The sequence below is a fragment of the Solanum dulcamara genome, chromosome 12 (assembly GCF_947179165.1).
Source record: "Solanum dulcamara chromosome 12, daSolDulc1.2, whole genome shotgun sequence".
NCBI classification, from domain to species: domain Eukaryota; kingdom Viridiplantae; phylum Streptophyta; class Magnoliopsida; order Solanales; family Solanaceae; genus Solanum; species Solanum dulcamara.
This window is the reverse complement of record NC_077248.1, coordinates 10,872,001-11,016,179: the sequence shown is the minus strand read 5'-3', so window position 1 is coordinate 11,016,179 and position 144,179 is coordinate 10,872,001. Positions and strand designations below refer to the sequence as shown.

The window sequence follows — 144,179 nt, the reverse complement described above, 5'->3', positions numbered from 1 at the left end:
TCTGGCATCCTCGGACCAAACAGAACAACATTTCATCTCAAATTCAAGTGTTGATATAAAAATATCTTCCTCATTCTCCAATGTTGTAAAGTATATCATGATTTTGCATTCCGATTACATCCTGATCAAATTGATTTTGAAGATTTACCCCAATATCATTTTGAGTTAAATCTCCAGTATCTTCACCGGATTCACTTTCAATGCTTTTACTCTCTCCATCATCTTCTGAATGTTCACCTTCCTCCGAATTTTCATCGCTTCTTTGAGCATATACATCATTATACAAATCAAAGATAGCTTCATCTTCTCTGTATAAAAAAATAAATTAATTTCATGAAAGGCATAAAATGAAAATAATTAAGTATTCAAGCTACTAAAAAGACTTAAGTTTTTTATATATATAAAAAGATTACTCTACCTGATTTCATATTGGTTGTAGCTACTTTCAATATGTCTTTTATCACGACTCGATCTAGGGCCTAGTCGTAATACGGTGATTGGGATGCGAGGGACCCCAACCATAAGCCATCTTAGCATACATCGCATACGGAAGGTAAAGAACAATATAAAGGTGAGCGGAAGTAATCCACAAGTGGGGTGTGGGACTGAGGGAAGTCAAATCCATAGATGTCCAAACCAAATACACCAATGAAGATTGTCTAGCATGCATCTAGTTTAATCTTTGACGGGGGCTTAGGACAAGCTCCTAGCTCACCCTAACAATAAAAGAAATGACTCAACAATAGTAACATGAATAAAAGTCTTGTCCTCGATAGAATGAGAACTCGCCAACTCCTTGGAAATCTAAAGAAAACTCTATCCACGACTGGGGCAGTCATGAATGTCGCCCGTCCCTACATTATGAGACAATGTAGGCAAAATATGTGTTAGTACATTTGAATGTACTAAGTATGTGAGGTATGCATTAACAAGTAAAAGAACGTATCAATATGCTATAAGATGCATGACCAATCATAGTGAATATGAGTATAACTTAAAAGCAATTTAAAACATAAGAAACTCTTGGTCAATGCATATCATAAAACTTCAACTTTAAACTCATAACTTGACACCTCATAGCTTAACTTGAACTTGAACTTGTGTGGGATAAGACCGTTAACCGACAACTAAGACCATGCGAGCTACTACATGGAATCCAATGACTCAAACATTGAAACATGCCGATGACTCTTGCATCGAAACAGGGGAGGCTACCTTGCCAGGGCATACTCCAAGATAACTCAACTCAACTGGGCTATATGGATCCACTAGCTAGGTCATGAAGGCAACCTACGTGGGAAACGTAGTTTGAGACTTTAGATTGGTACTAGAATTCCCTTGGATAACCAACTGTGTTATCCGACCGAATTCCACCTAGAAGTCCTCTCGGTGCTTAGTCAGTATCCCAACGAAAACTCATAAAATATAATCATAACATAGTAGGGAAAGATAGTAACTGCCTATCAATCCATCTTTAAAACATTTAGGAATAGCTCATCTAACTTGGTGATTCATAAGAATCTAGAAGTTCGGTGAGAATTGTCCTTATCACCATCTTAAAACAGCTAATGATCTTAACTATGATCATCATCTCAATCTTTAACTTTAAAATTATAATCTCAGTCGTAACTCATTGAAAACTATCTTTATAAATCATTTAACTCATGATTAACTCATAAAATCTTCTTTACTTCATAATCATAGCTTAAAAATATAGCTTTATGCATGGGCATCTATAATTCAACTTGAAATCATGCAATTCATATAAGAACATGCATATAAAGATCACTGATAACATTTAAAAATGAAATCAAATAAGCCCAATGCAATTCATCAAAACTAGGGTTCATAATCAATTGTAAATTGAATGAAAACTTGAGAAAACATTGGAACTTCATGGGTGAAAAGGGCCTATGAATCAATCCCCACATACATTGCTTGAATTTACTAAGAATTGAAGAATAACCTTAAGGAAATCTGGAAACCCTAGCTTGAATTTGGAGAGAAACCTTGAGAGACCTTATGAGTTCTTGCCTTGGAAATTTTGAGAGAATGTGTAACACCCCCTAAATATTATTGATTCATGAATCCTTTCTTTCATGAAGTCCAAATAAATTATCAAAGTTTTCTATTTAATTCAAGCATGAAACTTTATGGATTTTTCATATCATGATTCCAAATGCATAGATTATTAAATATATAAAATTTAATTACCTATCTTATATTGGCTTTTAAATGCATTAAATTGTTGATTTATCAAAAGTCCTTATATGAAGGCATGAAAAGATTTTGATCATGTTCTAAAGTATTTTGATCATGTTCTAAAAGTATTTTGATCATGTTCTCTCATGTCTAAAAATTTTGATCATGTTCTAAAGTATTTTGATCATGTTCTAAAGAATTTTGATCATGTTCTAAAGTATTTTGATCATGTTCTAAAAGTATTTTGATTATGTTCTCTCATGCCTAAAGTAATTTGGGCATAACTTTTCATAGGATAGTCCAAATTAGGTGATTCAAATTTTTAAATAACCAAAACATCATTACCTACAACTTTCATGAAGAACATATCTTAAGATTTGGATTTTAAGTAGATCAAATAAATTGATCTTTGCAAGACATAATGCTGTGACGGAATGGAGTGTTTGTAGAATAAAATTCATATCTCGATGTAGAATGCTCCAAATTGGATGATTCTTGAACTAACTGAAACTAGACTTCTATATCTACAATTCTTATGAAGACACCAAATCCTAATAAGGAATTTATCTTATTCAAACGTAGCTTTGAAAATAGATATTCCGTTAAAAAAGATTTCATCTCACCTACCATAGAAAGATCTAGAACCATTTGACATCATCCATGACATCAAAATTCTCCATTAAATTTTCAAGATCATCATTTATGATTATGTTTATTTATTGTTAGGTCCCTCCTCCACACCTATAAATACCCACCTTATTTCCTCATTTTATTCACCAAGCTTTCTTAAGCAACTCTTCTCTTTATATACTTCTTTACTCTTTCTCAAATATAATTTTAGTTTTAGTAGTATAAAAATACTACTCTAGTGATTCTTATACTCCGGGTAGTACACAAAATAAACCGGCGAGAAGAAAAGGCTAGGGATCCAAGAGTATTCCAATTCGGAGTAAACCTTCGGATTTAAGGTATGTAAGGCTTTCATAGCATCGGATTGAGTTCGTCCATGCGCCCAATATTTAAATTCATTATAATTGAGTTATAGTTGAGTTTTATCCAAATCTTGAATTCTAAATGAATTAATTCTTCTTCTATTGAGTTAGATATATTTATGCATTAATATTATTATTATTGTTATCTCTCATATTATTGGAATTATTGTTCATGGCTACTTTCTCATGAATCCTAATTGATTTGATGTTCATGAATATTTTTACACATGTTTTGAGTAAAGATGTTGGCTTTTTATTATTTTTATTGATAAAAAGAGAGTTATATGAATTAATACTATATATGTATTTTATTGAGTTTTGAAAGAGCAAAAGAGTTGAATTTGAATGAATTTGAGAAAATGATATTTTGAGCAAGATGTTTTGATGAGATGAAAATGATGTTTTTGGAAGTATAATGATTGATGAACATGAAATGAGATGAGTTTGATGATTTAAATTAAAGTCCAATGAGACTAGATGATGAGTTTAATATGAGCACATATTTTGGAAATAGTATTGAGCACCGAGTTGGGTAAGAGTTTAATTTACTCAAACCCCAGAACTACGTAGCCAGCGTAGGATGGAGGCTATGCCTCTTAAGTCCCAAAAAGAGGACTTTGATGAGTGGATCCAAGATGGTGATGTCCTTTACCCTGGCAAGGTATTGGATGGATGTGGCAACGACATCGCTTCGTTGTATCATCGCTAGCTCATAAGTGATGGTTGTCGGTTAGAGAAACTCCCAATTGAGTAAGCATTGCTTGTTACTATTATTTTTATTATTATATTTTAAACTTGCATTACATATTGATGTTGAGATGATGTTGAGTTCTGAGCTGAGTTTTCTTGAGAGAAGTTTCTTGATATTTGTTCTTATCTTCTTGCCATTTTACATACTCGTACATTCCACGTACTGACGTCTTTTGACCTGCATCATTTTATGATGCAGATACAAGTGTTAGAGATCCTCAACAAGCGCTTCGTTAAAGATCATTATTTTTCAGCTATTTGGTGAGTCCTTCTTATATTCAGAGGAACTCTTTATCCTTTAAGTATTGTTGAGTATTATGTTTCTTTTAAGGTAGCCATGGATATGTCATTGGCACCATCTAAGAGTATTAGAGGCTTCATAGACAGAGTTTAATGATGTAATTGGAGTAGTCCTTCTTTGAAACTACTTCTTCTAAAAAAATTTCTTCTTTCATTAGATGTTGTTAATGGAGAGCCCATATAAGTATTCTTATTAAGTCTTCCGCTGATGAATGAATAAGTAATGAGACCAAGTGGTTCTCTCAGAAGCCAGAGATGGTTTCTGAGTGCCGGCCACGCCTAGGGTACCCTCTCGGGGCATGACAGAATGAATTGAATAGGAGGGGATTTTGAAGAATAGAGTATTTATAGACTTTGAACTTGGCCATAAAAGTGTATGGGTTCATTGAACCAATCTTGGGAAAAGACATAATTGCCCTTCATTAAAATCTGAAAGTTGACCCTACAGACCGCTTTATACGGGTCATCTTTGAGATGACGAGTCGTCTAAACGACTCATCCTGCAAGTATGAGAAAAGGACCTGAAAATTGAGTCTCTAAAGTTTAGAAACGGACAAGGTTTACCATCCGTCGTCACTGAAATAACCCGTCTTTTGGGCTCGTATTGTAGGTATGAAAAACCTGCAGAACACAATTTCCAAAATTCGAAAGCGGTAAATGCGCAATATGTGACTCACCTGACGATCAAGTCTCTAAAGTTTTGTGAAGGGTGGTCTTTACGATCCGTCCTTGTTTCTACGATCCGTCCTGTAAGTTCGTAGACTTGGACTTGAGGAATCCTTGAAACTTGATCTCTGAACTTGAATTACGAGGGTTTTCTACGATCCGTCATATTGAGGACGACTCATCCTGATAAGCCGTAGAACCTCTCTTGAGGGCAACTTCAAATTTGATCGAAAGGTCACTCTACGACTCAACTCTACGAGCTGTAGAGGGACTCATTCACCTGGATAGGTTCAAAATTTTGAGACTTTTCTCCTTGATTCCATCTTTTTGAATTACGAGGTCTTACATCTTTCACTACTTGAGCATTCATCAAATGACCGATACCCATGCTCGTTAGGGCTTGCATCAAATGATTGATTGATACCATGTGTTGCACTGTATACAAAATGAGGCTGATTGATTGTGGCAAATTCATAAATTTGAGCCAATAAATTCATATGATAACCATGCTGTCCACTTATTTGAAATAGATTATCTTGATTTATTGATCTAGTCTTTACATACATCTTCAGAAAATTTATGTAAATCCTATTCAAAATTTTATGAGGAATGGCAATTTTTTTTAGCAAAGACTGATCATTCTCAATTTTGAACTCAATGAACCTTGTAATGCTACCTTGAAATGAGCATGGATATTTTCCAGAAATATCCATTTGAATATTTTCATCATCAGTCCCCATTTTCTCAAGCAACAATCCAATTAATTCAAATTAGTTGGTCGAAATAGACATGTTAACAATCAATCTGGCACATTCGCTATATCTGAATCCGTTCATTTCAGTGATTATTTCACCACCCCAATACAGAGCAACCATCACGTTATCTTCAAAATTAGCCATCAAAAATCCTACACACAAAAATAAGATATGAATTGTAAATATTAAAAATATATTTTTAAAATACATTACAACATATTCACAAGCCATACCTATTAAAACTTTGTGAATTTTATCTCAACAATGTGGCACATATGTAGAAGCTTTGTAGAAAATTATTGAAATGTGCTAAACATTCTACACAAACCATTTTTTATAATAATCTGTGGTCAATTGTAGAGGGAACACTTTAGCAGTTTGTTGTTATTATCAGTCACGTTTTAAAGTTAAAATGTAACTTTAGTAACGGTTTATTGGTAGACCCACGACATAATTCGATAGAATCTCTACTCATAGGTTAGTTTTAGTCTTAAAACATGACACATAATAACGACTTTAATGTCATATTTCGTACAATGATTCTTAGGGGGACAGACTTGTGATTCGATTCGACAGAATTGTTAATTAGAGTAATGTTTTACCTTTAAAACGTGCTTCACAATAAAAATATATGTAACAAAGATTCTGAGGTGGCAGAGTTGCAAAAACTCGTTACTGATAATAATGATCTAAGCCTAAAACGTTACTATCAATAATATATTTCCTTTAACGCCATCTCTCCAATATATTTTGGTCCGTTGATTTGTTAAAATGAAATATAACATAATATGTTACTATCAACAACGTTTATGCTAATTTTGTAAAATTTCAAAGTTCCATACTATTTTGGTGAATTGATTCAAGTAATTAATAGATTATTTTGGTCAAGAGACATCAAAGTTGAACACAATAAACGAGATAGAGTTGAAATTGAAGGATTAGCAAGTTAATAAAGAAATTAGATTGGGGAGAACAAAAAAGAAAAAGAAAGGGGTCAGTCCAACAATTAAAAAACATTTAACTAGATTAAACCTTGAGAGGAGAGAATGAACTCATACAATAATGGAATTTTTCCAAGAATCTAAGAACGGTTCATGCTAAAATAAAAGGGAATTAGTAATCCTAAGATCACTAGGAGTAAACTCAATATCCAAAAACTAACTAATGAAATAAACCCTAGTTTTTACTATTTATAATCGTAGATCAAAACTAACCTAATCTAGTTATGACAATACTCTTGAACCAAACATAAGGAAAGAAAACAAGGAAACTGTTTTGTCTTGTCAATTAGCTATTTAAAAATGTAGTCATCTCTTGCTTAAGTTTTTTACTTTACTAGTCGTAGACCTCTAATGAAGGAGATAAGTACATTAAAAAATCTCAAAAAATACTATTTATTTTAATAACTCTATATGAAGGAGATAGTACATTATAAAGATCTCAATAATTACTATTTATATTTTAATAAAACTCAAGATGGAGATAGTACATTATAAAAATCTCAATATGAGCTTCAAATATGAGATACCCTCAAATGTTATTTTCCTCGAGTATACTTATATGGATGTCAATTATATCCACATGTAACATGTAAAACATATAACAACATCATATACATCAACATGGGCATGCATGATCATTATTTCACTTGATTGGGAGGATCAAAATAAAATTAATTAGTTTAAAAAGGAGGAAAGACGACAGATATGCTCATTCTCAAAGAATGCTAGATCCGCATTAATAGGCACACATATTTGTTTTGTTAAAATAAAAAAATAGAAAAACATATCCCTATGGTGAACTTATTATATAGTAATAATAATAATAATTTGGTTTTATTACAGAGTCTAAATAGAAGAGAACAAAACTTGTGTCGGAGTTGACTTCTTCGAATCTTTTCAGACCATGTGTTTGTCGGAGGATTTTTTTTTTTTAATATTTGGTTGGGGAGTGAAAAATAATTTATTAAATATTAATAGTAATTGTAATTAAATAGGATGATATATATTCTGACAAAAAAAATTAAGTATTAAAGATTTATAATATTATCATGAAAAGTTAGCAGTTGAAAATAATTCGAAGAAAAATGAGTTCTTCCTAAAGTTGGACGTATTTCTCTCTAGACAAACCTTAAAAACATTAATTGTTATTTGAATAAATAAGCATTTTTTCTTAATCTGAATGAAGATGATTTTGTTTTTCCATTTTCCATATTCATGAAGTTTTTGAAAAATCTTGACATCTTAGAGAAAGATAGATGCATGTTGACTATAATGCATTATGAATGTGTCAAATATGTAAATGAGATGAGCGGTTATTAGATGTAGGGACGGATTTGACGGTTTGGATTGGAAGGAATATATATAATCACCATTCGATTTAATTTTTTTAATATGACGAATGACGTACTATTGAACTCTTCTAATTTTGACAAGTTCTAATGGACTAATTACTTCTAATTCTACTTTTATATATCCTTTTAGCATACTCAATTTATATAAACTTACCCTAATGCATCAATGATTAGTTAGGTCAACCGAACTCATGCATACAGGGGCGGATTTAGGTGCATCGGAGGGGGTTTCATGTCATTTTCTGCTCTCGATTGAAAATCTATATATACATATATATTTGTATATATATTTATAAGGAAAGCATAAATATTAAACATGACACCCATAGAAATAATGAGTTTTGTGGTGCCAGTGGTTAAAACTTTAGTTTATCATTGTGGGGATGCAAGTTCGAGTCATGTCGTGGGTTGTATTTTGTTAAAACTTATTTTATCATGCAAGACATTAGTAGCAAATTTATTGTAAAAAGAATTGTGAATAAGTAGATTAGAACCCTATACCTTTTGTAAGTAAAATCTTAACTAAACTAACAAAACAATTGTAAAAAGAATTGTGAATAAGTAGATTAGAACCCTAGATCTTTTGTAAGTAAATCTTAACTAAATCAACAAAATAAGTCTAAATTTTGTATGCATGTTTTCTAATTAATATTAAGTATTATCTTGCTCTACGTTGAAGTTTTTTTTCATAGGTTACTGTTCAAAATAGCGTGACACCCAGAGATTCAATATTCTAGATCCGCCTCTGCATACATATAATACCTTATTCAAACCATATATTATACGAGTTAGACTTTGATTTTGTTCATTTATTAGGGAAAATTTTGTTCATATATAAATTAGTATACCACTTAATCTCAAATACTTAGACTATATACTCCCTTCGTTCATTTTTACTTGCCATATTTTGCTTTTCAAAAGTTAAACTACATGAGATGTACTGTATTATTTTATTATATTAATATGAGAAAAATTACAACTTATTTTATATAGTTTTTAAATATTATACTAATCTAATTTAATTTAATTTAAAATATTAATCAAATTGACTCTTATAAAACAAACCTAACAACTAAAAACGAACTGATAAAGTATATGTTTTCAAGAGAACTTAACGATTTAATGATGGATTTACCTGCTGCTGCTGATAGTGTAAATAATATCTACATTATCATACAGGATTAATTTAACATGTTAATAGAATGTTATTTGTCTTATTCTTGAGTCTAATTAGAATATTAAATGTCAGTTACTTGGAGAGGTGGTAAAATTTGGGCCGATTCTTGATTCACTCATCGTTTAGATCAGCTCATTTTAATCCATAAAAGTTACATTGATATGTACCTCAAATTTATTCATGGGAAATTCAGTCAAACGTATTTTGAAAAGATAATAGCTTTTTAATGTGTTATATATTCTATCATTAAAAAAAAAGTAAATTTTATTTAAATTTTATCACGATTTTTTCCTATTATATTTTATTCCTATTCTTTTAAAAATTATCCGAAATTTCTTTTTTTTGGTCACTTTTAGATATATCACGTATGTCCTGATACATCACGTAAAGTGATGTATTTAACCTAAAGTGATGTATCCAACTTTCCAATACATCACGTAAATTGATATATTCGATCGATACATCACATACAGTGATGTATCAGAAAACAGGAAAGAATAGGAATTTTTATAATTTTTTCAAATGGTAAATTTTTTTAGAAAATATGATAAAATAAGTTGTGTATTTAAGTAATTTTTCCTTAAAACAAATTATTATGAACTAAAAAGTTAAACACATTGGGTTGTTACCCATATTTTAGCTCATTTCAAGACAAATCATTTTAATCCAAATAACTTTTAAATAAGTGAATAAATCGTCCATTTATTAACTCCGTCAATTTTGACTCATCTTATTTTAACCATATCCATCTCTTAAATCACTGATATGGACTCTTCACACTCTAATCATAGCTATATTATGTGTATTGGAAGCAGCTAAGCAAAGGTAGGTTAGGAACACAGCCCGTGATTCCCGTCGCAATGCAAGCTGCAAACAACAAATTAAATTATTTTCCTTTCTTTATACATTTATTGTCAGATACACCAAGGCATCATATAGAAAAATGGATAAGAATAAAAGAAAAATAATACACAAATTCTTACTAACACTATATCCTGATAAGTCGCCGTCTTAAAAAGCCATTTCGGTGCGATAGAAATACATCGCTCCCCTTAGTTATGGTCATTTCAAACGCGTGCATTCATGGCTATAAATTTAAAAATTACACAAAATAATTGTCCAGAAAGTGTATTTTCATTGACAGAAATGTTGAGAAGTTGTTTTTTGCTTATATAAGTCAAAATCTAAAGGGGTCTAAGCAAGAGGACTCAATAAGCCTATTAACCTAGTCATTAAATCATATTTGAATTAGATCTGATGTCTATCTCTCATGTAGAGCTGGATAAATTGACCTGTTTTGCATTGCTAACTCATTTTTCGTGTGCACGAGATCACTCTCTATTACTAATTCTTTACCTATCTAATAAAGCACAATTAACAATATAAGAAAAAAAAGTTCTCATAATCTATATAGATTTTTTGTCTTTTATGCAAAATAAAAGAAGTGAGATAGGAAAAGGATCCACAAAAATTTATTCATTCTTTAAATTGCACTACAAAAGAAAGGTTGACTGCCAACAATTACATCATAAATAATCTGATTGGGTACATATTGTCTAGGCTTTCAATACATAGAAATTAAACTTTTTACTTGCTCCTGCCTGCCTAATAAAAAAGAAAGAAAGTTAAAAAAAAAAGAAGAAGAGTTACACTATATTTCCATTTAGAAAATTTGTCTTTCAAAGTGTAGAAACAAAATTATTGATTTAGGGATTACGTCTTATTAATGTCTCAATTATTCGACTTTTTCTCATGCTAGCGTTTGACAAATTAAATATTTGAAACTTTTTTTAGAAAGTATTATATTTCTCGTCATTACAGAAAAAATATATATAGTTGACTCCCCATGCTAACTTATCTGTTATTTTTTTCTCCCCGTTTTACACTGAAAATGGAGACTTGACTTCACCTGTTTGAACTATTAACCTTTTCTAACAAATATATAACCTGCTTCAAATTCCGCAGAACTTCGAATTACTCAACCACTACAAATCACATTTGAGTTTTTTAAAAAGAAGAAGAGCAGAAAACTTAGATAAATTCTAGTTTAATAATGAGAGAAAACCTCTAGCCAATAAAGGGTAGTATGGACAAGTGTTTATTGTGTCTTATCAAAAAAATTGCAACTCTTCAAAAAAATCACAATCCTTTGAAAAATTACAACTCATCGAAAAAGTCACAGTGTCAATGTGAAAAGGTATCTGTTTTTAATATAATATAAATATAAAATATAAAAAATATATTAAATTGGTGTTACAGAATTCATGCTTTTAAGGTAATATAGATAGATTTGATATATATATATGAGAATATCTTACACCATGTAACAAATACGACCCTCAATAAATCTTATTTGAATGGAAAGTGCATAATAAAAATACTTGATCATGTGTTTAAATGTTCAATAAAATAAACCATAATTTTAATATCTAAATAAATATTTTAATAACTTTAAAGAGTTATCAATGTATTCCGCCCCCTTTCAATATATATTTATCATGCTATGTTAGATGAAGGCTGGACTATACCGTTCCCCACGCAGGAGTTACTTTACCATATTTCAAATTCCATCTTTATAAATCCCCTATCGCAGTTAGTCTTGGACCAGATGTAAAACTACCTAGCACAAGGACATAAATTGCTCATGAATTAAAATTAAATTGGATGGGACCGGCTGGTTAATTACACGAGAAAATTTCCTACCTAACAATGTGAAAGGGGGGATTATTTTGGGGAAGAAAGAATGATTTGTTTTTTTTTTAGTTAACAAAAAAGAAAGAAATATAAGTTGCAATGTTTATGTTGGAATCTTTTGAGAATGATGTGATATAAAAATTGAAAAAATTCAATCTTCATCAGAGTGGTCCCATGACTTGATTTTATTTTATATCTATAGTGATTTACTTTGAAATTAATTGGACTCGATCAATAAATAATAGTACTCATTTGAAGTTTAATTACTTGGCCTTTGCATGCACTGTTTCTCTCAAATTGGTGAAAACTTATGTTTTCAACGATGTTGAAACAGTCCATTATATATTTAATTAAACTGCCTAAGTTTACTTGTGTTCAGTATTTATGTAATGTCAGAATATATTTTATAAAAGGGGTTATATTTAAAGTGTTATGGAATGATATCAAAAAATATTTTGAACATGTATTTTACAAAAAATATTTTGAACATGTATTTTATAAAAAATATTTTTTAAACCCTTTTCAGAGTTTTCTGATTTACTAAGTTATTTATACTCCTTTTTTTTATTTGTTCATTCTTCACTTGACACTTCTCTTAAGGAAATTATTTATTGCGAGTTTGTTTTACTAAATTATCTAAAATTTGTCGCTAAATTTTCTTGACTAATAATTTTCATTTGATAATTTGTTACTAAATAGAATTAGTATTATGGTTGTTAAACATTTATAATAATATTTTGCATGTCGATTTAAGAAGTATTGTGTAGGAAGAGTCAAACAGTCATAAAAAGAAATAGACTTATTCACGCAAATTAAAATATTCATTTGATGAAAATCTTTCAATAATTTAAAGCAACTACACAATAAAAAATTGATTTAATGAAGACATTTTAGACCATATCAAACAAACCCCCCAGTATGATTTTCCACGGAAGTACAAAGAAGAGCTGGTCTCACATGAGTTTAATATACTCTCCCATCCCAATTTATGTAATAATTTTTTTTAATCAGTCTAAAACAAAATGATAGCTTTTTATATGTATTAATAATTAACTTTAAATATCTTAATTTAACCATAATAGAATAACTTATAATTATACACATATCTATAACTTATTCTAGATAAATACAAGTTTCAAAATTAAGTTTTTTTTTGGTTATTCTTAAAATCTATATCCAGTCAAATACAACTTTTACATAAATTAAAACGGAGAAAATATATTTTTCCTCGATATTTTTCATTTTGTGTCAAGATTTGTGGTGCCCTTATTACATCATCCATGAAAGCATGCATAAATGGTTGCATTTACTATATTCTCACACACACACATATATATGCATGAAAAGTTAGATAAATAATTGGAGAGAGAGAAGAGTCTTCCATCTTCTAGGTAAAGTCTATAGGGTTGATTTTTCCATTTGTTCTACTTAGAATATTTCTCTTGTATAGTATAGTTCTCCTCAAATAGAAAGATGAATAAGTAGAAGTATGCTCAAAAGTGTATTTCTTTCTTTCTTATTAGGACAAGCTAATAAGAGAAGCTAGAGCTATTACCAAATATGATGGAGGATAGTGGTGGCACTGAATTTTCAAAGACAAGCCCTAATTCAGACAAAAATGAGGATGAAGACGAGAACACTTCGATCAAATTACATAAGGATGGAGGAAGCTCAAGCAACAGTACTATTGAAGAGGGTGTAAAGAAGTTCTCCGTGAGGCCTTATGTTCGATCTAAGATGGTTAGACTCCGATGGACACCTGATCTCCATCGTCGTTTTGCTCATGCTGTAGAAAGACTTGGTGGACATGATCGTAAGTTTCTACAATTTTCTTGATAGCTTTTTTGCTTTGGCTATTAAGTATCAGAAATTCACTAATCCAACTAATCTTGATTCGAGTGAAAGAGACCTATACTAAGAGGACAAAAAGATTGCTTTTAATTTGGAGTTTGTAATTTATCTAAATCTCATAATTAGGGTAATTCATCGATCTTTGTTAATTAAATATTTATGTTTCTTCTTCTCTTTTTTTTTTTTGGTGCAGGAGCAACACCCAAATTAGTTCTTCAATTGATGAACATAAAAGGACTCAACATTGCTCATGTCAAGAGTCATTTGCAGGTAATTAATTTAAGTGCCTACCTAGCTATAGAAGAAATTAAAAATCAAGTATCTAAAAGATTTCTTGATTAATCATGAAATAAATATAACCTTTAATTAATTCAATATAATTGGCTTCATATAAACTACTATACCTTTTTTCTGATTACTTCTTGTTTTGTTTTCTAATTTGTCTGTTTACATAGATGTATAGAAGCAAGAAGATTGATGATCCAGCTCAAGGTATATATGCTGTTATCTTTTTAATTTACATGTTTAGGGTTTTAATATATATAGTAAATCTAACTAATTTCAAGTCCTTTTTACCTCACAGGGATTACAAATCATCGCAAGCTTTTTATGGAAGGTGGAGATCCATACATCTACAACTTGAGCCAACTCCCTATGCTATCAAGCTTCAATCAAAGGTTCAACAGCACTTCTAGGTATACCAATTTATTATATTCAAATATATCCATAACAATTACGTCGTCAAACCTCTCTATAACAACATTGTTTTTCTCGATATTTTTTGGTTGCTATAGAAAGATTCTATTATATATAAAGAACATATACTATAACATAACATTAAAGATCGATTCCACAAAAACCATGATTCTTATAGTGAAATGTTGTTACAGAACATGACTATTTTAGATAGATTTGACTATATAAGCAAGTTGGAATAACTGGTTATATATATGAAGCTTTATAGTTCATGTCGCTCTATTTAAACCAGTCTCAAAGAGAGATCTTTAATTTATTTACTCTTTTCCCCAGATATGGAGATGTTTCTTCTAGGAATTGTCAAGATAATAACTTGATGCATAGCTCCATAATGGGACAAAGCACAATTGACAAGGCCAGAACAGGATTTTACACTACACTCAATGAGAGGATCTTTGACAGCAACCATATTGATAAGCTCACTCCATTATTCCAAATTGCTGAAAAATCTCAAGCAAGAGTACTATTGAGTCCTTTGAAAAGGAAGGCTATGCATTGTGACCTAATTGACTTGAATTTATCCTTAGGAGTAAAGAAAAAAAACAACAGCCACGAAGACGATGACGATGACGATGATGATGGGAGTACTTTAACATTGTCACTGTCCTCACAAAAATCTCCTTCAAGATTGAAAGAAGATGCTAATTATGCTACAATTGAAAATGCACGAAGAGGGGCAAGTACTCTGGATCTGACTCTATGAATGTGACATGATAATTCTAAGTGAGATCTTGAGGTACTTGTCTCTGAGATTAATGCATTTTGTTGAGAATCTCTATGTACTATTTAAAAAGTTAATATTACTACTCTAGTATTTAATTTTATGCATCTTAATTTGACTGTGCTTAGAATATAAGAAAAGTGTGCTACCACGTACTAAATTAAAGATGCACGTAATGTATCAAAATGGTTTTTAAATTTTATGGTTTTAAATGTGCCACGTAAAATGTTGGAGTTAAGGAGTTACTCCGTATAGAAAGTGACATTCTTTTTAAATAGACTAAGAAAGAAAGTAAGATACATATTTTTCCGATGTTTCATCTATTTTAGATTCTATTAATTTGTATAAGAATTATCTTCAACATATGTGGACTTACAATGACTATGCATACATCACCTATATTTGTGTGGTCCGTTCTAGTGACAACATCCCCACTTTTATTATCACTGACATTGTTAGAAAAAATTACCATGTTATTAACCGATTGAAACTTTAATACAATCTTTTCTAATTTCGCTGGAGGGAAGACCCCATATTATACTAGCATTTCTTTTGATTCTTTCGGTCATCTAGAAGTGCATATTCTCATTCTTTCCTAATTTGATATCATAAGTCATATAGTTTTTACTTTTTCGTGAAAATACGTTTTCAAGTATCTAGGCATGATTTATGCCACGATCAATATAGATGTTTTTCAATCTCTTATTTGGTTTTGTCGATCATATGTTTACTATGGGCTTAGAGATATAGGCAATAAGACTTTAAGTGCACCTTTGCCATATAGAATACTGGGAGAAATTCGGGGAAAGGGAGGGTGTTCTTGCAAGATAGTCAAATACTACAAAATGCGTTTTGAACGCGTAATCAAAAAGGGAACAAAATGCGTTTTGAACGCGTAATCAAAAAGGGAACAAACCGAGTTTTGAACGCGTGTCAAAAAGGGAATAAAACGCATTTTGAACGCGTAGTCAAAAAGAGAGGAGCAATACGCGGATTTTACGCGTTTCTAGTTTCCTATAAATAGAGACCCTCTTTCCCTCATTTAGATTATCCCACAAAATACAATCCAAAAAGAGTAAGAACACAAAGAGAGTTATACACCAAGATAAATATTATAGCCATGAGTGTCCTCTTTAGTGAGTTGTTCCTTTTATAAGAGAGAAGTGTTAATTGTTGTTTTCTCCTTGTATTTGAGAGCAATGTACTCTCATATAATCATAGTAAGATCCTTCTACCCGTGGTTTTTCCCCTCTATCTGTTTGAGGGGTTTCCACGTAAAATTCTCGTATCCAATTTATTTTCATTATTTATTATCATATCAAACTTTAGCTCTAGTGCTTCCTCCCCAAACAGTTCTATATATGGAGCAAGTCTCTCATTGTTTTCGTAAATCAATGGAGACAATCATCTCTGCCCTCCCTCCCCCCCAAACCAAAAAAAAAGAAATTATATATGCAACAATCATTATTTAAAATATGAATAGCTAAAAAATTTTGTATTTAATTTTTATGAATATGATGCATACAAGTTTTTCTATTCGTCGAAAGGCTTATACATAATACATAATCAAACGATCTTTTTACGATAAAAAGTAATAAAATTTTCCTTGTGTTCAACTATAAATTGAGACAGAGGATGTATATAATATTATTCGTCTTAGTGTAATTCTGTTATTATAATATTTGTCAGCAGACACCTCTGAGAAAATTTAGCACCAACTTTACCAAATTGGTGTGGAGTTTTGAGAAAAGATATAAAAGTGGATGTTCATATTTTAGTGTGCTTCTCAAAATTACAAAGATTATCTTTACAAAGAAAGTGACAAAATGAATAAGGGATCATGAGGATGACTAGATGTATAGTTTTTTTTTTTCTTTTTTTTTTTTTTTTTGTGGGAACAGACCCTACACGAGGCTCCCACCTCTCGTGCACAGTCAGGGGTTGAGCAGCACCCCCAAGCCTTAACATAAATAATCAAAATAAAATACAAGGAGGGGGACATAAACCTTACCTCCAATCCTATGGTGGTTCATAAGTCGGCTAACCTATTAAGGTCGGCTAACTCATCCCCGATACAAAAAGAGACTAACTATAACTAGAAAGCATTAAACCTGTGAGAGGACTCCTCTCGGTACAAATCAACTAAGAAAGCATAAATGAGGGAGACTCTCCCCTTCCATGAGAATACAAGAAAGTAGCCTACACTAGTCCTATTCAAGAACAAGTATACGAACCTTCTATCTCGCATGGGTTGGGGAAATTCTTTTCATCTTTGCTCTTTTTAGACATGTCGTACCAAGTAGGTCCAAGGAAAGTTGCAGCAACACCAATCGTAGCCAAGTTGGGAAAATTAGAGATAAACATGTTCAAGAAGGTTGTTTTATCCTTTTTAATCTTCTTCTCCAGAAGCTTGCCATTCCTATCTTGTCTAGCTTTATGTAGCCCTTGGTTTCTTGTGGAAGTTGTTGAAGGTTGTAGAAGTGTTGTGTATTATCAAGTGTATGGCTGTACTTAGATAATGTATCAGCTGGAAAATTTGCTTCCCGAAAAACATGTTTGCATTGGAAGTATTCTAGCAGTTGGACCAGTTGTTGGAGTTCATTAACGTAGTTTTGAATGTTCCAGGGTGGTTTGATGTCCAGATTCAGCCACTTGATCACAAGTTCCGAATCTACTTCCAATATTACTCTATTATAACCATGTTGAATGCACCAATTAATGCCAACACTGGTTGCCTGCACTTCCGCTTGATTATTTGTTCCAACTCCCAAAGGAGAGGCAAAAGCATATATCAAATTACCCTTATGATCCCTTACTATGCCTCCTGCTCCTATCTTTCCTGGGTTGCCTATGGCACTCCCATCAGTGTTAAGTTTAACTATGTTAGGGGGGGTTTGAGCCATTTAACCTGGGTTACTTTTATGTCATGCTTACAGTTTTCTATCCAAATAATTAGATCTTTCCAAGCTGGTGGCCATTGGATATATGGAAAAACTGTGGTAATAAGCATGTATATTTCTTTGGTTATATTGAACTTCACCCTAGTAGTACTAGATTTCTTTCCTCCATATTTACTTGCACACCTGTTCTTCCAGACATTCCAGCAAATAAATATAGGGAGGGCTTGCAACATGAGTTTATGTACAGCATTGTTTGGTTTGTAGGTCCACCATCTCATCAAGATGTCTCTAATGAAGTTGTGGTCCTGCCTGATTCCCCCCCAGTTGGAGAAATATGTCCAGATGTGTTTAGCAAAGCTTCCAGAGACAAATATGTGATCTATGTTGTCCAAACCAGGCCTGTAGCAGCATGAGCACTCTGCAGTTTCTCTCCCAAAAGAAATCAGTTTATCATTGGTTGGCAGTTTGTGTCTCAATGCTCTCCAAAGCAAGAATGAAGCCTTGAAAGGGATGTTAGTATGCCATGTCATCCTATCTATCAATGTCTTGTTTTTTTTCTTTCTCACATTTTCCCAAGCTGATTTACAAGTGAAATTTCCATGTGATTGCAGCTTTCATTGAGCTTGATCTAATGTGTTTTGTTGGTACATGATTTTAGTATTGAGAATTGTGTGTATCATGTGTTGAGGGGCCTGTTGCCTGATTTTCTCTTCATTCCATTTTTCATTTGTCAAGAACATGGAGACAGTGGAGTTGTTGAATCTTGGAATATGTTCATAGTGATTGGCTAGAGGGCCAATACCCAGCCAATCATCCCACCAGAAACTGCAGTTCCCTGAACATAAGGTCCACTTAATGTGAGGTTCTATGTCACCTTTGTTCTTCATCATGTTCTTCCACATGAGAGATTGACCTGTGTGCCACTTTTTTGTGACAGGGTGAGCTCTTTGGCAGTATTTAGCTCTCAAGAAATCCCCCCATAAAGATCTCTTAGTTCTGAACAACCACCAATGTTTGTATTGCATTGCCAGACATATATCTTCCAAGTTTTTTACACCAATACCTCCCTCCTCATATGGTAAGCTAAGAGTTTCCCAAGAGGCCCAATGGTACTTCCTTTTCTCCTTATCCCAACCCCAGAAGAAGTCAGCAATAAGGCATTTTATTTGTTTCAAAGTGGTTCTGGTAGGGGTTATGGCAGATAACAGATGTATAGGAAGTGATTGAAGCACTGATTTGATCAAAGTGGCTCTCCCCCCATAGCTTAGCATCTTTGTCTGCCACCCTTGAATTTTAGCAATCACTTTTGAAACTATACCAGTGAAATATATGACCCTTTGTCTTCCTATATACAATGGACATCCCAAGTATATCATAGGCCCATGAGTGCATTTATAACCAGTGATGGTCACTACTCTATCCATTATATCATCAGGGGTATTGGTAGGGATTAAGATTTGGCTTTTGTCCTTATTAATAAGCTGCCCAGAAATGCCTTCATACATCTGAAGAGTCTTCATGATGAGTTGAAGGGAATACTTGGAAGTTGAGGTAAAGATAATAATGTCATCTGCAAAACTCAAGTGGTTAATTTGAGGACCCCTTTTCTCCATTTGAAAACCAGTTTATAGATAGTGCTGATGAAGGTTGTTTAACATTCTGGTCAGTACTTCTACACCAAGAACAAAGAGAGCAGGAGAGAGTGGGTCTCCCTGTTTGAGACCTCTTGTTGAGTGGAAAAAACCATGCCTGCTGCCATTTATGATGACAGAGTACCAATTGTTAGACATTATTCTCCATACCATGTCTATGAAGGTTTCCCCAAATCCCATCTTTCTCATGACAAGACAGATAAAGGACCATGAGACTCTATCATAAGCCTTGGCCATGTCAAGTTTAATAACCACATTATCTCCAATTTTGGGTTTGTTTATGTTATGCATAATTTCTTGAGCCAGCATAATGTTCTCAGATATGCTCCTTCCTTGGACAAATCCAGACTGATTATCAGAAATAAAATGTGGAAGGATGGGAGCCAGTCTGCTACTAAGGAGTTTGGAGATTATTTTGCTACTAAAATTGCTGAGAGATATAGGTCTGAATTCAGATAGTCTATTAGGATGTTCAACTTTTGGGAGTAGAACCAGACATGCATGGGAGACGTATTTTGGGATGTCATGGCCATTAAAGAAAAACAGAATCAGCTCCAAAAGGTCCTCACTGATAATGTCCAAGCATACCTGGAAAAACTTGCCACTCATCCCATCAGGACCTGCAGCAGAAGTACCATTCATAGAGAAAATCACTTTCTGTAACTCCTCTTTAGTAGGTACCCTTTGCAACATGTGGTTTTGATTGTCACTGACCTTTCTAGGTATGTACTTAAGGAAATCTTCATTGATTTTCTTGTTGTCTGTAGTAAATATCTTTTCAAAGTAATGACATGCAGCCTTGGCAATTTCCTCATTTCCCTGAATACTATTACCCTGATCATCCTCAATTTTGTGAATATACAGTCTTCTCCTTCTCCCTCTAATGATAGCATGGAAGTAATTGGAGTTGGCATCCCCTTCCTTAAACCATTGGAGTTGAGTTTTTTGTTTGAGGATGGATTGCTCTATCTTTAGATACCTGATGTATTTGGCATTGATCAAGTTCAACTTGGTTCTATTATCTTCGGAGTTATCACTGATTATTGCATCCTCAGCCTCTCTAACTTTTGTCTCAAAATCAGTGATGGAAGAGAAAATATCACCATATTCTTGTCTTGACCACTTACTCATAGTGCTTCGCACTCTTTTCATTTTTTCCTGAAATCTTCTCATAGGATTTCCTGCGGCAGGTTTTCCCCAGCACGTTTTCACTACATCGAGGAAGCTATCATTATCAACCCAGCAGTGTAGAAACTTAAAATACTTAGGGGCATTGTTCTGTCTCTCTGCACACTCCATGAATAAAGGGCAATGGTCTGATCCAGTGGAAGCTAAATGAGTAATAGTAGTCATGGGCATCATGTCTAACCACTTATCATTTACCATAGCTCTATATAGTCTCTTCCAAATCCTGGCATCATTATCTCTGTTGTTACACCATGTATACTTTGCACCATGAAAACCCAAGTCTATGAGTCCACAAGCTTCAATAGTACTTATGAATTCAAAACTTTTGTTCATGTTGTAGGGTATGCCCCCCAGCTTCTCTTCAATGCCAGTGATTACATTAAAATCCCCTATTGTACACCATGGCTTGCCTACATTGGAATATAGCAGTAGTTTATCCCAAAGATCTCTTCTCAAATGATCTTTACATTTAGCATAAACAAAGGTTGTAAGATAGGTAATATGCCATGTAACATGTTTGATCTCACAGGTAATCTGTTGCTCATCCTGATCTATAATGGAGCATGCTACATCTTTATTCCAGAAGAGCCAAATTTTGTTGTTGGAATTATGAATAGCACTGTCCATATTAAGCTGAATTTTATGTGAATTGAGGTGTGATTGGTTTGAGAATGGTTCAAGAATTGCCATCATAGATATTTTGTGATAGTCTTTGAGTTTTTGAAGTCTATCTAGTGAACCCTGAGTATCAATACTCCTTGCATTCCAACATAGGGTATTAATCATTGAGACTTATTTGATTTGGACCTTGTTTTGATGCCACTTTTGCAAATAGCATTATCAGAACTTGTTGTGTTATCTTGTTGCTTCTTTTTCCTATTTTCTTGCTGACCCCTGGTAGAAAGAGCCCTCCTTTCCTCCTCTTCTTTTTGAACCTCATCATATTGGTCAGGATCTTCCTCATCCTCAGAATGTATGACTCTGTATTCATCTGTTAGTTCTTGTGGAGTAATTTCCTTGTTAAGGGCACATTTTCCAGTATTCGGTTTCTGAATTTGCAAAGCTGTCACATGGATGCCTGCATGTTCCACCACCAGTACATCATGTAAGCTCTGTTGTCCTGATTGCATTTCTTTAATAATTTTCTTCTTCAACGCATCCCTTTTCTTCTTACTAAGTGCTAATGTAGACTTGTTGTTAAACGCCTGAGGACTCTCATTTTGCCTTTTCGGATCCGGAGGTTCCTTATCCATTGTGTAGCAGTCCTCTTCTTGTTGTGAGTATTCATTGTACCTCTCCTTTCTGGTTACAGTTGTAGTAGTTACCTCTGTGGTAGCAGGAGCTCTAATGTCTTTCCTATGGTCAACCAAAGTACTTTCCCTCCCTCTGGTAACCCCTTCCTGCAAGTTAGTGGGTTCCTCCTGTATTCCCCCATCCTCACCTCCATAAACTACAACAGCTACATCATTCACAACAATAAAATTATTGGGGGAGCCATGAGGCTGTGGGAGAGATAAGTCAATACCTGGCTCCTTCATTTTTGTAATATTGCAGTCATCCTCAAGTGTATCATTTGTGTCTGCATTTAAACCAATAATCGGGACTTGGGGGTGTGGGAGAGATAAGTCAATACCTGAATCCTTCCTTTTTGTCGTATTGCAGTCATCATCCAGTGTGTCATTTGTGTTAGCATCTAAATCATTAATGGGGACTTGGGGGTGTGGGAGAGATAAGTCAATACCTGAATCCTTCCTTTTTTTTTTTGTTGCAGTCGTCATCCATTGTGTCATTTGCATCAGCATCTAAGCCATTAATAGGGACTTGGGGGGATGGGAGAGATAAGTCAATACATGTTTGCTTTGCTAGATTCTGCTTTGATTGAACATTCTTTTGTTGTTCCTTCTGTCTTGGTTTTTTCTGAATTTGCCATTCTTGTTGTTCCTCCTTGTTTTTGTTCCTATTTTGGTGTTGTCTCTGTCTCCCAGCTTGATTTTCTTTTGTACCTGCATTAGTTAAAGATATATTATTCTCAGGCATTTGTACAGTGGTTAAGGGACATACCTGGTTGTCATCTTCTTTCCTGGTTTTATTATTCCTTGCTTCTTCAGCTTCTTTCCTTTCTTCATCTCTCTTCTTGACATTACATCTTGTCATAGTATGTCCTTGATGCTTACAGTAAGAACAGTATTCAGGTAAACCTTCATATTGTATAGCTTGCCATCTGCCTTTATTGTGATCCTCTTCATCAATTCCTAACCATACATGTTGAGGTCTTTCCTTGATGATATCCATTTGTATCCTTACTTTTGCAACACTGCCTCTAGTTTTTTTAAGAGATGCTGCATCCAGGTACAGGGTTTTACCAATTGGGTCTAAAAGGGTGGTTATAAACTCTTTATTGTAACAATGCCACGGTAGTTCTGGTAGTATGACCCAAACTGGTACGATAGGAGTTTCCTCCTCTGGCCTGAAGGTTGGAGTCCACAATTGTAGTCGCATAAGTTGCCCATCAATATACATTTTCTGTTTATTCCAGACTAAAATATGATCTTCCTCATTATCAAGATCAATGTAAATGTGTCTTGCATTGAAATGAGCAATTTTGACACCTCCGGTGAGTTGAGTCTGCTGAATAAAGCTTCTTCTGATAAGCTCTATCTTGGGCATTGTATTGGTGAATTTTCCTATTAAAGTATACTTACATCTAGACGCAAGTTTCACAAAAAAGTCTTTCTTTTTATAGATTATAGCTGGTAGGCCCTGTCTTGTGGTGTACACAAGAGGTGAAATATTAATAGGCGCTTCAGTTCTATTTTGGTTAACTCTTAGTCTAGTCGCATAAGTTTGTATAACTGTAAATGGACTTGGTTCTGGGACAGAATCTATTTTGGAGCTCTGCAACTGAGGTAGCTGTTTTGGTTTTGTGGGAGGTTTGTCATTTGAATTCTGGATATTTGGTTTATACTGAGGGTTGTGTTTAACAAAGTTGGATGTTAGCTTGGTAAGATCATGAGGGAGTTGAGTCTTGTTAGATGCTGAATTGTTATGATTAATCTTGGTACTGTTATTACATGCATCATTTTTTCCTATGTTGTCCTGAGTATCAGTTTCTATAGCGATAGGATTCAACTCATTTTCACCCTTATTTTCCTTATTTACCTCTTTCGACTTATGTTCAATCGGAATAGATACACTCTTACCTGGATTGATTTGGATATTGCTCCTTGTCGTTTCTTCACTCTCGATATTCGACTGTTTCGAGATCCTTTCCTGTGAGGCATTTCCAGCACCAGTTGATACGCTCGCCGAGTCCTCCACATTTTGTGTACCTGTGTCGAATCTCTTCAAATTCAAGAAGTTCTCATCTGAGTTAGAGAACTCTTTATCAGAGGAACCACTCTCAGTATCCGAGTCACCTTGGGTATCCCCAGATTTTCCGATTGGGAGTGTGAAATCGTTTGAGATTTGTTGTGAATCAGACTTCGCGTCTTTACCCTGAGTTTCACCATTGCTTCTATTTTGTGACCAGGAGATGATTTTTTGTGCCCAAGCTAGCTGTTCCTTCGAAATCTCTACAGGGGTCGCAGTGTTGTATCCGAAGCTAGGTGTTGATTCCAGTTGGGTCTTGTTCCTAGGTGAGAGACGCTCCTCTTGGACTGATTCCGGTGGTCTGCGGAGGGCCATTCCGGCAGCTCTATATGCTGTCGCCGTTTGAGTATTGAGCGAAGGAAGAGTATTGTACAGAGATAGAGTGCTAACCTCGTTGAAGCTCTTCTTTTGGCGTTGAAATCCGGATTCTTGTAAAGAAATGCATTTTTGTGCACAGTTCAAATCTTCTTTCGAAATTGCTATATCGTTCTCTTCCTGCAGATTCAAAGAAATATGATTTGAATTAGGGGATAATACTTGATGGGTTTGGATCAATTGAGGATTATGCAACTTTTGGGACTGATCCGGTGGTTTGAAGAGTTCCACCGGCGTTGACGACGACATTCCGGTAGGGCTACAGTGTAGCGGCTACAGAGGAAAGAAGAGAGAAGGAAGAGCGATGTTTTTAGAGAGAGAAACTTAGAAGCAAAATGGATGAAAGAGTGGTAGTATGACTAGATGTATAGTTGTATGAACCATAGTGCCATAAGATGTGTGTAAAGTTAACATGAAACTTCTCTTCTATTGATCATTATTGTAAATATATACTAAGCTACAAAATTCATATTTCGAAGCTGATCAAAAGCTACTTCAAGAATGACACAATTATTTAAAAAACACATTTTTGTTGCTCGAACTTTGAATATTGGAATTATTAAAAGAATTTCTTGGTTCAGAAGAGGATGTTTTTTGTACTGTATAGAAAAGGACAAAATGTAGTTGTAATTCCAAGATAACAAGTATTGTCAGTGGGAATCTTTCTTTTATATATACACACACACATTTGGTCCCAAATTTTTAAATAAGCTAACGTTTGGTCTCAAATTTTTAAATATTTTTAATAAATTATTTTTGGATCAATTTTTATCACGCGTTTGATCATAAATTTTTTTAAGAATATTTAATCATTTTAATATTATATTATTTTATATCCAAAAATTTTAAAAATAATTTAAAATACCATAAGTTTGTATTATCAATGATAATGAACATGTTCCCCTTAAAAAAAAAATCTTATAACATAATTGATAACAACCAACAATAACAAAATAACAATATGGACAAAAGTAATACATTAATTGCATTAAAATAAATTGTAGAAAGGAATAGTTTGGTTATTTATTAATAGATAGAGACGTTATTTAATGATGTTGGTTCACCGCGTTAATAGAGTAAGTTGTTAGATAAATATTAGTTGAATTTAATAAATGATGGGTATTTTATAAAATATAAAAATTTGGGGTAATTTTTAAATTTTTAAAACTTTTCAAGTTCTAGTTTTTTCTAGAACTTGGGATATTTGCCAAATATATTTATCAAGTAATGACAAATTATATGGCCAAAAACTAGTTCCCAATTTTTTTTCAAACTTTTTCCAAAAACTATTTGGAGTCAAACGGCACCTAAGTGTTACGTTAATGAAAAATGTTTGTCCCAAAGTAAGTATCAGTGAAACAATTCAAGATAAAAATTAATATGTTCTTAAATTGTATTTAATTTTCTTAATAATGTTTAATTTTTAAGAGATACTTATTACTTTCTACGTTCATTTTTACTTGTCACTTTTGATATATCAAAAAAAGATAACTTTTTTTTTCATATTTTATCTGTAGCATTAAATACTTATTCTTCAAATTATTTTTAAAAAATCTAATACTAAACATCAATTAATAAAAATAGTATAATAAAATACCTATATTAATAATTATTTCTTTAATAAGTGGATCAAGTCAAACGATGATGAGTAAATAAATAGAGAAAGTAAATAAGAATAATTTAATAAACACGCCATTGAATTTAGATAAATAAATAGAGAAAGTAAATAAGAATAATTTAATAAACACGCCATTGAATTTAGATAGTCTCTGGTATTAAATAAAAATATATATTTTTCTATCAAACGAAAACCAAAAAAGGAAAGTCATAAATTGAAATGTCAGGACTATCTAGTACCCCCATATTCCATAAGTGAATTTTAAATATTCTTTTTATTGTTCAAAATAATTAAATTGTTCAAAGTTTAAAATAAATGTTTGAATTTTTTTTTTATATTTGTCCGTTCCTTTAATAATGAAATTTTATATTTTTTAGGAGATAAATTGCACTTCTTGAAAAATAAAGAAAATGACAATAGTGAAAAATACGATTTAAATTATGTCCTTAAATATTTTTCTTAATAAATGTGCATTTCCTCGTATTGGATGTTCCATCTAGATTAGGGGTGGGCATGGTATGGTATATGCCGAATTATCATACCATATCGAAATTTTTGATACCATGATTTTGGTATTATGGTATTTAGTATGGTATATGATATACTTTTTAATTTTTTTTATATTCGATACGGTATTTGGTATTTATAATTAATATATCGAAATACCGAATACCATACCAAAGTATATAGTTATATAAATAACACACACACACACACACTCACACACACACACACACACACACACACACATATATATATATATATATATATTATTAAAATACTAACAAATTTGCAACCTCATATTAGTATAAACTATATGTTTAAAAGTTGAAACTTTGACAACTCTATTTTGTTGAAATGTATATTAAATGTAATTGATTAAGAAAAAAAGTTGTTTGTACTTGTTACGCTCCGAAAGGGTACCCTAGACATGACCGACACTCGGAGACCATCGCTGGCCCCAAGCGAACCACTTGGTCTGATCTCTCATTCAGTGGAAGACTCGACTCAATAGATAATTAACTCAAGTGGGCATTTAGAAATATCATCCTTAATAAATAAATAATAGATTAAAAATACTCAAAGTATAATGTAACTCAACATCATAAACTCAATAATAAAATCATGGTTTATAAACATACTCTAAAAGAATTCTTCTACCCAACTCTACTCTGTCTATGAAGCCTTTAATTGACTCATAAGAAGGTGCCGAGACAAGTCCACGGCTACCTCAAAGAACTACTAAATAATAAAGGAATGACTGAAAAGAAAGGAACTCCTCCGAATGTAAAGAGATCTCACCAAAACTAAAGAAGTAGATCCTCAATGATATGCCTGTTGATGATCTCTAATACTTGTGTCTATATCATAAAACGATGCATGCCAAATGACGTCAGTACATGAAATGTACGAGTATGTAAAATAGCTGAAAAGGAACAAAATCAACAATACTCAACCCCATGCAACTCCACTCAAGGGACTCACACTGAAATGACTTTGCTCAATAAAGCATGAAGTAAAGTAGTACAATGATTTAAATGATATGCATTAAGAGATGCAACTCAATAAATAAAAGTATAATATTTTTCTCTTGGGAGTTTCTCTAATCGACAATGATTACTTATGAGCTAGTGATGATACAACGCTTAAGAACTGTCGTTGCCGCAGCCGTCCAATACCTTGCCAGGGTAAAGAATTCTCAAACTCATTAAATCCAAAATTTCTCATAGTCCATCGTTTTGGGAGTCGTCCGAATTAACAGTCACAATCCTATCCTACTCTAGCTACGTAGTATATGGGCTCACCCTATATCGGTGCTCAATACTACTCTCAAAATATTGTATATGATCATATACGTCAAGTGAGAACAAACTCAAAATACATCATTTAGTCTCTCTTGGACTTCGCTCAAAACTCAATTCATCTCAACTCATCTCTTCTCTTTAAAATAGGTATAATTTCAACTCCGTGAATGCATTTAAAATAAAAATATAATTTAACTTCTCAACTCAATCTCAAAATATATATTTTAATGTAATAATGCTCAACTCATTTATTGTAACACCGCAAAAATTTCTACGTTAAGTCCCGAACTATTCTCCATATGTGTATAGCCTTGAAATTGATGAATTCTAATTATATTTATGAATTAGGATCAATTCCTAAGTATTTAAAGTATATTTGATGTGGTTTAGGGTCATAAGGGATCTCCAACACCAAGCCAAGTCCAAGAAATTTCTATCGGCTAAGTTTTTGGATAAGTTCGTATAAGCGTCAACTTCTAATATTATTATATCCTAAAATATACTGAATTAGATGGCCCATAAAATATCAAATTAAAGGCCTTTGAGTTCTCTTTCTAACTCTGCCAAGTTTGCCTCATTTGGAGTTCAGAATAAAAAGTTATGGTCATTTTACTGAAGCATGTCCAAATAGGACAATTCAGCGAGCTCACTAGCCAATTTGGCGACTCGCCGAATAGTTCGGCGAAACCTGACTCAGCTCGTCGAATGGACTCGAAATCCTTCATAAACTGTTATTTTAGGCGAGATAAAGCACCCTTTCAGTGACTCATCGAATAGTTCGGCGAGAGACCCCCAGCTCGCCAAAATTACTGACGGAACTCACTAGAATGTCATTTTTTCCAATCTTTTAATCTAACAACATTCTTATACTCTCAAAATATCTAATTCTCTATCACGATCTAAGCCTAGGGCCTAGACGTGACATGGAGAATGAGGAACCTAAAGGTATCTAACCAAAGCCTCTTAGCATTCATTTCGTCTTTCATTGGTAATGATAATCAATGATAAGCGGTAGAAAAAAAGGGAAAGCGGGACTAAGGAAGAACATCATAGAATAAGAGTCATCATCAATCTTAGATCATCATAGATTTATGTCCAAACATACCTCTACTAATAGACTTGGTAAGGACTAAGACATGTCCTTAGCTCACCCTCAAAATAAGTATAAAGAAGAGACATAATAGAAGTCTTAATGGTTTCCATAACATAATCTAGAATAAAAAGGGAGATTGTTCCCGAAGCATGGGAACTCACCACAAGTAACCTTCAAGCTAATTCGATCTAGCCACGTGGGGGAGAACAAGGATAACATAATCAAGCATTGTTGATTATATTCCCTTTCAGTTATTTTACATACTCATATGTTTCATGTAATGACACCTTTTGGCCAACATCATTTTATGATGCAGATACAGATACTAGAGATCATCAACAGATGCTCCATTGAAGATTCATTTCCTTCATGATAGTTGTGAGACCTACTTGCTTGCAGAGGAATCATATTTATTTCAGTCATCGCTTTGAGTAATACTTTTTTAAGTAGTCGTGGGTTTGTCTCGGCACCTTCTTGATAGTTGATAGAGGCTTCATAGACATAGATTGAGTAGATTGGAGCTGAGGTCCCTTTTGAGTCTTTTTTGCGAAAATTATAACTTATGAGATTGAGTTGGCTTTTAATATTGTTTATTTGAAATTATTCTTTCACTGAGTATTGATTGGTTATCCCACTTAAAATTTTCTTTGTTATCGAATTGAGTCTTCCACTAAATGATTAAATGAGTAATCAGACCAAGTAGTTCTCTTGGGGCCAACAATGGCTTTTGAGTGCCGATTACATCTAGGGTACCCTCTCGGGGTGTGAAAAACTTGGTATTAGAGCACGAAGTTCAAGAGTAATTCTAGTAGAGTCTTTCTTATGGGTGTGTTATTCACCACACTTATAATCAGGAGGCTATAGGATATTAGAAATTGTTTCGCTTCTTTCATATTCTTAGTTCGTGTGATAGAGTTTAACTCTATAAAAGTTTCCTTCTAATTCGTTCGACTACCCCTCATACTCAAGGTGGTTGGAACATTAAAGCTCAGAATCTTATTGATGAGTTACTTTTAGATAAAGTATTTAGAGAGTAAAAAGACTGCACAAGGCTTGTGAGGAGCCGATTAGTGTTATTAAGTCTATTGATTCGAAGGAATGCACTCTTATTCATATGAATCATGCGTTAATCTAGAGCATGTGATCTTGAACACATTTATGTGCCCAATAGCAACTAAAACCCATAAATTATTTGTCACGACCCAAGCCTAGGGCCTAGACGTGACATGGCGAATGAGGTACCCGAAAGTACCTCAATCAAGCCTCTTAGCAATCTTTTAGCCTTTCATAGGTAATGATGATAAATAAACAAGCGAAAATCATAATAGTAAATCTTCAATTTACATATGTCCAACAATACCTCTAACTATTAGATTTAACGGGGCTAAGACAAGTCCCTAGCTCACTCTCAATCATAATAAAAGAAATTTCATAGTAAAACGTCTTAACATATCATAAGTTAGAAATATAAAAGAGTATTGTTCCCGGAACATGGGAACTCACCAAAAGTAGTCTTCAAACGAAGTCTCAACTAGCCACGTGGAGGAGAACGAGGAGGAGCACTGATCCCTACATGGTGATATCATGTAGGCAAAAGAGTATGCGTTAGTACTTTGAATGTACTAAGTCTGTAAGGATGCATGAACATTAAGGAAACATTAAAACATTTATGTAATATGGAACATAATTTAATGTATGCATAATAAATCATATATATATCCTTTAAAACATTCATTTTGTGGGAAATTAACCATAACCGACATTTAAGACCATGCGAGCTATTACATGGAATCCAACGTAACCCCCTACGTTGGCCGGGGAGACTACTTGCCAGGTAGAACTCCGTCAACTTCATTCATTTCTTTAACTTTAACTTTAAGGGCTTTCATGGATCCATTAGCCTAAGCCTACAAGGGCTCCTATGTTGGCACATAGTTAATGAGACAAGGGGTTGCTACTAGGATTTCCTTACCGAATCCCACCTCAATGCCTCATTCGGTGCTAAGTCAATCCCACGAAATAGTTTAATACTTCAAAATATTCATAGCATATAACTTGAGAATTCAAACATCATATTCGGTAGAATAGCTCATTAAAATATTTGATAATTCAAATATGCAAGAATTGTCCTTATTGCATAAAGAATCCATCATTCATATCATTTTATCATTCTTTCATTTCATAAGACTCCCTTTTTGATCATAGATATTGCTTTTATAAATATTTATTTGGAGTCAAAGCTTTCAAGTCAAACTTTATTAAAAACATAGTAAAACTAGGTGGATTCAAATCACTTCAACTTGCAAATATGTATGTAAATAAATATACATAAATACTTTGAAATCCATTAATTAAAAATCATGCTTTAAACAACCCACCATGAATTTCAAGAACCTTTAAATAGATAAATAAAAGAATTACTTGTAAACCATCAATTCATACATATGAAATTATGTTGCATCAAAATAGAGCAATAATCATTAGTTTAACCATGATTCATACTATTAAGTAATATTAAGAATTAACATAAGAAAATATTACTTGAAATTAAGATATTTAATTGAAAGAGTTTTTGGACTACATGGGTGGAAGAACCCATGGATAAACACCACATAACTTAGAGTAAAGCTTAAAGAAAATAAATATAATTTATCATATAATCAAAATAATTTAGACATGAGAGTGGAAGGAATATTCTCATTGAAATCTTACATACCTGGAAACCGAAGCTTTAGTTGGTACCGAAAGACTTAATGAACACTCTTGAGTCCTAGCTTCTCTCCTCGCCGGAACGTTTTGTGTACTACCCGGAGTATATGAATCACCGGAATAGTATTTCTTCACTACTAAGAACTAAAACTATATTTGAAAATGTGTAAAGAAGTGTATAGAGAGAAGATTTGCTTGAGAAGGCTTGATGAATAAAATGAGGAAATAAGGTGGGTATTTATAGGTGGGAAAAAGGGACCTAACAATAAATAAAATAATTATAAATAAAAATCTGAAAATTTAGTGGAATATATTGATGTCATGAATGATGTTAAATAGAGGACAATTTATGTCATGAGTGATGTCAAATGTATCTAGATCTTTCTATGGTAGGTGAAATGAGTTATATTTGACAGAATACTCTTTTTGGGAGCTACGTTTGAATAAGATAAATTCCTTATTAGGATTTGGTGTCTTCATAAGAATTGTAGATATGGAAGTCTAGTTTCATATCATTCAAGAATCAACCAATTTGGATAAATCTACAGTGAGATATGAATTTTCTTATATAAATACTTATTTCCATCACAGCATCCTACCTTACAAAAATTAATTTATTTGACCTACTTAAACTCCAAATATTAAATATTGTCTTCATAAAATTTGTAGGTAATGATCTTGTGGTTACTCAGAAATTTGAATCACTCAATTTGGATATTCCTATGAAAAGTTATACCCAAAATACAGAGGCTGTATCATGTTTAGGCTAAAATTGAAACATCGTATACAACATTTTTAGGGAATGTTACATTATTGCTAGATTCGAAAACAAAATTTCTAATGTTGAGTTCATATTGTGCATATTTCATATTCTTGTAACTAAATAGCATGTTTAGAAACTTTCAGGTCTAAGTGAGTACAAATGGACATTAGAAACATGATTTGATGAAAATTGGAACTCAAGAGAAATAAATCATAAGACGACTAAAATACACTACAACAAAGAAAATCGACATCACGGAGTAAGGACCTACACTTTTTATTCCAAAATATGGAATGTATTTGCCAAAACAGTGTAGTCTGCGCCAGGTCCGCATCGCGTACCTGGCCACGAAGAATCAAGAAATGATGAAATAAAATTATTTCATGAGGCAGTGTGGTCTGCGACAAGTTCGCGTCACGTACCTTGGACATATGTTGATCAAAATCAAAGTGTGAAATTATTTGGAAAAACAATATGGTTCGCGACAAGTCCACGTCGCGAACCTTGGAAATATGTTGATTAGAAATCGAAACATGAAATTATGTGGCAAAGCAGTGTGGTCCGCGATAAGCCCACGTAGCGGAGCTTGGACATGTGAAAGCTGAATTTGTTTCAAAAGTGGGAAAATAAAATATTATATTGGAACAAGACAAGTCCACATCGCGAACTTCAGTGCGATCGCTTTAACAACGCATTTTCTAATATTATAAAGAGCACTTTTACATTTTTTTATGAGAGCACTTGTTCTTATCGGAGGGAGGCTGAAGGAAGACGAGAGAAGACCTAGTTTGGTGATATTTTCTTCTTTCTTTCCACTTTAGATTCAAGTTTATGTTACAAATATTTCATGTAATTGTCTCATAAACTATGAGAGGTTAAATTCCCTTGTTCTTGGGTTTTAGCCATAAGATGAAAGTTTAATTTTTTTTCTTTAGTTGAAAATGAGTTTCATATGAAGTTACTCTTATATTCTTGTTTTAATTATTTTAGTGCTTGATCACCATTGAAACATATTTGTTGTCTATCCTTAACTCGGAAGATAAAAAGAAGATAGAACACTAGAATATAAGGAGCATGTTTGTTTTAGATTTGTCTAGAATAATTAGTATATAGAATGATTGTGACACATATCTATACACTATGTTTGGTTGCTAAACAGGATGACAAGATTAATGCATTTTTGTTGGTTCATGCTTATCCCCGCTCAACGATGTAGTTAAGATGTCAACAAGAATAGACAATTAGAGATTGAAAAATCATAATTGTAAAATCAACCCTGTAAATCAGTATTGAGAACCCCTTGGATACCAAGTTAAAGGAAGTTAAACCGAAAATCTTAAATCGCTACAACCCAAGGACTCTTCTTTAAATTGATAACTCTATTCGATATCTTTTAAGTAGTTTTCACCTAATTTTGATATTATCATTCGTAGATATAAACATACTCAACTCTTTGACACACACACTAATAATTTAATTCATTTCAAAGTTAGCTAAGCCTAGTTGCATACTCCCTGTGGGTTTGATATTTGGCTCTTAAAAAAAGCCACTATATTACTTTTGAGACCACATATACTTGCATATGCATTTGGAGAGCAACAAGGTTTTGGCGCCGTTGTCGTGGAATTATATTTAATTTGGCAATAGCTATCTTTGCAAAGTTTCTTTATTATTTGTGCTAGTGTTAACAACTTGGTCTTAGCTGAGACATACACTAGACAGAGACAATGAGCTTTTAGATTCATTATCCGAACCTGAACGATTCTTTCAGCGAATAAGGCGAACAACAGCTTCAAATAACTTAATACATAAACTCAATCTGGCGGATAATCACGATTTAAAATGAGAGGTCTTGCCAGAAGAAATCCCTGTGGAGATGGAAGTCAGGAAAATGCGTAATGTGACAGTCTCACTCAGAGAAAATGTCACCTCTAGCATCCAAAAACCTCCAGCTGGAGGAAGATTTGAACTAAAATAGAATATGGTGCAATTGTTGCACTCTAATGAGCAGTTTACTGGGTTGCCTCATGAAGATCCTCAAGTTCACATTCAAAATCATTTGGATATTAGTGACACTTATACACCTAATGGGGTATATCCTGACTATGTGAGGTTAACATTGTTCTCTTTTTCTTGTTGGGGGAAGCTAAGAGGTGGTTGAAGTCATAACCACCAAATTCAATCACTTTATGGAATGATTTGGCTCGCAAATTTCTTATTAGGTTCTTTTCTTCAGACAAGACGACTAAGTTGAGGGCTGAAATTTTGATCTTTAAGTAAAAATTTGGAGAACATTTGCACTAATCTTGGGACAGATTTAAATCATTACTCATTAGTTTCCCTCACTATTATCAAGCTAATGAGGTGTTGGTCTATACCTTTATAAAAGGGTTGGAATCTAATACCAAAATTCTTCTTGATTCTGCTGCAGGTGGACAAGCCTTGGAGAAAACATATGATGAGCTATATGCATTGCTTAATCGAATATCTCAAGAAAATCCAAAGTGGAACGGAGGAAATATTAGACCTGTTGTTCAAAAGCAAGCAGGCATGCTAGAAGTTGATACGGTAACTGCATTGACAACAAAAATTACAGCAATGTAAAATATAATAACGCATTTCAACACTTTAACAAAAGGACAGCAGCAAGCTTCAGTGAGCATAGTTCAACAACAACACATGTGGTGTGAGGTATGTGGAAGTAGTGAACATGTGGCTGAATATTGTGGAGCAAATCCAGAGTTGGTAAATTTTATGGATAATGCACCTAGGAGTGGTGGAAACCATAACTATGGAAACACTTACAACTCAAATTGGAGAAACTACCCTAGCTTTTCATGGGGTGGTAATCAGCAAAACCAACAGCAAGGGTAGACTTAATACAGACCACAAGGAAGTGGACAACAGTACAACAATCATGCTCAAGGGTACAATAATCAAAGCCAAGAAAATCAAAGATTAGGAAAATCAGGAAGCATGAGTGTAGAGGACATGTTGAAATAGATCATGACAGACCAAGCTAAGTTGGCTGCAGCTATTAGACAGAATCAGTTAGCTACCCAAAATTTAGAAAAACAACTTGGGCAATTGGCAAGTGCAAAACGTTTTCGCCAACAAGGGAGTTTACTAGGTAACACTGACCCAATTACCAAACAAGTGAATGCCTTGAGTACTCGCAATGGTCTCCCCCTCACTGAATTGACTCCCAAAGCTAAATTGGCAGAGGTAAAAGGAAAAGAGATTATTGGGGAAGAAGGTGAACCCAGCGGATCAAAAGCAGTGGAGGAACCAAAGATAAAACCTGTTCGTTCTTTCCCACAAAAATTTAAAAAGAAGAAAGAAGAGGAGTGTTTTGCAAAGTTCATAGATTTATTGAAACAAGTACAAATTAACATACCTTTGATCGATGTTTTGTAGGAAATCTAAAAATACGCTAAATTTGTCAAAGATATTGTGACCAATAAAAGCAAGTTAGCTGAATTTGAAATAGTGGCACTCACTGTAGAGTATAGTTCAAGAATCTTGAACAAATGTAAGCTTTCAGCTAAATAAAAATATTCAGGTAGTTTCACAGTACAAGTAACTATTGTAAGTATAGTAATGCAAGAGTTCTTTATGATCTGGGTGCTAGTATTAACTTGATGCCTAGATCTATGCTTAAGAAATTAGGCCTGGGAGAACTTAAAGCAACAACTATTTTGCTACAGTTAGCTAATTGTTCAGAGCTGACGGTATCATTGAAGATGTGTTGGTACAAGTAGGATCCCTCATTTTTTTCGTTGATTTTGTTGTTTTAGATTTTGAGCCTGGCCCCGATGTTCCTTTTATCTTGGGATGCCCGTTCTTAGCAACAAGTGGAGCGCTTATTGATGTGTTTGTAGGTAGGTTAACCATGACAATATATGACAAAGTGGAAGTATTCGATGTATATCATGCACTGAAATTCTCTACAGTCTATGAAAAACTATCTGATGTAACCATCATCGATGAAGAAGTCTCAGCTCAATGCATTGTAGCAAATGATCCATTGGCGAAAGTCGTGATGGCTCAAGATATTGAAGAGGACATGAAAGCTGAAGAGTTGCCAAATATTAGCATGTGGAAAAAGAATGTGGAACCCTTAAACAGAGAATTGGGCCCTTCACCCAAGCCTTCTCTAGAAGAAGCTCCTAAATTAGAGTTGAAATAATTGCCAATACATCTCAGGTATGTTTGTAACACCCCCTAAAAATTTTCCCTAAGATTCGGACCTTTCTTGTATACGTGTAGAGTCAAACTCATTTATTGTGAAGTATATACTTGAGTTAAGATGAGTCTTTGAGTAATTGAAGAGTGTTGGATGTGATGTGGGGTCACAAAGGACCCCTAGGACCAAGGTAAGTCCAAAAGGTTCGTCGTGGCTAAGTTTTAGGGTGAGTTCGTATAAGGGGTCAACTTCTAACGACCCTACCTTTTGAAAGACGACAATCTGGGTGTCCCATGACCTATTAAATTAAAGGTCGTCGAGTCTTCTTTCCAACGCTACCAAGAATATTAGGCCTGGGTTGCAACTGCTGGGAATCTGGGCTTGGCGCCGCAGTGGCGCGATGCATCACTATCGCGCCAGGAACATGCCTCAGTAGTTTGGTCCCTGGCGCAGCACGCCACTACGAGGTGTGTAGGGTTTTCAAGCTTATTTTCCCAAAACCCAAAAAATATGGCCTTGGCGCTGTAAAGGCGTTACACGCCACTATCGCGCCAGGAATATGCCTCAGTAGTTTGGTCCTTGGCGTGGCACGCCACTAAAAGATGTGCAGGTTTTAGGCCAAATCGACCTGGCGCTGCAATGGCGCGATGCGCCACTATCGCGCCAAGGGCGTTTTAGCCTATTTTTCAGAATTTTGGAGAAAGGGCAATTTGGGAATTTGTCCCAAATTATATATGTATTATCCTTGAACATTTTGGGAATATATTTTCAGCCTCTCTCTCTCTCTCTAGAAAAGCCCTAGAAAATTTTCCTCTCTCATCTTCTTCTCCAAATCCTCCTTCAACAAGATTTGCCTCCACGAGCTTCAAGATTCGAGTTCTCCATTGAAGATCCAACATCAAGGTTTTCTTCAAGTCTTCACTAAGGTATGTAAGGCTACTCAAAGAATAGGTTGAGTCCACCCATGTGCCCTACTCTTTCTTTGAGGTCAAATGTCCATAGGAATGGAGTTTCTTGATAGGCCTATGTCTCAATGAGTCTTGTCATCCATTAATGTGATTCTTGTTTTGATAATGTTGTTGAGACAAGGAATTTCTAGAAAGAACCTTCATGTGAGTATGAGTTGATGAAGACAAGTTGTTAAACATGTTTTATTGATTTCCTTAACTATGTGGATTATGATAAAGGATGTTATTTTCCTAATAATGTTGCTTATCTTAAATTATTAATTTAAAGCCTTGAAATTGTGTTGAGTATCAAAGATTGATTAAATGGATAGAGGAAATGTTTGGTTGTTTGAATGTTGCTATAAATGTGTATTTAAATTTACTTTGAAAAATATGATTGAGATTGATCGGATTGTATGACTGGGAGAGGTTTGATTGTGATAGAGTTGACGAGTTGACAAGGTTGTAATGAGACTTGTCGATATGATTTGATTGAGTTGATTGGATGGAGTTTTATGAGAATTGAGTCTTGGTAGGAGTATCGAGCACCGAATTGGGCAAGAGTACAGTCCATACTCGAACCCAATAACTACGTCGCCAAACATAGGAGGGGATTGAACTGTTAAAGTCGGATGCTTCCCCAAAATTATTATCCTGACATTATAGGACTTGGTTGGATTGGATCCATGATTGGTTGATTCGTTCATATCCTGGCAAAGTATGAACGGACGCGGCAAAAACGTCGGTTTGTTGTACTTTCACTGGCTCATAAGTGATGGTTGTCGGATAAGAGAAACTCCCACATAGTTCTGGGTAGTACTCTGAGTCCGATGGAGTTGAGTTGTATGTGATTTAGTCCCGTCTAAACTATATTTTTGCTTAGCCTTAGGACGCTTCTTGAGTTGTACTTCTTTCTGAGTTGAGCTTCCCGAGTTGATTTGATTCTTTCTGATGTTGTTTCATTCGGCCATTTTACATACTCGTACATTACATGTACTGACGCTATTTGGCCTGCATCATTTTATGATGCAGAGACAGGTACCAGAGATCATCAATCGGCGCACCGCTGAAGATCCACATACTCCAGTTAGTTGGTGAATCCTCCTAGATTCCGGAGGATGTTGAGTTTCTTGTATAGTTTTGTGTTGTTCTCTTTTTTTTGGAATGTTGGTAGCCATGGGCCTGTCATTGGCACCTCCTAGACTTTGATAGAGGCTTCATAGACTAGAGTGTGGGGAGGTTGGACTGTTATTTTGAGGAGTCTTATCATATCTGTTTGTTGAGTTTATAGTGTTTGGCCTTCGGCACCCATAATGTGAATAGTGTGTTATGATTAAATCCTCCATTGAGTAAATATGATTGAATGATAGTGTGACTGAATCAGGTGGTTCGCTTGAAGGCCAGAAATGGCTTTTGAGTGTCGGTCACGTCTAGGGTACCCTCCCGGGGCGTGACAAATATGGTATCAGAGCTCAGAGTTCAAGAGTCCTAGGGAGTCTATGAAGCCGTGTCTAGTAGAGTCTTGCTTATGGGTGTGTTTTGCACCACACTTATAATCAGGAGGCTATAAGACATTAAGAATTGTTTCACTCTTTCATACTCCAAATTTGTGCGATAGAGTTAAACTTTATAAAACTCCTTTCTAATTCGTGCATTTATACGTTACAGATAATGCCTCCTAAACATACTGCTAGCCAGAGGAATCCTGATAATGCAGGGATGCCACAGTCAGAGGTACGTCTATCGAGGGCTAGAGGCCGACCGGCGAGGTATGCAGAGGCACCTCAAATGCCTACTACTCCACCTGCACCAACTTCGGAGGCAGACTTTAGAAGAGCGATTGCCATGCTCACTCAATTAGTGGCTGCCCAAAATGGTAGCCAGAGTTCGCTAACTCTTAGCTTTAGTTCCCAAGAGCCGTCTGCTGCTACCAGGATTAGAGACTTTCTGAGAATGAATCCGCCAGCATTCACGGGGTCTAAAGTTGATGAAGATCCCCAAAATTTTATTGATGAGATATGGAAAATACTGAAAGCTATGCATGATACGGAGATTAAGAGGGTTGAGTTGGTGCCCTACCAACTCAAGGATGTGGCAAACATCTGGTATAACCAATGGGAATAAGGTAGAGGTGAGGATGCCGAACCTGCTATGTGGAATGAATTTGAGGGAGCCTTTCTTGACCACTTCTTTGTTCGAGAATTGAGGAAAATGAAAATGGAGGAGTTTGTGAATCTGAAACAAGAAGGCATGACTGTTAAAGAGTACATCCTGAAGTTCATCCAGCTGTCCAGGTATGCTTCAAAACACACGGGACCTTACATTCTCCTTCTTCCAAGTATCAAGAACTTCAAGAAAGTTATTTTTCCAATATTGGAAGATCTATAGACTACAAGTTCAAGATCTTGTTCACAAATCCTTAGAAAGGTTTCTCAACTTCAAGCTACAAGGTTCCAAACCCATCATTTTTATCCAATAATCTTCATTCCAGGTATGTAAGACTACTCATAACATTGGATTGAGTTCATCCACGTGCCCTACATCTTTATTGATTCCAGTTGATTGAGTTTTGAGGTTCCATAAATTGAGTTCTTGAGTTATCTATAATTTCTATTGAGTTTTTGGTATATAAATTCATATGTATTGATGATGTCCATGAGTTTAGTATTTGAAGTATATATTTATATCTTCATTCATATGAACCCAAATTAAGATTTCACTATATTATAGTGATGGAGTTTTTAAAACATGATTTGTGAAGGTTTATGAATGAGAACGAGTTGAGTTTTGAGGAGTTACATAACTAACATTTTGAGTATGAAAGAGTTGAAAATTTACATATTTTCCTTTAAAACATATATTTGAGAATGAGTTGATTCTAAGAAGTTTTTAAATTTTATTATTTTGAACATGAGTATTTTGAGTATAAATGATTGTTTGAGATGGAGTTTTAAAGAATGATTTGTGAATGTTTTTGCATTAATTATTTTATGTACTATTTCGAGTTTAAAGAATGAATATTTTTATCTTTGATTGAGAAAGAGTTTGAGCATGAGATGAGTTTGAAAAGTCTCTTAATTATTATTTTGAGAATAGTTTTGAGCACCGATATGGGGTGAGCCCATAAACTACGTAGCCAGCGTAGGATGGAGGCTATACCTCTAAGTCCCAAAATGATGGACTTGATTGAGTATGGATCTAGTGAGTTAAGCGTCCTTTACCCTGGCAAGGCATTGGACGACTGTGGCAATGGCAGTTCTTAAGCGTTGTATCATTACTAGCTCAGAAGTGATTGTTGTCGGTTAGAGAAACTCCCTAAGAGTAAAATACTATACTTTTATATATACTGAGTTGTAGCTCGTATTGCATATCATTTAAAGAATTGTATTATTTGACTTTATGCTTTATTGAGCTGAATATTTTTAAAGTTGAGTCCATTCAGTTGAGTTGAGTATTTTTAAAGTTGAATTCATTGAGTTGAGGTTGAGTACTGTTGATTGTATTCCCTTTCAATTATTTTACATACTCGTACATTCCATGTACCAACGCCTTTTGTCCTGCATCATTTTGTGATGCAGATACCGATACTAGAGATCATCAACAGATGCTCCGTTGAAGATTAATTTCCTTCCTGATAGTTGTAAAACCTCTTTGCTTTCGGAAGAATCATATTTATTTCATTCATTGCTTTGAGTAGTTCTTTTTTAGGTAGATGTGTGCTTGTTTTTTCACCTTCTTGATAGTTGATAGAGGTTTCATATATATAGATTGAGTAGAGGTCCCTTTTGAGTCTCTTTTGCGAAAATTATGACTTATGAGATTGAGTTGACTTTTAATATAATTTATTTGAAACTATTCTTTCACTGAGTATTGATTGGTTAGCCCACTTAAAAGTTTCCTTGTTATCGGATTGAGTCTTCTGCTGAATGATTAAATGAGTAATCAGACCAAGTGGTTCGCTTGGGGGCAACAATGACTTCTGAGTGCCGGTTACATCTAGGGTATCCTCTCGGTGCATGCCAATTATACTCAAAATACTTAGTTCAATATAATAATTAAGGAATTTCTCAAACTCGTGCTCAAAATAATATTTAAAAGACTTCTCTGTAATACCCCTTAAAATATTGTATGTGGTATTTTAATTCTCGACGAAAATAATACTGCTTCTGTATTTTGGGCATAACTTTTCATAGAATAGTCCAAATTAGGTGATTTAAATTTCTGAATAACTCTAACATCATTACCTACAACTTTCATAGACTATATCTTAAGATTCGGAGGATAAGTAGATCAAATAAATTAATCTTTGCAAGATATAATGCTGTGATGAAATGGAGTATTTATAGAATAAAAATCATATCTCACTGTAGGATACTCCAAATTGGCTGATTCTTGAACGACATAAAACTAGACTTCTATATCTACAATTCTTATGAAGACACTAAATCCTAATAGGGAATTTATGTTGTTCAAACGCAGCTTCGAAAAAGGGTATTCCGTTAAAACAGAGTTCATCTCACCTACCATGGAAAGATCTAGAACCATTTGACATCATCCATGACACCAAAATCCTCCATTGAATTTTCAAGATCATCCTTTATAATTATTTTTATTTATTGTTAGGTTCCTCTTCCACACCTATAAATACTCATCTTATTTCCTCATTTTATTCATCAAACTTTATTAAGCAACTCTTCTCTCTATACACTTCTTTACTCATTCTCAAATATAATTTTAGTTTTAGTAATATAAAAATACTACTCCGGTGATTCTTATACTCCGGATAGTACACAAAATGCTCCAGCGAGAAGAAAAGGCTAGGGTCCAAGAGTGTTCCAATTCGGAGTAAAGCTTCAGATTTAAGGTATGTAAGGCTTTCATAGCATTGGATTGAGTTCGTCCATGCGCCCAATATTTAAATTCATTATAATTGAGTTATAGTTGAGTTTTATCCAAATCTTGAATTCTAAATGAATTAATTCTTCTTTTATTAAGTTAGATATATTTATGCATTGAGATTATTATTATTTTTATCTCTCATATTATTGGAATTATTGTTCATGGCTACTTTTCCATGAATCCCAATTGATTTGATGTTCATGAATATTTTTACACATGTTTTGAGTAAAGATGTTGGCTTTTAATATTTCATTGACAAAAAGAGTAATTAATACTATATATGTATTTTATTGAGTTTTGAAAAAAGTAAAAGAATTGAGTTTAAATGAATTTGAGTAAATGATGTTTTGAGCAAGATATTTTGATGAGATGTGAAAGATGTTTTTCAAGTATAATGATTGATGAAGAGGTAATGAGATGAGTTTGATAATTTAAATTAAAGTCTAATGAGACTAGATGATGAGTTTAATATGAGCATATATTTTGGGAGTAGTATTGAGCACCGAGTTGGGTAAGAGTTTAATTGACTCAAACCCCAAAACTACGTAGTCAGCGTAGGATGGAGGTTATGCCTCTTAAGTCCCAAAAAGAGGACTTTGATGAGTGGATCCAAGATGGTGATGTCCTTTACCCTGGCAAGATATTGGATGGATGTGGCAATGACATTGCTTCATTGTATCATCACTAGCTCATAAGTGATGGTTGTCGGTTAGAGAAACTCCCAACTGAGTAAGCATTGCTTATTATTATTTTTAAATTTGCATTACATATTAATATTGAGATGATGTTGAGTTCTGAGTTGAGTCTTCCTGAAGAGGAGTTTCTTGATATTTGTCCTTACCTTTCAACCATTTTACATACTCGTACATTCCATGTACTGACGTCATTCGACCTGAATCATTTTATGATGCAAATACAGGTGTTAGAGATCCTCAACAGACGCATCGTTGAAGATCATTTCTTTCCAGTTATTTGGTGAGTCCTTCTTGTATTCGGAGGAACTCCTTATCCTTTTATTATTATTGAATATGATGTTTCCTTTGAGGTAGCCATGGATATGTCATTGGCACCATCTGATAGTGTTAGAGGCTTCACAGACAGAGTTTAATGATGTAATTAGAGTAGTTCTCTTTTGAAACTACTTCTCCTAAATGTTCTGTAGCCTCCTGTTTATAGATGTGGTGCATAGCAACCGATAACCAAGACTCTACTAGACACGCTCTGTAGACACTCCAAGGACGAACTGCTTTGATACCACTTCTGTCACGACCCAACCTCATAGGCCGCGACTGGTGCCCGAGTTGGGCACCCATACATACCCTTAGCCCCACTTAGCGTGTTAGCAGAATAAACAAAAGTAGAAATTGAAAAAGGGGTTTCTAGAGGGCGCACGAAAACAGATGTAGCACTCGGAGGCTGTTAAGGCCGTCGCTGAACACAAGCCCAAAATACATATACAGAACCCACCACACAAGTTTACAGACCTCTACAAAACTATAGCATAATCATATAACGGGCCAAGGCCCCCACCATACCCGTGAATAAACAAATATATACATCAAATGACCAGCGTTAAAAGTTAGGCTTCTGAAATAGTGGAGCACTTCCAACATAGCTGAGTAGATCCTACGCTGGTGGATCCCCCAAAATGAACATATGTACCTGCGGGCATGAAACGCAGCCCCCCCAAAGAAAGGGAGGTCAGTACGATATATGTACTGAGTATAGAAAGCATGGACTGTAATAACTTAAGTCATTACCATAACTAAAGGTGCAAAAATGAGCAAAATATCCAGAATATCAAAATGCTTTTCATAACCACAGATAATGTATGCAGAAAAACATATGTCATATCCGACCCTAATGTGGGACTCGGTGAACAAATATAAAATGTGGTTGTCGCCCCTTTACTGGCGCCACAGCACATCATAACTCTAGAGTAGAAAATATCTCCATAATAGATCATATCATATCAGATGGTCATATCAGATTATATCATATCATATGTGTACATGGCACATCAAAACTCCACAAAACTCATGTACAGGTCGTACTTGCCCCCTTATGTTGGGGCATGGCAAACAATGCAGAGAAGTACGCATGATAATAAAACCTAACTCGGGCTCAATGAAGGAAGCATTGAGGCATTCACGAGTGGAGTAGTGAGAAACTATATGCAATTTAAATCATATTTGAGACTCAAAGAAATAATCAAAATGAGCTTTTGTTAAAAATCGAGACAAGAGTCATATAAAGTACCTTTTGAAAGTTACTATGGACTATATCAAAATAGAGCTTTTTGGAATCATATACACGTATCAGGGCATAACAAAATATCTTTTGGAAGTCGAGAAATTGGCCATCCTAGTGGCTTTAAGAATAGGAACTTCTTTGGAATCATATGAAAGTCATATACTTATTTCGTAAAAACCATGCCAAAAAGGGAGATTAGCTTTATATACTTATGTCAAATACATGCTAAAAAGAAAGTATAAGCCTTACATACATATGCCAAGACATGCCAAAAGAAGGAAACGTTAGCTTTACATACCTCTTACCGATTACTCTGAACACGTTCGCCTCGTCATCTCTTGAACCTATTTAACATGAAATTAATTCTAAGGTTAGTGACCTTCAACATCCCAGCTTGTAATTCTACCACCACTTACCTATAGGAACCATTCCCTTATCAAATTCCTTAGACTAGTTCATTACTAGTTCCTTAGTTAGTTAAGGAGCTAACAAAAATTGGGCAGCACCTCCCCTATAATATGCCTTATCTGAACTTCCAATTACACCCCTAATTGCCATATCCAACCAACAAAAACAACCTGCAGCACATATACAACTAAAACATGGCAACATTATACAACATAAGCTCCAAACAACTTGCTGAAAGTTACGATACCAAAATAGGGTTTCTAGTCCTTATTTCATAAAACCTTTAATTGTACAAAATAAGGGGTCATGTGGATGAAACAAGAAGACCCCACACCTCTTTTAGAATACTTTTAGGCCCTGAAACACACCACCACACACCTACAGCAGCACACCACAAGCACAATACCTTGCTTCGACTACAATTTAACTATAGCGACTCCAATTTAGTTTGCTTCGAACGTTAAACATTTCTATGACATTTTTACACTTCCAACAGCATAAAAGGTGTGTAATACACCCTATAACAACACCATAAACTTCAAATTGGAATAAAAGACCTTACCTTACTCAAACTTGGCCAAAACTCGCGCAATCGCGCCTCAGAAACTCTTCAAACTTGCTGAAATCGCGCGGACTGCTTGTTATCCATTTGGTGCTTCTCCAAGCCATAAATTTACATTATTAAGACCTTCATATCATTTTCAAACCCTTACCAAAATGTGGGAGGAGAAAACCAATCCATACCTTAACAAACGGCTTCCCAAACTTGCTGAAAATTAACTTCGGAAACTCTTTAACATGCTGAAAGTCGCGGACTGTTCGTGTCCCTTCTTTTCTGCCCCAAATAGTAATCTTAAATAATTAATTCACAAAATGAAATCATAGGTCTTACCTTAAATTGGAGCAACCCGTGGCTGCCTCTCTCTTGTTCTCACGTTTTGCTCTCTATTTTTGGCTAAGTCCAAAGCTGAAAATGACTCCTTAGTCATCCATACATATATATATGCATCCTTAGGAGATGCCACATAGAAGCCCCCTAGGGGTGACACGTGGCAGCCCCCTAGGGCACCACCTCAATCATGCCTCCAATCATTGGCTGCCACGTGGTAGCATAGGGTCCACCCAAGCTGCTGCATCACCTACTTGACTCTAAGTAGGTGAATCACCTGCTTGTCCAAGTAGGTGCATCACCTACTTGCTTCGAGTAAGCGCGTCGTTGCCTTATTTCTCTTTCGTGAGCTCGTAATCTCATCTCACTTTAAAAGCCTATATATCCCTTGCTACTTAAGCTCGACGTGTACTCAAGTAGCTTAGTTATGTAAGACATCCAAGTCGGTGGCGTACACAAGTAAGTCGACTCCTACGACCCATTACTTGGCCTCCAACTCCTTCCAGATTCTTATAACCTTATTTCCAATCTTCTCTCTTATGGAGTATCTCCTTCTCCTTTCCTTAGGATTATTTGATAGAGTTGTAGATTATACGACTCACATAACGACTTCTAAGAAACTTAAGAGCCTTTCCAGAAACTTAAAAAGCATTCCTAGGTACAAAAGTATAGGGTGTAACAGCCCTGTCCCACCATATGATATCGTGATACTGTTAGAGGTCTGTAGACATGTGTGTGTTGGTTATCTGTAAGTTTTGTTCAACTGTGTCGAAATGATTTGCTGTAAATGTTAATATGCTATGGAAGCCTTGTCGGCTTGCATGCCCTTTCATGATATAATTAGTGGTAACTCCTCAAGAGACAAATGAAAGGGGCTACATATATATGAAGACATTATCACCCATTGGGGTTCTTATGTATAGTTCTTATATATGTTGTTACGTCTAACAGATATGTATACAGGGGGTCCAGGTCAGACCCCAGTCATGGCCTACGAGGTTGGGTCGTAACCAAATCTTAGTATCTCTACACCGGCAATTGTATTAACTTCTACCAAGAGGTACACCAAAATACTCTTCCCTATCTATTTCACACAATAAGATCCCATCTCACTCTTCCTCTACGTCTATAACATTAAATAGAATAAGCACAACACAACTATCACAATAAGGAACACCCACTCTCTCCCATCTTCCACTACTCATCTACTATTATCAACATCGCTATCAAAATTAAAAAGAAAGGATCACTGGAAGGGCTTAGAGTGACAGATCATAAGCATGATTCATTCAAGAAATATGATCTGAAAATAGTTATAACGTAACATGATATCACTAGCCTTTTAAGGCATATCATGGATTTATAAAACTGAGAATACTCCAAAACATGAAAGCATATATCATGTCCCATATAACATATGGCTGGAAATTCGTAGATTCAAGGAATAAGATTGGAATTGCTGAAAGAAGTTACCGCTTCTCACTTTAGGCACTGAGCATGAACACGAATCAACATAAAGTACAAGGGTCTGAGCTATGGGTATAGATTTCATACACAAGGCATGTGTAGAGTATCACCTCGACTGCAGTATGGGGAATGTAAGAGATAGAAACACATTGATGTCTCATCCTGGTCAACTCATCATTTCTTAAAACTCAAGACTCACTTTGGTTCATTACCTCATCATCTCCCCTTAGCTTAAAGGTCACTAATCTGAGCCTGCGGACTGATTCTCTACACTTAGCTATAAGCACACTGCTCCACACGGTAGAGTATCACTATTCACAAGAACACTTAAACTCTCCGGTTATATTATACCCAAAGATACCAAACTGATAATGGGGCCTTATTCTAAGATATTTCCCCTAACGTCCTTTTATCTCTTAGGCATCTTACTATACTTGCTGCTCTTATTGGCGTACACATCCACCTTCTCTAACTCTTATGATCTAACCTATTCTCTTTAGCCTGCTAACACTCATCTTCTAGGTTTACATATTCCTAATTTAGTTGAAGGAAATTTGAACTAGAACAGGAGACTCATCATTATCTATATTTAACTTCCTTCGACCCAATTCTTATGGATACTAAATAAAAACAAAAATTCAGATACAGCCTTTTGCACATTAGTAGTTAAAAGATAATAACTAGTCACCCAAAGCAACTCATAAAATTAGAGCCTCATACAACTTTATACTATCTCGGATACACATCTTAAGCCTTCTCCTACCAAATGACTTAGCCTCAATTCACTATTTACATCTAAGGGTTACATACCCCCTATTCGTAACATACACTCCTCTCAAGTTAATATCTTAATCTCTCGCACACGTTATGTCAAGCCTTCTAAATTAAATCTTAAAACTAGCACTATCACACTCATAATGCTATCCTTTTTTTCTTCACACCACTCATCTCAAATTCAAGCTTAGGTTCTAGTACTAACACACACATCATGCGCTGCTCGCATACTACACCAACTTACAACTACTAGGTGAAAAAAAAACTCTCTTACTAAGACCTCATGACAAGTAATCGATCATCGTCTCATTGTCTGTCTAATTATAATTTATCACCTCGTCTCCTTTCATACCTAAGTACTATTTACCCATTCTTTACACTTCATTGCCTAGTTATATTAATATCACTCTAAATAACATGGGACTCTTCCTTCAAAATCATAAGTCTAGCTTAGATCTATAATCTCATGACTATTCCTCCCTTCCGTTCAACACCTATACTAGGTCTTTACTAACACAAAGACACCTCAACATAAAACTCCTCTCCTGGTTCCAGTGTTTTCTAACTCATCCTAACTAACAAACTCTTTCTCTACCTCCTATCATGAAAATTAGATGATACTTACTATTCTTTAGTCAAAACTAAATGGACTTGACTTATTACCTCATTATTTGCCTTATAGATACTTCACTCTAGTTACAGACCTCAATCAACCATCATTCTCACTATTTGTTTTTTACTCCTGTAACTTCATCTTTCTAGCTCTAGGATAATTCTATCAATTATAGCTTACAATACCTCAAAACTCATTCTCTCGGGGTGGTAACACTAAGTAATTTGGGACATAACTTCCCCCTCAAAGATAACATCTGAAGCAAGGTTTAAGGAAGAGATTCTGGGAGTACATCTTGCTTTGGACCAATGCACGATTCAAGTAAATAAGAGTGAATTCTTTTGAATCAATAGACTTAAGCACACTAATCGGCTCCTCTTGATCCTGGTGTCGTCTTTTTACTCTCTGAATACTTTATCTGAAAGTAACTCATTAATAAGAATCTGAGCTTTACTGTTCCAACCACCTTGAGTATGAGGATTAGTCAGATGGATTTGACCAACTCATGAATTAGAAGAGAACTTTCATAGAGTTAAACTCTATCGCACTTACTCAGAATATGAAATAAGTGAAACAATTCCTAATGTCCTATAGCTTCCGATTATAAGTGTGTTGCACGACACAATCATAAGCAAGACTCTAGTAGACACGGCTTTATAAACACCCTAGGACTCTTGAACTCTCTGCTCTGATACCAAGTTTGTCACGCCTTGGGAAGGTACCCTAGGCGTGGCCGGTACTCAGAGACCATCGCTGGCCCCAAGCGAACCACTTGGTCTGATCACTCATTCAATCACTCAACGGAAGACTCAACTTAATAGATATTTAACTCATATGGGCATTTAGAAACATCATCCTCAATAAATAAATAATATATTAAAAATACTCAAAGAATAATGTAACTCAATGTCATAAACTCAATAATAAAATTATTATTTAAAAATAGACTCTGAAAGAATCCTTCTACTCAGTTCTACTCTATCTATGAAGCCTCTAATTGACTCATAAAAAGATGCCGAGACAAGTCCACGGCTACCTCAAAGAATTACTAAATAATAAAGGAATGGCTGAAAAGAAAGGAGTTCCTCCGAATGTAAAGAGGTCTCACCAAAACTAGACAAGTAGATCCTCAACGATATCGATACGCCTGTTGATGATATCTAATACCTGTGTTTGCATCATAAAATAATGCAGTCCAAATGGCGTTAGTACATGAAATGTACGAGTATGTAAAAAATAGCTGGAAAGGAACATAATCAACAGTACTCAACCTCATGCAATTCAACTCAAGGGACTCACTCTGAAATGACTTTGTTCAATAAAGCATGAAGTAAAATAGTACAATGCTTTAAATGATATGTAATAAGAGATGCAACTTAATATATAAAAGTATAATATTTTTCTCTTGGGGAGTTTCTCTAACCGACAACCATTAATTATGAGTTAGTGATGATACAATGCTTAAGAACTATCGTTGTCACAACCGTCCAATACCTTGTCAGGGTAAAGAATGTTCAAAGTCATTGGATCCAAAATTTCTCAAAGTCTATCATTTTTGGACTAGTTGGGAATCGCCTGAATTAGCGGTCACGATCTTATCCTACTCTGGCTATGTAGTTTATGGGCTCACTCCATATCAGTGTTTAATACTACTCTCAAAATATTATATATGATCATATACGTCAAGTGAGAAAATACTCAAAATACATAATTTAGTCTCTTTTGGACTTAGCTCAAAACTCAACTCATCTCTTCTCTTTAAAATAGGTATAATCTAAACTCAGTGAATGCATTTAAAATCAATATATAATTTAACTTCTCAATCTCAATCTCAAAATAGATGTTTTAATGTAATAATGTTCAACTCATTTATACTCAAAATACTCAGTTCAAAAAAATAATTAAGACATTTCTCAAACTCGTGCTCAAAATAATAATTAAGGGACTTCTCAAACTCAACTCATGCTCAAACTCTTTTTTAATCAAAGATGAAAATATTCTTCCTTTAAACTCAAAATAGTGCATAAAATAATTAATGCAAAAATATTCACAAATCATTCTTTAAAACTCCATCAATGCATAAAATAAAAATAAAATATCAAGTAGTGTTCCATTTGCGTTCTCCGAATATATGATTTGTCCCATGCCGCTTTCTCACTCGTGGTTCTGGAACTCGTCAAAAACCCATAAATCATAGTAGTCATCGGCATGTGAATTCAAACATGAATCCATACTCTCAACAAGATTCAACTCAAGAAACTCATCAAGTAATATATATATATATATATATATATATATATATATATATATATATATATATATATATAATAACACAATGGAATTCATATACAAAACTCAATAGAAAATATAAATAACTCAAGAACTCAATTCATGGAACCTCGAAATTTAACTCAACTCGAATCAACGAAGATGTAGGACATGTGGATGAACTCAATCCAAATTACGGTTAGCCTTACATACCTGAAAATCAAGAACAATTGAACTCGAAGAAGAATAATCAAGAGACCCTTTCTTGAAATTTTTGGATTCGTTTTCTTGAAAACCCTATGGTAAGGATTTAATATTTCTCTTAGTGATTCATGAATAGATGAAGAAATTAGGGTTGGAAAACTTGAAATCTATGAAGAAAAACTTACCTTGTTGAATAATCTTGAAAGAAAACCCTACCTCTTTCTCCTCTTCTTAGCCTTAATTTCCTTTTGCTTGAATGTGTAAAAAGTCTAAGGAATGGATTTAGAAATGCTTATAAGGTCGAAAACGGCCTATATCAGTCATGGGTTAAGTATAGGAGGGGTGAAAAAAGATCGAAATGCTCCTCACTGAAACCGAAAAATGTTTGAAAAAAATACACATAAATCGCATTCCACGAATGCTTTTTAAGAATAAAAGGGTAAATCACATTCGTGAAGTGCAATTTATGGCCAATTTGGTTTTTGGTCAGATTTCGGAGAAATTGCAGTGTGGGGGAGCAAGTCTGCGACGCGGACTGGTCGCGCACTTCTCTGGAATTGAAATTTTGCCTCAAAAAAATTATCTTTTGATCTGATTGGCCTAAAATTCAACCGAGAGCATTTTCCAACGTGATTTTCCCCTTTGATCAATATTCCGATCTCAAATTGGCCAAAAAAGTTAGGGATGATACGTTATGCGAGCGCGCTATCCTCTAAGGGTATTTTGATATTTTTTGAAGAATAATAGTACTTTCTTTTGAATATATATATTTCTACATGTGCAATATGTTAGTATGACACAATTGAGATTTTTTTTTGAATTGTCGAAGTCTTAATACTCTATTATACGAGTATATATTAGTCAAAGTTGAACAAACTATGGTTACCGATTTACCATACCGCAAAATATCAAAATTGAACTTAAAAGTACCGAACCATACCGAATTAAATTGGTATGATAATGGTATAATAGTTTTAAAAATTGAATTCTGAAATTACCGTACCGAAATTTTAAATATCATACCATACCGTACCATGCCAACCCTAATCTAGATGCATTTTATCTAATGGAACTTCAAGCATCGTTCAGCCATGGATATTTTTCATTTTTTCTGGAGTTGAACTTCGGAAAACACGTTGGCCATAAAATTTCGAAATTTGAAAAAAATTGAAAAATAACAAAAAAGGTGTTCACTTTTTTTTACTCCAAATTAATCATAAAACGTCAAAAACAATTCAAATTTTTAAATATCATTTTTCACTTTAAAAATATTTTTTTTTTTATACATTTCACAATAAAATATGATCAAACACCCATCCCTCATTAATTTTTACTAATCTTATGCCAATATATAAACGAAGCTTTCGAAATTCAACAAGGAATTATCCTGAAAGGAAAAATAATCAATACTCCACAAGTGATAGCACAAACAAAAGTTTTTCATATATTTTTCCAAAAAATTATTTTCCTTCATACTGAACACACTACCTCAAGAAAAGTTGTTAAAATGTATAATACTGATTTGCACAAAGAAAGTGTAAAAACATCATAAGTACTACATTAGTTACCAATATATATATCATTGACATGCATATTCGAAATGTGATTTTTTTTTCTTTCAAATTTAAAACCAAAAAAAAACACTTTAAATTTGAAACTGCACACCTTTTGTTTATAAGAACTCTCTGTTCAGCCAAATCCAAAAAATATAAAAGAAAAAATTTCTCTGGCCCATGCAGGTCTCGAACCTGCGACCTTCGCGTTATTAGCACGACGCTCTAACCAACTGAGCTAATGGGCCGATTGCTTCTATGTTCATTTTAGTTTTATATAACACCATGATATACTTAGTAATGGACATGCAATCCATTAACATATTGTGTGCGCCGTTAAATTGTGCGGTGCGAGGGCGGGATAAGAAAAATAAATTGTTAATAAATTTCAAAATTCAAATTCATCATCCAATAATATCATAGGTGATTTTAATTATCAAATGAATGAACAATTGGATACAATTCTCTTATTAATGCGTGATGGTGTTTCTATATTGCATACCGTCAAAGCCCCACACGTATTTAAAATGTCTGGACCAAGAAAAAATTTGTTCTAATGATATTTAGGGATAATTCCAGATATCTTTTTTTATATTTTGTTTTAGGCGGAATGACCTGAGAGACTTCTGTACTTGGCTCCGTTTGTAAGTTGGACCCTTATACTTACGACTTTGCGAATTAAACCCTTAAACTCACTGAAACACGATATTTTAAATTTTTTTTGTGATATGTCATCCTATGTGACATTTTTTTATCTTATGTGCGTGTGATACACATATTTTATGCGCGTGAGGCATACTGAAAAGTCAATTTTGGTCACTTTTGACCTTTATAACATGCATCTTCTTCCTCAATTAGTCCAACACCATTGTTGAACAAAATTTGAGCTGAATTTGGCCTTTCCTTCAATATTTCTTTCCAAATTTCTTCCCCATTATTTTTTTTTGTTTTTGCTATCATTTTTCTTCTTCTTTTTTTCAGGTCTTTTTACTTGTGTAGATTCTTCTTTATCAGTCGATTTTCTTCTTCAATTTTTTTAATTTTATCTTTGATGCTTGTTTAGCTGTTTAGCTTTATTTATCTGTCTCACCACCTGTATAAGTATCTCTTCAATAATCACTTTTCACAAAACTTTCTCCTCCACCTTAATCTTCTAATTAGATCCACAAATTTCAACATCTCTAATATAACAATTTTGTACAATTTCATCAAACACCAAAAAAAAGAAAATTTCCTCTTTCTACAATTTCATCAAACACACATAAGAAAAAAGTTCTTTTTTTTATTTTCATCAAACACCCAGAAAAAAGAAAAAAAAATAATCTTCCATCTTACTCCATTTTCATCAAATACCAAGAAAAGAGATTTCTACTTTCTTCAATTTTATCACACACAAAAAAAATAATTTTCTCCGATTTCATCAAATACCCAAAAAAGAGAAGCAAAATTTTAAAAAATCACATGATAATTCTTAAAAATCCCTAAAGACTAAAATTCGACATGGACAAAAATTAAAGACAAAAAAAAGAATGAACAAAACAGATATTATTCTAGATTAAAACGAGGTTAATAAACATACAAAGAGAGACTGAAAATCGCAATCAAATACCATCAACAATCGACAATATCATGGGAGCAAAAGGACAAAAATTAGGGTGAGAAAATTATGTGAATTTGTTTGAATAAAGAGAAAATGAAAAATGAGGTTTTAGACTTTTAACATGTAATTTTCCATGTGGCAGTTTTAAATGACGTGAAAATTGACGTGTAATCAGTTGTAATTCACACACCACTGATCTGTCCAAAAAGGGTTTAAAATATTATATTTCAATGAGTTTAAGAGTTCAGTTAGCAAAGTAGTGAGTTGAAGGGTCCAACTTACAAATAGAGCCAAGTACAAGGGTCTCCCAGGTCATTCCTCCTTTGTTTTATAACATTTATCTCCTCTGTGGTTTACGATATTACGCCTACTTACTTTATTTTGATTTTTTTATAACCATTCTTTAAATCTATTAAAAATAAATAAAAATTAATGAAGATTTGACAAGTTTGTCCTTCTTTATATTAATTTCTTCGTATTAATGGATATTATAAAAAATAACTTATTTAATAAGTATTTTAAAAATAAATCAATATAAATAAATATTATTCTCATCCTTAAGAATCGAAATCCCTTTTCTATCCAAACTTCTACGTTCCTGTCCAATTTCTAATCATTTTTCTTGGTGAAAGTGGTGGTTTACCGTGAATGAAATCATAAGTGTATTAATTCGACTTTACTTTGCCAAGACCTTTAATTTTTATTTGGTAACTAAAAGAACATGTGTATCTATACATAATATTTGATTTATTTGAAGGTATTTATTAAATAAGTTATTTTACAATAATATGCATAAATATGAAGAAATTAATATAAATAAGAACAAACTTGTCAAATCATAATTAATTTATATTTATTTTATACATATTTAAAGAATGATTACAAAAAAATCAAAATAAAAAAGGTAAGTGTAATATTATAAACCACAGATGAGTGTTATAAAACAAAACTTGGAGCGATGGCTCTGAAATTATCCCTTATATTTAAGAGACCAAACACAAGATTTTATGTCAATCAATTTGACATTTGAAACTCTAATATAGAGTACACAACATTGATACACACCAAAGGAAGTACTTGCTAAGGCTATCAAAAATACAAACTGTAAGGAAGATACAAACTGTAATATTAATCAAATTTACTACATTACAAAGAAATTAATTCAGTCATTATTTGACTTAAAACAATACTAAACCTAATACTATAACATGATATTTATTAGCTTAAAAGATATATTAATCAAATTTGGTTGAATGAAGACTCATAGGTGTGAAGCAAATAATATTTGGGAATTATTTCAAGCAAATACAAATTCCTCCATATTTCAAACAAAATGCAAACTCAAACACTTTGTTTGAATTTGAATGACACTAAATCTTGAACCCATAAAATTAAAATTCTTGACCACTACGATACTCTATCAATCTCACCTAGATGGCGATACACATGTCGATGGAACCACCTCCTCCAATGATCTCATATTGGACTTTGGAGTACAATTAGGATGAAAATGTTTCATACACAACAATAAAATCATACACAATAGAAAAATTGTAAAGATCAGTACAACTACAACCAACATAATTTGGCCATGGACAGCAAAACTATGATCCTTCCCAGAAAAATTTCCATCTGGAACTATGGATGGCGAAAATTGAGTGGAAGACATCTTTTATAAACAAATAAAAATAATTATTACGATTTAATTTTTTTGGTAGGTAGTAGAGATTTATAATACTAGTGTCTTGGTTTGTCATGTAGTGAAATGGGTCACCATATTTTGTTTGAAAAACGAGTCATTGATTTTGATTCAACTTGGGATTATTTGTCAGAGAATACACTCTGAAATAAATAAATAAATAAAATTAAAAAAGAAAAAGGAAGTACGAGAAATTAAAGTGGTTTAATTATTTAGAATTTAGGAAAAGGACTAACAGGAGGTCAATGTCACCATAAAATTGGGCCATGATGATGTACGCTGAAGGAATAAGATTTCAACACCTAAGATAATGTATAGTACCAAGGTATCAAATCTGAAGCTTGAATGTCGGAAAAAAAAACAATAAATCTGCTTGGCTATTCGGGTAAAGATCGCATTAAAATGTACTCAAACTTATGTTACATTGTTCCAATTTATAGAGCTAATTTTGTAACGATTAAAAAAAGAGAAATTTTTGCATCTAGTCACTTAAAAATATCTTAATTATGTTTTATAGTTATAGTTTGCTAATTACAATTCATAGATATAATTATAGTAGCGTTTGTATAATTCGCGCAACATCTGTACACGTTTGTATAGCTCATTATACAATTCTCAATTTTTGTATAATGTTTGTATATTTCATTATACAATTTATGCACAACGTTTGTATAATTCGCTATACAATTTGTAATGTTTGTATATTTCTCTATATAATTTGATTCGCACACAACGTTTGTATAAATCGCGCGAATTATATAAAACTCAACTATATAATCACGCAAATTATACAAAATTCAAACTGTAATTACAGTTAAATATTTGCCGCGAGCCATAATTAATTCAAACTATGGCTATGTTAGCTAATTAACTAGTATATATTTGCTTATCCGCGTAATTTTTCCTTTAAAAAATATAAATTTCACTAGTTTAATACATAATTATCTCTAGGGGTGGGCATGGTATGGCATGGTATCTGAAACTCCGGTACAGTAATTTCAGTATTTGGTTTATACCATTACCATACCAATTTAATTGGGTATGGTTCGGTATTTTGAAGTTCGATTTCGATATTTTGCGGTATGGTAACGGTAACCATACTTTGTTCAACTTTGACTAATATATACTCATATAATAGAGTATTAAGATTTCGACAATTCAAAAAAAGATCTCAATTGTATCACACTAACATATTACACATGTAGAAATATATATATATTCAAAAGAAAGTACAAACAACTCTTTTTCTTAATCAATTATATTTAATATACATTTCAACAAAATAGAGTAGTCAAAGTTTCAACTTTTAAACATACAGTTTATACTAATATGAGGTTGCATATTTTTTAGTATTTTAATAATATATGTTATTATATAACTATATACTTTGGCATGATATTCAGTATTTTGGTATATTAATTCTAAATATCAAATACCGTATCGAATACCAAAAAGATTTAAAAGATATACCATATACCATACCAAATACCATAATACCAAAATTATGGTATCAAAAAATTTGGTATGGTATGGTAATTCGGTATATACCATACCATGCCCATCCCTAATTATCTCCCCTCTCTATAGTTTGCATAATTATGAATTCTACCATATTTTTACTTCGAATACATGTATTTATTGTGTCCAGATACATATATCTGAGATACATGTTAGCCAGATACATATCATTAAGTTTATCTAATTAAGGGTTGTAACTGATAATCATAAATCAAGGAAGAAATCACTCTTGTAACAATTATGAAATATTCTAGCATATCACAACTTCTAAAAATAATCAAAACAGTTAAAATTCTTTCATTTTTTTTGAGATTCAACAAACTGTACACTTCTTCTTCTCCTTAATTCTTCTTGAATAATGTCGAGCTTTTTTTTGTTCAATAATGGTCAATATTATTATTTTGTTTAGATATTTCAGAACATAAATTTCTGATAATATTTATGATGATTAAAAATTGATGAAATCTTAATTCATAATAGTGCTACGTACAACGATCTCATTGAAGATATTTCAACATAACACCAAATCAATCAAGGTATAGAGATCAGATACACAGTGGAAAAAAATTCAACTCAAATAGAGATTCAAAATGAGGTGGGCATGAGATTGTTTATGAAATTATAACGACCTAAATTCAGATACATAAGGTCGATTGTAGTTTCAATACATAGTGCGAAACAATTATAGATGCACTGCCTAATTAATCGAGATACATTCTCTAACTTGCGAGTGCTTTTGAGGATTGCTTCATTACATGGAACGTGCATAAGGAGAGCATATTGAGGTTTGAGAGTTTGACCCAGGGTGGTATGTCCGTCACTGAGTATGAGGCACGATTCTTTCAATTGTCTAGACATGCCATGGCGTTGATCCTATATGAGGCGGAGAGAGACTGCAGGTTTGTGAGGGGATTGACTTTCTCCATTCGGTCATATGTGTTTAGACCAGTCCGTGAGAAAGCTTTCTTCCATCCATAGTGAGCACCGCCAAGGAGGCGGAGTTGATGGTCAAAGAGGAGTTTGGGGACCCTTAGAGGTCCCGTTCTAGTGGTCAGTTTTTAGGCACCTCGTCTGGAGGTAGAAGCTCACATAGGGGTGGTAGTTTATTTTAGTGATAGAGATCTGTTCATGCTTTTATGCCAATGGTCGAGGCTGGACAGGTAACTCAAGGGCCTTATAGTTCTGACCAAGGAGGTTATAATATTTCCCAGGGTTCATCATAGCAGATTTCGACTTAGAGGTGTTGTTATGGATGTGGGGATCCCAATCATCTCATTGGTGGTGTCTTTATCAGGACTAGGGAGGGCCCCAATCTAGTTCGTCAACCCCAACAAGAGGTCAAGATCAGTCTAGTAAAGGTGGTCGTACTCCCAGTCGGGTGCTGGGGGTGCTATAGTCCCACAAAGGAGGAGGTGGCAGAGCAGCACAATGTTATGTTTTTCCAGGAAAACCTGAGGCCGAGTCTTCTGATGTAGTTATCACAAGTATCGTCTCAATTTTCCATCGACCTGAATATGTGTTATTTGATCCTGGATCTACTTTCTCCTATGTGTCTACCTATTTTGCATCTGAATTTGATTTGACTTGTGATCGCATGCCTGTGTTTGTCCATGTTTCTACACTCATGGGTGAGCTTTTAGTGGTGGATTGAGTGTATCTTTCCCATCTTATTTCATTGGTGGGGTATGATACTTAGGTAGATATGATCATTATAAGGGTGGTAGACTTTGATATGATATTGTGCATAGATTGGCTTTCTTCTTATCATGTTATACTTGCTTGTTATGCTAAGACTGTTATTTTAGCGATACATGGTGTTCTGAGGATCGAGTGGAAGGGCATTAGTAGTTCTTATCCTAGTAAGGTCATCTCTTATATTCGTGCTCAAAGACTGATTGATAGAGGGTGTGTGTCTTATTTGGCTTTTATTTAGAATATTAGTGCTGAGTCACCTCCTATGGAGTCTATTCTCGCGGTCAAGAAGTTTGTCGATGTATTCCCTACTGATCTTCCTGGTGTTCCTACAGATAGGGACATTGACTTTGCTATTGTCTTGGAGTAGGGCACTAAGCCTATTTCCATTCCACCTTATCGCATGGCCCCGACGGAGTTGAAAGATCAATTGCGGAATTTGTTGAGTAAGGGTTTTATTCGCCCTAGTGTGTCACCTTGGGGTGCGCCAATTCTATTTGTGAAGAACAAGAAAGATGGGTTTATGAGGATGTGCATTGATTATAGACAGTTTAACAACGTTACTGTCAAGAACAAATATCCTCTTCCGCGTATTGATGATTTGTTTGAGCAACTTTAGGGAGCGACCTTATTCTCTAAGATTGACTTGAGATCTGGTTACCATCAGCTGAGGATTAGGCTATTGGATATTTTTAAGATAGCCTTTCAGACCCGTTATGGCCATTATGAGTTCTTGGTTATGTTTTTTGGGTTGACTAACGCTTCATGAGTGTTCATGGAGTTGATAAATGGGGTGTTTCGTCCGTATCTAGACTCCTTTGTGATTGTTTTCATTGATGATATCTTGGTGTATTCTAAGATAGAGCAGGATCATGCTTGTCGTTTGAGGTTGGTTCTTCAAAAGTTGAGAGAGCAAAAGTTATATGCAAAGTTCTCCAAGTGCGAGTTTTGGCTTGATTCTGTGGTATTTGTAGAACACGTGGTGTTCAAGAAGGGTATTAGGGTGGATCCGATCAAGATTGAGGCAGTTAAAGGCTGGATCAAACCTATTTTCCCTATCGAGATTTGGAGTTTTGTGGGTTGGCTGGTTATTATAGACGCTTCGTACAGGGATTCTCTACTATTGTTTCTCCTTTGACTAGACTGACTCAGAAGCTAGTAGATTTTTATAGGTTCGATGAGTATGAGATGAGCTTTCAAAATCTCAAGACTATATTGGCTACAACTCCTATTTTGACCTTATCCGAAGAGGGTGTAGACTTCACCGTGTATTTTGATACTTTTAGAGTTGGGTTAGGTAGAGTGTTGATACAAAAAGAAAAGGTGGTTGCCTGTGCTTCTACACAGTTGAAGGCTCATAAGAAGAACTACCCTACTCACGATTTGGAGTTAGCGGTGATAGTACATATTTTGAAATTATGGCATCATTACTTTTATGGTGTGGATTTTGAGGTATTCATCAATAACTGAAGTCTTTAGTGCATCTTCAATCAGAGGGATCTGAACATGAGATAGTACAGATGACTTGAGTTACTGAAGGACTATGATATGACTATGTTGTATCATCCGGGGAAGGTTAATGTGGTGGCCAATACTTTGAGTAGGAAGACTCCTAGTATGGGGAGTCTCACCGCGGTTAGTGTTAATAGGAGGTCGTTGCCTAGGGAAGTTTAGAGGTTAGCTAATAACTTTGTCCGATTGCTAGTTTCCAAGGAAAGTAGAGTTCTTATTGCTTTCATTTTGGCTCGATCTTTTTTAGTTGTGCAGATCCGTGAGCATCAGTTTGATAATTAGAAATTATATATCATTCGAGATAAGGTGTTGAGGGGTAAAGTGTAACACCCCAATTTTTTTCCACTAAGATTCGAACCATTCTTCATGTACGTATAAGATCGAACTCGAAGGATTCAATTTGTATATATGATCTATGATTGATTCATAAGTATTTAAAATATTATATGTGATTTAGGGTCATAAGGAATCCCAAAAAAAAAATCAAGCCAAGTCCAAAGAATTCCTTTCGACTAAGTTTCCGAATGAGTTAGTATAAGGGTCAACTTCAAACGACCATATCTCTTAAAATATAATGAACTGGGTATCCCATAACCTATCAAATTAAAGGTCTTTGAGTCTTCTTTCCAACGCCACCAAGATTGTATTTTTCTGAGTTCGGAATCAAAAGTTATGCTTGATCGAACAGAGAAGTCCTGCAGCAAATTTTGGCCGATTTTCCAGATTTTGTAGGGATATTTTGGTAAAATTACCTAATATCTATATACATAACTGGACGCATTTTGGATCATAATTTCAGTCTTTTTCCTCTCCAAACAACCCAAATCTTTATCCCCTTCTCTCTCAAATTATCTCCAATAAAATCCTCTCAAACTCAAGGATTCAAGTTTCCCTTTGAAGACCTAACATCAAGGTTTCTTCAAAATCTACACTAAGGTATGTAAGGCTACTAAAAACATGGATTAAATTCACCATGTGCCCTACATCTTATTTGAGATTGAATTTTCATAAGAATTGAGTTTTCTTGATAGATCTATGTCCTGATGAGTTCATACATCTATTAACTTGATTTTGTTATGTTGATATTGATAAGTTGAGAAATTGATAAATGTTTCATGTTTGATATGAGTTGATTGATATGAGTTGTTATACATATTTTATCATGTCTAAGAGTTGATTGATATGAGTTGTTATACATATTTTATCATGTCTAAGAGTTGATTGATATGAGTTGTTATACATATTTTGTTATGTCTAAGAGTTGATTGATATGAGTTGTTAAACATATTTTGTTATATTAGCAATAGATAATTAACTTGTAGTAACTTGAAATCCGTTGGTACGTTACAGTTTAATTCAATTACCAAATGATGGAACATAGAAAGAATACTAAAATGTTGGTTAGGATGTTTTCATTAGTTTAACACCTTCACAGATCCAAATTGCTAGAAATAAGATGGGGACAATATTTGATTAACCTTTTAGTTAGCATGAATCCAATTTTTGTGAGTTGATGCCTCAATGGAATTCCATTAGCATCATGAAATTAAATTATATTTAAGAAAAAGTTATATTCCTATTAGTATATTCATATAATACTTCCACTTTGATATATTCTAATAATATAGAAAAAGCTAACTTTATCATTTATTTCCTAATTTTACGTGAAGTGTTTGGTTTGGTTTGGGACAACTTGGATAGTTATTAAATAATAATGTTTGGCAAAAGAACACTATGGAAAGACATTCTTTCTAGTCAAAGGTGATAACAGAAAGTAAAGTAAGCAATATTCTTGAGATTGCCTTTAAAATATATATATATATATATATATATATATATATATATATATATAAGATTGGGGTTGATTGGATAATATGATTGGTCAAGAGGCTTGATTTGAGATAGAATTGATGAATTAACAGAGGTCCAAACGAGACTGGTCGATATGATTAGATTGAATTGATTGGATAGAGTTTTATGAGCATTGAGTCTTGGGAGAAGTATCGAGCACCGAATTGGGTATGAGTAAGTAATAACTCGAATCTAATAACTACGTCGCCAAACGTAGGAAGGAATTGGACCGTTAAAGTCGGATGTTTTCCAAATTACTGTCCTGATATAAGAGGACTTGATTGGTTATGAATTTATGATTTGTTGATTCGTTTGTACCCTGACAAGGTATGAACGGACGTGGCAACAACGTCGGCTTGTTGTACTATCACTGGCTCATAAGTGATGGTTGTCGGATAAGAGAAACTCCCATATAGGTCTTGATAGTACTCTAAGTCGGATTGGGATGGATTGGGCTGGATTGTATGTTATTGGTCCTGTCTAAATTATATTTTGTTTAGACTCAGAACATCTTGATTGAGTTGTACCTTCTTCTGAGTTGAGATTCTGAGTTGATTTGATCCCACCTTGATGTATGTTTCATTCGGCACATTTTACATACTCGTACATTCCACGTACTGACGCCATTTGGCCTGCATCATTTCATGATGCAGAGACAGGTACTAGAGATCATCAACAGGCGCATCGTTGAAGATCTATTCACTTCCAGCTAGTTGGTGAGTCCTCCTTGTTTTCGGAGGATACCGCAGTTATCTTTTCAGCTTTGAGTTAGTTTTCCTTTATTTTGATTTGTGGTAGCCATGAATTTGTCATTGACACCTCTTATATTGTTGATAGAGGCTTCATAGACTAGAGTGTGGATGATGTTGAATTGTTTCGTTGTGACTTGTTTTATTTTTTCTAGTTATTGAATGGAGATGTGGTTGGCCTTTGGCTTTATTATGAATAGTATTCTTATGATTTGAGTCTTCCGCTAATAGAGTGTAACTGAATGAAAGTGTGATTGGACCAAGTGGTTCGCTTGAAGGCCAGAAATAGTTTTCGAGTGCCGGCCACGTCTAGGATACCTCCCGGGGCGTGACATAAAGCCAAGGATGCCTGACTTGATTCAGATGGTATTTTGAGTATTGAGGGTAGGATTTATTTTCCCAAATTGGGTACTTTGATCAGATTGATTCTAGAGGAGGCATACTGTTCTCGATATTCTATTCAATAGGGTGCGGACAAGATGTATCATGATCTTACTAAGCACTACTAGTGATGTGGGATGAAGAGGGACATCGCAGAGTTTGTGTCCAAGTATTTGACCTATTAACAGGTCAAGTGTGAGCACCAGCGGCATGGAGGAGTGACTTAAAGAATGCCCATTCCTACTTGAAAGTGAAAGCGGATCACCTTGAATTTTGTTGTAGGTTCGTCTACCACCGTGGGTGGTTATGATTCTATTTGGGTGATTGCTGACAGACTGAACAAGTTTGCCCATTTCATTTCAGTTCGGATGAAGTATATGGCATAGAAACTAGCCCAATTGGACATCAGTCAGATTGTTAGGCTTCATCAGGTACCTGTATCTATTATGTTTTACTAGGGTTCGTTGTTTACTTCGCACTTCTAGAAAGTTACAACATGGTTTAGTTACTAGGCTTGATATAAGTACAATTTTCACCTACAAACTGATGGACAATCCGAGTGGACGATTCAGATATTGGAGGATATGATTCGAGCATGTGTTATTGATTTCAGTGCTAGGTGAGATCAACATTTGCCTCTAGCAGAGTTTCCCACAACAACAATTATCACTCTAGCGTTCAGTTGGCTCCATTTAAGGCGTTGTTGTCACTACCCAACCCCATAGGCCGCGACTCGTGCCTGAGTTGGACACTCATACATACCCTTAGCTCAAATTAATATATTAGCAGAATAGATAAATATAGAAATCAAATAAGGTCATTAGATAGCGCACAAAAATAGATGTAGCACACAAAAATCGATAAGGCCGTCATGAAACACAAAAGTCCAACATATATACAGAACCCACAAACACATATCTATAGACCTCTACAGAATGAAAGCATAATTATATGACAGAACAGGGCCCCGTTGTACCCCTGATAAGAAAGCACTGTCAAACAGCAAAGTGGATGTCATAGGCAAGTGGATCGGCAAATCAAGCGTTTGTACCTGTGGGCATGTAACGCAGTCCCCGAAAAAAGGGGGTCAGTACAGAAAATGTACTGAATATATAAAGCATGGACTATAATAAATAAAATCATAACGAGAACAGAATGTGCAGAAAATGAGCAAAATACCCAGAATGTCAAAATGCTTATCACAAACATAGATAATGCATGTGGAAAAATATATGTCATATCCAACCCCATTATGAGACTCGGTGAACAAAACGTGGTCACCCTCCCGTCACCGACGCCACAGTACAACATACTCCAAAGTAGGAAATATCTCTGTAATAGATCATATCATATCATATCATCAGACATCAGCATATGTGTACATGACACAACATACACCACAACCCATGTACATGTCATACCTACCCCCTCACGTTGGGGCATGGCGAACACTGCAGAGAAGTACGCTTGATAACATATCCTGGTCCGGGCTCAGTGAAAGAAGCATTGAGGCATCCACAAGTGGAGTAGTGAAAAATTAAATGTAATATAAAATATAAAACATTTATAAAGACTCGATAGCATAATTCTGATGACAAATTGTATAAGAGAAATTGAGCGATAATCATAGTGTATGTCTTTCAGATGTCACGATGGTCTATGTCAAAATGGTCTTTCTGAAATCATTCTCATATTTCAAAATATATTATGGGACTCAAGGAAAAAATTAAATCATCTGTCGTTTAGTAGTTGGAAGAAAAGCAAAGAATTTCTTTTGAATTCTACTAAAAATAAGTCAAATAGAACAATAAAGAAAAAATCGGGAATAGTGGACCCATCTCGGCCAAATGAGGTGATGACACAAATTACGTGCGGTAAACTTCATGACGTTACTTATAAGAGTTTTAAGGTAGTCAGGTCTTATTTGTGCAAGTTCTAGATATTTAGACAATTTTTTCAACTATTCATTAATATTTAGTTCAATTCTACTGAATGAAAAAGGGGAAAATTTAGGCATAGATTCCGAAGAGTAGAGTCGTTCTCGAGGCTCGTATCCAAACCTATTACACTTAGGACATGCCAAGAGAAGGAAAAGTAAAGCTTTACATACATTACTGCCCTTTCACGCTTGTCCAAATTCAAATCATGTTTCCTCCAAAATCTACAATTGGTCACATTTACCAAATATTAACTATAAGGCTTTAAGAATTCAATTCTAGCCAATACTTGTCTATAGAAATTTGGGCAGCATCTCTCCTATACATATAACATCCCCGAGATTTCAACTCGGCCAAAATGTCAACAACTATACCAACAACAATACCAATAACATCAACAATCAATTCACCCATTCCATATCTCACCCGAAATCTCTATATATGCAACAAAACCATCACGATGCATTTTCTACTTTCAAATACATAGTCAACAACAACAATCCACACTCTAACAATTTTATTTCCATAATATCATAAAATCATAATAAAATGACATAATTTCCTACAATCAATTTCCAACTTCAACCAAATTCATTCAACTCCCATTTCTAATATAAAGTCCATAATAACCACAACTAGAATACTACATAAAATTTAATTCATCTTGCCAATCCATACATATACACGGCCATATATACATATGCACACTCACCATGCAAACTTCCATATTTCCATAAATTCTACTCATCTCTACATACTACAACATAAACAAGCCTTCATAACATAATAAGAAGGGATTAATTCTTACATTTTCCTCCTAACTTCTTCACTTGACCAAGGTGTTAAATCGATGAAACAAGCGTCCTATCTTCCGAAATAACTTCACCACGTTATAGAGGACCTTTGAATTAGTGGAAATACTAGAAGAAAATAATTTTTGGAACAAGATTTCAAGGGATAAAAATCCCTAGCTATGGCCGAATTTTCTCTCTTTTTTTCCCTTCTTTCTTTTTTTCTTCTCCTTTCTCAACTTTTCTTGAAAGTTCCATGGAATTGATGACTAAGTGGCCCTTTTATTCATTTAACACATAGATAAATTACATGGGCTTGGGTCCTTTTTATGGATCATGGCATGGTTGGGCGTCTCTTGTTCTCTTTTTTTCAAGCCCAATCACTTAGTCCGTATATTTCTTTTTGTAATTCATGAAACTAACTAATTTTTTTTTTAAATTCTAATTTTTTCCTTAGCCTTTTCCAATAATTCCACATCTAAATTTTTTATAACCAACTTATGGATCAACCAAGATCAAAATATAGCATTGCCCTTAACTTATTACAATTATCCCAAAATGTCTAAATGCATAAAATACGGGTTATAACAGTTGTATGGTAAGCGGTGTCAGTCTCTTATTGGGTGGTTTGATTCTGCTGAGATGGATTCTTTAGACACGGACTTTCTTAGAGATACCATGAAAAAGATTCGTATGATTTAGGCTAGGCTCTTTACAACCTAGAGTAGGCAAAAGAGCTATGCAGATAGGAGAGTTTGACCTTTGGAGTTCATGGAGGGCGATGATGTGTGGCTTCGGGTGTCGCTCATGAAGAGCTTGATGCGGTTCGAAAAGATGGACAAGCTTAACCCTCGGTTCATTGGTCCATTTAAGATTTTGGGGAGAATGGGAGAGGTGGCTTATAGATTGGCCTTACCACCTATCTTATCAGCGATGCACCCAATTTTTCATGTTTTCATACTTCGAAAGTATGTTTCAGATGAGTCTCATATGATCTTCTTTGTTTGGTAGAGTTGGGTTTGCATTTGACATTTGAGGAGGAGCACATAGCCATTCTAGGTAGGCAGGTCCGTAAGCTTAGGACCAAGGAGATTGCTTCAGTGAAGGTGCAGTGGAGGCACCGTTCAGTCGGAGAGGCGATTTAGGAGTCAGAAGATGACATGCGTGCTCGATATCCCCAACTTTTCGAGGCTTTAGGTACTTTCCTTTACTTTATATTCGAGAACGAACATAATTTTTAGTGGTAGAGGATGTAATGACCCTAAAAGTCATTTTATAATTTTTGCAAAATGATCATATTACCCCTCTCGATAGTTGCTTCATTTTCACCATTTTGGACTTTGAAAAACTAGTGGGTAAGTGATTTTAAGTTATAATCTTGATTACCCATTGATTATAACTCATTTTTAATATCAAAATCAGTGTTTTTGAATTCCAAAATTTTGGGGTTTTGTTCAAGAACTTAAGTTTGATAATTTGAAGATTATGAGTTGAATACAACTCCATTTTCGAAATGGTTTTGCCAATGGGTTTTAAATATTTCAAAAAATATTTTGTATGAAAATTTCCAGATTTAGACCCCATTTCTTAAATCGGATTTTTGAGCCATTTTAATCATTTTTCTTTGAATTTCATATTTTTGGTGTTGTTGAACTCAATTTTTTTATTGTAAATCATTATTTGATTAGATTTTATCGATTTGGAGTGTCAAAGAAAGGAAAAGGTTTAAGTTTTGGATAGTCGAGGTCGAGACTAAGTCAGGTGAAATTCTAAACCTCCGTAAGCTTTGTAGAACTTTGTATTTCTTACTACGTATATTGGAAAGTAATGAAAACTCGGGTTTGGGATTAATTTTGAATCATGAATACTCCTAAGGTCAATTATCAGGGTTATAAAAGGAAATTTGATCAAATAAAGTGATATGTTTGAAATGATTGATGTTGTTGATTCGTTGTGGGAAATACATTGTGATATTCTTGATATGAATTGTGTATTGTATTGGACTTCATCATATTCTCATTGATTTCATGAGCATGTTCATATGCATTGGGTTTGCATCTTATCATTGAAGAACAATAGATGATTATGCCGATGAGAAATGTATCCAACTAAGGAATAAATGAAAGAGAAAAAAAAGGATTCGAGGGACATGCCACAAGCCGTGGTTGTTACTATATGATATTCGAGGGACGTATCACACACTGTGGTTATTACTTTATGATATTTAAGGAACGTGCCACATGCCGTGGTTGATACTAAAAGATATTTGAGAGTCGTGCCACACGTCGTGGTGAATGCATGGACATACATGCATCATCTCATTGAGTACTCATTGCATTGCATAACATCTGTTTGATTATATAAGGATTTACCCATATTTTTGTATAGTTGTGATTGATATACATGCAATACTGTTGTTACCTATTTGGCCAATCTGAATTGTTGAGTTACACTTTGATTTACGAGCTACACGAGTTATATACTGTTAGATTGGGCTTTTCTGCTTGCGGGTTGTAGTTATGAAGGTTCGGATGACGTGTCAGGAGGATTTGTTTCTATTTAGCTATACCTGTATTTAGTGTTTTACTGTTATACCCCATATTTTTATACGTCAAGTGATTCACAAAAGAATCGACGTGAGTTAAAGACGGAACCTTTCTCGGACATGAAATAGAAACCCTTAATTGTTAATTTCTAAATTAGAACTAATCATTATAAATTTTATCTAGTGTAAAAATATTATTATTGGTGATTAGGAATTAATTAATTGTGGTTAGATTATTAAGTAAAGATTAGAGATTATTTTAATATTATATTAATATTAATTAAGTATTGGTGGCCGTGTGGACCCCACCCATGGCATGGTCAAATTTGATTGGCTCTAGCCTTGAGTGGGACACTTGTCACTCTTAGGATTTGTATATATAATGACTAAGAGCTCATTTCTTGTCTTCAACATTTCAAGAAATATAGAGATAGAGAGAGGTGAATCTTCGACCAGGGCTGACCATGGAAGGTCTCAAATTTTGTGATAAAAAAATTAATATTACAAGGTAATTCAACCCTTTAGAAGGTCCATAACAACGTGGGATTGATCCTAGGGGCAGCAAGATTGAATTAATTGAAGTCATTAAATTCAACAAATTAAGGAGCTAATTTGTTAAGGTAAGAGTTGATCATTTTTTATATGTGTTAGGATGAATTTGGACGTTTTATGAATGTGTAAATATGAATTTGATGTATGAAATTATGTATGCTGGTGTTGGAGTGTTGTTGAAACCGTAGGGGCTGTTTTATTTGAAGTTTGTAAACTAATTTAAATTAATATTTTGATTGTTGTTGTCATGGATTATGTGATGAGAATGAAGGAATTAAATGGTTAAAGTTGAAGTTGTAATTGTTTTGTGGGCTGTTGTAGGAGTTAATATGATGTTAATGTAATTTTTTTGCACATAAAAAGGTGATGTTGTTAACGTATGATTGCTGGTGTAGTTCATGAACTTGAATGGAAAGAATGTATTAAGTAATGTATAATGAATGTAGATGGTTCGTTTGGCATATTCGTAGGTGTTCGTGAGATTATCGAACATCTCTTTACGTTGTTAGTTGGGGGTTGTTTTGATATGTTGTTGTTGTTCTTGTTGAGCTTGAAAGATTAATAATAGTTAAGATTATACGTTATGTTGTATGTTGGTTGGGCTATTATAGGGTTGTTTCGATGAAAACGTTAAGACTATGGATCATTAAAGATAACTTGAATAAGTAGTAGTCGTATATGGATGGTTATCAAATATTGTGAATGCGGGCTGTTCGGAGTGTTCTCAAGTCTTGTCTTGAATAGCTTCGATATAGTACTTGAACGTGTGGTTATTGGTGTTGGCTTAGTCGTTGTTTGGTTGGTTTGAATATAAAGAAAACGTCGTCTAATTTCTAAAAAGAAGTTACTAACGTTAGAATGCGTTTTGAATCTTCCCGTAGTTTAACCATAGTTTTTAACGTCTTAATATAGGTTGAGACACTATTGGGCAGCATATACGCGTTGTGTTGCGAATAAACGCTAAAGGTATGTAAAGCTATCCCTGTTTCTTTTGGCATGTCTTAGATATAAGTGATATATGATATGAGCTTTTGGGTAATTTCATTCATAGGTTTCGAGTATGAATCATGATTCTTATTCACTTCTTGACGTTACAACTCTTAAAGTAGTTGAGCTACTGCCCTGGATTCTTCTATACGTTGGAAGGTAGTTGGTATGTGAAAGTCCCTATTCTTAAAGACTATAATGATTAATGTCCTTAACTTTCATAAGCTGTCTCGCATTATCTTGATACGTGTATATGATCCCTGAAGCTTTATTTAATGTAGTTCATAATGACACTCAAAGAGTACTGAACATGACTATCATCCTAACGCTTAGGTATTAATTAGCCTACTTATCTATTAAGTCTCAAATGATGATCTAAATGCATATGGTTACTCACTACTCTGCTGGTGCATACTGTTATTACATTTTTCATCTAGTTTCATAATTGACCGGGTATGATATATGTATATGATGATATGATAATATGATGATATGATTATGGCACCGAGTCCCATAATGGGTCGGGTACGGTATATAATGATGATATGCATGATTTATTTCGTAAGGCATAGGTACAGTGAGTTCTTGATTATCATACTTGTCTCCTGGACTCTCTACTTCAGTTATGATCTTTCTTATTGTATTTCATGCTTTATATACTCAATAAATATCTCGTACTGACCCCCCTTCTTTGGGGGGTTGCGTTTCATGCCCGCAGGTGTAGATACTCACTTTGGTGATCCACCAGCTTAGGACTCCTATTCAACTGTTTTGGAGTACTCCATTTTTTTGGAGCCTAGACTTTTGGTACAAATCCTTTTGATGTATATATATGTTTATTCAGGGGTACGGCGGGGCCCTATCCCGCCATATGATACTGTTGATACTCTTAGAGGTTTGTTGACATATGTGTGGGTTGTGTGTATATGTGTTCAATTGTGTCTGTATGACTTATATTTTGGGACGTTCCCATTCATAGTAGCAGCCTTGTCGGCTTGCGTATATACATATTTTGGGATGTTGTATGTAGTGGCAGCCTTGTCGGCTTGCGTATGTATAGTTGGGACGTTTTCACACGTTATGACAGCCTTGTTGGCTTATGTACTATGTTATCTTTTGATGGTTGTGACTCCTCAAGAGACAGGTAGATTTGATATATATATTTGTGTGTGTGTGTGTGACAGTTTTGAGATAATGTTTCGTCCGTATAAGTTTCATATCATGTTTAGTTGCGGATTGACTATAGATAACATGTGTGTACACGAGTGTCCAGTTCGAACACTAGTCACGGCCTACGGGATTGGGTCGTGACATTTACTTTTTGAGTACTGTATTATTTGGTACTCACTACTTGCTATCTACACTTGTGTAGGTTTGAAGCCCGGCCAGTGATATCATTTTCTTTTCTTCATCCTAGGCTATTCGAGGAGACTTGAGAGGTAATTGTCGACGTTGGCGATCTCCCTTGCCTCTTTTTATTATGCTTTGCTCTATTTGAAAGACAAAAACATTGAGACTTGTATTTATCTTTCATTTGTATTGTATTAGAGGCTTGTACATGTGACAATCAGTCTTTGGGGTATTGTAGTTGACTAAGACTTCCGCTTTTAAGTATATTTATTTATTTAAGTTGCTTTCGCATCATAATTTATGTATTTCTTTGGATTTAGGCTGACTTGTCCTGTGGAAAAGGATAAGTGCTATCACACCCGAATTCGGACCGTGAAACTAATTTTATCATTGACTTAATTATTAGTCATAATTTTTTATGTTGCTTATTAACTTGTCTAAACTTATTTAAACTAATCATTGATTTTTATATAGATAATTTTAGATGCTCCTCATATCATAAATCTTTTGAAAATGAGAGTAGTGTGAGTCATGAAATTGAGTATTTTACATTCTTTTGTAAATCAATGTTTAATTATTATATGGAAGATCATTCAAAATTAAGAAACAAATATATCAAGGAACAAGGTTACAATTTAAAAAATGTAATAAGTAAAAATTAATTAAAATGAAAAGGCTTTTGTGATCAGTCAAATAGGTTCATGAGATATGTGTCTAATCTTCTAATTTTTAAAAACGAATGTTTTAAAATGATTTAATTTATAAGAATTAGAATTTTTCTTTAAGTTATTTTAAATATTTCAACATTAGAAACAATTATTGACAAATTTAATGTGGTTATATATAACTACTTAAAGCGCAAATACAATACCTAGTTTTAAAAATAAATAAAGAGCTTCTCAGTTAAGCTAAATCTATGCAATTTACCAACTTCAGGAGCTGATTGAGATGGAAATATGCTTCATCAAATCCATCTTGCAAAGGATTGCTCTAATTTCTCATACTCCTTGTGAATTACGTCCTCTAATCGAATTGGACCAATCCCAAATATTAATTGATGACTTGTCACATGAGTCTGAATTTCATATTTTTGTTTGTGAAAAGACATACAAATATCTTTATATATCAAATGCCTTCGTAATTTGAAATATTCAACGTATTAAAAAAGAGTAAATTTTACTTTTTCACAAATATACTTTACACTGTTCCATAAGTAAATGAGATGATTTGCGAAAGCTCTCTAATAATAAAACTACTAAATGTTTTTCTTCAGGAAAATATATATATAAAAAATTAATGATAAATAATATAGACAGGATAGAGTAAGTATTTTGATCTTAGTCAATTAATATAACAACATTTTTTGAACTTAAACGTCACTGCTTGCCAATTGATACAAGCAAATACATATACCAATAGTCATCACGACAATTGTCATGCCCTTCTCTAGACCCTTAAAATTTTTCAAAAATAATATTATGCATTGCTCTCCCCGCCCTGTCCTATTTAAAATTTCTCATGCCCCACTCCATTAAAAGCTTTGCGCTTCTTTATTCCACCCCAATTGTCATTCCTAATTATTAAATAAATAATTTCTCAAATTAACATAAAAATTCTAATGTTTTAATTAAAAATCAAAGTAATAAATAATAACAGAAATTATGAAATAACAGAATTGGCAATTCAATTAAAAAGTAAACTAAAAATTATTCACACTAGCTATCAAAAACTAACTAGTAAAATTTCTATCTACAAAATTAGTTTAATTAAATCAACAAATTAAGGTTGTGTCACCAGAAGATTCTAACATTTACTTTAGGTTATAAAATAGCAATTCAAGCAAACTAATCATAATATTTAGTGAACTAAAATTATAATAATTAAATCAACTAATTAAATTAATAACTTAATATTTCAAAACAACAAATAACAATTCTATCAATTCCATGAAATAATTTCACTAACTAATAAAAATTCAATTTAAAAGTTAAGCTAACAATTTTTTAATTAACGTAATGTAAAACTAATAATTTCAAAAGAAATCCAAAAATAAATAAATTGATAATCCATGCTTCTAAGTTCTAACATACAACTGATGTCAAAAATATTAATAACATAATTTTGGATAAAGAAAAGTAGCTAGCAATATTTGATGAAATCACCAATTTTTTAACGAGAGATTTCGGGTTCGAGCTATGGATAGAAAAAAGTCTTGTTGGGAGAGCCACCCTCGAATGGACCCTGTAGTACGCGATCTAAATTTAGTTGGGGCTTCACGGCTTAGAACACCGGATGGAAAAAAAATCACCAATTTTCACAAGCATTTATAAATTACCCCTTTCGAGAACTTTGAAGTCAAAAAATCTTAATCCAAGGGCGTGTTTTGTACGGAGGAAATTTTCAATTTTCTAATTATAGATTGAACAAAATTTTTAAAAAATATTTTTTCTATAAAGACAAGTTTCTTAAAAATGATTTCCTAATGCAAGCAGAAAAAATAAGTTCCATAAGTGACATTATAAGCTCATTATATACTCCTCCCCAGTCCCACCAATTCAATCCCCCAATCCTCACCACTTGACCATTTTATCTCGGTCACCCTCAGCAGCAAAGTCAGAATTTTTTTAAGAAAATTTAATATATGAAGAAGTAAACACACAAAAAAATCAAAAAGAGTTCAACATCTACCTCTACATAAAACATAATTTTAACTATGAATAAATAGTGTAATTTTCTCTTGCAGAGGGTTTAGATGAACCCTGTCGATCAAAGCTAGCTCTACCCATGGCCACCCTAAGGCCTCACTCTCCACCCTCATAGTATTTTGTTAGATTGAGTAAAAATGTTCTTGAGATAAAAAAAAATTCTCAATTACTTACCCAACACTAGAATGTAACTAAGAATTTCACAAATTTTTCAAAAATAGATTTTTTCTTTATACCAAAAACATATCTAAACTATCTTTCTAGTCTTGTTAATTCATTTCTCCTTTTATCTTCTTTTTCCTCTCTTTCTGAGGACTACTTTTTGGTTATTTAATTTATATAATCCTAGATTTTCTATAAATGAGTCGAGCACAACATGTCGTGCTTAGATACACTTCTTATCTGATGTCAGCTAAAACTTTAATACTAATTTAGCCAAGATATAAAATAAAAGTGGAATAGTTAACTAGTATGGAGTAAACTAAAATGCATATAAAAACAAAAGTACAACTGCAGAAGAAAAGGTAATTATAATAATTCATATGACCTCATATTTTTCCCTATCTAATGCTAATTAAATAGTATAATTCATAACTCTTTTAATGATTATGTAACTTGAAAGCATACCAAAGAAGAATTATTATATTTCAAAGTTCAAACCTGCATAAAAGTCTCCCCAAGCCACCATCAATTACTTTGTAGTTGGCACATGATGACTAGTTGGAACCATTTTTTTTTTCTAAGACAAGTCAATAGTATGTAAAAGTTGACTTATCAAAATTGAAGCTTCCTCATCACTTTCATTCACATGCCTCCTCATGGGGCGGATTTAGAAGGTGGCCAGGGGTCTTTGACAAAAAGTTAAATTTTATATAAGATATTTTTAATTTTTTTTAATGTATATAAATAAATTTTAAATTCACGAAATATTAAATTAGAGATTGATTCAGATTTATCTTGAGATTTTAAATTTAAATTTCAAACATTCATTAAGTGAAAATTTTGAATTCAACACGACTCCCTGTCACAACCATAGACTCCCTTGACCTTTGCCTTCCTTGAAGTGTTCCAATCCTACACATGGCGGCGTCGCACTGAGGTCGATCGATGACAACTCCATCACGCTTTCTCATTAATTTCTAGTAACTTACCTACCATTTCTATGTATTTTTCTCATGAATTTAAGTTATGCATATGATAATGTAAAAAATTAATTTGATAGGATACCAGAGCTAGAGGGACGGAAGAGATTTATTCAAAATTTTTTTGTCGGAAAATTACTAAGATAATTTTTTTTTTAGGTATATATGATATATAATGAACTTCTTGATGAAAATTATGTCTCATTCACAAGATATAAATAAGAAGTTACTATATCGACTTAGTAGTTATGAATAGAAACATATTATTGTAGGTCAACTTTATATGAATATTTAAGATCCATATATAAAACTTAAAACACTATTCCAATTTCTTCGAGGCTTCACAACTACTTCATCACACTTTCACACCAATTTCTCTAGTTTAGTCACTTATACCGCTTCTCTGTATTCCTAATCAATTGAAGCATAGTGATAGGTATTTATTTTTTTAAAGCTGTCAGTGTAGTTTAATTAGATATAGCAAATTGTTATTTTATTTTGACATAACATGTAAACATGCTTTTTAACTTAATATCAACTTAGATCTATATATTTTCTAATTTTTCATTCGTACAAATAGATATTTTTTTATTTTTCAAATTAGGATACAAGAAATTACATGTTTTCTAAGTCAACTTAGTTTGATCGTAATTTTCATGTAAGACGCATTATATCATGTAAGACGTTTATATTTATTTGTTCAATTTTATATATAACTTTAAATGTCTACTAGTGTATAACAAAAAAATAAAAAAACTAATTACCAGTTGAAATCAAGTATGTCTTTTATTTTCAAATTAGGATACAAGACATTACATGTTTTCTAAGTCAACTTAACCTGACCATGAAAATTATGTACATTGTCCTGGTCAACTTAATAATCTCTATTCCAATTTGCTCTATTTTACGGAACAGAACATACTATATAAACAAATAAAAGACTAGAAGACATAAAATTTCAAGAATCATTGAGCAACCTCTAATAAAAGTAAGCCATGTCTATACCACAAGGAGCATATCAAGCAGACTTACCAGCAGTTCCTGCATGGCTAAACAATGGCGACAACGCCTGGCAAATGACTGCTGCGACCCTTGTTGGTCTGCAGAGTATGCCAGGCCTTGTCATCCTTTACGCCAGCATTGTCAAGAAAAAATGGGCAGTTAACTCTGCTTTCATGGCTCTTTACGCTTTCGCAGCTGTGCTTATCTGTTGGGTACTAGTAGGCTATCGTATCGCCTTTGGCGATAAACTTTTGCCCTTTTGGGCAAAAGGGGCCCCTGCTTTAGGCCAGAAGTACTTAACAGGACAAGCTAGGATGCCAGAGACGACCCATTATTATAGCGATGGAACGACTATTGAAACTCCTATGCATGAACCTTTTTATCCTATGGCTGCACATGTCTATTTTCATTTCACTTTTGCTGCTATTACGATGATTTTGTTGGCTGGTTCTGTTCTTGCTCGCATGAACATCAAGGCTTGGATGGCTTTTGTTCCTCTTTGGCTTATTTTTTGTTATACTGTTGGAGCTTTTAGCCTTTGGGGAGGTGGATTTCTTTACCACTGGGGTGTTATTGATTATTCTGGTGGTTATGTTATTCATCTGTCTGCTGGAATTTCTGGATTCACTGCTGCTTATTGGGTATGACAGCCAACTAATTCTCCCCTTCTCTCCCTTTTCTTTCATTCATTCGACTCTGTTTTACTCTGTTATGACACGTTCGACCCAAAATTTAAAGCTATATTACGCAAACTCTTTAAAAATATCAACGCATGTGTCGGGTCAGACAATTTTTTTAAAGATCCGGAGCTACATAAGTTTAATTGTCAAATTGGTTTATTTGTAGTGAGCAGGAGAGGTGAATTCAGGATTTATAATTGGAATGTTCAACCTTTAGATTTTATGTCTAAACTCATTACAATTTTGAAATTAGGTGTTCAAAATTTAATGTTATTTCAAGTTTTAGTGATTTCTAACATATTTATCTATGCTTCGTATCCAAAGTTATCTTTAGATCACACAGCACGATCGATTTTGTATACTAACAATTCGAACTGAAAGTAGTGGATTTTATTCAACTCCTTGATTTTTTCTTAACACTTTTGTACCAATACACTAATTGATTTAATTGGATATGTTTGTGGCAGGTTGGGCCACGATTGAAGAGTGATAGGGAAAGATTTCCACCAAACAATGTGTTGTTGATGCTTGCTGGAGCAGGGCTACTTTGGATGGGTTGGTCAGGTTTCAATGGAGGAGCACCTAACGCTGCAAATGTAGCTGCTCCTTTAGCTGTGTTGAACACTAATATTTCAGCAGCTACAAGTCTTCTTGTTTGGACAACCCTTGATGTTTTTTACTTCGGAAAGCCATCGGTTATCGGAGCGATTCAAGGAATGATGACCGGCCTCGCTTGTGTAACTCCTGGAGCAGGTAGTTTAAGTTGTATGTACTGACAGTTAAACAATATATTTACACAATTATGTTGGTTCTATGATAATTGGTAACCTTATGAAAACAAAAACTAATTAGACAGAATATATCAACTTATACTACTAATATGATTTATATTTTACTTTGTTGTATAACTTAAATCCAACAAGAAATAAACTTGTAATTGGTTCTCTTATTTATCGCTCCTATTATCTAAAGTTCAAAAATATTATTGATCCCTCTTATATTGTCCATTAAGTAAGATTGATTGCTACTGATTACATGTAAAACACCTAGATTAGGAAAAAATTGGGAGTCAATTCCGTCAACAATGTGAAGTTAGATGAAAGATATTTTAAGAAAAATAAAGAATAATACGCTCTGAACATCTATGTTTGGTTGTTTTTTTTGTCTGGGGAAATCCTTTTCGTTATGTAATACTCTCCTGGTTTTATTTTATGTGACAGTGTTTGATTGAACACGCAATTATCATGTCATTAAAGATAAAGTGAATATATACTAAAATTACATTATAATCAAGATAAGAAAAAGTACCATATAAATTGGGTCTTACTATTTAACAATGATATTGTTAATTAATTATTGATGTAGGAGTGGTGCAAGCTTGGGCAGCCATGGTAATGGGAGTACTTGCTGGAAGCATTCCATGGTATTCCATGATGATACTCCACAAAAAGTCTACTTTTCTACAGAAGGTACGATAATCGTACTTTAATAATATTCCAAATTTTTTTTGGTAAAGAATATTACTTGTCCTATAATAGAGTATTTGGTAATTGTGTTCATATATGGTTGTTGAAATTGAATAGTTTATTTGTCAAAATAAGTTGCTATAACCTATCAAACTTTCCCCTTGTCCCTACGGCACTTACCATGTCATACTCCAATGAAGGAGAAAAGTAGGTAAAGCACTAAAAATATTTCAACAACCTGCCCCCCGCCCCCCTTTTATTTTTGTTAGGTACACGTGCAAACTGCAAAGTCTATATAATGTTGACTCCCACGTCTGTGACTTATAGCCCGTTTAATCAACCTTTTAAAATTTGCTTATTTTGAAAAATATTCTTATCAGAAGTGTTTCTCTCGAAAAAAAATGCCTAATCATTTTTGAAAAATAAGTTTGTCAATATTAGTGCAGTAATTTATGCTTGATGAAAGGTTCTAAAAGTGCTAATGATGATTTTTTTTTAAATTTCTGAAAAACTACTTTTACTACTATTATATAAACACTCGTCACACCCCTCTTTGTATACTTGCTAGTCCAATGCTAAAGTTTGTTTCAAACACTGGAAAATACTTATCACAATTATCATGTACAAGTGATAAAATGAGGGTACAAAACAATGTTGATTAATCATGGTTTAGTGATAAAAATTTACGCGCAAACACATACAAAATAATCATGTACTATAAGTCTAACATAAAATAATCTACAAGATTTACTTTATGAAGATTCTATCACACCCCTTTGAAACTTCAATTACTCTGAAAATGGATTCTTCATTTACTCATTCCTAGTAATAATAGGATTTAGCTCATATACACTACAGAGTTGGAAAGAAAAGGTTACACTATCAATGTATGTTAAACTGTTGTAGCAGGTTAACTGCCTTATTTTTTTAGTTGCTACTTCAACTTATTATGGACGACTATCTCTAGTTATATTTAGCCTTATATAGTAACATGATAGAATATATACAAATTCTTTTACGCTATCAATATATATAACAAAAAGCATACCGATTTTGATAACTGAATTCGTTGTTGTATAATAACAGGTGGATGATACACTGGCTGTGTTTCACACACATGCTGTGGCAGGACTTCTAGGAGGTTTATTAACTGGTCTTCTGGCAGAACCATCTCTCTGTAGTATTGTTCTTCCAGTCACCAACACAAAGGGTGCATTTTATGGTGGAGGTGGGGGAATTCTTTTCCTTAAGCAAATAGTTGCAGCTCTCTTCATTATCGGTTGGAACATAGTTGCAACCACGCTAATCCTTCTTGCAATAAGGTTGTTCATCCCTTTAAGAATGTCGGATGAGCAGCTAATGATTGGAGATGACGCGGTTCATGGAGAAGAAGCGTATGCCCTTTGGGGTGATGGTGAGAAATATGATCCCGAAAGACATGGTTGGCATGGCTCAACTTCTCCACCACAAACAACACAAACTGGTTTTGTCAATGGAGCTAGAGGAGTGACAATTAATTTATAACATGTTATAAGGTCATACATACATTACACTTTACAGGATTAGATATGCACATTTTATAAGGTGCATATGGAAATTACTGGAATTTTTAGAGGTGTGTAGTTTGTGAGGTGAGTGCAAGATATCCTGTAAATATATTTAAAATTTCCCTCAGTTTGTACACTATTAATCTTGAGCTGAGGATCTTTCATGAACTCATTCAGTATCATTCCTTTTTGTCTCCCATATTATCAATCATCACATTTACGATGAGCTGAACTTATGCACTGGAAGCCTATTCTATGCACTGATCAGTCAAGGAAAGAGGGAGAATTTAAAGATGAGGATGAACGGAAAATGATTTGATTAATTACATTACCTGAATAAGAAGAGGTTCAAATATGTTAATAAGAGGCATTGTGCGATGAGTTAAGAAGGTAAAGCGACTTCAGATCTCCCAATATCTATGGCATCTTTCCTTGAAAGTTGTTGCAAGAGAAATTCATTGATGTAAAAGCTTAAAAAATATTCACAATCTCCATCTCCCGACCTTTAAAGAGTAAAGTCAGTCTATTTCGATAGTACATGCCATAGCCAATGAATTCAACTTGCAGTACTAGTATCATGTGTAATGATCGTGAGGGTCATTTTCGGAAATTTTTGAGAAATTATCATTTTACCCCTCTCATTAGTGCCCTGAGTGTTATTTGATCAGTTTGTGTAGTTGATTGTGTTAAAGTCTTAATAGTTTGTGAATTGGGCAAGTTTTTGAGTTTTAAAGAGTTAAGTTGCTAAAAAGTGGTTTTTGGTACTAATCGGAGCTACGGGTCTCGGAACAGGATTCTGTCAGTTCCATAAGCTCCAAAATGTGGAAATTGGTCTAGGAGTGTCTTTGTTTTCGAATTTGGAGTTGTATCGTGAAATTAAGGTCCAAAGTTGAAAAGTTTGATTTAATGAGCTAAGTTTGACTTTGATCAACAAATCGAGTACGGAGACTCGGATTGGATGTTTAATGATTCCAATGGATTCGGGGGGTGATACTAATGCTAGAAATGGCTCTGTTGTAATTTTTAGAGGTTTCGAGGGTATTTTGGGTATTTAGAGTACCGAAACTAGTTTAATTGCGACTTATCAAGTTTCGGGTTAAGGATATCTTGAATTCGAATTTTGATGATTTCATTAGGTCCGGAACGTCGAATTTAGTATGCGTGTATATATGGTTTATGTGCACAGGTTTCTGAACTAATCCCGAGAGTCCGGTCGGAGATTGGGAATTTGGGACTTAAGTTGATTCTATGTTGGTGGTGCAGGGTCCACTTAAGAGAACCTCCACTTTAGCGACCCTATGTCGCTTTTGTGACACCTGAGAGGTCCAAAAATGGGATTTGGGTCTTTTCTTCCATATTTAATTTCCAAGAGCTTGGAGGGACGATATGTGAAGTAGATTTTTAGAGAACTTCATTTGGGTTAGTATTTATAACCTAAATCCTTCGATTTCCTTCCATTATCTTGGGATTTTACCTTGAAATTCATGGTTTTGATTTCAAATTTTGGAGGTTGTCCATGAAACTTTAAATGGTGATTTCTACCTCCAATCTGACTCTATTTTGATGGATTTTTCAACCATGAATTACTTATTACTAGTAGAATGTATTTTTGAAAGAAATTTCTAGATTCGACCCTTTTAGAAATTTATCCATTTTTGAACTATTTTACCCTCGGTTCTAAAACCTATCAATATGGATGTCGTTGGACTTCTTGTGATATGTATGTTTCAGTATTGACAATGGGTTGTCAATTTAGACGTTAAATTCGAGGGTTGATTGCCCGATAGAAGTGTTCGAAAGCGGTTTCGGCAATTGAGGTAGGTTTGGCTATTCTTCTTGAGGCTGAGTTGGATAATTAACAAATTCTATGTTGTAGACTCTGGGATGGAGTTGTAGTGTAAATTGAGATTGTTAATTACTTTGGGATGCCAGAGTGGGGGCTTATTTATATTGTGATGCCCATATGGGGGCTTATTTGTGTTGTGTAGTCTGTGTGGGGGGCTTATTTGCTAACTTATCTGTTTTGAGCATATGTGATTGATGAATTGCCTGTGAGAGAAGCGTAAGAAGACTATTTGACTTGTAATGCCCGTCTAAGGAGATGAGTTGGGGGTTTTGAGCATACCTAAGTATTAAAATATTATTGGAAATAGCTAAACACTTAATTTGAGGTACTTTCTTTCCATTATTGTCTATTGAGGATGAATAGCATGCTTAGGATAAGTTTTGAGGACTTTAAACCTTGTATTACATATTGAGTTGAATATTTCCTTCATGCCTTACGTGTTGTGAATGCATTCATCCTCATTTATACTATTATTGATCATTGGGAAGTTGAGAACTTTGAAAATTCCTTTTTGAGAAAGAAAATGTGACACCTTTCCTATATCCTTGACCACAAGTAGGTGGCAAGCAGAAAAGATATTAGTATCATGAGTCTTTGGCCACAACTTGGGTGGTGAGGTAGTTGATACATTAAGATTGTGATGAGGTATATGGTTTGCGAGACCCCCATGAGTCCTGCTTCGTAGCACAGCCTAGTAGGTGTATACGACAAGTTATGTGACAGCTAGGGGTGCTCACGGTTCGGTTTGGATCGGTTTTTATTTAAAAAATAACCAAACCAATTGAGTCGGTTTTTCAAATTGTCAAACCAAACTATATCAGTTTTTACTATTCGGTTTTTGTCGGTTTTTATCGGTTTTTTCGGTTTTTGTCGGTTTTTAAAATACCTTGTAGTCACTATTTGAATAAACAGAAAATAAATTTCAAAAGTATTTTCTTATTATAAATTTCATTGTAGCCAGTAGCTACTAGCCAAGATTGACGCATACATGTTTAATAATAGAGAATGACTCACCTAAAGTTTTACTATTTGTAATTGTGAGTAGCTTTTCTGCGTATGAAGTCCACATTTTATTTATTTTTACTTTATTTAGTATAATTCAAAAGAATGGCCCAAGATCAAAAATATAAAAACTCAATATAAATTATATTTTTTTCATAAAAAAATTAAAATACACACAAATATATATACAAATTTAATTTTTAAAATATGTATATATAAAGTCGGTTTGGTTCGGTTTTTTCGGTTTTTTTTAGACTTGAAACCAAAACCAAACCAAATATAGTCGGTTTTTAAATTTAAAAACCAAACCAAATCAAACCAAATAAATGTCGGATTTTTTTTCCGGTTTGATTTGGTTACCGGTTTGGTTCGGTTTTTTGATTTTTCGTGTTCAGCCCTAGTGACAGCCTTGATCTAACTATACTATCATATCATCATATTATATTGCATTGCATTGATATCTGTGGTGCTTGACCTATTATTTAACTGTGATATTGAACTGTACTTGTGTATTTATTTTATTCACGCCATTCTATATTAATTGGCGGTAGCGTAGCTGGAGTGGGACTTTTCTGCATGTAAGTGGAAGTGTTCCTTAGTTTATTTCATAGTTTTGATTAATTTTTTATACTCAATCGGTTAAACCTACTGAGTACATATGGATTGTACTCACCCCTACTTTTTATCCTTTTTTGATGTAGATCCTAGTTAGGGTATTCTGCGCGATAGCTGATCTCTCTCTTGCAGATATCTTACTATTTAGATTAGTGGTGAGATTTTGGGATTCGGACCACCATTAATTCTAGCTTTTATTTCCAACCTTTATTATTATTCGAAGATTTATGATGTATATCAGATTTGATCATTTTGTTAGATGCTTTTTAAACTTATGACACTAGGTTAGAGATAATTTTGTAGTTGTCCTTTTATTGCGTTTATTTGTGGTCTGACTTCCCTTTGGGAATCTCGGATGGTTTTACTTTTAGGATTACACATTAGAATGAGATTTGGGATGTGTGCCATCATTACCTTGATTTTTCTAGGTCGTAACAAATTGGTATCAGAGCGCTAGGTTCACCGATCTCATAAGTAAAAGAGTAGTGTGTCTAATAGAGTCTTGCAGATCGGTACGTAGACGTCCGTACTTATCTTTGAGAAGCTACAAGATACTTGTTAGGAGAAATTCCTTCTTTTGATTCCTTTCATGTAAGTTATTCATATCAAGTGTTGTATACCTCTAATCTATTTCTTCTGCGTAGATGGTGAGGACTAGGGCCAGAGTCATCAAGGGTGAGGCTGCACCTACTGCCCGAGCCCTAGTACGAGGGCGAGGCAGATGAAGTGGTGGAGTTAGGGGACAAGGCCGAGCGAGGGGAGCGATACATGTTCATGGCCGAGCTAGAGACCATCACCTGAGCCCGTATATGAGCACGAGGATGATTATGAGAAGCAGACTGAGAAGTAGAGGCCAGGCCGGCCTTTTGCGATTTTTGATAGTGCTCTGATGCTACACGAGTTACTAGTGAGACTTTTGTCTAGATTGGATGGTGCTCTGACTTCTGGTGTTCTTCCAGGTACTTCAGGCTTTCCTATCGTAGTTGGTATTACATCACTAGTTCAGAGGCCTAGTGTTGGGTTCCAGACTCTGGTTTTGCTTCTATGCCTTCTATTGTACCTCTGAGATTTGTAGCTCATTTAGTTTCTGTTAGTACTGTTATTGCAATAGCTGAGCAGAAAAGCTTTGGGAGGTTTGTTCGATTGGCACCTTTTAGATTTGATAGTATGACCGAAGGGAAGGCCTATGAATTTCTAACTGAGTGCCAGGACAAGTTGTTCAACTTGGTATTCTAGAGGCACATGGAGTAGCTTACACTTCATATCAGCTTACAGGGGTGGCCAAGGAATGGTGGAGATCAGTTATTGATCGTAGGCCTGCTGGTTCCCCTATGATGAGTTGGGAGAAATTTTCATAGGTATTTCTTGAGAGGTTCATGCCTTATTGCCTCCGTGATCAGCGTAGATATGAGTTTGAAAGATTGGAGCAGGGCTCCCTATCTATATCTGAGTATGAGGCTCACTTTCATGAGTTGTCTCGCTATGTTATGTTGAGTATTCCCACTGAGTTTGAATGGATTTGCAAGTTGGTAAAGGGATTCATCGGTTATCTTCAGGAGGCTTCAACCTCTCTTGTGCTATTGGTGGTACCTTTCAAAGTGTTATTGACTACGCCAGGATGATAGAGAACATTCGACGTGTTAGACAGGGGGCATAGAGGTTTTGTCGGGAGGGTCATTTTAGTGGTCATTCCTCCAAGGCATGGAGTATTCGAGTTCTGGTACCTATGGTTATTAGGGCAGACCAGTCCAGACAGCTATTCAGGGCTCTGATGGTACATGTGGATCTAGATCTGGCCAAACTGGTTATAATGGTTCTTTGGGCTCTGGAGGACGTATTGACACTTTTGGTTATCCTCTACGGATTTTAGGACCTCAAGGCTTTTTTGTATGTGGTGAGTTTGGGCATAAGGCCCAAGATTACCCCAGATGTGCTCCTTCTACTAGACGAACCAAGACATCGGTTGTTCATTCTACTCTCGCTCTAGTCGTGCGAGATACTTCACAAGGCACTAGAGGTGGCACCAAGGGTGCCAAGAGTGGAGCTAGAGGTGGCACTTGTAGTGGTTCACAGGCTAGAGATGACCGTTAGCTATGCTATGCTATACTAGGTAGATCTGAGGCGGAGGCCTATGATGCAGTTATTACAGGTATTGTTCCGGTTTGCCAGCATCCTGCTTCAGTATTATTTGATCCAGGGTCTACTTATTCTTATGTGTCAACTTATTTTGATGTGGGTAGTGATTATGTATGTGAGCTTTGTACTGTTCCTATTACTGTTTCTGCCCCAGTAGGTGAGTCATTAGTGGTGGATCAGGTATATCGGGGGTGTTTGGTGATATTTTTGGGTAGAGAGACCCGTGCAGACTTGATTTTATTAAATATTTTTTATTTTGATATGATTGGGTATGGACTGGTTATCTCCTTATCATGCTATATTAGATTGTTATGCAAAGACCATGACCTTAGCTTATTTCGGTTTGCCTAGCTTGGTGTGGAAGGGTAATCCAAGTTCGTATCCTAAAGGGGTGATATCTTATATTCGTGCTCATCGCTTGATGGATAAGGGGTGTTTGTCTTATTTGGCTCATGTATGTGATCTCACTAAGGAGTCATCTCTTTTAGAGACTACGAGGATGGTGAGAGAGTTTATGGATATATTTCCTACAGACTTGTTGGGTGTTCCTCCTGACCCTAATATTGATTTTGTGATTGATTTGGAGCTGGGTACCAAGCCCATATCTATTTCTCCTTATTGGATGTCTCCGACAGAATTGAACGAGTTAAAGGAACACTTGGAAGGTTTGTTGAAGACCTTGATTTTTCGGCCGTGACATCACGGCTCTGGATTGTTGTGGTAGAAGTGCTCCCCAGAAATTGTTGGAAGCAATATCTACAATATGAAGCTTGGCCATGTTTGATTAGCTATATGACACTGGAGTATGGAGATTTCCTTAGAACTTGTTTGACATGTTAAGAAGTTGAAGCTGATCTAGGTTGCAAATGGAAGAGAGTATTGATCCCGTAAGTTTACTATTGGCAATTGAAAAGTAAGTAATGCTACTTGTCCAGTTTGCAAAGCGATCTGGTAGAATGGATACATCGCCCTTGATCATGTTAGTATGCAATAAGGTTCTTCCAGAGCCTCTAGGAAATTGAAAGAAAGATTCAGATAACTAAAACCAATCCTGAAGTATTGTTGTTTGAAAGGTCTAATACATCCATTACTACAACAAATCAAGAATTTTACAGTAATTATAAACAACACTCTATATAAATATTGCTAAAGGCATTAGTGGCTATGAATGCAATGACATTAAATCAATTGCTGCAATTATAAACAACACTCGCCTTTGTTTTAGTGAAACTTATGTTAGTCTGTAGAAAACATACAATTGTTGCAAAATCACTGAAATCCTTGATGATTCTGATTAGATGAGCTGATCATACTTCATAGATATCTGAGATTTTGATCTGAGTAGCTTTGGTACTTCATTTCTTCAATAACAAACATTCGGCAAGTATTATTTGTTAATCTTTCTTTTTAACAGCTAGCTAACAAAATTAGAATAAAGTAAAAGAGCTAGTTTGTTTAGTAGAAGCCAAATAACTGAAAAATGAAAACACATAGTCATCACAATTCTCTGAAAATTATTCCTTAAATTCAAATTCAAACAAACATTCCTCTATAGACACCAAGTCCATGTAGAGTATTATGAACTCCTTCAAATAGAATGTAAAAGATCAAACATCAAAGCTTATCTTGACCTCCTTGGGCTTTTATTCTTTCTCTTTTTTTTGTGCTAACCCAAAATTCTGAAAAGAAGTCTATGAATGAGCTCATTGTATCTTTGACTATGCAAAATCAGCCAGATTATGATGCTAAAACCCACAGAAGATCCCAAGGCAAAACTTATATATTTCCCATCAATTTCACCTTCAGGCTCTTTGGTATCACTGCACGTTTTCTTTAAAGGAAAATCGCACAACCCTGTGTTCCCTTTAAAGGAATCTTCTGAGAACGTCTGAAATTGTTTGACTCTCGGAATCCTACCAGAAAGTTGATTAAAGGACAGGTTCAAGAAAGTAAGGAATGTGAGACTTGCAAGCTCGTCTGGAATCCTCCCATATAACTGATTAACTGAGAAATCTAAGGATTCAAGTTGAGTCAGCTTTCCAAGGGCATTTGGTATTCTTCCAGTCAAAGCATTGTGTGAGAAGTTAAGAAGGTGAAGTGATTTGAGATCTCCCATTGCCTCAGGTATCTCCTCTTGAAAATTGTTGGAAGCAATATCTATAATTTGAATCATTGGCCAGGTTTGATCAGCTCTAGGACACTGGAGATTCCCGTAGAACTTGTTTGATCTTATGACTAGGACAAGCAAAGTGTATAATTTGTTTAACATGCATGGGAATGTATCTGTAATCTTGTTGTTTCCAATGTTCAAAACTTGCAAAGGTTCACATCTTTGCAGGGAGCTTGGAACTTTTCCTTCTCACATATTACTACAGAGGTCTAAAGTTCTCAAATTGCAATTCAGTGGAAATGTATCAGGAATAATGCCACTTAGTTTGTTTCTCCCTATATTCAACACTTCGAGACTCGTAGCCAGCATTTGGATTAAACAGGGAGGTATTTTTCCATTTAAGAAGTTATTTGACATATCAAGGGATTGAAGTTCATATAGACTGCATATGGAAGAGGGTATTGATCCCGTAAATTCATTATTGGCAATTGAAAAGAAAGTAATACTACTTTTCCAGTTTGCAAACCGATCTGGTAGAAACGGTGGATTGCCCTTGATCCTGTTGGAACTCAAGTCAATGACAATAGAAGTATTAGATATATGGTAAGGTTTTTCTAGAGACTCTAGGAGATTGTGAGAAAGATTCAGATTTCCAACTGTCCAAACCCAACATGGTATTTCCCCTTCAATTTTGTTGTCTGAAAGGTCAAGGGTTGTTAGCCAAGTAAGTCCCTTTACTGGTTCGATATTAATAGTCCCACTAAAGGAGTTGGAATAAAGGAAGAGTTTTGAAAGCCTATTGAGTTTAAAGATAGACTGGGGGATCGATCCAATAAGATGGTTGTTGCTCAAATCAAGTGTTTCCAGAACAGAGGAGGATGCATTGGAAAATTCATGGATTTTTCCACTTAAATGACTGTTCTGAACACTAAGGAACTGCAACTTTGGGAGGGAAAGGAGAACTGCTAATTGAGTTTGAGCAGAAGAAAGTGGACCCTTGTTATTAGAAAGGTCAATGTGATTGAGCTTCTTTGCCTTATGAAAGAGTGGGATCGAGCCAGTAAAACTGTTGAATGACAAGTCTAGATGAACTAGGTCTGTGAGATTTCCCATTTTTGATGGAATATCTCCACTGAAATTGCAAGCTCCTAAATCAAGCTGGGTCAAATCCCGAAGGTTAGCAATTGAATCCGGAAGCAAACCGGTGAATCCTGTGTGGTTAAGCACTACCTCCCTTAATGAACTTTTATGTGGAAATTCAGGTAAAGTGCCATTAAGGTTTTCATTGTCAGATAAATCAAGTTGCTGTAGAGTTGGTACCTGAAAGATTTTACTGGGAAATGGACCAAACAAGTAGCACCATTTGACACTTAGGGTTGTCAATTTTGTAAAATCTGCCAGAAAATCTGGAACCATAGTGGACAAGTTGTTATAATCAAGACGAATGACCGAAAGGAAACGAAGATTTAGAAGGACAGGATCAAGAGGGCCTGAAATTTTACAGTCTATCATTGACAACACTCTCAATTGAGGCAGAGATGAAGATAACGCTGAGCACCACTCACTCCCCTTCAATGCAATACTCACCCTATCAAGGTAAAGTTCTCTAAGATTTGCTAATTTTCCAATCAGTGTTTTCAGATCTGGCCTCTCAAGCTTTAAATTCCCTCCAGAAAGGTCAAGAATCTCTAACTTTGTCAATCTTGACAATTCCATTGGAATCTGCCCATCAAAACTAGCCCTTGACAAATTCAGGTACGTCAAGTTGGCGAGCTTATATATTTCTGTTGGTATTGGAACAGAGTATAGGCCATTATAAGCCAGATTGAGCTTCTCAAGATATAGAAGATGGAAGAGACTGCTTGAGTTCTCAATTCCACCATGAATAGCTTCGTCGTCCAACTCCAGAGCAAGTACATGACCTTCCTCATCACAACTTACACCTGGCCACAAGCAGCAGTCTATGTTTTGATCCCACCTGACTAATTTTTTTGACCAAGAAGTCTCGAATTTGAGGCCATTCTTGAATTTAATCAGCAAGGCGTTTTGGTCCTCCAAACATTGGCCAGAAATATAATTACAACTGATCAAAAACACCACTAGAATAGTGATGAAAGAAAGCTGTAGCTGGAGTGATGTTTTCATGGTGATTAAGCAATATTACCAATTACAGCACTAATGAAATTGCAGGATAGGAGGAAAGAACAATGGCATTCACCTGTTATCTCAATTCTTCCTTTTTCTTTACTTTTATCTATTCTACTCTCGCTAATCCCTCTGTTTTGGCACACCCGGTTATATGGAAATAAGTACTAATATAATTCTCGGACAAATAAAAAGAAAAGATATATTTTTAATATAGGACTCACGTAAAATAAAACGGAGGAAAAAATACTTCATTTCTTTCCTCTTTTTTTTTATAAAAATTAAAAAAATATATATAATGTATCAAAATACTTTTAATCTTATTATCATCATATCATATCAATTCTAACACAGATGAAAATTCTCACCACGCCATCATGCATTTTGATCCGACCATACCTTTGCCGATAACAAGGCATTAACACTATACTTTAGGTTGACTTGCACAATATACACGACTCAAGTCAACAGAAAACTAGTGCAAAAAATTTAACCAAGAATTGCCGGTCCAATTAACCTACCCAACACGTAAAAGACTCCGCTTTAGTTTTTTCGACTAAAACGTCTGAAGTAGGACCTCACTAGAATAAAACATTTGACGGTGCTGTCTTGATCTTTTGAAAAATCAAAAGTAGAGCTGCCATGAAATTCTTACATTGACTCCTTTCCATGTCTATGAGCCCGTTTGAATGAGATTAAAAAAAGTAACTTTTATGTATGAAGTGTTTTTAGAACTTAGAAGTGCTGAAAGTTATTTTTATAAATAAGCAGTTGAGTGTTTGGATAAAAGTGCTTAAATGAGATGATGTGAATTTTAGGGTTAAAAGAATAAAAAGTGTAGTTTGGGAATTTAGTTAAAATATAAGGAATATAAAAGTAATTTCCATGGTCAAAAAAAATTACTTTAAGTACTTAGGAAAAAAAAATTAGGAATCCTAACTTTTCATTGTTGACTGACTTTAAGAACTTTATGGCTTAAAGTTAGCATTAGACAAACACGTTCAAAAGCTAAAAAGGAGCTTTAAGTTGGCTTAAAACCCATCCAAACGGGCTCTTAGTAACTCTTGTATGACATATCATAAGGTAAAGATTAAAAATATTTTAATACATTATACATATTTTTTTAATTTCTACAAAAAAGGAGAAATTAAGTACTTCCTCAATTGTATTTTACTTGGCTCATATATTAAAAATATATACTCCATATTAAATCAAGAGATTATATTACTTTTTTCCAATATCATCGGGTTGTGCCAAATCAACGTAGACTAGAAACAGAAGGAGTAGCGAGTGTAGAATAGATAAACGTAACAGGTTAATGTCATTGTTCTTTCCTCCTATCGTGCAATTGCATTAGTGATGTAATTGATAATATTGCTTAATCAAAATGAAAACATCACTCCAGCTACAGCTTTCTTTCATCACTATTCTGGTGGTGTTTTTGATCAGTTGTAATTATATTTCTGGCCAATGTTTGGAAGACCAAACCGCCTTGCTAATTCTCTCCTCTCCTCTCCTCCATTTCCAATACCAAGGTATGTTCCTCCCATGTATTTCAAGTATTTTTAAACATTCTCAATCTCTAATGTGAATTCTTAACTATATTTTAACATCAAATCCTCATTTCATATCTAGTGAAAACAAGAACTCATCTCAAGGTTCGAGAAGGAACTTTTGGGATTCCTCTTCAACGTTAGAGTTTTAATTGGAGCTTTTAAGGTATGTAAACTTATCAGAATGTTGGACTAAATTCACCCACGTGCCCTACATCTTCATTCAGTCAAGTTGAGTTTGAGAAGTCTATTAATTATTATTTTGAGCATGAGTTTGAGAAGTCCCTTTATTATTATTTTGAGCATGAGTTTGAGAAGTCTCTTAATTATTATTTTGAGCATGAGTATTTTGAGTATAAATGAGTTAAGCATTAATACATTTAAAACATATATTTTGAGATTGAAAAGTTAAATTATGTTTTTAAATGCATTCATTGAGTCGAGATTATATCTATTTTAAAGAGGAGATGAGTTGAGAAGAGTTGAGTTTTGTGCTAAGTCCAAAAGAGACTAAATGAGTTAATTGAGTAAACACACTCATTTGAGATATGAGCATAGTAAATATATTCTTGGGAGTAGTATTGGGTATCGATTTGTATAAGCATATAGAACAACCTGAACCCCATAAACTACGTAGCCAACGTAGGATAAGATCGTACTGTTCATTCGAGCGACCTATTATAGTCCTAAAAGAGGACTTTTATTGGATCCACAGATAAGTTTGCATCCCTTATCCTGGCAAGGTATTGGACGATTGTGGCAACTACAGTAGTTCGTTGTATCATCACGTAGCTCATAAGTGATGACTGTCTGTTAGAGAAACTCTCCAATAAAGTAAAGTATATTATTTTAATGTTTTGCTTCTATTGCACATTTTGTTGTAAAGATTAAATGGTTTTTACTTCATGTTTATGCCTTACTTCAGTTGAGTTATATTCGGTCTTTTAGTTCAATTAACTATTTCACTCAGCCTTATTACATACCGTATATTTCATAAACTAACTCTATTTGGCGTTGCATCATTTTATGATGCAGTTTTAGGTACTCATGATTGCAGATACTTCAATAAGACTTCCATCCATCAGCAGTTGGTGAGACCTCCTCACTTTCGGAGGGCTCCAGTTTAGTTTGTTCAGTATTTTTACTTATTAGTTTTATTTGCTTATAGTCAAGTAGTCATGGGCCTTGTCTAGACACCTATCTTCAGTTATTAGAGGCTTCATAGATAGTAAAAGTTATAGAGTTGCATGTATTCTGATGTTGTAAATATTTTTACTTCTTATATTCAAAGCTATTACTAGACTATTGCATAAAGTAAGATTGAGACATTTGAAGTTTATTTAAATGATTTTAATTGCTCATCTTTATAAAGTTTTTGCAAGCATATTTAGTCCTCAATTTAGTAGTCAACAAGGTCAAGAATTCGCTTGGGACTAGCAATGGTTTCTGAGTTTCGGCCACGTCCAAGATATAGACTCAGGATGTGACAAAAGGGAAACAGTTTCTACATATGCGGAGGACCGCATGGCTATGCAAGATGCCCTGAAACGAAGAATCTTGGTGCCATCTTACGGAAATAGAAGGAGAAAGATGTAGAAGAGCAAGGACAAGGTTCGGGCACGACACAATTGGGCCTGATTGGACTATCGGAGCTATCACAAAGAAATTAGAGATGCAGGAAAAATACCACGCACAATATGTAGACATCACGATCAATGAATGACCCGCTCGTGTCATGGTCGACACAGGTGTAAAGGCTAACATAATGACCAAATCAAGGACAACAAAGTTGGGGCTAAATTATAGTCAAAGCAACACCCGCCTCAAGACGGTTAATGCACTACTGACTCCCGTGTACAGAGTCGCTCTTGGAATGGGCATCACATTGGGCAAGTAGCAAGGTAAGACCAACTTCACCGCTGCTCCCTTAGAAATCTTTGATATAATCCTTGGGCAAGAGTTCTTCCAAAGGCGCCATATGATGATCGATCCCTACCTTCAATAACTCTTGGTCATAAAGCAAGAAGGATCATATATGGTGCCCCTAGTTAAGGTACCGAAGACGGAAGGACAAGTCCAACTATCGGCTATAAAACTTGTAAAGGGACATAAGAAGGAGGAGACGATGTTCTTGGAAATCACTACAAGTTTTGATGGAGATAGAGACAAAAAGCCATTGTCGTGTTCCACGTTCATTGGAAGGGAAAATCGTCGGAGGAAGGTACACTAGAACAATATAAGGACTTGCGTCTATTCAAAGATAAGATCCGAGAGTTAATGTAGTAGCAATGCGCCGTGATCGTCACAACATCAGGTGAGGGAGAGTATGACGACCCGCCACGTCATCATACCACATAAGTGCCACATAAATACCACATTGCTCAAAGTTGCCCATGTGGAGGGATTACATAGGAAAAAGACTAATCCTTGTAAATCATACTAGAGAAATATGGAGATTTTCCATAAAAGATTATAGAATTGCATAGAAGGTCCCTAGAATATTCTAGGCATGTAGAAAGTTCTAGAGAGGCGACCTAAATATAAATATGCAGGAACTTATATAGAAATTATTATTTGCACTTTAGCTCCTAATGAGTAGTATAAATAGGAAGGGTCATTCATTTGTAAAATCAAGTAAGCAATCAATCTCCTAAGCAATACAAAGTCTTCTTAAAGACTCTCTCTTGTGTCTTTCTTTAATCTAGTATTGCCTTAGCGATCTAGTTTTGAAAAGGTTTACTTGAGCTTACAAGATCGTGAAAGAATTTTGAGTAAGTTGTCAAGTGCCGCACGAAAATTTTAGTTAGAGTCTAAATCCGTGACACTTGGCTATCAAGAGGATAAGTATCACATATCCACGTAAGAATTTCAGGAGATGGAAAGGAGTCCAATGTAAGGCACCACAAAAACATGGAGATAATATTTCATATTGTTACTCAACTATGAGCTTTCATAGAAGTCACTCAACTTTGATTTTTAATTTAAAAGTCATTCAACTATGAACTCTGTTCATAGAAAGTCACTCAACTATATATGATTTACTTGCAAAGTCACTTAATCTATTTAATTAGTTTTTTCAATAAAATTTGTTGACATGAATTTTTATTTAAAACTAAAATTTTAAAAAATAAAAAGATATTCATTTAAATCATTTAATGACCCATCCCACTTAACCGGACCTGCTAAAAATTAATAGTAACCTTCTTATTTTGCAGATTCAGGAAGTTCTTCTGGGAGTGATTCTGATGAGGATAGTGTACAGTCATCTTATGTTGAAGCAGTAAAAGAAGTTCCTACGACTTAAGCCATCAATGAGTTTGAGAATCAGATACTGGTGTCTCAGTTGTAAGATCGATTGAATAGTGCTATTGTTAGTGGATCGAGTTAAGTGGGATGGGTCATTAATTTAAATGAATATCTTTTTATTTTTAAAATTTTAGTTTTAAATAAAAATTTCATGTCATTAAATTTTATTGAAAAAAATTAATTAAATAGGTCATTGAATGACTTCGTAAGTAAAACACATAGTTGAGTGACTTTATGTGAAAAGAGTTCATAGTTGAATGACTTTTAAATTAAAAATCAAAGTCTGTGAAAAGAATCTATAGTTGAGTGATTTTTAAGTTAAAAATCAAAATTGAGTAATTTTTTATTAAAAAAAAATTATAGTTAAATGAACATCTGAGATATTATCTCCAAAGAATGATATATTATATCACGTAAAATGTGTGTGTCATCAATTATCATTTTTTTCTTTGTAACTAAAAAGAATAGAAGAAACGTGCGACCTGTAAGATAAAGGTGTACAAAGTATCAAGAGTTCCTTTTTTTTTTCAAATGAATGGTGCTGAGAGTTCCATGTGTCTTTTGATTTTAAATAACTTGTAATGAGAAAGGACCCAACAATATCATACAAATTGGATCTTACTATTTAACAATGATTTTTTAATTAATTATTGATGTAGAAGTGGTGCAAGCTTGGGCTGTCATAGTAATGGGAATGCTTTCTGGAAGCATTCTATGATGATACTCTACAAAAAGTCCACTTTTCTACAGAAGGTACGATAATCGTACTTTAATAATATTCCAAATCTTTTTTTTGTAAACAATATTACTTGTCCTATAGAGTATTTGGTAATTGTGTTGAATGTATGGTTGTTGAAATTGAATAGTTTATAGAGAAAATTATGCGGATTGACAAACATTATTACTATATTATGCGATAAGGGTATAGTTTTAATTAATTAGACGAATTGATTATAGTTTAATGAAATTTGTTATTATACAAATCTGGGGCTCATATACAAATCTGAAAGCGAATATACAAATTTAAAAGTGAATGTACAAATTTGGAAGCGAATATACAAATTTGGAAACAAATATACAAATCTGGAAGTGAATATATACAATCTCTTTAAAAGCTCAATTTGTATAATGCAACGAGATATACAAAGAGAAAATCCAATTTGTATAATGCAGCGAGATACACAAGCGAAAATTGGCATAACAACTGAAACTATAACTATGAAAAGTAATTAAGCAAACTGTAGCTAAGGAGCCTAATTATATTTTAAATCTTTGCTATTTTTGAAAGTTCCTCTAGTTTGTATGCCAAAATAAGTTGATATAACCTATCCAACCTTCCCCCCTGTTCCTACGGCACTTACCATGTCATACTCTAATGAAGGAGAAAAAAAGTAGGTAAAAATTTAAACAACTTGCCCCCCTTCCCCCCCTCCCCCCTTTTTTTTGTTGTTGTTGGGTACATGAGCAAAGCTTATAGCATAATGTTGACTCTATTGAAGATGGAATCACGTGAAGGCCACATGCTACTCTAACAGAATTAGAGGCTTAACTAATTATTGTTATACAAGTTAGTTACAAGAGATGAGTTAGTTAGAACTCTATATAGTTGTGTAATATTTATTTGTACAGTAATACAAAAATCAGAGTTCATCTTTACTCAACTCTCAATTCTCTCTAAGAACTTTCTTCCGCTACACAATGCATCTAGAATAGATGATAATTTCAACATAGTATCAGAGCTAGCAGTCATGAATATGGCTTCGATTTGCAGAAGATGAAGTAGATAATTCACTGAACTCAATTAAGGAATCTATCGAAGAAGAGGTGCAACAATGGCAGTTGTTCCAGATAATATACTACTAGAAAAATTGAGTCACAATCATCCACTGTTCCTGTAGACTAATGATAATTCAGGAATGATACTGGTTTTAATCTAACTTACTGGATCGGAGAATTACTTCGTCTGGACTCGTGCAATGCTGATAGAATTTCTAGGACGTAACAAAGTAGGATTTGTCAATGGATCCTGTAAATGAGAATCATTTGGCCCAAACTTAGTGGATATGTGGGATATGTGTAATGCGATCGTGTTTTCGAGGATTATGACCTGTGTATCACTAGAATTACTTAGTGGAATAGTCTATTCTTCAAATGTGTGTGAGGTGTGGAGATATTTGAAGGAGCGATTAGACAAAATCGATGGATCTAGAGTCTATCAACTGCACAAGGAGATAACAACGATTACTCAAGGAACTAGAAGTATTGCAACATACTTTTCTAGGATACGATCACTATGGGCAGAGTTTGATAGCTTGGCACCAACTCCTGGATGTAGTTGTGACATATCAATGGACTTTGTTGGATTCATACAGCGCTAGAAACTATGGCAATTTCTAATGGGACTCAATAAGACCTATGAGCAAGCAAGAGGTCAGTTGATGATGATGGATCCAGTTCCCACTGTAAATAGAGCTTATTCAATGTTAATTGAAAGGGAGAATTAGAGAAACATGATGTCAATGCCAAATTTGCCTAGAAATGGAGGACAAAATGAAGTAACAACCCTAATGACTGCTAGAATTGGACGAGGAGGACAAGGACAATTTCAAATGTTCAAAAAGAGCAGCTATGATCCTAATGCTTACCGTGATCACTTCAAGATAAAGGACACTCACAGGCTGTTGGGATATCCACCTGATTACAAGTTCAAAAAAAATTCACAAATGTTCATACACACAATGCCATGATGGAGGACAATTAGCAACCTGAAAGAAGAAAGCTAGTGCCTGAGAGGGTTGACAGAAGGATAATAGGCGACAAGTCTGACAAAGGAACAATTCCAAGGAATGACACCTTCATCGACCTAGTTGTACCACATTTCATACCTTAGCAATACGACAAGATCATAAAGATGTTGGATGAAGAGAACACTACTTCAATTGAAGGACCATCAAGAGCAAATATGGCATGTAGTGTACATGCACATGCTTTTTTAGTATATTCACTAAAAAGGCATGGATATTTGACTTTGGTGCATCTGATCACATGACCTCTGATGTCAAATTATTGGATGAAAAAGTTGAATTAAAAGAGGCAAATGCAAAGACAGTGCACTTGCCTAATGGTGATATTACACAGGTGACACACATAGGTACATGCAAGATACTAGATACAGGGAAGCTTGAGAATGTTTTGTTCATCCCTGACTTCAAATTTGACTTTCTATCAATGTCTAAAATCACTAAGGAGCTTAAATTCTTAGTATCATTTTCCACTGACTTTCTTATCTTTCAGGACCTTTACAATGGGATGGTGAAGGGGATTGGTAGAGAGTAAGATGGTTTATACCTACTCCCTAAAAATCCTACCAAAGGTGATATGCACCAGTGCTTTGGACTAACTGTAGCTACACAGGAATTAGACATTTAGTTGTGGCATAGACGATTTGGACATGCATCCATTGGAGTTATACAACAAGTACTTTCTCTATCACATGAAATCTGTAAACAACAGCTACATAATTGTTCTATCTGTCTATTAGCTAAACAAACTAGACTACCTTTTACTATTAGTACTAGTAGATCTGATGAGATATTTCACTTGCTACGCATTGATGTAAGAGGTCCATATAATGTTCCCACATTTAATAGAAATAAACTATTTGTTATTATTGTTGATGATCACTCCAGAGTGACTTGGCTTTATCTGCTTAAATTCAAAAGTAATGTAATAGTGATATTGAGAAACTTCATTCAACTTGTTCAAACTTAGTTTGAAAGATCTATTAAGATCATTAGAACTAATAATGGGACATAGTTTGTTAATGAAGGATGTGCTGACTTATTCAGTTCTCATGGGATTATACATTAGAGAACATGTGTATACACTCCCCACCAAAATGGTATTGCAAAAAGGAAGCATATATACATGTGTTGGAGTTTGCCAGAGCTATGAGGTTTCAAGGATCCATACCACTTAAGTTTTGGGGTCACTGTATATTAGTTGCAACTTAGTGTTTAATAGGCTACCCTCTAGTGTCCTCAAAGGATCCTCTCCTTATGTTGTATTCCATAAGAAGAAGCCTAATCTCACTCATCTTAGAACTCTTAGATGCTTATGCTTTGCTAAAAGGATGAACCTTCATGACAAGTTTGAGGCCAGGGCTATATTTGTTGTGATGATGGGATACTCAAAAGTTACTAAAGGCTATGTTCTATATGATCTTTCTAAACACAGTTTTTTTGTGAATAGAGATGTCATTTTCAAGGAGGATATATTTCCTTTCAGGATAAAGAAACATCTGATCCCTTATTTGTCCCACACTCTTATATACCATCTGATTATTTTCTAGATGTACCTATATCATCTGATTCACCTACTGATGTACCTATTACTGACCTTCTTGTTCCTCTCACTAATAATATTATTGTATCTGTTCCTATTTTTGCTTCTCCTACTTCTACTCCTGAGATAAAGAGATCCACCAGACCTAAGAAAGCTCATATTTGGCTCACTAATTATCAAACTCCTCTTACAGAACATGGACCCTCTCCCTCACATCCAATTAGCCACTTTATATCCTATGCTCATTTGAAACCTCAGTACAAACACTATCTCACTTATTTTTCAGCCTTATTAGAGCCTAAATCCTTCTACGAAGCTTTCAAAGATAGTAGATGGGTTGATGCTATGAAGGCTGAAATTTAGACCCTTGAGGCCAACAAGACTTGGGAGTTAGTTAATCTACCCCACAGCAAAGTTCTTATTAGTTCTAAATAGGTTTATAAGATCAAACTCAAAGCCAATGGTGATGTTGAAAGATTCAAGGCATGCTTGGTTTCCAAAGGTTATAATCAGAGAATGCTTAGATTATGGGGAAACCTTCTCTCTGATTGTGAAGATTGTGACTGTGAGATTAGTTATTTCTCTTGTTGCTGCTGCAGGTTGGCCTATACATCAACTAGATGTGCATGATGCTTTCCTTCATGGTGATTTATTTGATGAAGTATACGTGCACCTCTCAGAAGGCTTCACAAGCCAGGGGGAGTCTACTGGCAAGGTATGCAGACTTGTGAAGTCCCTTTATGGATTGAAGCAAGCGAGTAGGCAGTGGAATATGAAGTTAACAGAGGCTCTTGTTCAGCAAGGATTTACTTAGAGTGTGTTGGATTACTCCTTATTTACTATGAATAAAGGAGACAACATTGTGATAATCCTAGTATATGTGGATGATATGCTGGTAACAGGAAATAATCTGACACTGATCTAACAAACCAAGGAATTACTTCACCAGATTTCAAGCTCAAAGATTTAGGGGAGCTGAAATATTTTCTGGGAATTGAATTCAGTAGATCAAACAAAGGAATTCTTATGAACCAAAGAAAATATAGACTTGAGCTTATCTCAGAACTTGGGCTCAGTGCAAGGAAGCCAAGATGGAAACCCTTGAAGTGCAATCAGAAATATACTACCAAGGAGCCTGATAAAGTAACTGGTGAATCATAAGATGATGTACTAGTGGACAAGACAAGTATCAAAGATTGATATGGAAACTATTGTATTTGACCATGACCAGGTTGGACATTGCATTTGCAGTCCAAACACTGAGTCAGTTCTTGCAAGAACCAAAAAGGTCACATTGGGAACCTACTTTGAGAATTGTGAGATACATAAAAAGAGAAATGGGACTTGGAATTCTTATGAGCAGCAAAAGGGGAAACAAGTTGACAGCATACTGTGATGCTGAATGGGCATCATGCCCAAACACAAGGAAGTCAGTGACAGGATTTCTTATTAAGCATGAAGATTCATTAATTTCATGGAAATCAAAGAAGCAGAACACTATATCTCATTCATCTGTAGAATCTGAATACAGAAGTATGGCCACAGTAATGTCAGAGTTAGTATGGCTTTTGGGCCTGTTTAAAGAATCGAGAACAGAAGTAGAAGTACTCATTGATCTTTACTGTGATAGCAAGGTTGCTTTGCAAATAACAACAAATCTAGTGTATCATGAGAGGACCAAGCATATTGAAATCGATGGTCACTTTATACGAGAGAAAATTCAATAAGGAATGGTAAGAACCTTGCATACTGGTACAAATGAGCAACTGGCAGACATTCTAAAAAAAGGATTGCCTAGAACACAACACGAGTACTTAATGTCCAAGCTGGGAGTGTTGAACATCTTCACACATGCCAGCTTAAGGGGGAGTATTGAAGATGGAATCACGTGAAGGCCATGTGCAACTCTAATAGAATTAGAGACTTAACTAATTATTGTTGTACAAGTTAGCTAGGGTAGTTAGTTACAATAGATGAGTTAGTTAGAACTCTATATAGCTGTGTAATATTCATTTGTACAGTAATACAAAAATCAGAGTTCATCTCTACTTAACTCTCAGTTCTCTCTAAGAACTTTCTTCCGCTACACAAATCAGCTAGAATAGATGATAATTTCAACAGACTCTCATGTCGGTGACGTATGCATGGCCCGTTAAATCAATCTTCTAAAATTTGTTTATTTTGGAAAATATTTTTATCATAAGTGTTTTTCAAAAAATTACTTTCTAGGATTAATACTTTGTGTTTGCTTAATCATTTTTGAAAAATGAATTTATCAATATTAGAGCAGTAATTTGTGTTTGGAGAAGGTTCTAAAAGTGCTTATGAGGAAAAAAAATTTAACTTCTGAAACACAACTTCTATTATTATTAATATTACTCAAAAACACTTATTTTATCCATAAAAGCTTGGCCAAACACCTTAACTTTCTAAATAAGCACTTTTGATTTCCAAAAGTTGGGCCAAACATGTTATTAGTCGTATTATATGGTTTTGGAGAATCCTCAACTCATGAGCTAACTTTTGAAGTTGTGTTAAACTCAATTTCCATTTTTTTATTACATAAATACTCGTCACATCCCTCTTAATGGTATGCTTGCTAGTCCAATGCTAAAGTCTGTTTCAAACACTAGAAAATACTTATCACAATTATCGTGTTTAAGTGATAAAATGAGGTACAAAACAATGTTGATTAATTATGGTTTAGCGATAAAAGTTTATGCACAAACACATACAAAATAATCATGTACTATAACGTAAAATAATCTACTCATTCCTCATAATAATAATAGGATTTAGCTACTATACACTACAGAGTTAAAAAAAAAAGTTACATTATTATCAATGTATCTTAAACTGTTGTAGCAGGTTAATTGCCTTATTTTTCTAGTTGCTAACTCAACTTATAATGGACGGTTATCTCTAGTTATATTTCTAATCGTAACATGATAGTAGTATAAACAAATTCTTTTACGCTGTCAGTGTAGGAGAAAAGTACACCTATTTTGGTAACTGAATTCCTTGTTGTATAGTAACAGGTGGATGATACACTGGCTGTGTGTGTTTCACACACATGCTGTGGCAGGACTTCTAGGCGGTTTATTAACTAGTCTTCTGGAAGAACCATCTCTCTGTAGTATTGTTTGTCCAGTCACCAACACAAAGGGTGCATTTTATGGTGGAGGTGGTAGATTTCTTTTCCTTAAGCAAATAGTTGCAGCTCTCTTCATCATCGGTTGGAACATAGTTGCAACGACATTAATCCTACTTGCAATAAGGTTGTTCATCCCTTTAAGAATGTCGGATGAGCAGCTAATGATTGGGGATGACGCAGTTCATGGTGAAGAAGCCTATGCCCTTTGGGGTGATGGAGAGAAATATGATCCTGAAAGACATGGTCGGCATGAATCAACTTTCCCAACACAAACTGGTTTTGTCAATGGAACTAGAGGAGTGAAAATTAATTTATAACATGTTATAAGGTCATACATACATTACACATTACAGGATTAGATTTGTACATTTTATAAGGTGCATTTGGAAATTACTAGAATTTTTAGAGAAGGTGTCTAGTTTGCGAGGTGAGCGCAAGATATCCTGTATATATACTTAAAATTTCCCTCACTTTGTACTCTATTCTTTTTTATAGGATATATCATTCTGAACTGATTCAATAATTTATTTTGTGCTTACCAGCAACTCCCTCTTGGCTGAACTGATTCAATAAATTTTATGTTTTATTATTCCCATTCCCTAAGCCTAGTATCATACCATTTTGTCGCCCAAATTAGCAATCATCACATTTAGAATGAGCTGAACTTATGAGACAATTCAGTCATCTTGAGGTTATATGAATAACCAGAGGGTCTATTTGATGACTCCATCAATGGAGTCTTTACAAGCAGCTAATAGAAGTAAGAGGAAGAGAGAAAGATGAACAACAGAGATAATGCAGAGCAGAGAAGAGATGAAGAGAAGAGTGTAGAGAGAAGGGAGAGTAAAGTGTAGAGAGAGAAAGAAATATCTGTAGAATGAAAATTGTATTTACATTCAAGGGGTATTGTACCCTTATATACTACCTCTTGTACATGGTAGTGTATTGTGTATTTGTACAAATATACTCAGTAACTAATTAACTGCTACTAACAACTTTCTAACTATATCTAACAAATTATAACTAACTCCCAACTAATTCTAACAACTTCTTAACCATGATTGCTTGCCACTATTAGCTATGGTTAACACTCCTCCTCAAGCTCATGGTTTGAAGAGATTCAGCACACCAAGTTTGTTCAGCAGTTGTTGATGTTGTGTTTTTCCTAAGCTTTTTGTGAGAATATCAGCTAGTTGGTCCTTGGTATGAATGAAGCTAGTTTTCAGCATTCCTTGACATATCCTCTCTCTTACAAAATGACAGTCTATATCAATGTGTTTGGTCCTTTCATGGAAGATGGGATTTGCAGCAATTTGGATGGCTGCTTTGCTGTCACATATCATATTCACAGGGAGTTCAATGGGAACTCCAAGTTCTTTGAACAGGCTTACCAGCCAGTGACCTCAGTTGCACAGTTGGCCATGCTTCTAAACTCAGCCTCAGCTGAGCTCCTGGACACTATCTCTTGTTTCTTTGATTTCCAAGAGATCAATGCTCCACCAAACTTTACCAGGTATCCTGTAACTGATCTTCTTGTCTCAAGACAAGCTCCCCAGTCTGAATCACAGTAGGCAGTTAGTGCATTTATATTATCAGATGGCATTAGTAGTCTAAGACCTGGAGCTTCCTTAAGGTATCTGACAACTCTAAGTGCTGCCTCCATGTGTGATTCTTTGGGATTATGCATGTACTGGCTCAGTACCTGGACTGGGAAGGCTATATCAGGTCTGGTCATGGTGAGGTATAGGAGTCTGCCCACAAGTCTTTGATATCTTTCAGGCTGTTGCAGCAAGTGATCATCAGCACTGCTCTCAGATGGAATGAGTTCATCATATTTCACTAATGTAAGTTTTTTATTCTGCTCTAATGGTGTTCCTGTAGGTTTATCTCCTCTTAGGCCACATTCAGCAATCAGTTCCAAAGCATATTTCCTTTGGAACATATGAATTCCTTGACTGGATCTGGCACATTCAATGCCTAAGAAAAACTTCAGCTCACCTAAGTCTTTCATTTTGAATTGATTTTGTAGATCTGTTTTTGTGGCCTCTACTAACCCTGTGTTGCTCCCAGTGACTAGCAGATCATCTACATAGACTAGTACCACAAGTATATCACTGTCAACTTACCTTGTGAAGAGAGAGTAGTCATGATGACTTTGGTGAAAGCCCGGCTTCAACAAGGATTCAGTCAGCTTCAAGTTCCACTGTCTGGGGGCTTGTTTGAGACCATACAAAGATTTATGGAGTTTGCAGACTTTAGTAGAGGACTCTCCCTGTCTAGCAAACCCATCAGGGACAGTCATATACACTTTCTCTACTAAGTCCCCATTGAGAAAAGCATTATGGACATCCATCTGATGGATAAACCAACCCCTAGAAGCAGAAAGAGCTACAACAACCCTCACAGTGACCATCTTTGCAACTGGGCTGAAGGTTTCACTGTAGTCCAGACCAGTCTGCTGATTGAATCTCTTGTCTACCAGTCTAGCTTTCAGTCTTTCAACCTTACCTGTAGATTGGTATTTGATCTTGTAAACCCACTTACAGCCAATAGGTTTCTTGCCAGGAGGCAAGTCAACTAAGGACCAGGTATTGTTAGCCTCTAAGGCATCAATCTCTAACTGCATGGCTTGGACCTATTGGGGGTCAAGGGAGGCAGCTCTGTAGGAGGTTGGCTCAGAGATAACTGAATAGGCAGCAAGACAAGAGCTGTAAGATGGAGAGAGATGAGCATAGGAGATGTGAGCAGCAATGGGAAAGGAGCAGGAGTTAGCTGTAGGGGTGGTGATGAAGTCTTGAAGCCAAGAGGGGGGTCTACTATGTCTGGAGGATTTTCTGGGTGGAATGGGAGCAGCAGGAGGGAGGGATATATTAGGAGAAGTAGTGGGAGAGAGAGAGGGGTCAGGGTGTGTTGTAGAAGAAGGAGGAATGGGAGTAGAGGGAAGTTGTATAGGAGGGGAAGGAGAGTGTAGGAGTGTGAGGACTGGGAATATGGGATTAGGGGAGACTTGTACATCCTTGAAGGGAAACATGTCTTCTTTGAAGACAACATGTCTATTAACAAAGAAGGACTTAGAGTGGAGATCATACAACAGATATCATTTTTGTGAAGAGGAGTAGCCTATAAGAACAGCTGGAATAGCTCTTGGAGAAAATTTGTCAAGAATATGTGGGCAAGAGGCATAGCAGAGACAGCCAAAGAATCGAATGTGGGCTAAGGAGGGGGGATGAGAGTGGAGTAGTTCAAATGAAGTCTTATACTGGAGCAACTTGGAGGGTACTCTGTTAAGGAGATAGACTGCAGTGGTGACACATTCACCCCAGAATTTTAAAGGAACAGAGGATTGGAACCTGAGTGCCCTGGCCATCTCCAGGATGGTTCTGTGCTTCCTCTCAGCAACACCATTTTGTTGAGGTATGTATACACAGGTACTCTGATGTCGAATTCCCAGAATGGACAGCATGGCCTGAAAAGCAGCACTGAAGAATTCACTTCCATTATTAGTCCTCAGAGTTTTAACAGTGGTGGAGTAGAGGTTGTGGACCTGTGTAAAAAAATCTTTTAATACTACAATGGCATCTGCCTTAGAAGCTATAAGAAAGACCCATGTAAACCTGGAATAATCATCTACCACAGTCACAAAGTACTTCTTCCCATTATGAGTAGGAACCCTGTAGGGGCCCCAAATATCACAGTGAACCAGCTCAAATATAGCATGTGAGACATGAGTGCTTATAGGAAAAGGAAGTTTAGTTTGCTTAGCAAGTGGGCAAACAGTACAAGCAGGATGTTCATTGTCTAATACTTCAATAGTAGAAGATTTTTTTATTACATCTACAGGAACATCGCCTAGTCTTAGATGCCAAAGAGTGGCTGAAGCTGAGCTACAAACTGAGGTAACATTGCTCCTTGTAGAGACAACAGGGACTACATGCTTGACTGCTGCCTTTAGATCACCTTCCTTCAGAATGTAGAGTCCTTGATCCTCTTTACCAATCCCATTGACCTGACCACTGAAGAGATCCTGAAAAACACAGAAGTCAGGAAAGAAGGCTGCCATACAATTGAGTTCTTTGGTGAGATGTGAGACAGAAAAGAGATTGCACTTGAAGTCCGGGTCAAATAGAACATTGCTAATAAGTTGATTATCAAGAATTCGAGTACTTCCAATATGTGAGACTGATGTAACCTTTCCAGTGGGTAAGAGTACTTGTCTTCTCTCAGAAGATGGTGTTGTGTGACAAGTATGTAGTAGCTCAGTCTTGGAGGTCATATGATTTGTGGCACCAGTATCAATAATCCATCTTTTATCTACATATTTAGACACTAAAGCAGATAAAGCACTACCTGCAGTAGCTGCCTTAGCTGAGTGGTCTCCTCCATTTTCACCTCCTTTGGCTAGCAGTTGGAGGATCTGATGATACTGATCCTGTGTAAAGAATGTTGTAGGTGCATCAATATTGGACTGTGAGCTTGTAACTTCAACCTGATTAGCATATGAGTTTGAGTTGGACTGTTCTCTTTTCTTCTTTGACTTCCATCCAACTAGATACCCTTTCACTTTAAAACATTGTTCCTTAGAGTGCCCTCTATAGCCACACACCTCACACACCAGTGGGAGCTTCTGGCTCTGGAACTTTGATGGTTTGTATTGGTTATCATAGTGTCCTCTTTCTGAGTTGTCATCACCTCCTGGATGCTGACCAAAGCTGGCTCCTCCACCTTTCTTAGAGAATAAGGCAGTACTTTCTACAATTCTGGACACCACATTTTCACGACCTGTACTTGTCAGATTTCTTTGGCTCTCATGATCTACTATCAGAGAGTAGGCTTTGTTCAAGTTTGGAATTGGAGACAGCATCAATATTTGACCTCTGGCAGCGGAGTATGACTCATTGAGTCCCATAAGAAACTCAAGTAGTCTATGATACTCAAAATGCTCTTGGAACCTTTTTGATTCAGCACACGAGCACCCTGGGCATGGCATGAGGGAATCAAACTCATTCCACAGTCCCCTAAGTTGAGTGTAGTACTCAGTGACTGTCATAGTTCCTTGAGTCAAGCTGTGAATTTCTTTGTGCAGTTGAAACACATGTGCTTCATTAATTTTGTCGAATCTCTCCTTTAGATCACTCCATACCTTATGTGCATCACCAGAATAGACAATACTACTCAACAATCTCGGTGTGACAGCATTCATTATTCAGGACAGTACCACAACGTTACACCTTTCCCAGATGTCAAACAACTCAGGTGCAAACTGAGTTTTTTGGAACTTTCCGTCAACAAACCCAATTTTGCCCTTACCTAGGAGGCCAATACGCATAGATCTTCTCCACACTGCATAGTTCTCGGAGCCAGTAAGTTGAAGTGAGATTAGAGAGCTACCTGGAGTGTCATTAGGGTGGAGATATAGAGGATGGTTGTGACCTATGACTAGAGCTTCGTAGCTAGATGGTCCACTAGTTGCATGAGGCGTGTTCGGGTTCACATTGTCAGTTTCCAGTGATCCAGAGGTTTCTTTAGCTGTGTACATCTTTGTTGAAGGTTTAGAGACTGGATCGTTGGTTGACTGCCTCTTCTAGGTTTAATGAGACCTTCACGCGTTCTTCTTCTGGCCTACAGTTCTTGTAGGCTCTGATACCATGATGACTCCATCAATGGAGTCTTTACAAGCAGCTAATAGAAGTAAGAGGAAGAGAGAAAGATGAACAACAGAGATAATGCAGAGCAGAGAAGAGATGAAGAGAAGAGTGTAGAGAGAAGGGAGAGTAAAGTGAAGAGAGAGAAAGAAATATCTGTAGAATGAAAATTGTATTTACATTCAAGGGGTATTGTACCCTTATATACTACCTCTTGTACATGGTAGTGTATTGTGTATTTGTACAAATGTACTCAGTAACTAATTAACTGCTACTAACAACTTTCTAACTATATCTAACAAATTATAACTAACTCCCAACTAATTCTAACAACTTCTTAACCATGATTGCTTGCCACTATTAGCTATGGTTAACACTATTACAGAAACAGGTAGAGAGTAGAGACCATTAATATTTAGTCGTCTTAGAAGTTAACAGAAAAGTGACCAAGCTTGAGGTATATGAATAACCAGAGGGTCTACTACGGGTTCCGGATATGCAAACTCTGTACGAAAGAGAGAAAACCACAAGTGGAATGATATGTTAGCTAGATCTGCTGGAAACTAAAACTATAGAAAATGGACAGCATCCGTTTTGAATTTGGCCATTTTTCATGTCATCAATTCATGTTTATGTACAATGACTGTCAGGTTAAAATGTATCAGCTGCTCTTTTCACAGTGTTTCTCATAACATACTGGAAAAATCTTATTGCACCAAGGAATTTGGATTGCTTGAACATTCCAAATTTGTGGTATCAACATGATACAGCATACCTGAATAAAACACCCATTCAAACACTAACGACACGCCTATAAAACAGAATGTAAGACATTAAACTTCAAAACTTAGTCATAGTGCAGCAACTTTACTGGCCTTTTGTTCTACAAAAACCTTAACTTACCTTGACCTTCTCTGGTTTTTATTCCTGCCACTCTTTTTCTGCTGACCCAAAATTCTGAAAAGAAGTCTATCGATGAGCTCATTATATTTTTGGCTAAGCAAAAGCAGCCAGGTTACGATGCCAAAGGCCACAGAAGATCCCAAGGCAAAACTTATATATTTCCCATCTACTGTTTCATGTTCAGAATGTCTGCTAGGAAATTGTGATGATCCAGTCGCTGTGGTGCCACTGCACGTTTTCTTTAAAGGAAAATCGCACAGCCCTGAGTTCCCTTCAAAGGAATTTGCTGAGAATGTCTGAAGTTGGTTGCCTCTTGGAATCGTACCGGAAAGTTGATTGAAAGATAGGTTCAAGAAAGCAAGAAATGTGAGACCTGCAAGCTCGTCTGGAATTCTCCCACTTAATTTGTTTACCGAAAGATCTAAGGATCCAAGCTGAGTCAACTTTCCAAGGGCCTTTGGTATCCTTCCTGTCAATGCATTGTGTGAGAAGTTAAGAAGGTACAGCAATTTGAGATCTCCCAATACCTCTGGTATCTCTCCTTGAAAGTTGTTGCAGGAGAAATCGATGGATGTAAAAACTTCAAGAATATTCTCAATCTCCATCGCTTGACCTTTGAGAGTTAAAGTTACTCTATTTCGATAGTAGATGCCAAAGCCGATGAATTCAACTTGCAAGTACTGGTGTTGTAGCTCTGGATTGCTGCTCTTCATCATGCCTTCCCAGCTCGAGAAGTACTGTGGTAGCAGTGCTCCACTGAAATTGTTGGAAGCAATATCTACAATTTGAAGCTTTGGCCATGCTTGATTAGCTATATGACACTGGAGATCTCCATAAAATTTGTTCGACCTTAGGATTAGAACGTGCAAACTGGGTAATTTTTTCAACATGCATGGGTATGTATCTCTTATCTTATTGGTTCCAATGTCTAAAACCTCCAGAAATGCACATCTTTCCAGGGATCTTGGAACTTTTCCTTCTAAGTTATTGCTGCTGAGGTCTAAAGTTTTCAAAGTGCAATTAGGGAAAAATGTATCAGGAATAATGCCACTTAGTTTGTTTCTCCCTAATTTGAACACTATGAAACTGTTAGCCTTTTGGAAAAGACATGGAGGTATTTTGTTGTTTAAGGAGTTGTCTGACATATCAAGAAACATAAGCAGATCTAGATTGCATATGGAAGAGGGTATTGATCCCGTAAGTTTATTGTTGGCAATTGAAAAGTAATTAAGATAAGTAGGTAGAATGGGTATATCGCCCTTAATCCTGTTATTATGCAAGTCAATGACACTCCAATAATCTATCGATATGTTGTAAGGTTCTTCCAGAGACTCTAAGAAATTGCAAGAAAGATTCAGCACAGATAAACCAAAACTCCAAATCCAGCTGGGTACTTGTCCTGAAATATTGTTGTCTGAAAGGTCTAATACATTCATGTTTGACTGGTTTTTAAGGTCCGGAAACTTTTGCAACTGACATGATGCCAACCTCAATTCGCTCATTTGGGGAAAGGGAAATGAGGTTGAATTACTACCCTGCACATCAATCCTCAAGTTGTTGTAAGAAAGGTCAAGGCCACTTAACCTAGGAAGCCCCTTTACCGCTTCGATATTAATGGTCCCACTGAAGGAGTTGGAAGAAAGTGAGAGGTATGAAAGCCTATTGAGTTTAAAGAGAGACCGGGGGATCGATCCATTTAGATGGTTATAGCTCAAATCAAGTGTTTCCAGAACAGAGGAGGATGCATTCGGAAATTCATGGATTACTCCGCTTAAATGACTATTATAAAAACTAAGGTACTGCAACGACGGAAGGGAAAGGAGAACAGCTAACTGAGTTTGAGCAGAAGAAAGTGGACCATTGTTATAAGAAAGTTCAATGAGATTGAGCTTGTTAGCCTTGTGAAAGAGTGGGATCGAACCAGTAAAGCTGTTGTTTGACAAGACTAAAGAAACCAGGTTTGTCAGTTTTCCCATTGTTGATGGAATAGGTCCACTAAAATTGCAACCATTTAAAACAAGCCGGGTCAAATTTACAAGGTTAGCAATTGAATTCGGAAGCAAACCGTTGAGATTTTCATTGCCAGATAAATCAAGTTCCTGTAGAGTTGGTACCTTAAATATTTTACTTGGAAATGGACCAAACAAGTTGCACCAACTGATGCTTAGGGTTTTTAATTTTGTAAAATTTGCCAGAAAATCAGGAACCATAGTTGACAAGTTATTGGCATCGAGACGAATGACTGAAAGGAAACGAAGATTTAAAAGGATAGGATCAAGTGGACCTGAAATTTGACAGACTCTCATTGACAACACTCTCAATTGTGGTAGAGAAGAAGATAATACTGAGCATAACTCACTCCCCTTCAATGAAACATTCACTTCATCAAGGTAAAGTTCTCTAAGATTTGCTAGTTTTCCAATCAGTGTTTTCAGATCTGGCCTCTCAAGCTTTAAAATCCCTCCAGAAAGGTCAAGAATCTCTAACTTTGTCAATCTTGACAATTCCATTGGAATCTGCCCATCAAAACTAGCACTTGACAAATTCAGGTACGTCAAGTTGGCGAGCTTATATATTTCTGTTGGTATTGGAACATAGTATAGGCCATTATGAGCCAGATTGAGCTTCTCAAGATATCGAAGATGGAAGAGACTGCTTGAGTTCTCAATTCCACCATGAATGGCTTCGTCGTCCAACTCCAGAGCAAGCACATGACCTTCCTCATCACAACTTACACCTGGCCACAGACAGCAGTCAGTACTGTCTTCATCCCACCTCACTAGTTTCTTTGACCAAGAAGAGTCGAACGTGAGGTTATTCTTGAATTTAATCAACAAGGCTTTTTGATCATCCAAACATTGGCCTGAAATATAGTTACAACTGATCGGAAACACAAGCAGGATAGTGATGAAAGAAACCTGAAGGAGGAATATTTTCATAGTGATTATCAAGTGCACTACTAATGAAATTGGAGGATGAGTTGCCTTTAAATATACGTACGTAATTTTACTTTATAGGCATATGGGAGGAAAGACCAATGGCATTGACAGTGTTTAATTGGCTCGATCAATTATTAATGCTTCTAAAATTGCTCAGCTTGAATGCAAAGACTCTTTTGAAAGTAATAACTATTGGTAGGCATTCATCAAGGAAATTAAAACAAGGAATCATTCAACTTATAATACAACATGAGGTCCTACGTATTTACAAAAGGTTTGAAGTCCTAACAAAGTTGATGTCTCAAATTATTTTACACGTCTTGGGTGGTTGAAGTATCTTTAATGTCTACAACAATTTGGTTTAAATGTGTGAATTTTAGGTGTGTCATGATCACTGACCAACTCAATAATTTCACTAAGAAAATTAAAAAAATGGAGAATTGCATAGAGAGTAAATACATACACTTGTGTGACCTCTTTGGGATATATACTATTAACTAGGGCTGTTCAAAACCGTCCGCTACCGATAACCCAACCGCAAAATTGGCTTATTGGCTTATTGGTATTGAGTTATCGGATTAGCGGATGGAGAATGAATTTAAATTTTATAATTAACGGCTTATCGGTGTGGGGGACGGATTACTCAATTTTGTTATTGGGTAAACCGTTAATCCATTAAGAATTTATTATATTTTATCCCTAAATATATAAAATATGTATATTATTGATAATTTTTATTTGTAAACCTAAAATAAGGGCCAAACCTATTTAATTAAATAGGCCTAACCAATTTAATTAAATAGGCAGGCCCATAACCCATTTAAACTTAAACTGTAGAAGCCCTACTTACTAGTTACTAGTTACTAGTTACTACTTCAACTCTTCTACAAACTTCTTCCGCCTACTTTAGGTTTAGGAACTTCCGCCTAAACTTCTTCCGCCTAAATCTGCCTCAGAAATTCTAGTAGCATCCCAGAGTTGATTCTACATGCATGTCTAAAGTTGATTTTTGATGACCATATGCAGATACTTTGAAGGTAGATGATGCTTGTGGACTGCTGTTTTCTTATTATTGTTTCCTTAAGAAATATTTTTGTTAATGAGCAAATTTGATGAAGTGGGTACTAGCAGCTTTACTCCTTTCTTGGGGTGAAATAATGTTTTCTGGACCTGATCTCTTGCATTGTTCTATATTTGGGTTGTTTGACCTTTGATTTGGCAGCATCTAGTAGTCATAAAAATAAAGTCTTGAAATGGGTTGGTGAATAGAAATTAGTTTGCGGTTGTTTCCGACGGTTTGGGGGTGGGGGTGTTGTGTGGAAGGAAGGTGAAATTACTTTGCTGATTCACTTTGCATATGTTATAATGCTGTGATTTTAGTTTGTTTTTTTTTGGTACAATTTGTTCTTTGTTTATCTTAAGGTTTGTTGAGCAAATTGGCATATATGTATTTTAGAGGGATGATTTTTTTGGATAAATTTTTTAGATGGATGATTACTTTTATAAGAACATATGCTTTTGAGCTCAAATTTAATGTGTTCATCACTTCAGCTAGTGAAAATAAGAAGGAAACTTTAGTTGAGTGTGCTCAGCAGGTAAGTCTATTAAGGTCACCACCGATACACCGTCCGATAACCGTCCGATAAGTGCTAATCAGATACCAATCCAACTAATATCTTATAGGTTGGCTAGCGGATTAGTACTTTTAAAAGCCGATAACCGTTAAGTCAAACCGATAAGCATAATAATTCGTCCAATCCGTCCGATAAGCACCCCTACTATTAACCATGGAATATATACTATTAATCGTGAGTTTACGATATAGTAGTTATTATAGAACAATTATTTATTCAATTTTAATAAAATTTTAATAGATCATATATTCGTTTATGTGTCTATTTACTTATATAGTAGATGATTTAGTGTATAAAGTTTTAGTTTATACACAGAGGATTAAATCATCGGTTCTTATAAGTATAAAGTTTTTTGTTCAATCTAAGATGGAAATTGGACAAGCCGTCGGTATGATTGTAGCACAAGATTATATGTAATTTATCTTGATTATGGGAACGGTATAGTTTCAACTTCTTGTGCTTGTGCATTTTGTATGTATTAAATGGGACCGAGTAGAGATAGTTGTTTTAGACTGACTGACCAAAGCATATTCTCTAAACTATTAGATGTACTTATATTCTTAATCCTGATATAACTATTATGATCTGTATATATTAATTACCGTTTTGATTTATTAAAATGTGAGATTTTGATATGGGTCAATATGCCTGATAGATTGGATGATAATAATATATATTGGTGAAATAATAAGTTAGTTGATGAAATCCATGTATCGATATAGAGATTGATAATATGTCTTTTGAGAAGCTTATAAGTTTTCATTGTGTTAAACCTTGCAAGTGGATTTATTAATCCGACACATGAAATAAGTTAAACAGTGATCTAAAGAAAATTAATTTTTAAAGTTAAATTCGTTAGTAATTTAATTTATTGATTAGTATTTATAATCTTAACATGGAGAATTACATAACTGTTTAATGGAAAATTTCAAAATATAAATGGAGGAGTGCAATTACGAATTTCTAGTGGAATGATTTGTAATTTATTATGGTAAGAATAATTCAAATTAATTATTTGAATTATTTCCATAATAGGGAGCCTCAGTAATTAATTCTGTGGTTCCTACAGTGCTCATATTTAACTAGAAACTCAAAATCTTATTCCTAGGATAAAAGGATAATACATGTTTTCAGTTTTAGATCTAGATTGGGAAAAGGTTGTGAACTTGGGATCACTGTAGAAGACAGTAGATTTGCAGTCTAACTTGTAAAATCGCTTGAAGGTACCTGCTCACGTTTCAAGAGGTATTTATCGAATTAAATTTTAATAAGTTTATGTGTTTGAGCATGATTGTATGTGTTCTAGCATAAACGTATGTGTTATCTATTATTCACGTAAGCAGTATAATTCTGGTATGCTTCTGTTGTGCATATAGTTTTGCCAACAATTGGTATCAGAGCCACACTTACATCTAAATAGATAACCAAAATAACTGTTTCTTGGTGAATCAATACATATTCCTAAAGCATGTTCTTAAAGATCAAAGTGCAATTTCATAGATTGCTATTGAAGTCTTCGAAGACAAATGGAGGAATAATTGATATGCAGGGGAGAATAAGTCTGGATACACAAACTAAATCTAATTCACTGGAGTTAGAATTGTAGCAAACTTATTTGTGAATTAAAAATAAAATAAAATTGGGTTTTGGTTCACATGAACCGTGTTTGCTCCAAATTATTTGTGTTTCCTGTTTTTTATCACGTGATTTGAGTAAGGAACTATAACCTTACTGAGCAAATTTGAAAAAGAGTAGGCGCAAGGATACGGTGATTCAGTATTCTATATCGAAGTGATTTATTTATTTAAAATAACCCAAAATTCTTAAAAGTTTTATACATGTGAAATTATTGATGTATGAATTGAGAATTATCATTAATAAATAGGATCTACGAAAGTGATCCTCAATGCATCATGTATAGATTGTCCCAAGTGAAAACTGGCGGTGAATATTTATTTACATAAATGAAGAATTACCTTAAGATGTTAGTAATGCTTAATTAATTCATGAGAAGACATATCGAGGTTTTCACTCAAAAGGAGAAAGCGTAATATCTTGAATTCTCAGATGTATTAGTCGAGAGGACAATTTGATATAAGAAGGTGTTGTGTGTCATAGAAAAAAGGAGTACACAACGTATGCCTTGTGCTCATGGGATAATTATAAAAAGAGAATGAAAATCTGGATCAGGTTATTTAATTTTAACTATGCCTAAAACGGTTAATTTTTAAATTTGGTCATAGTTTGGAAATTATAAATTTTATGATCTGTGATTAACCTGAAATTTAATGGATCCATCGGAAACGGCCAGATGAGTGATGTGTTTTAGATAGTTTGTCTGATTAAAAGTTGATTTAAATTTGATAAGATCATTCTTTATGTCAGTTATATTTATGTGATTTAACATGAATTGATATGTGATTTAACATGAATTGATATGTGATAAGAATGTATGTCATGTTGTTTTGATTCCTAAAGATGCTTAAATCACTTGAATTAAAATTTGGTCATAGCTTTGAAAATAATGATCTTTTATAGACTTCAAATGACCTGAAATTTGATAAGTTCATTGGAAACGGCCTAGTAAGAAATATTCCTTGCTATGAGGTTATGGTTCTTGAGATCGTTAAGATGATTTTAAGTTCTTTCAGATTAAAATGTGATTTAGTATGCAAATAATTCTTTATCAGACTTATTTATGTTATTACACGTGATGATTTAACAACAACAACAACAACCCAGTGAAATCTCACAATATGGGTCTGGGGAGGGTAAAGTGTACGCAGATCTTACTCCTATCAAGATAGAATGGCTGTTTTCGAGAGACCCTCGGCTAAATAGAAGCATAAAATGAGGTCAGATAAGGCTAAGAAGTTCAAAGCAATATGAGAAAGAAAATAACAAAAGCGACACAGATAAAATAGAGTAATCAAAGTACAGAAAGTAATAGATAATAATAAAAATCAGAGCACAAAAAATTATAATGCGCTAATGCATTTACTAATACAAAAGAATAACAAGACTATATACTAGCCTTCTACCCTAATATGGTCCTCCACACTCTCCTATCTAAGTTCATATCCTCGGTAAGCTGTAGTTGCGCCATGTCCTGTCTAATCACCTCTCTCTAATATTTCTTCGGCCTACCCCTACCTCTTCTAAAACCATCCATGGCCAACCTCTCACACCTCTGCACTGGGGCATCTGTGTCTCTCCTCTTCACATGCCCAAACCATCTCAGTCGCATTTTGCGCATCTTGTCTTCCATCGAGGTCACTCCTACCTTGTCCCAAATAGCCTCATTTCTAATCATGCCGCTCTTGGTATGCCCACACATCTATCTCAACATTCTTATCTCGACAACTTTCATCTTTTGAACGTAAGAGACCTTAACTAGCCAACACTCTGCCCCATATAACATAGCCGGTCTAACCACCACTTTGTAGAACTTGCCCTTAAGTTGTGGTGGCACCTTCTTGTCATATAGCACACTGGAAGCAAGCCTCTATTTTATCCACCCTGGCCCAATACGATGTGTGACGTTATTGTCAATCTCCCCGTTGCCTTGCATGATAGACCCAAGGTACTTGAAACTACTTTTCTTTTGGATGGCTTGGTCACCAAGCCTAACTTTCGCGCCAACCTCCTGAGAAGTCACACTAAATTTGCACTCTAAGTACTCTGTCTTGGTCCTACTCAGCTTAAACCCTTTAGACTCCAAGGTGTGTCTCTAATCCTCCAGTTTAGTGTTAACTCCGCTACGAGTCTTATCGATCAGGACTATGTCATCCGCGAAAAGCATACACCATGGCACCTCACCTTGAATTTGTCACGTCAATCCATCCATCACCAAGGCAAATATAAAAGGACTAAGAGCTGATCTTTGATACAACCCCATCATAACTGGTAAGTACTCTAAGTCCTCTCTTACTATCCTTACCTTAGTTTTGACACCCTCATACATTTACTTGATCACCCTAATGTATGACACATGTACACCTTTAGCCTCCAAACATCTCCATAGTATCTCTCGTGATAAAGTCCTTTTGCATACCTTTCATAGTTCTTATTTCTATTTTCAATGAGTGTGAGCTAAGAACATGTCTTAGCCCCCGCCAAGTCTATGATGTAGAGGTATTGTTGGACATGTATAAGCAAGGTTTGAATAATTTAATTCTCATTTAAATATTTCCCTTAGTCCCATTATCCCCTATATTTTTGCTTGTTCTTAAATTTCATTACCTATGAAAAATTAAATGAATGCTAATAGGCTTGGGTCAGGTACCTCCGAGTGTCTCATTCGCCATGTCACATTTAGGTTCTAGGCTTGGGTCTGACACTATGGAAATTGGGCTTAAAACCTTCTGCTAAGAGTCGTGGAACCTGGTCTTAGGACTTTAGTGAACATTCCATTAGCTACTGGAATGTAGCACAGGGTTTATGAGATGTCCTAATGGATCACAGGGTGTGACGGGTTATACAAAGGACACGTGAAGAAGGCTTTGAGGTCTGGGCTTAGGGACATCTTTACAGACGTCTCCTATAGTATGTAGAAATGTAGACCCACTCGTAGAAGAGCCCCAACTCTAGAAAAAAAATTCTAAGTGTTGGGGGACCCTAAGAGTGCCACCTATGACTCATAGAACTTCGACGAGTCATAGGTTCCCACTCGTGGCCACTGAACAATGCACTTGTCCTCATTTTCCTTTTGGCTCCTTATGATTGGCTTTTTCTAGGTCGATGAATACCATATGCAAGTCCCTCTTCCTCTCCCTATATTGCTTCACCAGTCTCCTCATAAGATGGATGACTTCTGTAGTTGAGAGTCCCGGCATAAATTCGAACTGGTTCTCTGAAATAGATACGCCTCTCCTCACCCTCATCTCCACCACTCTTTCCCACACTTTCATAGTATGACTTAGAAGCTTGATACCTCTATAGTTGTTACAGTTCTAGATATCTCCCTTGTTTTTGTATAGAGAGATAATTACGCTCGACCTCCATTCTTAGCGCATCATTTTCGTCTTAAAGATGACATTAAATAACCTAGTCAGCCACTCTAAACCTACCGAGCTCGCGCTCTTCCAAAATTCCCAGGAATCTCGTCAGGTCCGTCGCTCTTCCCCAGCGCATCCTACGCACATCACCCTTAACCTCTTAGACCGTAATACTTCTGCAGAACCTAAAATCGTGACGCCTCTCTATGTTCCAACACAATCTCTCTGTCCCCTTCTTCATTCAAGAGTTTATGGAAGTATGAATGTCATCTCTGTTTAATGAGGGTCTCCTCTACCAATACTTTTCCATGCTCGTTCTTAATGCACTTCACTTGATCCACATCGCATGCTCTTCTCTCTCGCACCCTTGATAGCCTAAACAATTTTCTATCCCCGCCTTTCTCTTCTAGTTTAGCATAAAGGCATTCAAAAGCTACCGTTTTTGCCGTCGAAACTGCCGACTTTGCCTCCTTCCTCGCTATCTTATAAAGTTCCCTATTCGTCCACTTCTCCACCTCATCCTTCCTTTCTATCAACTTCGCATATGCCATCTTCTTTGCTTTCACCTTTCCTTGCACTTCTCCATTCCACCACAAGTCCCCTCGATGCCGACCACGGCTACCTAGCGAGACTCCCAACACTTCCCTTGCTACAACCCTAATAGAACTAGCCGTCCTATCCCACAAACTGTTCGCATCCCTACTACTATTCCAGGCCCCCATATCCTTCAATTTCTATCCCATCTCTAGGGCACTATCCGTGGTCAAAGTCCCCCATATGATCTTAGGTCGATCATCCCCGACCCTCTTCTTCCTCGTCATATTGATTCCTAAATTCATCACTAAGAGCTTATGTCGGGTCGTAAGATTGTCGATCAGAATGACCTTACAGTCTTTGCACAAACCTTTATCATCCTTTCTAAGGAGTAAAACATCTATCTGAGTCTTAGCCACCGAACTACGGAAGGTTACCAAGTGGTCCTCCTTCTTTGGAAAACTCGAATTGGCTATCACCAACCCAAAAGCACTTGCGAAATCCAAAAGTGCAACTCATCCTCCATTTCTGTCCCCAAAGCCAAATCTTTCATACATATCATCATACCCTCCCGAAATAGACCCGATCTGCCTATTGAAATCTCCTCCCACGAAAAGCTTCTTAGTAGGCGGTATGCCTCCCACTAACTCATCCAAATCCTCCCAAAAACGCCTCTTATCCTCCTCGCCTAAGCCCGCTTGGGGCGCATAAGCACTAATAATGTACGATTAGTGCTTGGCTTTAAGAAGAACACTTCAGTTACTTCCCAAGTATCTATTGATTATGTTGAATGTACGATTATGTTGTTTTGCAGCTTACTCCAGGCCAACCGCACCCATCTTCACCTAGAAAAGCACCTGCTTGATCAAGTAGCATATTTTCTTAATTACTATTTTTGAAAATTAAACCTATCACCCTTTGTTAGCTATGTCTATTAGATGAAAACTATAGTTTAGCAAATTAAATAGCTAATTAATAGTTTGCTTAAAACTTGCTGCAAATTGATTGTGGCAGTCATAACTACGCGAGTCAAGAAAATCATAACTACGAGAGTGAATGATGGGTTTGAGTCTTTTAATAGGTGGATTTGAGTCTTTAAATTGATGGAGTGGGTGCTTATGTGGATATCTTACTTGGCATAAATTAATATACATGGGATACCATATTTTATTCCGTCAAACGGAGTTGTAGAAGTGAGTCAATAGTATGAGTGAAGGGTATTTTTGAGCCAATAGTATGAAGAAAAAGATATTTTTGAGCCAAAATATAATTTAACAGTATAAGTGCTCTATTTCAAATAGTTAAAAGATAATTTTGGCCATTTTCCGTACTAAGTTCAATGCCCTCTTAAATCAATCAAAATACCCAATTAGGCTAAGGAATAGTGCAAGCTGAGATGCACTCACTGCGATTATATTTTTTTACCGTAAACTATATAAATTAGTGAAACTATTTACTCAAATTGGACCTAACTCAAATTATTTATCTTTATTGGACTCATGATCCAAACTATGTACGTGTCTACCCCAATTTCTCTTTTCTTATTTCGGTCATGACATCACCATCACAACTATGAATTAATCATTTGTGATACTATGTCGGTATATTGATACCTATCGATATCATATAGGATTGGATTCTTTTTAAAAGAAATAAATAAGAAACAATTAAGAGAAAATTATGAAAGTCACAATCTTATTTATTAAATTCTAAATTAGTAGGAAATATGTTTTATAATTTTTCGTCTTTTTGCAAATTTTAAAAAAATGTATCTAAATTATGACTCCTTTTTTAACTATTTTTAAATTAAAATATTGAAAAATTGAAAAATAATCAATAACATCATGATAGTATGTAGATATACCGTAATGGTATCATGAATGATTGAGTAGTCTCATCGAAGGACTGAAGTAAACCTCAATGAAAAAATTGCTCAGTTACTCTTTGATACCGTCTTAGTATATTATACTTTAATGGTATCAAAGAGAAAGAAGCAGTCCTTCAATAAGACACTGCTCAGTTACTCTTTGAAGAAAAAAGGATGGGCGTTGGTAACATCACACGAATTTAAAATTAAAAAATATATAAAATAATAAAGTATTTAAAGATAAATATTTACTTTTTTGAAATACAAGTGTTCTTTCCCTATTTTTTATTGTCATTTGAGGAGTTGTGGCACTGGGTCCTTAAAGAAACGAATTAATTGATGTATAAGAGTGTGTTTGGTACGAAGGGAAATATTTTTTGGAATTTTTTTCATGTTTGATTAGCTTAAATGTTTTGAAAAATATTTTTCAAATTAATTTATTTTTCTCAAATTTGAGGAAAATGACTTCTTTCTAAAAACTAAGGAAAATATTTTTCAAAACTCTCCTCCTATCACGGCCCCCTCCCCCCCCCCCCCCCCCAAAAAAAAAAATTCTTTCTCAAGAAAAAATTAAAAGTTTATTTTTGAAAAATATTTCACATTTTGAAAAAAAAAATTACCCATCCCTTCCCCGATCCCCAAAAAAAATTTAAAACTTTATTTTTTTGAAAAATATTTTAAAATTTAAATTATTTTTTTTTACCCCGTCCCTACCCTTCCCCCCTCGCCTTACCAGCCCCCTACCCCACCCTCACCCCTTCCCCACTCCCCAAAAATATTAAACTTTTATTTTTGAAAAATATTTCAAATTTTAAAAATTTTATTTTTTTACCCCACCTCCAAGCCCGACCCCCTTCCATCCCCCCACCCCACCAATCCCCCCCTCTCCACATATACAAAAAACAAATTAAAAAAATAATGTTTTTACCCCACTCCTACCCCTCCCCCTGCCAGTCCCCCTAAAAAAAATTAAAATTTTCTTTTTTTTAACCCCACCCCATCCCTTACCCCGACTCCGCCCAATCCACCCTCTAGCCCCCCACATACACATATAAAAAAAAATTAAAAATTTATTTTTGAAACATATTTCAAGTTTTGAAAAAATTATTTTTTTCACCCCACTCCTAACACCGACCCCGTGTCAGACCCCAACTCCCCCACCCCCACCCCACTCCCAAAAAAATTAAAAAAATATTTTTTTAAAAAAATCAAATTATTTGAAAGTTAGGTCTAGGGTTGGGTGTGGTCGAATTTCAGTTCGAAAGTCGGGATCGATTTTAAATTTGGAAGTCAAATCTTGAGTTGAAAGACGAATTGGGTCCCAAATCAAAGGTCGAAATCGGATTCCAAATCAATTACTAGGATTGATTTTCATATCAGAAACTATTTTACTAAAAATATTTTCTACTCTCTGGCCAAAAATAAAAGATATTTTCTAAAAAAATATTTTCATTCACTAATCAAACAATAGAAAATAATTTTTGGAAAATATTTATTATTCGCCAATCAAACATGAGAAAACAAATTAAAAACTAACTTATTTTTCAAGAAAACATTTTCTTTCGTACCAAACACACCCTAAATCCCATAAAGTTTGAGTATTGGCCTATTGGATAGTGATTTATTTGAATATGAACGTACAGACAAAAGTCGGAAACTTTTCTCACTTGTAAATTGTAATAAATATATTCGAAATGGTGCTTGAAAAACCGTCAGCACCCGTTTGAATCTTTTGTCCTTGAGTAGGTTAAAACTTTTTAAATGTTTTCCATGGACGATAATGTATTGTTGAATTTTATTTTTTTTGTGTTTATTATATAACCCAAAAAATATTTTGAGAAAAGATTCAAAGTTGTTTTTAATAAATTAGAAATGGTTAAAAAATATCCTTATTCCATATATTGGATTAAATTTGTCCCTCTTTCCACCTATTAAGTCAAAAATATTCTTAACTTATTAGAAATAATTTTAAAATGTCATCATTCTACTTATTGGATCAAAAATACCCTTAACTTATTAGAAATAGTTCAAATTTATCCTCCTTCACATGGTAGTTCATATATTTTATTTATTTAAGAAAATACTTCTATTAGGTAAGACAAACAATTAGATAAGCAAACAATAATTTTCCAAAATAAAAATACGGGGAAGGGCCAAATATACCCCTGTACTATTGAAAATAATTTAAATATACCCTCTTATTATACTTTGACACTGATTTGCCCTTGTAACTAATAGAAACACACGTGGATGGCCAAGATTAAGAGAACACATCCAATTGAACTATTTCTAATATGTTAAAGGCATTTTTGATCCGATAGATGAAATGATGATATTTTTGAACTATTTCTAATATATTAATGACATTTTTGACCCAATAGATGAAATGAGAGACAAATTTGATCCCGTAGATGGAATCGTGGAAGGATGTTATTTTTAAATCATTTCTAATACATTAAAGACATTTTTGAACTTTTTCTAAAATATATATTATCCTAAAAATATTTGTACATAATCTAGAGTTCTAAACAAATACTATGGGCATAGGGATGTGGGTGGTGGGGATGGGGACTATGAAGGTGGTGGTAAAGATGAGATGCGTTGGAGGGTACGTTACTTTAAGTATTTTTATTTTTCCTACTTTCAATAGAAAAATCATTTTTCAAGACCTTATTTTCCTAGAAAAAATATTTTTCAAAATTTTTAACCAATCGAATATAATAAAAAAATATTTTCCACCGTATCAAACACACCCATAATGTCGAAACTTTGAATAATTTTTCAGAAAAATGTTTTCTTTTGTGAAACTCTTGTTACTGGTAATAGATTCCAAAATGGTGCTTGATGCCTATTTCCAAAAATATTTGAAATGTGCCTTAGCTTGTTAGATGTGGGATTTGCCTGTACTCTACTACTCTTTATTAAGTAATTTTTTTCTCCTCCTTAATAATCTCTTTTAATCAAGAAATTCACGAGGATCTGTGGGTCATAGTATATTAATTATTAGGTATAAAACCCGAACCCGATGAATAATGAGCTTCTCTATATTCTTCTCTACTTAAATTTTTATCTGCATTTGAACATATGACTTATCAAATTTACATATCAAACATTGTGCTTTTACTATTAGATCAAAGTCCTAGGGTTAATACGAGAGGTAATCCTAGTAAATTTTATTGACCTACTGGATTAGAAGCTTCTCAAGCTTAAAATTTTACTTTTCTAGCTATAGACTACTGTTTTGGAATCAATTTAAAATTTGCTTAGGAACTTACTGAATTATTGGGGTAGTAATTACTAGCCTAATAATTACGCTAATTTTTTTTTTGTTACAGTGTAATTTTAGTGTAATTACACTTATTCTGTTTGGTTGCACAAGTGTAATTACAAGGTTATATTAAATTTTTAAAATAAAATTTAATTTTCTAAATTTAAAATTTATATTAGACAAATAAGGATCTTTATAAATGATATTAAATTAAATATTAATTAATAAACATATGTTCTTAACTAATATTATAAAAAAAATTATTTATATTTTTTAAATTAGTATATTTTAAATAATTTAATCGAATAAACTAAAAGTATAAGATTTTTATGAACATCATGATATGTATGTTTGAAAAAATGTTAATATTATAAATATAATGCCATAAAATTATTAAAACATTTGACTTGATATTTTACCCTGAAAAACATTTATTTTTTAAAATTATTAAAACATTTGACAAAATAATACTCTATCAAGTTTAATTAAAAAAATAAATATTTTGCAATGTAAAATATCAAGTCAATAGTACTAAAACAAATGAAATTAAAAATATGGCATAAATACTAAATTCAAAATAAAAAATTTAACATAATGTTCTTATATCAAATTTTAACACAACATACATAAATATGATTTTAAAAATTAGAATACTAACAAAATTATTTTAAAAAGGAATAGAATAATAAATAAATAAATAATATAAAAATTTGCATGGAATGAAAAAGTAAAAATTGAGAATGAGAATGAAATGAAATATAAATAAAAAAAAATAAAACCATATATATAGAAAATAGTAGAAATAAAAAATAAATTAAAATAAAAAAAATATAAATATAAATATAAATAAAAGAAGAATTTTAAAAAGCTTCATGTAATTAATTATATGATGCAATTACACCAATTTCTTAGTAATTACTTGATCTTTCCAAACATGCTCTTAGTGTTAAATATACCATTTTCATGTCTTTTTAAAATAAAATACATAATTTCTAGTATAGTGGCATAGGAATGTATTAAGTCTTTTTTTTTTTTTTTTCATATTATCAATTTTTTTATTTCAATATCTCAAGTTAAATTTATCTTAATTTTAATTTTCAAGAAAAATCTTCTTATAAACACTCAAAAAAAAATATGCATTACAATGTTATAATGTTGAATGACCGTAGAACTTTATTTGATATTTTAAAATTTTAAATTAAAGTATTCAAAACTTATTATCTACTAATAGGATTTTTTAGAACAAAAAGATAATATTTTAAGGGTGTTAACGTTGAGTCATCCATGATTCTCACATAACAAGGTGACAAAGTTTCGTAGAAGACATCAATTTAAACAAAAAAATTGGTTAATTAAAGAGACAACATACCCAATATTGATAATTTTATGAACAAACAAAACTAGCAGTACCTGACAAAAACTTTGTTAAATGAAAGACACAACATCCCCAATGTGATAGGAAGTAGAAACTAAACATGAAAGAAAACGTGGGAACTTGCCAACTTGAGAACAGTAACTTGCTATGAACATTCAGTCATTTTACTGAGGATTTGGTAGACGACTATTAGCTGCTGAGACTCTAGAACCCCATTCAAGCAGCTCTTTGCTGGTGTCATCCTTGTGAACAATCACTTCAATGAAGCACAAGCTGTCTTTCTTAGTTTCAGTTGCAGTTTCAATTGCTTCCACAAGCTCCTCTTCGCAACGAACCTAGTACAAGAATGCATTACTTTAGTTGAATAATAGTACTCTCTTTTAAACTCAACTAATGATATTAATGTTGGATAGAGAAATTCCTCTCACCTTTGTTGTCCAACATTTTCCTTCCCCATTGTGGATTGCATCGACTAGTCCAGTGTAATTCCAGTTCTTAATCACATTGTAAGGTCCGTCGTGAATCTCAACCTCAATTGTGTAACCACCATTGTTTATCAAGAAGATGATGGTCCTCTGACCACATTGCAGCATTGTTGAAATATCCTGCGCAGTCACCTGCAACAAATATTTGCCATATAGAATGATAAGAACGCGATGGAATAGATGAACACAAACAAACTCATTGTGTTGAATTCAGTTCACAACATAAATCATTTCACCTGAAAACTACCATCACCAATGAAAGCAATCACCCTCTTTTCTTTTGCTGCTTGTGCATAACCAAGAGTTGCTCCAACAGACCAACCAATAGATCCGTACTGCATTTGGAACTCGTACCTGAACACGCGGAATACCAGAAGTCATTATGATGAACACACAACCAAATACCAATTAAACGAAATACTTGGAATTTCACATTGTCATTTGGTGCTTACCCACATCCCTTGGGCAGTTTAAGTTTCTGGCAATTGAACCATGAATCCCCTGTCTCAGCAATCACAGCAGTGTCACCAGACAACATCCTCTGAATGTGCTCAAAGAGAACATTAACCCTCAATGCTTCTTTAGGCTCACACTTGGGAGGATGTCCCTCTGGAACATAAATCCTACGATAATTCTCATATGCAGTCGGGTTGTGCTTTAGCCTCTTGCCCAATGTAGCAAGGAAATCCTTCATTAGAATACAACCAAATGCAGGTCCATTACCAATAGTCACACGATCTGGCTGTACAATGATAGCTTTCTCTTTCTTGAGAAGCAGAGAATACCCAACAGAGCTATAGTCATTAAAAATAGGTCCAGCAAACAAGTAAGCATCAGCTGATTCCACAATTTCAGAACAGAAGGCCGTGCTCACTGCACCCCAATAAGTTCCAATGAAATGAGGGTGGTTTTCTGGAACCATCCCCTTAGCTGATGGCATCACTGCAACAGCATATCCACTTGCATCAGCCAATTCAACAAACGCATCACACGCCTTTGCAACACGCAATTTTGGCCCTCCCACAATGACTGGTTTCACAGCTTTGTTTAAGAACTCTGCAGCTGCCTCCACTGCTGCTTCCAAACCCATCTTGTTACTCAATCTAATACCAGAAAACATACCATACAATTAAACACCAATGAATATGATCATATGTCAACAACACATATAAATCAAATTAAATTAACATCTTAAAACTTTCTGCAGAATCAAATATTGTCATACAAAAAGGAAAACAGAGCATATTATAAGAGGATAAAACGAAAAATTCTCAAAATTACATACCTGGGAGAGATGCAAAATGGAACTGGTTCACGGCTAAAAGTAGGGTGTGGAATCCCCGGCAAGTTACAGCTTATGCTTATATAAACCGGCTTACTCTCTTTCAACGACGTAGAGATCGCTGTATCGATCATTTCATGTGCATCCTCTAAGTTATTCACCACAGCCTGAAAACCCAAAAAAAAAAAGTTACAATCATTTTTGCTCAATTCAGACCCAATTCATTAAAATACTAAAATCTACCTGATAACAAGTGACAGTTTGAAAGCAACGAAGTTCTTGACTAAAATCGGGTAACCCAATAGTATGATGAAGGATTCTGTTAGTTCCATAATCATTAGAATTAGGGCCACCGACAATGCAAATCAATGGAAGATTCTCACTATAAGCACCAGCAATAGCATTAAGAACACTAAGTCCACCAACAGTGAAAGTCACAACACATGCCCCAACACCACGGGCTCTAGCATACCCATCAGCAGCATATCCAGCATTTAGCTCATTACAACACCCAACAAATTTAAGCCCAGGTTCATCGATCAGGTGATCCAGCAATGTCAGGTTGAAATCACCGGGAACACCGAAAACATCGGTGACACCGACTTGCACTAAACGGCGTGCTAAGTGACGACCCAGTGTGGAGTCCGGCGAGTTGAACGGAACGGATGGAGTGTGAATGGTTACGGCGTTACCGGTCGGCAAACAGCCCATGTCGTTGTGCGGAGGTTTACACGTGTCAATTGATCCGATCTTTACATCCATGACGAATTTGAGTAATTTTCAGAAAAAGGTTTATAAATGATTATGAGTACTATTTTTGAGGAGTTTCTTGGGTTTTATAAGAAGAAAAATAATGTTTAGTAGAAAATCAGGGGGCGGCCTTTGGGATTTTTTGTTTTTGTTGGTATTGGTTTTACTATTTCATTTCCACCACTCTATAAAGAACAACACAAGGCCGATGGTTTAAATAAGTGAAGAAACAGTGGGAAAGTGGTTAGATTTTTGAGAAATGACTAGAAAAAGTTGATTTGAGTTTTGGCAAATGAAAAAATTGGCATAATACGTGGCTGATATTTATTTATTTTTGCCGTGCATGAGACTTTCATCTCACACGGCTCTCGAAAAAAGATAGCGAAAAAAATTATCCCTAAAGTCGAGTTTTGAATATCATTAATGAAGATTCTAATTCTACCACTATATTTATATATTATGCCAAAAGATATTTGTATTTTGAAAAGAGATTCCAAAGACTAGGGAAGGTTTTTGTCGAACCAAAAATAAAAAAAAAAGGACAAGGAGTTAACGGCGCACATATCGAATTCAAATTACGCAATTATTCTTTGTAGAGTAAATATAAACTTTGAGAAAGTGTAGTAGGAGCATAATTACATTTTTTTACAGGGATGCGTTTGAACTTACTTAGATGAACCTTTACTGTACCGAATTTTTTTTTTTTTTTATCTCTTGTCAATGCGGTATGGAAAGATTCTATTCACAGAGAATCGAACAAAAACCACATAGTCGTAGGTCATAAGAGGGAGAATCACTTTTCTACTCGTCCACTTTTTCGTTAGAGAAGAGGAGAACACATGTATTATATTATGTGGTATCGTTTAACTTAATATAAAAATGATTTTTTTAAAACATAATATTTAAAATTTTTAATTTAAAATATATTAAAATATTTGTGTGCTCACCCAATAAACGCGATTTTGATCCAAAATGCAAATACAGGGAGCTAGCCTTGGGTTAGCTTAATGGTTTTTCGTTTAGGAGAAAACAGACAAATGAGTAGAGGCTGTCACAAAGCTACTCCAGAGTTGGCCTGTCCCCACCATACATTAAATTGGCTGCCACTTACTTTCACAGTTTTAATTTATGTGATATTTAATATAATTAATTTTTAAAATAAAATAAAAACAAATATTTAAAATTATTTCAAGATCATAAGTTGTGATTCTCAAATTAATATAACAAAAAAAATTATTATAAAATATTAATTAAAATTTATATAATTTGAATAAAAATTATTGTATAAAATGAAATGAAAACAATTTTTTTTTAGTGATTTTGTCGGTTCACGAGTTACCTTCTTTATATAGTCAAATTAAAGAAGAGTACTGTCTGTAATCAAAACCAATCACGTTTTGCTCTCTGCTCTAATGACCTTTTTCTTTTATTCGACTGGCTTCGTGGATGGTTTTGTATCCATAAGACATGTATTTACTTACCTGTTTTAATTTACACTGACATATTTTAAATTATTAAATATTATAATTCATATAAAAAAAATTATACAGTTTTAAAATATATTAATTATATTTCAAAAAAATTGAAATTGTCATATTTAAATACTGAATAAAATCAAAAGATTTAACGTTCGAAAATAAATTATATCACTTAAATTGAGTCGTATAAATTTGACCTTTCTCTTCTAGACTATTCATCCTTGGACTCCAAGACAAACATGCGTGACTTTTATAACGCGAGTGTTGTGGCGGCGCCTAAGGCATCCAAATAAAACAAGAAGAATGAGGTATTAGTTCACGCACTTGGCATCTCGCAGTGCGAATACGTAATTGCAGGAGATGTTCAAGAAAAACTAAAATTTCGATTCTAACAAAAACTCGAAATAAAATTAAACTCGTATTAATTTGAAATTTTGTTTTGGTTGCTTTAAAAGGTTGTCCAGACAGTCATAATAGTTTCTTGAGAAATGCTTGAATAATACTTATTCCCCCAATGTGGCTTTGTTAGGATTTTGCACTAATTTATTTAGGAAAAAGGATCAAAAATATTCCTCAACTATTGAAAATGAATCAAATATATCCTCCATTTGATTTTGGAGTCAAAAATATCCTTATCGTTAATGTATTGGTTCACTTTTACCCTTCAAAACTAACAAATGCCATGTCACCTTAAAAATTACATAAAATAAATTTATTTTCCTGACTTGAAAATTCCAAATAGCAAAAAGTCTAAACACAATTTTTTTTGAGTTTTAGGCTAAAAACATCCCTTAACTATGAGACAAACTTAAGGTATATCCCTGTATTATTTTCTTGGAAAAAACTAACGGCTATGGTCATTTTTCTTCCTCCCTCCTCCCGCTCTATTCTTTGTACCTTTTCTCCTCAACTTTGTAATCAGCGTGTGACAGCTTTTATGTAACAGTGATCAGTACAGTAATCCGACGAATGAATAAGGGCTAAATCCTTCTGAATCAGGTAGCGAAGGTCAACAGACAACGGAAATAGAAACATGTCGGATGAAAAAAGACAGCAGAGGATTCAGCAGAAGTAAAGGCTTCAGTGAAAATTCTTAGTACAAGAAACTCTATTTCTGTATGATCTTTCAACCTAACTCTCTGTGATATGAATGCTTCAACGATTGCATAAAAAGAATGATTTACTTGGTCAATATATATATATATATATATATTTATTTATTTATTTATTTTAAATTAGTTTTTCATTGTATTTATTACTGTGAGTTCTTTTATTTCAATGCTTCAATTGTAGCTTTGATTGTTTTGTTTATATCTATTAAGACTTATTCCTTGATATATATATATATTGGCCTAAGTGTGCATTTGACAAATTGAATTTTAATCAAATGATTGGTAGATGACAAAACTAAGCAAGTTGTATGTAGTATTTTATGTTGTTTATTCAACTTTGAATTTTGTCTTTTCTTGAATCCAAGTTGTCAGGCCAAGAAACTAACGGAAGGATGAATATTGCAATTTTTGATATAGGTAAGGAATTTTTTTTACTTTTATAACACAAGGATGTACCTTAAGTTTGTCTCATAGTTAAGCGATGTTTTTAGCCAAAAACTCATTTTATTATGTGTGCGCCTAAACATTGTGATCCTTCTAGAATGAAGGATCTTCCCGAAACTCGAAATTCCGATTAGATTCCACCACATCCTTGTTCTCAAATAACTCAATACTATTATCCTTAGCCGCTGATTTGAATAGTATGAGATTAGGAGTATTCTTCATCGACGACATCGTCATCGCCGCTGTATCCATCGAAGTTGCTGCAGATTGGTCTAGTGACCCGGATCTGAACTTAACAATGGTTGGAAGCTCGGAAAATAACAGTATTTTCTGACAGTTAGGGTTTCAGATTCAGTGAACTGAAGAGATTTTAGGGCCAAAAAAATAGAAATTTGAATTAGCTCTTGGAAAAGAAGGAAGAGATATGGAGAGTTCGGGGTGGGGGTTGGATTTCAAATGTAGAGAGAAGAAAGAAGAGGAAAAAAAAACTTTTTGCCATTTGGAATTTTCAAGTCAGTAAATAAATTTATTTTATGAGATTTTTAAGGTGACATGGCATCTATTAGTTTTGAAGGGTAAAAGTGAACTGATACATTAACGGTAAGGGTATTTTTGACCCCAAAATCAAACGGAGGGTATATTTGATCCATTTTCAATAGTTGAAGGGTATTTTTGACCTTTTTCGATTTATTTATTATATTTGAGTTTTACTTCTCTAAGTAAAAGTATTATAATAATCGATTTTATTTTTTCTGAAAGAAAAATATAATTCTCTTTCATATTTGTTTATTCTTTTCTTAGACGAAAAATTTGGAACTTTATAAATTGAAGATCACTCTTCTCATACCATAACATCATAACATTAACAATGTAGTTGTTCAAATAGTTTTTGTTTATGGGGAGATTCTCTCTCTACAGTTTTTATGTTTTTTTATTGATGTTAAATATGTAGGTCAATTGGCCAAATCATATAATAATATTATATATTTTTAGTATAGTTTTATGTGTCATTTGATCTATCACCAACATAATTTATAATGGTAAATTTCTACATGACACCCTGATTATGTTCATCCAAACAAGGAGTATCAGAGTCTTTTATTGATCTCAATGAATCTATGAGTTCACTAAAGAACTTTCAACACTTTTAAACCATACCTATTTTCAACTCAATTTTAATTCGTGCTTTTATTTTTAACGTAAGGCTATTTTTAACCTATACTATTTTAAACACTGTCAAATCATGACACTTGTTGTAACACTTCGAAAGTCAGTAAGTTTGATTGGAAAGGAAAGTGCATAAGTTATTGGTGTAGCTGGTTCTATGGCCGCTTTGTACAACCGTATAAAATTGTACTGGCCGTAGGAACGGACCACATAAAATTGTGCGGGCCATAGAAAGCAGTCGTGGAAAGGAAATTTGAGACTTGAGAAAATTTTTAGCCATTGATGTTTTATACGAGCCTACCTATGGTCTATATAATATGTACTTAATGATTATATGTATTTGACCTATTTATTTTGTGTATTTGAACAGTCTATGAATCTGATACAGTTTTGTTTATGTATCTTATATGTATTTAATGATTAGATATAAATTATTTTTCATTTTGTGTATCTAAATTATTTTTCTATGTATCTAATATAGTTTATTCTATGTATCTAATAAAACTTACCCCACAGACGAACATGAAGAAGAAACACTTGAAGGAGAAAATAATTAGATTTAGATTTATCTAAATATTAATAAATTGATTTAGATTTAATTTCTCCTTCGATGAAATTGAAGCAATGGTCGTTGGAAAACTTTGAAAGTGCAATAATTGAGGTGAGTTATCTGATAAAACTCACCTCAAAGTCGGCAAACAGGTAGAAGGAACAATGCTGAAGGAGAAAATAAATAGATTTAGATTTCTCTAAATATTAATAAATTAATTTTACATTTCTCTATCGATGAAATAGAAGTTGTGGTGTTTGAGAGCTTTGAATGTATATTTAATGGAGGTGAATTTAACAAAAAAAAAAGATAGGAAAAAGGAGAAGAGAGAATGGTGAAGAAACATGGGAGGGGAAATTTAGGACAGAGGGTGAGCTGATTTGGAGTGAAATATAAATTATGGAGAGAATTAAGTAGGTATTATTAATGTCTCTATTTTAGGATAATTTTGAGGAGTGATATATTTCACATACCACTCCAAATTTGATATAAAATTATTAAATAGTAAATAATAAGTAATTATTTTAAAATATAAATTAATTATTGTTTTTACCAAATACAAACTATTTCTCATCGAAAATATTTTTTAACATTATTTTGGAGAAAAATATTTTTAAAATAAATTAATTGTAAAAGCTTGATCAAGCATGCTCATATTTTCCTTAATTTTCTTTTTGACATTTTATTTTAAACTTATCTAAATGCAATAATTCTAAAGTGTCGGTAACAAAACAAAAAAAGAAGAAGAGGTTTTTGCTTCTGTACTGTTTTGTTATTTTATTAAGATATCGTGAATTTGTAATTCTCTCATCCATTTATTTGCGTGTTTTTATTTGTCCATTTTGAAAGGTATTTATTTTTTATTTTCCCTTCCAAAACAATGCAATAGTCCCCCATTGGACCGTATTACAAACAATTACATATATTTATGTGTGAAAAAAACGTTTTCTACAAATAAAATAAAAATATAAATCAAAATAACTCCAAATGCAATATGTATATGAAGAGATGGTAGTTATACAATAGTAAAAATGGCTGCTAAAGACAAGAATTGTGGTGACCGGAGTGGTACGTATTTTTTAATTTTTAATTATAAATTTTAGATTTATTGCTTATATCGTGAATTTATAATTCTCTCATTCATTTATTTACGTGTTTTTATTTGTCTATTTTGAAAGGTCTTTATTTTTTATTTTCCCTTCCAAAACAACTCAATCGTCCCCCACTGGACCATATTACAAATAATGAAATGTGTTATGTGTGGAAAAAAAACAACGTGTTCTACAAATAGAAAGAAAAACATAAATCAAAATAACTCCAAATGCAACATAAAGTTAAATCATAGTAAAATGACTACTAAAGACAAGAATTGTGGTGACCGGAGTGTTACGTATTTTTTAATTTTTAATTACAAATTTTAGATTTATTACTTATATCGTGAATTTGTAATTTTTTTATCCATTTATTTATGTGTTTTTATTTGTCTATTTTGAAAGGTATTTATTTTTTATTTTCCCTTCCAAAACAATTCAATCGTCCCCCACTGGACCATATTACAAATAATTAAATGTGTTATGTGTGGGAAAAAAAACGTGTTCTACAAATAGAAAGAAAAACATAAATCAAAATAACTCCAAATGCAACATAAAGTTATATCATAGTAAAATGACTACTAAAGACAACAATTGTGGTGCCGAGAGTGGTACGTACTTTTTAATTTTTAATCACAAATTTTAGATTTATTGCTTATATCATGAATTTGTAATTCTCTTATCCATTTATTTATGTGTTTTTATTTATCTATTTTGAAAGGTATTTATTTTATTTTCCCTTTCAAAAAAATTTATTGGTGAAATTACAAGATTACAAATTATAATTGAAAAATAAAATGAAGAAAATAAATTCACTTCTTGGCTAAAACGCGGATATCTCGCTCTCTTTAAGGAGATTCAAGCCCTCTGCAGCAAATCTTTTCACCGGTCCAGCAGCAGTCCTCTTGACTTGTTCCCTCCAGGATATAACAACCTTATCACAAAATGTAACTCAAAAACTCTGGATAAGAGTTTAGTTTAAAGTTCCACAATAAAAACTCTCTTTTTTGACAAACTTAATGCACTCAATGTTTTTTTACATTTCAAAACAAAAAAGACCTCTCTATTTATAGGAGAAGAAATCATTCAAAGATGAAAAAATAATGGAATGCCATCAATATCATTTAGTGCACCATTATGATTTAGTGCACCACTTATTAGTGATAATTAGGTTAAAAATACATAATGGAATGAATAATCTTGCACTAACTAAAGATGATAATGAAAGATATTTTTATGCACTAAAGAGAGAATAATAACATATGCCACTTATGCAAATTAATATCATTCAATATTGATATTAAAATGCTAAAACTAACAATCCCCCACTCATTTTAATATTATATAAGAGAGTTTATCAGCTGAAGGAACACAACTATATATAATAAAAGTGTGCTCTGCATTGAACCTCCACTTAGTGAAACAATAACATTTACTCTAGAGCCGTAGTGGTCTCAGAACTGAACTACGACTACTTAAGGGACATAAAATATTACTGCTCACACATAGTAATCAAGGTGTTGTCACGAGCTTTATAAGCCAGCACATTACGGCCTTGTGCTATCCCGGTTTTATGAGTGCTTTTGAGAATAAGCCTAATTCTCATAGGAAGCGGCCTACTTTCACACTCACATAGGTGAAATCTGTCGAGAGTGCTCCTATAAATTTAACACTCTACCCATACGGGCTACATATTTTCATTAAGAGTTTTTTTTAAAACTCAACCTCCATAATTCACTATAGGAAACAATGCACTCACATCATAGAGAGGGAATAAAAAATAGTGCAATTTTTTTCACAACAAGTCATCATATGATTCGTTTTTCCCATTCAACCTGGTTATAGGATCTTTAGTCTCCAGATTGGGTTTTCTCATATATGACTCATGAATTTATAGGCTCCAATCCCATCTCCTTCGATGTGCTCTAGACTTTTTCTCTTGTTAAGGCCTTAGTAAGAGGATCTGTAAGATTTTCACAAGATTTGACATAATCAACATTAATGGTACCACTTGTCAAATATGATCTTACACTACTGTGTTTCCTCCTTATAGGTCTGGACTTACCATTGTAATAACGATTTTGAACTCTACCAATTGTTGCAGTGCTATCACAATGAATTAAAATTGGAGGAATTAATTTTTCAAAATAAGGTATTTGAAATAATAAATCTCTTAACCAATTCTCTTCCTCACTAGCTGAAGCTAAAGCAATTAGTTCAATCTCCATAGTAGAGTTAACAATTATAATTTGCATTTTTGATTTCCAACAAACAGCACCACCACCCAATGTAAAAATATAACTAGTGGTAGAACAGAAATCACCTGCTAAAGTGTTCCAATCTGCATCAGAAAAGCCTTCAAGTACAACAGGATATTTTTTATAGAACAAACCACAAATTTTTATTCCAATTAAATATCTTATAACTCTTGTTATAGCATGTCAATGTTCATTACCTGGCTTGCTTGTAAACCTGTTAAGTACTCCTACTGCATATGCAATATCAGACCGAGTGCAATCAGTCACATATCTCAAACTTCCAATTAAGCTAGCATACTCCTTTTGATTTATCACATTATTTTCACTTTGAACAAGAAACAAGTGTACACTTGAATCACAAAGAGTTAAAACATGCTTGCAATCAAGAAAGTTATATTTTTTCAAAATTTTCTCAACATAATGTGACTGGTCAAGGAAAATTCCATCACATGTTCTAGTAATTTTTATTCCAAGAATAAAATTTGCCTCACCAAGATCTTTCCTATCAAAATGGCTTCTAAGAATGTTCTTAGTATCATCAATAACATTCATATTCGAGCCAAAGATCAATAAAATCAACATATAGGCAAATAATAACATGTGTATTATTCCAAGACTTATGATATATGCACTTATCATACTCATTTATTTTAAAATCATTTTCAATCTTTCAGGAATCAAAATTTTCATGTCATTGCTTTGGTGCTTGTTTCAAGCCATATAGGAATTTGGTAAGTTTACATACTTTGCTTTTTTGGCCTGCTTCAACAAAACTCTCAGGTTGTTCCATATAAATTTCTTTATTAAGGTCTCCATTTAAAAAAAAAGTTTTTACATCCATTTGATGAAATGCAAATCAAAAAGTGCAGCCATAACAATTAAAAGTCTAATGGATGTAATTCTAGTAACCTGAGAAAAAGTATCAAAAAAACTCTAAACCTTCTAGTTGCTTAAATCCTTTAGCAACTAGTCTAGCCTTATATTTATCGATAGATTCATCCAGTTTTAATTTTTTTCGTAAAACCCATTTGCAACCAATTATTTTACAACCTGGTGGTAAATCAACTAACTTCCAAATTTTATTAGAAATTAGTGATTTCATTTTATCATTTACAGCCTCTTTCCAAAAAATATAATCATGTGAAGATAAAATTTCTTGTAAAGTGAAAGGGTCATCTCCAACATTAAAAACATAAAAATCAGGACCAAAATCTTTTTCTACTCTAGCTCTTTTACTTCTTCTTAACTCAAAATCATCAATTTTTTTATTTTTTAAAATGGAAGAAGAAGAACTAGGTAGTGATAAAATATTTTGTTCAATCCTTTGACCCCCACTATTTTTAGAATCAAAAGAAAATTTATTTTCATGAAAAATAGCATCACCTGATTCTATTACAATATTATCTTCAAGATTAAAAAGTCTATAGGTTGTACTATTTGAAGCATAACCAAGAAAAGCACAAGTAGTAACTTTCTTACCCAATTTTGTAACCTTGGGATCGATTAGCTTCACAAAGGCTAGACAACCTCAAACTCTTAGATATCCCAAACTTGGGTTGTGGCCTTTCCACAACTCAAAAGGTGTTAGTTTAGTCTTTTTATGAGGTACTCGATTTAACACATAACACGCAGTCAAAATTGCTTCACCCCAAAAATTTAAAGGTGCACTTGAGTCAATAAGCATGGCATTAGTCAATTCAACCAAAGTTCTATTTTTTCTTTCCGCTACACCATTAGATGAAGGAGAATAAGGAGGAGGAGTTTCATGAATTATTCCCAATGATCTAACAAAAAAATTAAAGTGATTTGACTCATATTCACGGCCTCTATCACTTCTAATTCTTTTTATTTTTTTTCCAAACTGATTTTCAATCTCATAGAGAAAAAAATTAAAATTTTCAAAAACATCACTTTTATTTTTCATCAAGTAAACATATGTAAACTTAGAAAAATCATCAATGAAAGTGATAAAATATCTATTTCCTCCACGAGTTAAAATTACTCCAAGTTCACAAATATTAGAGTAGACTAATTCTAATAAGTCAATTTTTCTTTCAACTTGAAAATGAGGCCTTTTAGTGATTTTGATTTTACTACAAGCTTCACACTTTTCAAAATTCTTTTTAATCACTGGGATTAATCCTAAACTACTCATGATTCCAATATAACGATCATTAATATGACACAAACGAGCATGTCAAAAATTAGTAGAAGAAAGCATGTAAACAGAAGTAGAAACTTTATTCATTTCAACATTCAATTTAAACATCCCATCACAAACATACCCTTTTCCACAAAAATACCCTTTTTCACAATTACATATTGATCAGATTCAATAATCTGTTTAAAACCTACTTTGTTAAGAAGAAAACTAGACATCAAGTTTTTTCTCAAGGAAGGAGTATAAAGTACATCTTTCAAAGTTAATATCCTTCCAGAGGTAAAACACAATTCAACATCTCCCGTTCCAAGCACTTGAGTATTATGAGAATCACCGACCATGATGGTTTTGGGCTTTTCAAAAGGAGTATATTTTTTAAATCAATTTTTGTCATAACAGATATGACGGTTTGTAGCAGAATCAACCACCATCCATCAACATTCTCAATCATGTTTATGTCTATAATCATTGCCACAAAAGGCTCTTCGGTAACGTTTGCCTGAGGTGTAGGACCACATTTTTGGTACCTGCAAAATCGAGCAATATGCCTACTCTTGCCACAGAAAAAGCACGGTCCTTTGTCATAAACTTATTGATTTTGTTCTTGGCTATTTTCACCATTATTTTTCTTGGGAAGTCTACCATTATTTTTCTTGAATTTTTTCTTCTTAGGTTTCAAAGATGTATTTTTGTTAGGTTCAGGAGTAACATTTTTTGAAGTAACTATATTTACATTCGTTGTGATGCTGCTCTCTTCATTTTGTAAAAGTGCATCTTGCCCCCTTGCCTCCTCTTCCATGCGAATTTTCATTATCAAAGTCTCAAGAGAGTTTTCCTTTTATTTGTGGTGCATAGTTTTTTGAAACTCCTTCCATGAAGGTGGAAGTTTGTCTATTATGCCACAAACAATAAGGTTGTCTCAGATTTTGACTTCCTCAGACCTGAGCTCCCAACGATCATTGTAAAATCTTGAGCTTGGTCTATCACTGATTTGTCATCCACCATTTGAAAACGAAAAAATGGCTAGCAGCATATTTTTTTGCTCCAGCTTCTTCGGTATCATATTTACTCTGCAATGCTTTCAATATTTTCTTTGCACTAGAGTAAGTTCTATCATAATAATTATAAAAATTATCTGATAGACAATTAAGAATATAATACCGACACTTATAGGAATCATTATTGTACTTTTCCACTTTCTCTTGATGAGAAATAAGTTCATCATTATCCATGGAGAGGATGTCAACTTTATTAGGATTTTTCTGAGTTCACACATATGAAACATTGAGAATAATTAAGTAGAAAAGTACTTTACCTTTCCATCTCTTGAAATAATTACCATTGAACCAAAATGGCTTGTTTAGATCTCCCATCTTGATATCCGCGGATTTTTCAATTGTAGCCATTTTGAATCTCCTTAAAATTGTTGGTGAAATTACAAGATTATAAATTACCATTGAAAAATAAAATGAAGAAAATAAATTTACTTCTTGGCTGAGGCGCGAATATCTCGCTCTCTTTTAGGAGATTCAAGCCCACTGCAGCAAATCTTTTCACCGGTCCAGCAGTAGTCCTCTTGACTTATCCCCTCCAGGATACAACAGTTTTATCACAAAATGTAACTCAACAAACTCTAGACAAGAGTTGAGTTTAAAGCTCCACAAAAAAGAACACCTCCCTTCAACTAATAAGAACTCTTTTTTTTGACAAACTTAATGCACTCAATGTTTTCTTACATTTCAAAACAAAGAAGACCTCTCTATTTATAGGAGAGAAAATCATTCAAAGATGAAAAAATAATGAAATGTCATCATTATCATTTAGTGAACCATTATGATTTAGTGCACCACTTATTAGTGATAATTAGGTTAAAAATATATAATGAAATGAATAATCTTGCACTAACTAAAGATGATAATGAAAGACATTTTTATGCACTAAAGAGAGAATAATAACATATGCCACTTATGCAAATTAATATCAATCAATATTAATATTAAAATGCTAAAACTAACACAATTCAATAGTCCCCCACTGGACCATATTACAAACAATTAAATATGTTATGTGTGGAAAAAAAAACGTGTTCTACAAATAAAAAGAAAAACATAAATCAAAATAACTCCAAATGCAACATGTATATGAAGAGATAGTAGTTATACCATAGTAAAATGACTGCTAAAGACAAGAATTGTGGTGCCCAGAGTGGTACGTACTTTTTAATTTTTAATCACAAATTTTAGATTTAGTGCTTACACCGTAAATTTGTAATTCTCACATCCATTTATTTATGTGTTTTTATTTGTCTATTTTGAAAGGTATTTATTTTTTATTTTCCCTTCCAAAACAATTCAATAGTCCCCCACTGGACCATATTATAAACAATTAAATATGTTATGTGCCAAAAAAACGTGTTCTACAAATACAAAGAAAAACATAAATTAAAATAACTCCAAATGCAACATGTATATGAAGAGAGAGTAGTTATACCTAGGGCTGAACACGAAAAATTAAAAAATCGAACCAAATCGATAACCAAACCAAACTGGAAAAAAAAACCGACATTTATTTGGTTTGATTTGATTTGGTTTTTAAATTTAAAAACCGACTATATTTGGTTTGGTTTTGGTTTCAAGTCTAAAAAAATCGAAAAAACCGAACCAAACCGACTTTATATATACATATTTTAAAAATTAAATTTGTATATATATGTGTGTGTTTAAATTTTTTTATGAAAAAAATACAATTTATATTGAGTTTTTATATTTTTGATCTTGGGCCATTCTTTTGAATTATACTAAATAAAGTAAAAATAAATAAAATATAGACTTCATACGCAGAAAAGCTACTCACAATTACAAATAGTAAAACTTTAGGTGAGTCATTCTCTATTATTAAACATGTATGCGTCAATCTTGGCTAGTAGCTACTAGCTACAATGAAATTTATAATAAGAAAATACTTTTGAAATTTATTTTCTGTTTATTCAAATAGTGACTACAAGGTATTTTAAAAACCGACAAAAACCGAAAAAACCGATAAAAACCGACAAAAACTGAATAGTAAAAACCGATATAGTTTGGTTTGGTTTGATTTGACAATTTGAAAGACCGACTCAATTGGTTTGGTTATTTTTTAAATAAAAACCGATCCAAACCGAACCGTGAGCACCCCTAGTTATACCATAGTAAAGTGACTACTAAAGACAAGAATTGTGGTGGCCGTAGTGGTACGTACTTTTTAATTTTTAATCATAAATTTTAGATTTATTGTTTATACCGTGAATTTGCAATTCTCTCATTCATTTATTTATGTCTTTTCATTTGTATATTTTGAAAGGTATTTATTTTTTATTTTCCCTTCCAAAACATGCAATAGTCCCCCACTAGACCATATTATAAACAATTAAATATGTTATGTGTGAAAAAAACGTGTTCTACAAATACAATGTGTCACGATTCTTACCTAACGTAATTGACAACCACTCTAATCTTTTGGTGGGAGAACTATTATTACAACTCAGACTAAGCAACAATAACAAGAAATAAGCAATTTAAGATGTGGAAACAGGTTAAATATAGAAAAAGGTGTTGAGTTTTCATAAACTCAGCCAATTCAACTAAATATGCGGAATATTCCTGGAATCTGAAAGTCATTGTACCAAAACTCTAATGAAATAACAAGTCTGAAGAAAGGGGATGCAAAAAGTCATAACCGAAGTATTCAAAAATCTAAGTCCGAGAAGGAGGGACCAAGATAGAAAAGAGCCCATGGTAGCCTAAAAGAACTGACTCATCCTTGAACTCTATAAATCAACGATCTTCTATGCTAGTGCAGTATCAGTACACAAAACAATGGTGTACTGGTAGGATCACGTGGCTATTCCAGTAAATGAGATATGGACAAGTAATTACAACACCGCAAACACACATATATAGAATACCTTACCATTTATCATCTCATGAACAATACATATACATATACATAGGTTAATAGTTTCCGTTTCAATACACGTTCAAGGATGGTTCTCTGATGGAACTACACTTCACCTATTAATGTTTCGAAACGTAACACTCAGTCCAAGGTTGTGTCGAAACATGACACTCAATCCAAATATGTGTTGGAATGTGACACCTGACCCACTAATGTGTCGCAATGTGACACCCGCTCAAGTCAAACACAACACAATGAATAGTCTCAACACTTACAATTACCAAGAATAGGTTCATTACACACAATTGATATTAAACGGTCATTTCATATGATTTATTTCACCTTTCCCTACTCACATACATATATGGATACAATGAAGTAGTTAACAAGCACATATGACATATACGGGAAGAGAAAATCATCACCTACCTCAAAATTAGGTCTTGAAAACTCTAAACTGTTGAAGTTTTCCTTTTTCGAAGCCATTCATTTTGTTCGCGGTTCAAAAAACAGTCACGCATATGTAAAGGGTCAATAAAATGGCCTAATTTATCTGAATTATAACAAAATTCTCAACTTTGACCAAACCCATGATCCTAACACCCATCTAGGGCTACTTCCCACCATTAGATATCAATTCAAGAACCCTTCCCTAAGTTAACCCTCATGGATTCTTGGTACTAACAATTAAAATACCAATTAAGAGAGCGATTAACTTACCTTTGCACGAAATTTGGTGAAAAACTGTAAAAATCACCTTAGGTCACTTCTGTTCTCTTAAGAACGAAGTAAGATGATTAAAAATAATTTTGAGACTTTTTTCCGTATTAATTTCCTCTGTCCAGCCACAACGGGACCATCCCACTACAGCGACCCCACCCTGGCGGTAATAATCCCGCTTTGGCGGGATGCATAGAGACAGAATATCCGTATTTGAGTCCCAAGCTTCCCATTTTGTAACACATCCTCATCCCATGACATTCTAACAACTATATTTCACGCAGAGTTCAATTTCGGGAGTTTTTCTCACCCCAAAACTATTCTATAAAGCCGTACAGGCTCTGTATCATCTTGGCTATCAACTCAAATAATCAAGCTAACAATTTAATCCCCCATCCATTCCTGATTACCCTGGACCTTACCTGACTCAGATTTCATCTAAGTCTGGCCTAGGCTCTAAATTTTTAAGTCACTACCCAAAAGTTTTCTGGCCCAGTTTTCTTTCTTATTGGCTTATCTATA

At 34.3% G+C, this 144,179-nt stretch overlaps 5 protein-coding genes, 1 long non-coding RNA gene, 1 other non-coding gene and 1 pseudogene across 7 annotated transcripts; 4 read left to right on the top strand and 4 right to left on the bottom strand.

Moving 5' to 3' along the window:
* The first annotated feature begins 13,228 nt into the window (after nucleotides 1-13,228).
* LOC129876654 (uncharacterized) lies at nucleotides 13,229-15,446 on the top strand. Its single transcript, XM_055952141.1, has 6 exons — nucleotides 13,229-13,280; nucleotides 13,413-13,702; nucleotides 13,934-14,010; nucleotides 14,196-14,232; nucleotides 14,324-14,435; nucleotides 14,770-15,446. The coding sequence occupies exons 2-6, from the start codon at nucleotides 13,450-13,452 to the stop codon at nucleotides 15,197-15,199; spliced, it is 909 nt and encodes a 302-aa protein (XP_055808116.1). The 5' UTR covers nucleotides 13,229-13,280; nucleotides 13,413-13,449; the 3' UTR covers nucleotides 15,200-15,446.
* Nucleotides 15,447-53,324: 37,878 nt separating this feature from the next.
* TRNAI-AAU (transfer RNA isoleucine (anticodon AAU)) lies at nucleotides 53,325-53,398 on the bottom strand. The gene has a single exon. It is a non-coding gene; the product is annotated as a tRNA-Ile (tRNA).
* A 23,610-nt stretch (nucleotides 53,399-77,008) lies between these two features.
* On the top strand, nucleotides 77,009-81,052 carry LOC129877383 (ammonium transporter 2). Its single transcript, XM_055952881.1, has 4 exons — nucleotides 77,009-77,804; nucleotides 78,311-78,596; nucleotides 79,209-79,312; nucleotides 80,396-81,052. The coding sequence occupies exons 1-4, from the start codon at nucleotides 77,157-77,159 to the stop codon at nucleotides 80,831-80,833; spliced, it is 1,476 nt and encodes a 491-aa protein (XP_055808856.1). The 5' UTR covers nucleotides 77,009-77,156; the 3' UTR covers nucleotides 80,834-81,052.
* A 7,069-nt stretch (nucleotides 81,053-88,121) lies between these two features.
* On the bottom strand, nucleotides 88,122-90,710 carry LOC129875591 (receptor-like protein 19). Its single transcript, XM_055950887.1, has 2 exons — nucleotides 88,829-90,710; nucleotides 88,122-88,690 (listed from the first exon to the last, which is right to left on the bottom strand). Exons 1-2 carry the CDS (start codon nucleotides 90,708-90,710, stop codon nucleotides 88,122-88,124), a joined length of 2,451 nt encoding a protein of 816 aa, XP_055806862.1.
* A 1,311-nt stretch (nucleotides 90,711-92,021) lies between these two features.
* LOC129875911 (uncharacterized) lies at nucleotides 92,022-93,476 on the top strand. Its single transcript, XR_008763236.1, has 3 exons — nucleotides 92,022-92,245; nucleotides 92,346-92,429; nucleotides 93,299-93,476. It is a non-coding gene; the product is annotated as an uncharacterized LOC129875911 (long non-coding RNA).
* Nucleotides 93,477-96,100: 2,624 nt separating this feature from the next.
* On the top strand, nucleotides 96,101-103,422 carry LOC129875590 (ammonium transporter 2-like; annotated as a pseudogene).
* A 5,969-nt stretch (nucleotides 103,423-109,391) lies between these two features.
* Nucleotides 109,392-112,739, bottom strand: LOC129877587 (receptor-like protein 7). Its single transcript, XM_055953111.1, has one exon. It carries the CDS (start codon nucleotides 112,549-112,551, stop codon nucleotides 109,609-109,611), a length of 2,943 nt encoding a protein of 980 aa, XP_055809086.1. The 5' UTR covers nucleotides 112,552-112,739; the 3' UTR covers nucleotides 109,392-109,608.
* Nucleotides 112,740-126,181: 13,442 nt separating this feature from the next.
* LOC129876265 (pyruvate decarboxylase 1-like) lies at nucleotides 126,182-128,944 on the bottom strand. Its single transcript, XM_055951649.1, has 6 exons — nucleotides 128,237-128,944; nucleotides 127,997-128,160; nucleotides 127,164-127,814; nucleotides 126,948-127,065; nucleotides 126,655-126,843; nucleotides 126,182-126,561 (listed from the first exon to the last, which is right to left on the bottom strand). The coding sequence occupies exons 1-6, from the start codon at nucleotides 128,753-128,755 to the stop codon at nucleotides 126,391-126,393; spliced, it is 1,812 nt and encodes a 603-aa protein (XP_055807624.1). The 5' UTR covers nucleotides 128,756-128,944; the 3' UTR covers nucleotides 126,182-126,390.
* Between the last annotated feature and the right edge of the window lie 15,235 nt (nucleotides 128,945-144,179).

Coding starts and splice junctions, on each gene's coding strand:
- LOC129876654 (XM_055952141.1), top strand. CDS start 13,450: ATGATGGAGGATAGTGGTGGCACTGAATTTTCAAAGACAAGCCCTAAT. Junction 14,011..14,195: donor ATGTCAAGAGTCATTTGCAG/GTAATTAATTTA, acceptor CTGTTTACATAG/ATGTATAGAAGCAAGAAGAT. Junction 14,436..14,769: donor AGGTTCAACAGCACTTCTAG/GTATACCAATTT, acceptor TCTTTTCCCCAG/ATATGGAGATGTTTCTTCTA.
- LOC129877383 (XM_055952881.1), top strand. CDS start 77,157: ATGTCTATACCACAAGGAGCATATCAAGCAGACTTACCAGCAGTTCCT. Junction 77,805..78,310: donor GATTCACTGCTGCTTATTGG/GTATGACAGCCA, acceptor TGTTTGTGGCAG/GTTGGGCCACGATTGAAGAG. Junction 78,597..79,208: donor TTGTGTAACTCCTGGAGCAG/GTAGTTTAAGTT, acceptor TTATTGATGTAG/GAGTGGTGCAAGCTTGGGCA.
- LOC129875591 (XM_055950887.1), bottom strand. CDS start 90,710: ATGAAAACATCACTCCAGCTACAGCTTTCTTTCATCACTATTCTAGTG. Junction 88,691..88,828: donor TTTGAGAACTTTAGACCTCT/GTAGTAATATGT, acceptor TGCTTGTCCTAG/TCATAAGATCAAACAAGTTC.
- LOC129877587 (XM_055953111.1), bottom strand. CDS start 112,551: ATGAAAATATTCCTCCTTCAGGTTTCTTTCATCACTATCCTGCTTGTG.
- LOC129876265 (XM_055951649.1), bottom strand. CDS start 128,755: ATGGATGTAAAGATCGGATCAATTGACACGTGTAAACCTCCGCACAAC. Junction 127,815..127,996: donor CCATTTTGCATCTCTCCCAG/GTATGTAATTTT, acceptor TTCTGGTATTAG/ATTGAGTAACAAGATGGGTT. Junction 126,562..126,654: donor GAAAATGTTGGACAACAAAG/GTGAGAGGAATT, acceptor TTCTTGTACTAG/GTTCGTTGCGAAGAGGAGCT.